General features: G+C 40.6%; 1 protein-coding gene across 3 annotated transcripts; it reads left to right on the top strand.

Annotated features, from left to right (window-relative positions):
- Positions 1–7621: 7621 nt before the first annotated feature.
- MOB3B (MOB kinase activator 3B) lies at positions 7622–109392 on the top strand. 3 transcript variants are annotated; one of them, XM_081941619.1, is made up of 4 exons: positions 7622–7793; positions 58148–58730; positions 93866–94068; positions 105420–109392. In XM_081941619.1, the coding sequence occupies exons 2-4, from the start codon at positions 58313–58315 to the stop codon at positions 105447–105449; spliced, it is 651 nt and encodes a 216-aa protein (XP_081797745.1). In that variant the 5' UTR covers positions 7622–7793; positions 58148–58312; the 3' UTR covers positions 105450–109392. The 3 variants fall into 3 exon arrangements, with proteins under 3 accessions (XP_081797745.1, XP_081797743.1, XP_081797744.1); XM_081941617.1 differs by lacking the exon at positions 7622–7793 and adding an exon at positions 8525–9152; XM_081941618.1 differs by lacking the exon at positions 7622–7793 and adding an exon at positions 55403–55477.
- Positions 109393–111688: the final 2296 nt, after the last annotated feature.

Genomic DNA, 111688 nt, shown 5'->3' with positions numbered 1-111688 from the left:
TGAATGGTCTCTGAAGAGTGATCGGTCAATGAGGACTATGTCAGGCCTGCAGCCATATTTTCTTTTGGGTCTTTGGCCTGCCACAATTTCTATTATTCTGCTATGCGTTTTCTATTGTGGGAAAATAGGAGGGGGGATTGTAAAGAGTCACATACTATGTAGCCGCAACAAAATTCTTTCAGAAAGCCAAGGTCATCCTTTGTCTCTGCATCTCTGCACCTTATCGGAATTGGATGGGTGGAACTGCCAGCATGGCAATAGGAGATTGGACCATATGATGGGCTTGTGGGTGTGGGGGAAAGATCTTGAACTTTCAACTAGGTGGGGAAAACCAGGAAGTTTTCAGATTAGGGTTTTCCCAGATGTGCCAACATGGCCCTTTATAAATTAGAACTTTGAGCAGTGCTTTGCGTTGGACTCTTGATTTACTTTTGGATGCTATTTGGAACCCTGACAGACTACCCGTATAGCAGTCATAAATGAAGAATTGTCCTACCTGGGTTCAGGATTTCATCTTGTCATTCTTGGTTCTGACCGGGGGGAAAGAGGCATGGATATCATGCCAACAATTCTCCAGTGAAGCATTCAAGTTTAAACAGTTTGGAAACCCAAACTACAGATTTTTCATGTGATTCACTGGAATTAACTTTTGCAAATGATTTTTTTCTGTATAGCTTAAACTCTTGTGTTCCCCCTTTTTCTTGTTCATGAGTAGTCTTGAATTACAAATGCTGCTGAAAAATAGGAGATTAAGCATAGTTAAGCAGGTATGTTTACAAAAAATAGAATGTAATACTGGTTACTTTTTGGTGGGCATTCATGGAATTTTTGCTGGACAAAGTATACTTTCATCTGATCTGGTTAAGCATTTTTCTTCTTAAATAAACATTATTCCTACTCCAGTTAGTCAGCAAGCTAAATTTCTCATACCAGTTAAGAAATCCTGAATTCACACTCTTGCTTTTTAATTTTAAGATGAGTTCAAGGGGATCCTACAATAAAAATGAAGAACAATGGAAAACTGAAATCTGAAAATTGATGAGAGATATCATATGGTAGATATCTCAAAAAGCAATTATTAGGTATGTAATTTATGATAATTCTGCCATTGGCTGGCTAATATAGGTATTTAATTTTTAAATTTTTTTTGCCTTTTGTTTCAAAACAATTCAACCAAATATGGAAATTTTGGGGGAGATATATCCTGCACAGAGAAAAATGTCTTAGGGCTACTTCCAGTTGATAACATTTTACAGTTTTTCAAACTTGTATTAAAAGAAAAATATTCCGGCTTTTGAATCTGAAAGATGAAGTTGAAGGTAATTTAATTGAATTCAAAACCGAGTGACTCCATTTCGATAATCCTGGCAGTGTTACAAAAATTTTTTGCCATTGTTTTCTTCCAGATGTTTTCAGCATGCTTTTTTCAACTTCACACTTTACAATAGTTGTTTATGTGTGTGTTTATTAATTTTTTATGCCACTCATAAAAATAGAGTTGCCTTATAGTTGCCTATAAGGCAACTCTACAATCCTGGAATTCTTGGGCAGTTCTTCTAATATTTACTCAAGCTACACTATATTGCCAAAAATATTCGCTCATTCATCCACATAATCAGATTCAATTGTGAGCGAATACTTTTGGCACTATAGTGTATATAGTAACTTGAATATTTTCTTTTGTCTAATATAACACGTTTGAAAAACTGTAAAATGACATCAACTAGAAGTAGCCCCAAGACATTTTGCTCTGTGCAGGACATACCATCTCTCCCAAAATTTCCATATTTGGTTAAATTGTTTTGAAATATGAGACAGAGAATTAACCCTGCTTAATATTTAAGATAAAGATTGTGAAGGTGCTGTTATACACTAATGTGTTCTAAGTCTATAGGATGGCTTACATAACTTTTATTCTGCTTTAAGTAAAGGTAAAGGTTCCCCTCGCACGTATGTGCTAGTTGTTCCTGACTCTAGGGGGAGGTGCTCATCTCCATTTCAAAGCCAAAGAGCCAGCCCTGTCCAAAGACGTCTCCGTGGTCATGTGGCTGGCATGACTAAATGCCGAAGGCGCACAGAATGCTGTTACCTTCCCACCAAAGGTGGTCCCTATTTTTCTATGTGCATTTTTATATGCTTTCAAACTGCTAGGTTGGCAGAAGCTGGGACAAGTAACGGGAACTCACTCTGTTACGCGGCGCTAGGGATTCAAACCGTCAAACTGCTGACCTTTCTGATCGACAAGCTCTGTCTTAGCCACTGAGCCACCTCGTCCCTTTATTCTGCTTTTACAACTCTTAAAAAGCTTTGTTCTGGCTACAATCCCCTTAGAACTACTCTAAAACTATACAACCACAACCTCAGCAATCTTCTTGATTAGTTTTAAAGGATTTCTTCATTAAGACTTTATTATGTAGTTTTCTTCTCTGCTTTATGGGAAGGATTCATTAGAAAAATATTGTAATTTAAAGTAAGACACTTGGCACTAATTTTGTAGGTATAAACTATTTCACATGCTTCAGAGTGCTCATAGGGAGAAAAATACACTGATTATTCCACACACTGTGAGTATGTACTGTAGTTGCTTTTAACTGTTGGGCCAGACTTCACCTAATTTGTTGAGGGTTTTTCACAGCGTGTATTCTTGCCAATTTTCCAGCTTCTGACAAAGGTTCACAATTAAGCTGTCTCTTTTTATTTCTCAGAAAAAAGCATTGGAGCCGTGGAGAATAGTTAAAAGGGAATTAAGAGCCAAGCAGGTTAACATCTCTCCAGAATAACTGGAGATTACTGAATCACAGAAGCATAGTTTTAACCCACCCACCCCCTACTCAGCACAAACATCCAAATTAATGAGCCACTGACAGATGGCTGCCTAGACTTTGCTTGAAGCCATTGACGTTGTTGTTTTCCATTAGGATGGAGCTCACTACTTCTCAGGATAATTGATTCCCTTCTCTTAATATTAGAAATCATTTTCTCATAGTGATTGAAAATCTATATTCCTACAACTTAAATCCATTTTTTTGTGCTCTGTGTTCTGGAACAGTGGATAACATCTTATTCTTTGACGAATTTAAAGAATGCTATCATATCCAAAAATCCTCCCTTCTCAAAGCTAAATATTCATAGTACCTTCAATTTCTCCTGATAGGACTTGATTTTTAGTTTTGTAATTGCCTCTGTTCCCTAGATCTATAATGGTTCTAAATTTTTCTGAATGCTGTTTAGTCCGAATAAAGAACAATTGTTTTCTGTGATTTAGAAATTATCTCTGTGTTGAAAGCCATAATAAAAACTATTAAAAGATTCCATTGTGGTTAATAAACTGTTTCAAGAACATTAAGACCATTCACAAAGCATGTGTTGATTTAGGCACTGTTTTTCAATCTCCTGTTCTTCAGATTTTTAATTCCCATAATTCCTTAAAACAGCATGGCCAATGATTGGAAGATTATAGCAGTTGAGCTTTGATACACTGGAACAGATTCCATCACAATTAGCATAGACTGAGATGGATTGAGTAGTTTATAATTCAATAGGATGTAGACAACTGAGCCATTGTCTTAAAAATGTTGTGTGAATGAGTCCATCATATTAAAGCATGTGGGGTATTTATTTCAGCATAGCATATTATTAGAATAAACCATGTTATACCTGACCATCAGGAAGGATGGGCTGGGAAAGCAACACAAACAATGAAAAAATCTTAGTCAAATATCTTAAATACAATAAAAAGAAACACCAAACAAAGAAATCACTCAAAATCGCCATAGTTATTTTTAAAATATCACCTTTTTAAAACATGGCCCGATGCTTGAGAGCTATCACATGATCAAAACAAGAAGAATAAATAAATTTTGAAAGCAGAATAATGAGAAAAGGTAAAGGCAAGAACATAGATCAATAAATTTCAATTTCCATAGATAACTATTTTTCTTTTACAAATAACTTTTAAAGATGCCAAATACAATTTTTCAGTTTAGTTCCCTTGCCTCTTGCTTGTATATTTGATAACTAAAATAAATGAAGCCATGTTAAGGCAGTACACCAGAAGCCATTTAAGGCAGTAGGATAGAAGCCTTTTTAAGGCATAACAGAACACACACCCCGAGGGGTGTTTGGGGTGTCTTACCTCCACAGTATTTGTTTCCAGAGTGTAAGTAATCTGTGTACCAAGTTTGGTTGAAATTGCTCAAGGCGTTCCAGAGTCATGCTGGAACATATACACATACACCACCATTTTTTAATATATAGCTAAGTCCCTTTATTCAGACATCTAACTTTGAAGTTTGCTTCAATACATTTTGGGCATAAATAATTTCAACCATCTTGAATCATATGGGCTGCATTTTAGGATAATCTGCATTTTAGGATAAGCTGTTAAAGTGTTTAAATTAGAGAAGAACAAATACAAACAACTAGGCAGGAATAAGTATCAGCTCAGAATATTAGACTTGTCCCCAAAGGCAGATTTTTCTACCTTTTTCCTTCCTTTAAAATGCTTCAAATGTCAAATTTATTCAGGATGGAAGATTTTTAACTCTGATTGATGATGGAGTCCATCTAACAACGCAAATTATTCTGGCAAAGAGACCCACAGGGATGTTTGCAGAAAGAGATCAAAAAAGCCAAGTTTATGGCTGTACTTAAAAAATGGGAAATTTTCAAATCACACAGACTGAGTCACTCACTTGAATGTTTGACATCTTCCCCCATAGATACCTCCAAGGGTACAGATAATGGAAGCCAAAATCCATCACAGGCACTTTGCCTTTATCCAGAAGCTAATCATGAGCAGGTACTTGAGATTTTTAAACTCAGTTATCTTGTTTATAGCCAATACTACTGTTCCTTTAATGGTACCCTGTTACCCATTTTGATCAGAACTACCCTGTTTCCCTGAAAATAAAACCTCCCTGGATAATAAGACCAATTGGGCTTTTGCGCTAAAATAAGCCCTCCCCCGAAAATAAGCCTTCCATGAAAATATTGCAACACAGCAGCAGCCATGAGGTGACCACGCTCGTTGTCTCAAAAATAATAAGAACTCCCCGAAAATAAGGCCAAGTGCTTATTTTGGGGGTTAAAAGAAAATAAGACCCTGTCTTATTTTGGGGAAACATGGTAGATATTTATAAACTTTTTAGTGAAAGTTTTTTTTATGGCATGGAAGCAAAACATGGAAATTTCTCTACTTATTTTACTTCCTTCTCTGTCTATTTGTTACAAGACATTAGAATCAAATTTTATAACTGGACCACGTGGAAGCTGAATTACATGACTCTCTACTTATTGGAGAATCGAGGAATATCATATATAGGGAGCCTTACAATCAACACAGACTTGAATCTATCTCTCTTGAATCCTGAATATTATACCACACTTTTTCATCCAGTCTCATAAGCAAAGGTGGTTCTAGGTCCATATTCGATTTGGGCCAATGCCCGTAAGATACAAGACTCCATAAATTTTGTGTGTTTTGCTTAGATGAATATGAACAACTTTAAAATAAAACATTTTACAATTTCACAACAGTTAACAAAAGGGACTGTCTGAGAATTGCTGAGAATATGAAAGATAATTTTATCTCATGCCTGAACAACTGCCTTTCCCTTTCCTGTACATCTCTAGAACAAGGGTGTATATCTAATGATACAGTGATGTAACTGTAGAATGTGACCTTAATAGTTTTGGTGGAGCCCCCTTACACAATCATATCTTTCCCTACACAGGGAGGAAAACATGTGGTGAAAGAAAATATCTTGCAAGTTCTCTTAACAAGACATTTCAGTATTTGCAGAAGAGCTTGTTCCAAACTAAGAATGTACAATGTTAAGAAATCTTAATCTTCTTACCAGTGAAAGGCTAAAGAAAAGTACTACACACACAAAGCCAAGAAATGTCCTCCAGTCCCTTATGGTTTACATCCATACTCCTCTTAAAGCAAAAAACAAAAGAGAAAGGAAGAAGGGTTTGTAGTCTTAATGTTGTCTGGATTCACACATAGGCCTTAGCTGTGGTTTGCTGAATAAGCCACAGCAGTTAAATTGACATATGTTAACTTCTATCCCAAAATCAAATTACTTTTTGGCTTATCATGATGCATGAATCCAGTCTTTCTTGTAATGACAAGAGTCTTGGGAAATATACACATTTGCTCTGAATTGCTTGAAGAAATGATGGAACAAAAAGCTAAAGAAGCCCTCCCTATAATGGGAATAAACTACTTTTTCCCACCCAATAATCAGCTGGCTTCCTTTCCTTTAAAAAAAATCCACATTATAAAGCATTTTACCCTTTGTCAACATTCTCTATTGCTAAATCTGTTTAATAGGATGTGAAACTTTAGATCCTCAGTAATAACAAATCTTTTAAGAATCATTTACTTCCTCTAGTTAAATGGTTAAGTGAAGGAATTTCCTTCCATTTGGTTACCAATTTGGCAGTTTTTAAAAGAAGTAAATTACAGATAGTTCTTGACCTTCAACCATTCATTTAGCAACAGCTTGAAATTACAATGGCACTGAAAAATGTAACTTACAACCTGTCCTCACACTTATGACCATCACAGCACCCCATGGCTACATGATCAAAATGTGGACATATGGCAAGTATTTACCAAGATGGTGGCAGAATTCATGTGATTTCAACATCTTTTCATGTTGTTATGTTTCCCCTGATATCCTTCACATATCAACTTCCAAGATCCACAAGCAGAGAGGACTTATCAGAATTGAAATCAAGGAGTTCACAATTGACTAAGAGCTAATTTGATGTGGTTAAAGCATCAGACTAGCAATCTGGAGACCTTGAGTTCTAATCTTGCCTTAAGCAAAGCCAGCTGGGTGACCTTGGTCTGGTTTTTATATTTTTTATTTTATTTGGTTTAATCAGGCATGTATGAGAAAACAAGTATAAGTATGAATATAACATATAAACATGTAAATATAAGCAAGTCTAAGTATTTACATAAGAAATGAGTACAAATAAATGGGAACAGTAGGACAGGGACAGTAGGCACGCTGGTGCACTTACGCACGCCCCCTTATAGACCTCTTAAGAATGGGATGAGGTCCATGTAGACAGTTTTAAGGTTAAAGTTTGGGGAGGTTGAGGATGTAACAACAGAGTCAGGTAGTGCATTCCAGGTATTGTATTTTCTGCAATCAAGTTTAGAGCTGTTTACTTTGAGTTTGTATCTATTGTTTGCCCATGTATTATTGCGGTTGAAGCTGAAGTAGTCATTGACAGGTAGGATGTTGTAGTAGACAATTTTGTGTACTAAGCTTAGGTCAGACCATAGGTGGCGTAGTTCTACCTTGTCCAGATCCAAAATTTCAAGCCTAGTGGCATAAGGTATTCTACTACGAGGAGTGGAGTATTCTTCTTCTGAAATACCTCTGGACTCGCTCAATTATATTAATGCCCATTATGCAGTGTGGATTCCAGGCTGATGAGCTGTATTCGAGAATTGGTCTGGCAAAGGTTTTGTATGCCCTGGTTTGCAGTACGTTACTGGAGAAGAAGCTTCGCAAAATTAGGCTAACAACTCTTAATGCCTTTTTGGCAATGCTGTTACAATGAGCTCTGAGGCTTAGATCTTTTAAAATGAGCACTCCTAAGTCACTCCTAGGTTATCCTCTCTCAACCCTAGGTGTAAAAAGCAAATAGCAAACCTGTTCCAAAATCTTGTCAAGAAAATTGTAGGAATTGATGCAAGCCAGCCGCCAAGAACCAACATGGACTTGAAAGCATAAAATAACATCGTCAACAACAAATATTTTAAGAAGGTACTTGGTTGATACCTAGAATGCTGGCACAACCCGTATCAACCAGTAGCACCAGTCAATGATATTTGTGATGCATTTTTGAATGTTCAGTTGACTGAGTTTCATGTTTAATGTGTTGGAAGAAATGTCCTTCTGGATTTGGCTCCAAATGGGGGAAAAAACACTGGAGACACGGAGGCTGCTTGGAAAGATGGTTTAATGGTGGACAGGACCACATGGCTTGAGTCCTGAAAAGAAAAGGTGATCACATGCTTCAATGTTGGTGGAGAAGAAGAGAAGGAAGGGAAAAAAGGGTGGAGATGCTGAAAGTCCCTTGTTTTATGCCCTCTGATCTTGAGCTTGTATTTTGATTGCTCGTCAGACTCCCACGGGGCCATGCAGGGGCAGCTTTCTAGGCTGTGTTTTGAATCCAGGTTTGGTTGAGTTCTCAGATGCCATGTGGTGAGTGAGTAAAGGCTAATCATGCCTTAATCCCATCACCTTGGAGCTGAAGGGGAGAACTCTTTATTATGTAAAGGGACTGGCTTGGGCATTTTAATGGCCTATTGACAAAGGGGGTGGGCAGGAAGCTGCAGGGAGCTACTCTGTCTTTAAAACATGTTTCTTCCTTTTTCACATCCAGGGAAATAGTCTGCCTTTTCAATATTTCCTAGGATATTTCATTTTTCTGGGAGAGGGCTGGGTGATAACTTCCTACAAATGAATAAAGTATCATCATCATCATCATCATAGATTACAAAAATACTCTTGTTCTTTCGAGCTTTCCTCTCACATTACTTCTGGGCCATTGCATAAAACTTCACCTTTTGCTTTTGCAAACATTTCCCGCCGTTCTCCACGGGTTCTGCTTCTTCTAACCAGTAATCTCTTTCCTTCGCTGAAATTGAAGAGAAAAACTTTAGCGACGCTCCCTTCGGTCGACTTGGCCCTTGCGAGGAGAGCGTGCAGTACTCAGCCGCGTCCGCCAGGGGAGACATCGTCAACTCCTTTCGGTATCGAACGGTGCTCAACCGCGCGAGTCCCGCCGGAGTGCAAGGGCGTTTGTTGATGTCGCGGCGGCATTTCGCTGCGGGAATCCCCGTCTCTTCCTTATTTTTTTGGTCGCTGTGAGGTGCATTGTGCGGCGCGGGTTAAGAGATCAACTTACCCATTGCAACAAACTCCCCAATTTTTTTTGTTCGACTGGAGTTTTGATTTGGCTGGGGTTTGGGGTACCCCCTCCCTTCTCTCCTTGGAATTCCCTCTTTGGAGTTGATTTACTTGTGGTTGCAAACTACCGTCCCGGATTCCGTCCAACATCCTTGCGCTGTGGAAGGAAGGACCAGAAAGAAGCCGCTTATCCTACCGAGTTGAACGAAGGTAAAATCCCAAGGAATGCCTTCTGCTCAGGCTGATTCTCCCTATTAGCAGTCCCTTCGGTCTGGGATCGCTTCAGGTTCCTCTCGGAAATGGACCGGGGGGGTGGGGGGAGAGGTGTGTGTTTTGTGTGCGTCTTTGCTTGCGTGTGTGATGATCTCGCCGAGGAAGCGGAGAAGGAGGGAAAAACTGCGCATCTTGAATTATGCAATATTGCGCCGTGAAAGTTTGGCTTCCCACCGCTTTTCCTCGTCCTTCGCAACCCTAATTTCAGGCGGCTTTTTGGAAGCTCGGCGGGACCGTCTTGCTCCTAAATTAGATTGAATTTGGATCGTCCCGGGCACATATTTTACTCGGAAGTCAGGCACCGGTTGCAATATAAATGACACTCCCACCCCCCACCCCGAAAGGGTTGAGAAAGGATCGTGCTGTGGCTGGTTCTTTTCATGGGAATACATTTAATCTTATTACAGATAGTCCTCGATTTACATCGGTTCATTTAATGACCGTTCAAAGTTACAGCGGCATGAAAAATGACTTATGACCCCTTTTCACACTTTCCAACATAGTGGCATCCCCATTGTCACATGATCAATCAAAATTCAGATACTTAGCAACAGAACCATATTTATGATGATGGTTGCAGTGTCCCAGGCTCATGGGATCCCCTTTTGCGACTTTTTGACAAGCATAGGTTTTTTTTATCAGGAAGCTGGATTTACTTAAGAACTGTGTTACTAACTTAACTGCAGTGATTCACTTAACGGTGGCAAGAAGAGTCATAAAATGGGGCAAAGCTCACTTCACTGTCTCACTTAGCAACACAAATTTTGGGCTCAAAATGCCTTCAGCAGTTGTGGGAGCTTCATCATTGGATGGGTTCAAGAAGAGATTGGACTGCCATTTGTTAGAAATGGTGTAGGGTCTCCTGCTTCTGTGTGTGTGTGTGTGTGTGTGTGTGTATGTTGGACTAGATGACTTACAAGGTTCCTTCCAACTCTGTTAATTTGTTGTTAAATTGTGGTCCTAAGTCTGTACCGGTTTTTCCCAGAGTCTTTTAGCAACTGGGGCTGTTGATCCCCTTCTTCCCTTTCTCCTTCCGTCTTTCCCCTTCTAATTCCTCCTCTTTCCAATGACTGTAAAGAGCCTTTTGAATTAAGTGGAGGGGGAAGAGATTGTTACTGGAGTCATGTGTTTAGCTCCTGCCTTGTTCAGTATAGGAGGCCTTTTATAAAGAACAAGATTAATTGACTGGGAGACAGAAATTGCAACAGATTCAACACTTTTTTGGAAGGGGGAGACATACACAGTAAAGGGATGTTGTAGCATTTGTGGGAGGATTAATGCTATGGAGATTCGTATTTCAATTCAGGGGAAGTTGAGTGTCCCAATTACATTCCACACATCCAAGTAACCATGCCATTCTGGGAAAAGCAGGCTTAAAATAAATCACAATAAAGCTTATAATAAATAAATCACAATAAAGCTTAACTAAAGTAGGTCCCAGGTAAATAGCCAGGACAGCAGCAGTGGCTTTCCAGTTTATTTATTTTTTAAAGTAGAAGTGGATTGAAATCATTTCTTCTGGATCTTCTGTCAAACATCTCAACACCTCCCTTTTTCTTCTGGATTTTGCTTTTTAAGCTTTTTTTCCCCTTCCATTGGGATAAACAGCTTTTTTTCAACCAACCACCTCACAAAAAAAATGGAAGTTTGTATTTATTTATTTATTTTGTGTAGCACAAGAGCAGCAAGTGGGCTATTGTTTAAAACCCACATAGCCAGAGTTGAAAAGGACAGAGTGGGAACAGTTCTGATCAAACTTTTGAGAATCCAGTTTGAAGAGAAGGACATTTGTTAAGGGAGAAGGCGTAGAAGGTAACAAAAGAAAAAAGAAAACCCTATTTAGAAATCCTAGGATTATCGCATTCTGCTACCAACGCTTTCTATTTTATACTATTATGTTCTGTAACTTGCCTCTGTATATTTGGTTCTGTTAAGGGAGCTTGATTTTACTGCCTTTAGGGAATCCCAGACTGGTTCTTCAGGATCTGCTGTTTTAAATGCCTTTGATTTGTATCTCTGAAAGGAGGTGAAACCCAAAATAAAAAATGTCAACAAGGCCTCCTTTTCTGAAAAGTATGTGGGTTGAGGGGGGGGGAGCTGGAGGATTACTGATTCAGGGCAAAATAATGATGATGAAACAGTGGCTGTCCTCAATATTATTTAGCAGCCTTTTCCTAATTCATCTCTCCTCTTCCTAGACAGAAGGTGGGAATTTCACAACAGAACCTCTTTCTTAGCTGTTGTAATTGTGCTACTGAGGGAAAAAAGAGGCCCACTGCCAAAGCTTTGGGATTGGTGACCTGTTTCTCACCTTTCAAACAATGGTTGTTAAAAATGGAAAGGATGTAGTAGGGCTATATAAATGGAAGCTAAAGACTGAATCAGTGAAAAGCCTGACCTCCTTCACGTCAGTAAATTTGGAGAAATGCAGCATTTGGAGAACTGTTGCCAACTTTGACTAAGGGAACCAATGCAAGGGACTGGAATCCTTATTGGGCCTACTTTATAAGCTACTTTGCAACAATCAGTTAAAATATTTAAATATGAAAATGTGGAATTCGGTAACAGGTCACAAGAACCTTGCTTATTAGTCTATGGTATAATTACGATTTTTCTGAGAAAATCTCAGATCGGATCAGTGGTGGGTTCCTACTGGTTCGGACTGGTTCGGGCGAACCGGTAGTGGTTTGGTGGCCTGGGTCGCTGGAACAGGCAGCGACCCAGGTCTGCCATGCCCACAAGCCATTTTTCCCGGCGGCGCCATAGGCAGCGCCATCTTGTTTTTTGCTTCTGCGCACGTGCAGAGCAATTTTTATTGTACTGAGCATGGGTGCACAGTGCACATCAAGCGCATGCGTGGGCAGCACAGCCATGAGCGAACTGGGTGTAGCGACTGCGGGAACCCACCCCTGGATTGGATGTTTGTAAGAAATTCTTATAAAATCTTTGAAAACAGTCCTTGCTGCTGGACTATGCTATTCCAAATACTCTCCCTCCTTTAGCTTTACATAAAATAAACTAGGATTAGTGTAAGATTTTTAAGACGGAAAAGTGAATCTTTATATACAATGGCAATTCAGACCAGTGTTTGGTTCAGGTGGTGTAATTTGACAATATTGCTCAAGTGATCAAGAACTAAATCTACCTGTGTTAAGTATATAATTTTCTCAATTAAGTGTTTAAAAACTGGGTTGGGTAGAGGAACCACACATACAGTGCCTAGTTGTTACTTGACAGAACTACTAGAAGTGAACAGGTAAACATTATCTTCCAGATGAGAAAATATGCTTGTTACACATTTTCTTTTAATAAGATCTCTCTTCATCCCTCTTATTAACCTCTTATTGTTTAGGTAAGATTATTAATATACTTTGATATAGTTTTCAAACAGCTGCTTGCAAAATTAGGTAAGTAAGATAATTATCTGAATAAAGAACATTTAATTTTAAAAGCCCTGATGCATGGAATGAAAAAAGAGGCTCATGGCCTTTTAACTCCTATTGTCAGAATTCCAGGTGGCTAATCATATTCAGCACCATTTGTTTCTCATTCAGTGCTCATTTTTAACTTCTGTTACTCACTTTCTAACATCTTGCTCACACCTTTTGCATTGAGGAAAGTCTAGGTACGCAGATGGAGCAGCTATGATTTGTAGGTTACTGGCACTTATGGCTGTAATAAGCTGATACTCTGCAAATTTTGGATTTTATTATATTGTAAATGTGTTTCTTTTTCATAGATGGACAATGTAAATAAATGCAGAGAATTTAGACCTGAACCTTAGTTCCAACTGGATTTGACTTTCACCAAACCCATAAAAATTTTAATCTATACCACTATAACCCAGCCCAGAACTAAATGCCCTGTGGTTGGTTTTGATCATCTTTTAACTATCCAACCTCATACCATTCAAGTAGGTAGCAAACCTAGCTTTGTTTAGCTGGCTTTATTACCAGGCATATTTGATGAACTGTGTTTGGCATAGTGGATCTTAAATTACTTACCGTATGTCTGCTGGTAATGGTTTGTGCATTTTTTGTCATTCTTCTTCCTCTGCCTGATGAAATGTGCTCAGAGGGTTTCAAACTCTTCAAGTAATTTTCAGAAACCAAAAAACTTTTTCTACCGATACTTAGTTGTTTTGTAAATGTATAGATATAAGTAGATTCAAACCTATATGTTTAATTCTTGAGATTTTTTTTAATTCTAAAAATAGCTGTGGTTTTTCTTTTTTGCTTTCTCTTTTTTATCACCTGGATATAGTTAATATTGCTCAGGTTTACCTTCTTGAATCATCTATGATTAATAACACGGTAAATCTGAGATAATAGTCACACTAGTAGAGCCTTTGTTGAGTTAGTCATTCTTTTTCTCCTTATCATACACTTTTATTCTAAAGATTTTGATTAAGAAATAATTATTCTGCCAACAAAGAATTAAAAGAAGCTACAAGGGTTCTTACCTTGGATTGACTAATTTGTTTTTAGCTCCAAAACAATTGGTATCAGCTTTACTGACAGTAATCAGATATGATATGGACAATCAGTAAATCTTCCTTTTCCATATCATGTGCTGTCAATAAATTCTGCACAGCTACTCCTTGCAAAACTGGGGATGCCTTTCTTTAAAATCCTCAAATGGGGATGATAGATAACTAATAATCTTGGGATGTTAGAGGGGAAAAAATACAATATAGTACAACTTTAATAAAATCTAATGTTTTCATACCCTGTAATGAAGTGTTTTTTTAAAAAAATAAAGAAACAATAACCAATACCAAATAAGCAGTAATATAGACATAATAGTACAGAATAATTTATTGAAAATTGTGAGTGCAAGGCTGGCTATGTCTATTTATAATAGAAGTTGTCTGAGCAAGAACAAGATTGCGCCATGCAGCTACTCTCTCTATCCTTTTGTGAAAATTATTATGCTAGTGCACATTACCTTCTAGATTCTTATTGACCTTTCAAATACTCAGATTTTGCAAGTTACACAAGGCAAATCAATATAAGGAAATATCCAGCAGATACTCAAATTTGCTTATGGTAAATTAGCCAATGGGGAGGGTTTATTTTACTTTTCTGTAATTTGGCATCAAGGCAATAAACTTTCCTTAGTGTACATAATGACATGTATTCTTTGTTTAGAATACACAAGGATAGATTTGCTAGCTGGAGTTAAACTAGGGATCTGTGTAAAAACCATTCTGTTTGGGGCAAGCATGCATCAGGTGTGTTTTGGATGTTTTGATCTAGGCATACAGACCAAAATGCGGCTCTTCCAGCTAGCATTGCTGTCAGGTTTTGTTTTTTTTAGGTGCTGTGATGGGGTTTTGAATCAAAGCTGAAGGCATTTAAGGAGCACATGGAATAATGTCACTGATGTTGGAATAGTAAATAATGAGCTACAGAAGAAAGAAATTGGTGCAAAATGCTCATTCCTGGACATTTTAAGCAATAAATTGTAGGGAATACATGGTTTTTGTTTTTATTTAATGTTTTAATGTTTTATTAATGTTTTAGATTGATTACTCAGGTAACAACTTATTAACATAATAATACAGGAATGAATGTTATATACTGTGATTTATTCTGCTAGTTGTTAGTATATTATTGTAGGTTCCTGGGGTCATGTGACTTCCTTTTACAACCTTCTGACAAGCAAAGTCAATGGGGAAACCAGATTCACTTAACAACCATGTTACTAATTTAACAACTGCAAATGATTCACTTAACAAATGTGGCAAGAGAAGTCGTAAAATGGAGCAAAACCCAACACATTTATCACTTAGCAACATAAAGTTTGGACTCCGTTATGGTCGTACGTTCAGGACTATGTGTATGTGATTGCTCCTATGGCCTAGATCTCCCCAGGATCTACTGCACACTGTTTCACTTCAGGCAGTGTTTTCTTTCTGTTGACAGCCCTGTGGCCTACCTGAGGCTGCTCTGGGTAGCACGAGGCCTTCATTCTTGAAGCAGCATCAAAGTATGCTCTTCAATAGTCTCTGCACCCTCCAAAAACTACTCAAAAGGACATTCCATTCTTGTTTGATTTGTGGAGGCTCCAGAGACAGCCCAAGAGCATGGTCGTCTTGTGCAAATTCCACACACCGCGCAAGAGAGGGTCCAGAGGTATTTTACAAGAAGAGTACTCAACTCCTCTGCTCGTAATAAAATTCCTTGTACCACCAGGCTTGAAATTTTAGGCCTGGATAACTTTGAACTAGGCTGTCTATATTCCGACCTGAGCTTAGTGCACAAGATAATCTGCCGTAACGTCCTACCTGTTTATGACTAATTTTACTTTAACTGCAATAACACAAGGGCTATTAATAGACACAAACTAAATGAGAAGAGAGCTGATGTCGCAACGGCACGACGTGCGATCTTGGTGCTCCGAGATCGCAGTTGAATTTCTGTCGCTGGACGGTCCATTTGGTCCTAAACCCTCCCGCAGAGACGATGATTGAGAAGGGCACCTCCTGCTGATCTCAGGGACACCGCAAAGTCCCTGAAAGATCCAGGAATAGCCTTTTTTTTCTGGTTACAGAAACACAGCTAATGAAGCTGCTGAAGTTGGGACAGCTCCGGAACGGGAAGAAAGCAGAAAGAGAAAGTGTGTCGAATTGGTGAGGAAATTTTATTAGAGGAAGAGACTACCCAAGAAAAAAAAATTAAGTTAAATTAAGATTGAAAAGACTGTAGTCAGCGAGATAGATCTGCATTGAACTTAGTGTGTTATCCAGTTTCTAATTTCTTTTTTTCTTTTTCTTTTTTTTTGTGGATGGAACTTTTGCAGGGGCTCCCTATTTTTTAAACTGAATGGATTACTTTCTTCTTTTTTCTCTTTGCTTATACCAATGGATTAAAATTCTTTTTTTATAATGCTTGATTTGATTGGATTGTTTTTGATCTCCATTTAAGGTTTTTTCTTTCTTTCTTAAGCTTGGAATATAAAGAAGAAAATAAGAAGGATTATAAAGATTGTAACAACAGGAGGAAAAGCAGTTACACTGCCACTTAGAGGCTGGAGGCTAGATACATTGTTTTTTCTTCTTTCTCTTTGATCACTTGAGATTCAAGGTTCTTTCAGCTTGTTTACTGACAGTGATAGTAGGAGGAGCACAAGTTATTTATACAGGTGCCTTTTGGAAGTTCTATCACTAGTTATTGGAGGAAAGACAACATTTTGACTTGAAAGATAATAAATGAGCCTGTTTGAAGTTTATTAAAATAGCCTTGAACCCTATAGTGGCAGAATTTGCAAAATTGAAAGAATGGCCCAGCAGGAAAAAGAAACTCTAACATTGCAAATGATCACGTTTGAAATTCAAAATCTAAGTTGTGACAGAGAATTGAAAATCTGATGGAGAAACTGAGGATGTTTACCAAATGAAGAAAGTGGAGGACAGAGTTCAAGAGATGGAAGAAAAAAATGAGCAAAGAGAGAAGAAAACTGTGGATACTGACAACAAAGTGAGCGTGGTTGGTAATGGCAAGAGTGGAATATGGAAAGGGGAGATGGATGGATTGTAACTCTACCCCAGACTTCAAAGCACAGAAGAAGAAAAGTGGGAAAAATTGACGGAGATAAGGAGAGAAATCTTGATAGAAGCACTAGCGATAACCAAAGATAAGCTGCTGGAAAGAACAGATGTGGGTTTCAAGCATTTGTGAGATACGAAAGGAACAGCATGTTGCCAAGGGAGGTTTATACAAGATTTATTAAGAAAGTAATTAGAACATTAATGCTACAAATGGCAAGAGATATAAGACCGTACTATTGCTGGAGGGATACAGATTGATGCAATGAAAATGTATAATAAAAATTAAGCTAAATTTAGTTTACTACTAGTATGTATAAAATGAAGCGACAATAGCCATAGTTAAATAATGATTAATAATGATAACAATACATATAGATATATTAGTTTGATAATATGAAATTTTATATAAACAATATATGGAGATTATGAGAGGAGGTTTAAAAGCTTTATCTAGAATATATTATAAAGATGTATTGTGATTGGATAATTTTAGGATGATTTAATGGAATGTTCTCATATAATCTTATTCTAGATTTTGAATATTATATATAAAAGGATGTAAAACAATTATAGTCAAACTAAGGTTGAGATATAATAATTGTGATATACATGAATATAGGTGAATTTAAAATAAGCGATTTGATATGAAAAGCAGGTGGTGACTATGGAAGAGATGCATGGAAATACTGTAACCAACTGACACACTTTCTACAATTTGTAATGGAAGATGGTTTTTTTTATTTTTTATGTTTGTTTGTCCTTGTTCAAAAACAAATAAAAATTGTTTAAAAAAATAGATGCAAACTAAATATAATCCGTTCTCATCTTGATTGCAGGAAAAACGATTTCCATTCACTCGACCAAATGGAGCTAGCTAATTATCGTCCAGTCTCCAACCTCCCTTTTTTGGCGAAGGTTGTTGAGAATGTGGTGGCACAGCAGTTTCCGCGTCACCTCGATGAATCCGATTATCTAGACCCACGCCAGTCCGGCTTCCGACCCGGGCACAGCACTGAGACAGCCTTGGTCGCGTTGGTTGATGATCTCTGGAGGGCCAGAGATAGAGGTTGTTCCTCTATCCTGGTCCTATTAGATCTCTCAGCGGCTTTTGATACCATCGACCATGGTATCCTTCTGCGCCGGCTGGAGGGGATGGGAGTCGGAAGCACCGTGTTACGGTGGTTCGACTCTTACCTCTCCGGCTGGATGCAATATGTGTTGACAGGGGGGCAGAGATCGACCCCGAGGCCACTCTCTTGTGGGGTGCCGCAGGGGTCGGTTCTCTCGCCCCTTCTGTTCAATGCATACGTGAAGCCGCTGGGCGAGATCATCCGTGGTTTTGGGGTTGAATACCATCTGTATGCTGATGATACGCAGCTGTACATTTCAACCCCAAACCACCCCAACGAGGCTGTCGCAGTGATGTCCCGGTGTCTGGAAGCCGTCGGGGTCTGGATGGGGGACAACAGACTCAAACTCAACCCCTCCAAGACTGAGTGGCTGTGGCTTCCGGCACCTCGGTTCAGCCAGCTGACTCCATCGCTGGCCATAGGGGACGAGCTACTGCCCCCTGTGGAACGGGCGCGCAATTTGGGCGTCCTCCTAGATGCCCGGCTGTCAATGGATGACCATGTAGCAGCCGTGGCAAGGGGGGCGTTCCACCAGGTTCGCCTGGTGCGCCAATTGCGCCCCCTACTGGACCGGGATGCCCTACGCACAGTCACTCATGCGCTGGTGACGTCTCGTCTAGATTACTGTAATGCTCTCTACATGGGGCTTCCCTTGGGATGCGCCAGGAGACTGCAGCTAGTCCAGAACGCGCCCGCGTGGGTTATCATGGGGAGGTCTAGATACTCCCACGTAACACCGCTCCTGCGCGAGCTGCACTGGCTACCTGTGGTTTTTCGGGTGCGTTTCAAGGTCCTGATTACTATCTTTAAAGCGCTCCATGGCTCAGGACCTAGTTACTTGCGGGATCGCATCCTCCCACATACATCCCTGCGGCCAATCCGCTCTCACAGGGAGGGCCTTCTCCAAGTGCCGTCCACTAGGCAATGCCAGTGGGCGGCGCCGAGGAGTAGAGCCTTCTCTGTGATGGGCCCAACCCTCTGGAATGACCTCCCCCCCGGCATTAGAACCACCTCGGACTTCTGCTCCTTCCGTCAAAAATTGAAGACTCACCTGTTCCGACTAGCTGGCCTGGCATGATTATAAATGTTACATCTATGAACTCCTGGTAGTATATTCTCATCTGGTTATTTTAAGGGTAATGTTTTAGTTTTAATTGTTTTTAGGGCTTTTAGCCTCATATTTATTCTTTTGTACAGGACTCTTAATTTTAACCTCCTCCACATAATACATATATTTATAGCTCTATTTATATTTGTATTTTATCTGTGATTTATTGTGGACTGTACACCGCCCCGAGTCCCTTTTTGGGAGAGGGGGCGGTTTAGAAATGTGAATAAATAATAATAATAATAAATGTGTGGAACACTCTACTTGATCCTGTTGTTAGTTCCTCTAACCCCCATACCTTTTACCTTAAGTTGTCTACCGTAGACCTTATGCATTTCTTAAGAGGTTCCTAAGGAGGCGTGCATAAGCGCACCAGCTACTGTCCCTGTCCTACTGTCCCATTTATATGTACTATTTTTATGTATTCATGGCTATGTTTTGCTTATTTATATCCATTTTTGTGCCATTTTTTCATATGTTTTTAAACTTGTTTCCTTGTACTTGTTGACAAATAAATAAATACAATAAATGAAGAGCACACCATGCAAGAATCTTGCATAGCTTCTGAATTCCCCCGCCCAAATCATGCAAGAATGGGGTGTGATTTTGAAAATAGTATCTCAATTTTTTTTACATTGGGGATGCTTAAGTTCCCATTTAGTCATTACCCATTTATACTACCCAACTATGGCAGCACCTTGTTACTAGTGTCAAAGATCCAGTTTTCTAGAACAACAAGATTCGTCCAAAGAGGTTGAAGCATCACTGTTGGTATGGTGGCCCAAAGGAATTAGACACGATGCATGCAACACCAGACATCAGAATAGTAGATTCTGATCCAATTCCATCTGTTTAATCGTGAATAATCAGATCTGATACATCATCTTCAGAAGGTGTTGGTCCCCTTCCTGTATCACCAATGCAAGGAGAAAATAACAAGACATCCCCCTCAAATGTTTCATTCAATCAAGGTTTTTTAAAATTACTTTAATACAAGTAGTCTTTGACTTTATAACAGTTTATCTAATGATGTTCGAAGTCACAACAGCACTGAAAAAAATGACTTATGACTGTTTTTCACACAACCATTTTAGCATCTCCATGGTCACATGATCAAAATTTAGATGCTTGGCAAATGACTCATATTTATGATGGTTCCAGTATCCCAGGGTTAGGTAATCACCTTTTGTGATCTAAGAAGCAAAACCAATGGGGAAGCCAGATTCACTTAACAATTACTAATTTAACAACTGCAATGATTCATTGAACAACTGTGGAAAGAAAGGTCGTAAATGAGGCAAAACTCACTTAACTGTCTTGCTTAGGCACAGAAATTTTGGGCTCAATTGTAGTTGTAAATTGATGGCTACCTGTACAATTATGTCTGTAATAATTATGGCTGTGTCTAAACGTAGGTTTTTAAAGAATGAATGAAACCGTGATCACACAGAAGTCCCATTGTTCAGTCTTTCCTTTTTGTTGCTAAAGAACCAATTTAAAGGCTGAGAGTGGACACATTTTATCCATCCAGTGTTTGGAATATGTATACACATTATACATGAATTTCCAGAAATATGCAATAATTCTTTTAGCAGCAATCCATGCATAGGAATGCCAAAATTCTTCATAAATTCTATTTTTAGTATATATTTTTAAAATACAGTAACATCTTTAAATCATAACTTCTTTCCAAGTGCCTCATTCATATACTGAGAATAAGCAATATTACAAATTCAACCAAAAACAATGATGATGATGCATTCAAATTCATTACAACTAAAATATAAGATAACTAACACTATTTAAAACTCATTTTTTGATCAATCTCACTTTAAGAATAACAAATATTTAACATTTTTTTACAACATAAGCCCATTGATTTTGGAAAATATGAAACTTCTAATTTTAAGAAAGTTTATAAATTGTCAGGAAAAATAAATTGCTAGCTTAGCTGCTTGATTTTTTTTTCCCTTGCACAAAGAAAATTTTAGGGGTTTCTGAAGTAGCCATCAGGTCCAAGCACCGAACATAGTAAATGTTTTACCAGAATACATTGCCTTTTTTTTACAAGTCAAATTTCTTTCTACAACTTTTCAAGAGTTTTACAAATATTAACAATTACTTTATCAAAGGTAACACTCCTATTCAGGGGTGGGCTGCTGGGGGTTCACAGGGGTTCGGGAGAACCTCTAGCTAACATTCTGTGCTGTTCAGGGAACCCCCAAATCAGGAGTAGGTTCCAGCTTCTTCTACTGTTGATTCTCTCAGGGACGCCGCTTCGTGTGCGTGTGCATGCGCAGTAGGTTAAAAAATGCTTCTGCGCATGCACAGAAGCAAAAATCAAGATGGCGGTGCCTATTGCGCCGCTGATAGAACCGGTTTGGGGGCGTGGCCAGCCGAGTTACTACCTACTCAGCCGAACCGGTCCAAACCGGTAGGAACCCACCTCTGCCCCAAATCCCACTACTGGCTGGCCCTGCCCACCCTGCCCCTCCCCTCCCAGGTGTCCCCACTCAGCCCATTTTGGATGTAGGTAAGTGCAGGGCATGCACGGAGGCTCGAAGAGGGCAAAAAATGGGCCGACCAGAAATTTGGGAAGGCCGCAAACGGGCCCATATCCAGCCTCCAGAACGTGGGGAGGCCATTTTCAATACCCCCGGAGGCTCAAAGAAAGCCTCTGGAGCCCAGGGAGGGCAAAAAGCCCCCCCCCTTGCCATGGTGCAGGAGGCCAACTAGGCCACACCCACCATGACCACGTCCACCCAGCAACTGGGCAGAGAACACCTTCCTATTTGCAGTTATAACAGTGGTAAAAAAATAACTTTATGATTAATTTCTACATTTATGACCTTTGCAGGTCTATAAAGCAAGAAAGCTGAAGTAAGGTTGTAAGCACAGTTGCTGTTTAACTTAGCTACTGTCCTTAACAATTGAGTTGTTGGTTCCAGTTATGATTGCTATTGTAAATATATTGCACAAATGTGTTTGAATGGTTTCAAAGCTGCAAATATAGTAGAATTTTTATTACATTTACAACCAAGATTTACCAAGAGTTTTGAACTGCCAAATGATTCAAACTCTAACCTTTAATTAAAATTCTGAGCCATTACCACATGGTCCACTTATAAACTAAAAATATTTTAAACAGTTATGATATGTAAATTGTATGTTTTATATATGGTTGCTTTAAATAAAGAAATCAGATCCACTTATTATCAAAAATTGCATTTATTCTTTTTCATTATTTCTTTTCCACAACACCTCACCCCATTGTTACTGCAACATTTACAGTATGTATTCCTGATTAAATATTCCTGATTTAGGGAGGATTCCTATAAGTATAAATTGGCCTAGTTAGCACTAAACCATAATATGCTTTATTGGTTTTGGCTTAATGTACTCTGTGAATCTGATCATTGTGATTTGTAAATACTAACTAATGCCCTAATGTGTCAACCTGACTATTGTGAATAAACAAACAAACCATGATTTAAATAAATAGCAGTTTATCACAACTTGTAAACACAATTTTATTAAGTTTAAATTACAAATTTAGTAGGAGACAGCAAACACTGTATGAAACAAGCATACCTATAACCCAAGGTCAAATCACATTTCTGTTAATTATATGTTGATTATCTCACAAAATAAATTGACAGTATTTAAGACAATGAGAACATTTAAGACAATGAGAAACATGTTTATTCAAGTACATCTAATTAATACAAAGCTAAGAGCTTGTCTGTCAGAGGGCTTTATTTGCCTTTGTCATGGAAAAAATAGAAATGAATAGTCCTCGTTTACCAATCACTTTTTCACTGGTCATTCAAAGTTACAGTGTTATATTTATATAACACTTTTATGTAAGACCATTATAAAAGGACACTTGCCACTGGTCCTCAAATTTACAGCCGTAATGTCATGTAATTCAGATTTGGCTGCTTGCAACTGACACACATTGACGATAGTCACAGCATCCTGGGATCATGTGATTGTTTATGAGTTTCACAACCTGGTTCCAACAAGCAAAGTCAATGAGAAAACTGGCAGGAGGTTGCAAGTTGACGTTGTGTGATGTCATGCTAAACGGCTGGCGGTGATTTGCTTAGCAACCGCAGACAGAACAGAGAAATGTAAGTCAGGCATGGCATTGTGATTTTTTTTCACATTACAACTGGATCATTTAGCAATGGAGTTGCTGGTCCCAATTTCAGTTGGTAAGCGAGGACTACTGTTCTAGCAAAAGTCTACAATTTCTTTTTAAATTGCTTTTATGTGTGAGTTGTTCACCTTGGTTGTTTCCCCAAAACTTTCAAGACTATATACTGGTTTTCAGTCAACTCCTGTCTATACATGCAGCTATAAAACTTGTACTTGTTGCAGAAATGTCAGATATTAAATTAAATAAATATCTTGGTCATGTTCAGCTCTGCAGGCACTGCTGGGTCACAAAAACCTTAATCTTCATAACAAAAGTTGAATGTCGTTAAAAAAAAAAAACATTCTCTCAGAAATGAAATGATTTTTGTTTTTAATGTGTTCATGGCAACACTCACCACCTATCATGATTTTGTATCCCCAGGCACGTTCAACTGGTGTGCTCAGTTCCTTTCAAACTCAGTACACTGTTTTACAAACATTAATTCCAGGGGAACTTTTCACAAATCACACATCGGTACAAAGTGTTTTTTAGCAAGGCATATTTGCGAAAATGGATATTGTGATTTGTAAACCAAGTTTTATAGCATGTTTTTAAGTGCTGATATCCTCAGGATGGTATATCAACAAGCTACTCTTAAATCTCAGAGTAGCTTAGGAATCCTGTGTGACCAAGCATTTTCACAATTCCCTGGATAAACACCTTCAAATCTATGACAGTTGTGCAAAAAGGAGAAAGTGCAGTTCCAGTGTATATTTGTTTTATGGTTAAATTCATTAAGGACTCTTAAAAGCTCTTTCGATGTAAAAGTTCAGCACATGTCTTTAAGGATAAAATGGAATTAGTAATAAATTACACTGGCTTTTCGATAGACCAACTCATAATTGTTCTTCCTTCATAAATATGAAGTTGGCAAACATACAGTAGCTGCAGCAAAATGCATGGCTAATTGAAAGTGCTACTGTTCTGAATGGTGTAAATCAGTTCCAACATTGGTGCTTGTTACGTCCATTGATATCCTGAGCGAAGGGATAGAAAATATTGCCTGTTGGAAAATAGGTGAAGAGTTAGTGCCATTATTGCAGTTGGTTGAGAAAACTGCAGAAAAGTGTTGTACAGGTAGAGCTTGACTTACTACCTCATGTGGGACTGGAATTTCCATTACTAAGTGAGGCCGTTGTTAAGTGAGACATCCAATTTTATGACCTTTTTTTTTGCCATGGTGGTTATGTCAATAATGCTAATTCATTATGTGAATCACATGTTTGTTATGTGAATCCAGTTTGTCCAATGGGCTTTGTTGGAAGCCAGCTGGGAAGGTCGCAAATGGGGATCATGTGATCCTGGAGGATGCTGCAAATTTGTGCTGGTTGCCAAGTGCCTGAATTTTGATCGTATGATTGTTGGGATGCTGCAGTTGTTGTAAGTGTGAGAAGCAGTCGCAAGTCCCTTTTTTCATTGCTGTCACAACTTTGAACAGTTGCTAAATGAACAGTTGTGAATCGAGGAATATTTGTAGCATATTAATCAGCTGTTTTGTTTCTAACAGTGGCCAGCTTGGCCAGCTTTTAAGATTTCTATACAGGTAGTCCTCGACTACCGTTGAGGAAATGACTGACAGTTCATTTAGTGTCCATTCCATTCAAAGTTACAACAGCACTGAAAAATGTTACTTATGACCATTTTTCACAGTTATGACCTTTCCAGCCTCCCCATGATCGTGTGATCCAAATTCAGGTGCTTGGCAATTGTTCATTCTTACGACCATTGCTGTGTCCCAAGGTCATGTGGTCACGTTTTGTGACCTTCTGGGAAGCGAAGTCAATGGGGAAAGCCAGATTCACTTCATCAGGTTACTGACTTAACAACTGCTGTCATTCACTTAACAATTGTAGCAAGAAAGGCCGTAAAATGGGGCAAAACTCACTTAACAAATGTCTCAGCAACAGAAATTTTGGATTCAATTGTGGTTGTAAGTTGAGGATTATCTGTACTTAAACAGGATATGAAAGCAGATGCTTTGCCTTTTTGCATACCCTTCTTCCTTTTATATTTCAATATATTGCCAACTATTTTATTTAAATTTAATAATTATGTTAATTAGGTAGAGTATATAATTAGATTGACTTGTTCACGAATCAGATGCCCTCTATATCTCTTAGAACAATAAACATAGGTAGTTATTATTTTGGACTGAGGAAGAAGGATGTTACAGATCAGTTCCCACATCTGGAGGATATCACATTGAGAAAGATTATAGTGTTAAATCTCTTTGGGGTTTAGGGTACTACTTTTCTCACTCCCTGAATAATATTGTTACTGAATGTACCTATTAAAAAGGACTCCACTGGAGGTTCTCTGTGATAATTGCTGGACATATTAAAAGAATTAACATGAATTTCAATAAAATAGGAGAAGAATAGAGGGTAGGATGTATTTCTGCATTAGAGCAGAATTTTGTGAAAGGATATTTTCACTATCTGATTAATGAGAGGAGCGTTCAGATGATTGACAAAGGGATATTAGTAGCTGAATGAATTCAGTTGTCTTCCAATAAGCTTCCAATATGCTCAAAATACAGTGTGACAACTAAATCTAGAATCTGATGGAATGATTTTGCAGCCATAATTCTCCTGTCCTTTGACAAATCTTTGGATGACTGGATTCATTTATGAGCAGAAAAATGAGTGATATGGTGGTTTCTATTGCTATGCTCCTGTATTTTATCTGAGGCAAAGGAAATGTCCAAGGTTAGTAAAGTTAGGATGCTGTAGATATGCGTTTTGTTCCTTCCATTACAACTGGTACAGTGTGCTAGGTAGCAATATCAATTAGGTAGTTCTTTTTCAAACTTTTTGTTAACCATGAAAAGCACCAATAATTGTGGCAGTTCTTAAGCAGTAAAAAGGTAAAGGTTCCCCTTGCACATATGTGCTGGTCATTCCTGACGCTAGCGGGCGATGCTCATTTCTGTTTCAAAGTCAAAGAGCCAGTGCTGCCTGAAGACATCTCAGTAGTCATGTGGCCGGCATGACTAAACACCGAAGGCGCATGGAACGCTGTTACCTTCCCACCGAAGGTGGTCCCTACTTTTCTACCTGCATTTTTACATGCTTTCGAACAGTTAGGTTGGCAGAAGCTGGGACAAGTTAACGGAAATTCACTCCGTTATGTGGCACTATGGATTCGATCCGTCGAACTGCCATCCTTTCTGATCGACAAGCTCGTTATTTTTTCTTTATGTACATTGAGAGCATATGCACCAAAGGCCGATTCCTTGTGTGTCCAATCACACTTGGCCAATAAAGAATTCTGTACTATTCTAAATGGAGTTTGAAAGTAATGATTCAGTCTATTTGTGCTAAATTCTGGTTTTAAAGAAAGCAATGTTTCTGTAATAGAGCTATTTATTTTTTTAGATAATATTTTTAAAGCATGATTTCAAGAATTATTTCTAAAATAAAATTGCAATCAGTGGTCCCTTCCCCCAACATAAGCAGGTATTATTTACATTAAGTTATACAATGAAAATAAGATAAAGAGGAAATCATTCTGTAACTTAGTTACTATCTAAACCTTAACTTACTACCTAAATTAAAATGCCAAATAACATCATGACTATTAAAAGGATAACTTTTATTGCTATCCTACAACAGTTACGCATGGTATGCAAATTTTAAAGTACACTCTATTCATAATCCTCATTGCTATAAAAATTACTTTTTTAACTTCTGGCCCCTATGAACATTACAAAGGTCTCCGAAGTATATGCTATTTGTACCCACTGTTTCCATTCACCAACATTTAAGTAAAAAATTACAGTTTGAAAAAAAAACATTGTGTACGAGCAACATATTTGCACATATAGTTTGATTGTATTTGCTTCACACCATTGGATAAATTTAATAAAGAGGTATATCTGATAGTTTAAACCCATGGTCATATTTAAATCTGAAAAAGCACAAACTTTTCAGCAAATACAATTTTAAACTGATGATATTAGCTAATTTGAGTACCCCATAATTTGAATTCATATATTCAGACATAATTTTTTCATAAATACCTACCGGTTTAAGAGATGGAAGAGTTTATTCTACCACACTGCCTGTCCACATACTAGTATTTTATTTTATTTTAAACTGGTATAATCTATTAATGTCTCAATTATTTTCTTGGCCAAGTTGTATTTAATTTGGTTTATAGATGAAGAATTTCTGAATGTCGTATCGTCTATAAATCTACAAGATAACTTATGAAAATACAGAATAACCTTAATATTAATTTAATAATAATATTCATAGCATATTAATTTTATAACAACATTTATAAAATATTAACTTAATTATAACATATTAATTTAATATTGATGTTTATAACATATTAAATTAATATTGATTTTATAAATATTGTCTAATATTAATATTTATTAAATATAATTTAATTAATATTTACTCCCTTCTCAGATATTTTATATATATAAAGCACACTTAAAAGTTACCTTAGAGCTTTTTAAGAAGATGGGTTATGAACAGCATGCATCCTTTAATTTCTGAATGGATTATTTCCCAGGAACAACTACAGTATTGCTTCACAATTAGGAAATTGTTCATTCTTTGAAAATATCTCTTCACTTTTAGAGTTAGCAAATAAGATGTCACGTTGTGACAATTTCTTGGTCCCTTGTGCACCTCAGTTGCATTCAAGCACGCTTCTAGGTTCTTCATTTGCTCGTAAAGGACATTCTTTAGGTTTTCGAAACATGTTGAGTTCCAGGCATGGTCGGAAGGGGCATTTGAAAGAAGGCAAGAAATCTGTTGGAGGAGCTCATAGATTATAACTGCATTGTCTCTATTACTGACTTCAAGAACTTCCAGAGGAAATCTGAAGTCTGTCAGTTCATATATGCATTGCAGTGGCATTTCTTCAGTTGTTCTGCAGAGATGAGGTAGGTTATTCTTGATCAGTTGCATCCACTGAGCATGAAAGATAGAGCATCTGAAGACCGAGAATTGACCTGGTTTTGCAAAGAGAACTAGCACAAGGCACACTTTTAAGATATAGTTATGAGTGAAGGTGATCATGATGATAATGGAGACTTGTGTTTCCTGAAGTCTCTTTAAATACATTTTGGAGTCGTATATTATCTGTCTTCCTCGTTAATTTATTAATCATAATATAGGTTTTTTCCGGGTTCGAAATGCCTTTAGGGCATATTACTTTGTGTTCCTCTTACTGAGGACTAGCTGAGATTTGGAATGGTTCTCTCTCTACCCTGCCAGTCTTCTACATTCTTAAACAAATTTGGGTCACAATATTTACCATGGAAAATTCATTGGGACACTACTTCCCAAATCTGGGTAAATTATTTCAAATTGGGCAAAAGTGTTTTTTTGGGGGGGGGGGTAACAGCACATGCTCCATTACTCGTCACAAGAGGGACATTTAGACTAACTTCAAGAATGCCGTGAGTACTAAACTCCATTAAAAATATCCCAACATATTCTTATTAAGTTGAAAATTGATGAAATTTATCAATGATCATTTGTTGAAATGAAATAAATATCATTCAATTATATCATTTTGATCATACAGGTGACCCTCAAATTATGACCATTCAAAATTACAGTGGTGCTGAAGGAAAGGACTTACTACTACCTACATCAAAGTTTAATAAGACACTTCAATAAGCATCTTTGCGAATGAAGGGAGAAGATTGGGAAGCACTGCATTAGGAGAATCAAGGACTTGGGGAAAGCATTAGGTCCTGTATGGGAATGATCTGGGGATAATAGAAACAGAGATAATAGGTATGTCAGGCCTGGAAGCCATCTTTTGCACTGGGCGTTCAGACCTGCCGCATTTACCACTGGGGGAAATTGGGAGGGGGGAATATATGAAGTGGGATAGATATAGACAAAATAACATTCCTTTCTCAGAGAGTCATGGACGTCTTACCCTGCACCTGGATTGGTGTGACTGGGAGGCATCTCCAGTTGGGATGGTGCCTGATTGGATCATGTGATGGACATGTGGGTACTGGGGCAGGGACTTTTTGTGTGGGAAAAACCTGGAAATTTTCAGATTTGGGTTTTCCCAGATGTGCCAATATGACATCTCTAATAAAATGGAACTTTGAGGAACCTCAAGCTTTGGAGTCTTCTTTCGTTGGGGGTATTAGTTGGATCCCTGACAAAGTATATTTAAGGCCAAAACTATGGAGATCAATGGAATGGGGGTGGGAGGAAGGGGAAAAAGAATTGACATATTTATGTTAAATATGTCCATATGAATGTTTATAAGAATGTGTTTAGAGAGTAACAGCCAGTGGTGGTGCAATGATTAGAATGCAGCATTGCAGGCTAACTCTGCCGACTGCTAGCAGTTCGATCCTGACCGGCTCAAGGTTGATTCAGTCTTCCATCCTTCCAGGGTCAGTAAAATGGAAGACCCAGATTGTTGGAGACGACATGCTGACTCTGTAAACCACTTAGAATTCGGAACAGATAAATGGTGGGTGGAGGAATAATAATTATTGAAGGAATTGATCTATGAGTAATCTTCCTCTTAATTTTGTAGATTAAATTCCTTTTAAATCCATTTAATTAAAGATCTTTTGCTGAATTAAGTTCCGCCACCAATCTTTTTTTTTGTATTTTATAGATTACAAAAAAGAGTGCAGAACTACAAAAGATAAATAATAAAACAGTCAAGCTAATTGAGAAACAAAAAAAGAAAGAAAAAAAAACATTTGAAAAAAGAGCAAAAAAAAAAAGAGTCAAATATTAAGGCTGATTGATTATTTGCCATCAAGTCATTTTTGATTCCTAACAACCACATAGATTTTTTGTCCATGATGATCTATTCCTCAGCTGTTCTTTCAAGTCTTCCAACAGCATACACCTTGCCACAGTAACAAGCATCTACCTTGCTGTTGGACATCCTCTTTTTCTCTTTCCTTCCCCCTTTCCTAGCATAAGAGCTTTTTCGAGAGAGCTGAATCTTCACAGAACGTGCCTGAATAGGATAATTTGAGCCTGGAGTGAGAACTTTCGAAATTATTTTTTTGATGGTTCATTGATTTTTTTTCTTGCTGACCATGGTATTTGCAGGAGTCTTCTCCAACACCAAGTACTCAATTTATATACATATAGTACATATACATACATATACATACATGCAATCGTAAAATGCAAAATCATTTGACACCACCAACTTACAATGGCAGTTTGCTGTGGTCATTAAGTGAACCATAGTCATTAAATTCAATGTCGTGTGTTCACGATTTGCAAAATCCTGCCATTTCTCCATTGACTTTGCTTGTCGGAAGCCAGTTGTGAAGGTCACAAATGGTGATCATGTGACCATGGGATGTGGCCAACATTGTAAATGTGCACTGGTTGCCAAGGTGCCAAATTGTGATCACATGCCTCGGGATACTGCAACTCTGAGGACCAGTCGTTAAGTCTCAATATTTAACACTGTTGAATGAATGCTTGGTAAGCCAGGACCATCTGTATAGCAGTTGGCACCAGGATTGCTGTTGCAAAGTGACCTCAGGTTTTAGTACTTGGGGAAAGAGAAAATAGCAATTGCACCTTATACACAGCTCCATGGTGCTTTACAGCACTCTAAGCCGTTTGCAGTGTCAGCAACTTACCATACATGTACATCCTTTGGAGGTTAGCCTCGAGTGAGATCATGCATTTTATATAAATCATTTTATATAACTGAATGAGCCAGATGATTAATAGCCCCATAAAAATTATTAGATAGTGAAGACAGAGAATAGAGATAAGAATCAGACAATGTTTTCCAAACTAAGGTATTTATTTTTGTTTACTATGGAGTGTGGTGAAATCCAGGGTACAACTAAGGAGACCACGGCATTACTCATAACAGGCTGGTTTTGAATTGTTTTGCGAAGGGAGGGAACAAGAAAGCAGAGATCTATTAGCATGTTACAATAAATGGTCTCTTCTGATGTCATATATGTGTCCAGATTTTCAGGTAGTGTAGGAAGTTATCACCCAGCCCTCTCCCAGAAAAATGAAATATCCTAGGAAATATTGATAAGGCAGAATATTATATTTTCCTGAATATGAAAAAGGGAGAAACACATTTTACACAAAGTAAATTCCTACAGCTTCCAGCCCATCCCCACTTTATCAATGGGCCATTAAGAAGGCCAAGCTAGTCCACTTTACATAATAAAGAGTTCAGCTCCAGGGGGATGGGTGTAGAGTTCTGGCAGTGACAATGAAGGCATGATAATATAAGCCTTTACTCAACTGACCACATGGCATCTAAACTCAATCAAACCTGGATTCAAACTCAGCTAGAGGGTTGCCCCTGCATGGGCCCATGTGAGTCTGGCAACCAATCAGAATACATTTCTTACACAGGAACAGGAAACAGAGAGGTGGGGCAGAACAGATTATAAAAATCCCTGCAAGCCCTTCTTCAGCCCTTCTTCTTGCCTTCTCTTCCCTTCTCTTCTCTTCTCCACCAACATTGAAGCATGTGATCACCTTTGCTGTTCAGGGCTCAGGCCATGTGGTCCTGTCCACCATTAAAACCATCTTTCCAAGCAGCTTCCATGTCTCCAGTGTCTTTTTCCCCACTTGGAGCCGAACCCAGAAGGACATTTCTTCCAACAATTGGCACACCACAGATGGGACTCCAAGCTAGCCTAACAAATGGATATGGCCCAGGTAAGCCTCCCATGCCGGCACAGACCCCATTGAGTCTGTGGGTGGACTTTATCTTGGCCTTAGCCATTTGGATCTAGGCTTTAAAGGGGTTTTGAGTTTGAGCTCAAAGGCTGCCTGGAAAGAAGGTGAGTACCTCTAAATTTTAATTCTCTAAAATTTAATTTTAAAGCATGGGAAATGTGTGTATGCCTGCCTGTGTGTGACTAGTGTGTGTGAAAATGGATGGAAAAGTGAATGGATTTTTTATTTTTTGTTGTTGCTGCTGTTTTTGTCCTGTGAGAGAAAAAAGCTAAAGCCCATAAGAAAGTTAGTGAGAAAAAGGGAGGTACGCATACCCGCTCCGACAGCACCCCTCCTGGGTCACTGTGCGGCTGGTCCTCCGGGTCTCTTTCCCCAAGACTTGAAACTGTAAGAAAAGTCCCTGCGTGAAAGGGCGCGAATCGAAAGTCCCTGCGTGAAAGGGCGCGAATCGAGAGAAGGTTCCCGCGGTGAGGAACGCGATAAAAGTCCCTCCGAAGGGCACCCCCAGAAAAGTCCCTCCGAAGGGCACCAATAAGACCCTCCGAAGGGCAAACAGAGAAAGTCCCTTCAAAAGGGCGCGAAAGGTCCTCTAAGGACGCGAAAGTAAAGTGGGGAAATACGAAGTGGCAAACCCGGCTAGGACGAAGTGAACCCACATCTAAACGGGATCATGGGAAGCGGTAGCTCGAGGGTAGCCATGGAAACCCCCCTAGGGGAGTTGTTGGGGGCCTGGGACGAAAAGCAAATGCCCGTCCTGGCCGGAATGAAGAAAAAAAAAGAGCAGATTGTAGAAAATGGGCTTTGCTGAAAGATGATACAGGAAAAACTAATTTGGCTGAAAAGGTACTTAAAAGGAAATGGTGGGATTTCTTTTTTTTTTTCCTCTTGTCTGTCTCTTTCTCTGTCTTCTATGTAACCACGTGGTTTTTGTTTCTTAAGATTTGTGCCTTCCCCAATTTAACTGAAATTCATGGTGGGAATGATTTTGTTTTCCCCTCTTTGTCTGTCTGTGTGTATGTCTAAGTCTTTGTGCACCCTCAAGGTAATTGTAACTAAGATGTCTCCAATCCAAAAGACAAGAATTTTAAAGTGTTCAAAGAAAGAAAGGAGTAAACTGGCAGAAATTGCCTTCGCTCAGTTTGTTGGGCCCACAAAAACTGAGTGAAGGTGGAGGGAATCTTTGCTTTGCATGTGTTTTGGCCAGCAGAGACAGAGTAAAGATACTTTTTTCTTCCTTCCTTCCTTCCTTGCCTATACCTTAAAGTAACAACCCAGGAAATGTTTGCAAGAAAAGTTTCATCCTTGCATTTATTGTGTGTCTAAATGATTTTACCTGTCCATTTCTTTCCTGGAGCATGTGAATCCAGACCCCATTTCTCATCTGTGATATCCCCATAATGTTTATCTGTTTATCTGCTTAGTAACTAATGGTTTTATTTTTTTCAAACTCTGCCTGCAAGCTATCTACCCCCCCCCCACGCCCCTCCCTTACCTCTAATCCTCCAACAATGCCTTTTCTGTGGGGGAGGGAACCTTGTTCTCATGTCTTTCAGCCCTAGAAGATTGTACTCTTCAGGTGAGTATAGATTTTTTTTTCCCTTTGGGGGGGAGGAGGAGAGTGTTGCCTTGTGTGTGCATGTATGAAATGAAGGAAATTCCTACTAAAGGTTTGCCTTCAACCTGAGTAAAAAACCCTCTGCACATTTTTCTGACCAACCTACTCTTATTAGTCCTAAAGTAAAAACCTGGCCTCCAGAAGGCAGTTTTGATTTAGATTTTGTCAACAAATTTGCTGATTTTCTGGCCACCATCAGATGAATCAAGGGCCCCACCCAGATGCAAATGATGTGTTAATGAAAGTCTCCATACATCTTGATATTTAAAAATGCCAGCGCGTGCTGGGATATCAAGATAGAATTTGGATCTTTAAAAATTAGCCAGCATCCGCTGGCAGGTCCAAATTAGAAACGAACACCCCAGGGCAGAGACAGGTATTAACAATCTAGTGCTTAAGGAAATAGGACAACGGGGTCACTTCAAGCAAAAGTAAGAAATTTAGCAGGTAACAAAAAGGTAAAGCCTGTCTGAATGGAAGACCTAGGTAATTGGACTTGATTAATTTGATGTAATGTCTGTTAAGAAATTCTGTGTGTGTGCGCGTGATCATTTCCAGACCTGGAGGGAAGTTGAGATCCTTTAATAATAGAAAATGGAGCTCATTGGCTTATGTACAGCTCCCTGAAGTAATTGTAATAACTGCCTTGCATGAAGAACGAATGAAATGGGATTTTTGTATGTGAAATTAATGATTGCAGTGCAAATGTGAGTATGTTGATGGTAAAGTTGGTATGAATGTAGTTTGATTCCCTTTCATATAAAGAAGCAGTCAGTTACAAGGTTGTTTAATGGTATGTGTGTGTATGCATGTGTGTTATCATTTCCAAACCTGAAGGGAGGGTGAGATCCTCTAATAAAAGAAAATGAAGCTTGGTGGCTTGTGAAAAAAAAAAAAGCTTCCTGAAATACCTATGATTGTTTGGCATGAGCAAGCACGAAGGTCTGATTGCAATATGAATGTGAGTATGTGTCCCTCATGCCCCAGGGAGTGATAAGTGAATGGATGCAGAGATCCACGTGATTGCCTGTGTGAATCCCCCCCCCCCTCTTCCTTCTGGGTCATTCTTTGGAGGGAAGTAGGAAAAGCGGGGAGAATGAATGTCTGCTCATTTTACCATGAGTGTGTGTATGAAATGCCCCAGTGATACCTGTGAATGCCTCTGGGCATCCCCCCCCCTCCTTCTTTCCCTCCTTCCTTTTGGGTCATTAAAGGCTGAAATTTTTTCTCCTCACTTTAACCACTTTTCCCCCCCCTCTCTTCTGAGAAATTTGGAGTAAATGGGTGATCTGCTCCGCTTACCTTTCACTATTGTGATCTTTTATCTGCATATAAAATTATGCAGTTACATTTCTTTGCTCTGAATACAATTTTGATTTTTTTTTCTCGAAATTTTTGAGGTTTAAAATGCTTAATTAAACCTATAAAAAGGAATGATTTTGAGATGTTTTGCTTACATTTGTAAATGTTTTAACATACTTAATGAGAATTTGCTTCCATCTGAATGGAATTTGATATTTTGGAGTGTTGACTCAAAGTACCTTTTTTTTTTAAATTGCATTTTTTTTTAAAAAAGCTGTTCTTCTTACCTCCCTCTTTTACACCTGAGTGCATTTTTAAACGCTTATGAGTCAAGGTGCTCTACCCTATGAGATTTTGTTTGTTTGTTTGTTTGCAACACAAGTTGTTGTCCGTCTTGGAAATTTACTCATCTTACTGCAAAAGTGTTTCAATCATACAGGCAGTGGGAATGTCATGTTCCATGAAATTTACATCGTCTACCTCCTGAAATAATGTTTGGATTTCCACACTTGGACAGAATGGGTGATATTCCACAACATGAGACTAAAGATATGTCTGTAAAGAACTGTATTCTTGGCCTCTCCTTTTTTTTTTAACCTCAGAAACACAGGACTGCTAGCTCAAACCATAACTCTCCAATTTGCTGCTGGTGATTGCCTCCTGATAAAACCTGACATGAGGAGAAAAAAAAAAAAAAAAAAACTTAGCCAAGCCTGGGACAGACTACCAAGACTGACTGACCACTCTTACCAGCCTTACCACCAAACCAAGCATGCCACCCTAGCAGACATGAAAGAACCCTGAAGGAGATGAAGAAGTAAAGACCAAAAGACTCTCTTCTATCCCCAGAAGACAGCTGTAAAGACTATGGGGGAGGGTGGAAACTGATTGTAAAGTTTTGTTTCTTTGCCTCCTTCACAGAAATTGTAATTGTAATTCTTCTTTCCTGTCTCATTTATATTGTAATCAGTTTAATGTATTCATGTAAGAATTGTATTTGAGAATGGCTAGCACAGCAAGTTCTGAACACCTTAGATTTCTGGCTGGTGGGAGGGAAATTTTGTCCAAAATGTCTGTATTTTCTGTATTGTAGAAGCAGCTACACACACACACACACACACACACAAAGAGAGAGGGAGAGAGAGAGGCTCCATTCAGAACTAGATTGAAACTATCTCCTTGACTTAACTCCACAAAGCTTTTCCTAGGTTGATTTTGCCCTTGCACAAAAGCAGATATCTCCCTTTTAATCCCATGGGGGAGGGTCAGTTCCCCTCAGGCAATTCCCCCACTTGAAGAGTAGCAGAAAGGATCTTCAAAACTCAAACCCTGTGACTCAATTAAAAAAAAAATGCTGCTGCCCAGTTGCCCAGTAAAGCAGGACATGTTGCACTGGTGGTCTCTGATAGGAGTCCCTGGGCTCATTGTGTGTAACTTTAAAAAAAAATACTAAATAGCTTGTATTGCACACTAGCTAAACTCAATTTGGCCTCACTAAAATAGGAGCCAGGGCAAGTTAAAGAAATCCCTTGGAAATGGGCAGCCTGTACTTCTTTAAAAGGAAGAATCCTTCAATGGCTGTGAAGTTTTTTTGGGACTTCTGCTTGCTTGTAGTCTGGAAGCTCACAGAAAGTGATATCAACCACCTGAAAATAATTGGCATGGTAAATTGGATATTGTAAATTTCTTTCCAGAAATTGTGCCCTGGTTGCTAAGACCTTCATGGTTGAAAGCTCTCTGGGAGCCACTGAAGGGATCCTTCTGCTGTCTCTTTCAATCCTTTTCCATCAGAAAAATTAAGTTTCCCTGATCTGACCAATTTTATCTTTTGTCAAAAACATGTGCGTTCCACTCACATTTTTTTGAAAAAAAAAAAGGAGGGATTGTAGGAAGTTATCACCCAGCCCTCTCCCAGAAAAATGAAATATCCTAGGAAATATTGATAAGGCAGAATATTATATTTTCCTGAATATGAAAAAGGGAGAAACACATTTTACACAAAGTAAATTCCTACAGCTTCCAGCCCATCCCCACTTTATCAATGGGCCATTAAGAAGGCCAAGCTAGTCCACTTTACATAATAAAGAGTTCAGCTCCAGGGGGATGGGTGTAGAGTTCTGGCAGTGACAATGAAGGCATGATAATATAAGCCTTTACTCAACTGACCACATGGCATCTAAACTCAATCAAACCTGGATTCAAACTCAGCTAGAGGGTTGCCCCTGCATGGGCCCATGTGAGTCTGGCAACCAATCAGAATACATTTCTTACACAGGAACAGGAAACAGAGAGGTGGGGCAGAACAGATTATAAAAATCCCTGCAAGCCCTTCTTCAGCCCTTCTTCTTGCCTTCTCTTCCCTTCTCTTCTCTTCTCCACCAACATTGAAGCATGTGATCACCTTTGCTGTTCAGGGCTCAGGCCATGTGGTCCTGTCCACCATTAAAACCATCTTTCCAAGCAGCTTCCATGTCTCCAGTGTCTTTTTCCCCACTTGGAGCCGAACCCAGAAGGACATTTCTTCCAACAGTAGTATGTAACAATACTTGCTCAGTTTTTTCTATATGAGTATTGGTAGCAGATTTCCTTATAGCGCTGTGCTAATCCTTTGGAAGAGCGGCTTGGTAACAGTGAGCTGCTAGGAAAACACTGAAGTAAAAGTGCCTGTGTATATCCCTTTAAAAAGATGTGCAAACTCTTTCTAAGGGCCGAAGGGTGGCCTGAAGACACAGATAGACAGACAGACAAGAAAGAAAGAAAGAACCAATGGAGGCATAATGGTTAGAATGCAGCATTGCAGGCTAATTCTGCTGACTGCTAGGAGTTCAATCCTAACCAGCTCAAGGTTGACTTAGCATTCCATCCTTCCAAGGTCAGTAAAATGAGGATCCAGATTGTTGGGGGCAATGTGCTGATTCTGTAAAACTGCTTAGAGAGGGCTGTAAAGCACTGTGAAGTGGTATGTAAGTTTAAGTGCTATTGCTGTTGCTAAACTGCAATTTGCTAATCAGGCTTTACAAACTACTAGCCTCCAAACATTTTCACTTATATGCATATCAATTTTTTTTTTGATAGTGCCCTTGTATAAAGCATTTGTATCCCCATAGAGAAAAAGAAACACATTTTCACAATGGTTAAATTCAAAATAACAATTACATTTAGCTATCACTGTTTAGAAGACTGACAGATCGGTCATTAAGTAAAGCAGTTGCTAAGTGATACTTTAGCTGTGCCTACAGTTGTGCTTCAGCTTTCATTTACTGACCTGCAAAGATCATAAATGCAAAGATTTGGTCCCAAAGTTACTTTCTCATTAGTGTCATAAATATGGTCAGTTGCTAAGTAAGGATTCATTGTAGATCTGAAAGCATTATTTGCAACTGCTCTGCTAGTCAACAGTGAATTGCTGTTATGCCTTATATGTTTATTGTTCTTTTTTTCTGTTAGAATTCTTTCAATGCATGAAAGTGATTCTGCCAAAATTTGTGATAGTAAAAAAGGGAAAGCTTATTTTCTGCAGCACAGATATTAAAAGACTGACTAGCATGCACAGTCCTGTTTGTCCAATGATTTGTTGGAAATTGTTCATCTCATTTTGTTGATATAACAAGAAAGCTGACAAGCTGTCAATTAGACAACACAGGTTCTGTGCTTGTGGTGAAAAAAATATGCTTAATTAATACAAAAGAGATAGTAGGCACACATTCTTCATTACACTGAGAGGAAGGATGCTATACAAATATAACAACAACTACAAAAACAATATAACATGTCCATTGTTTTGAGTAGGAGACATCTGCAGTCTGTTGTAGTCTTTGCCCTTGTTTTTCATGTTATTCCTCATTGAATAATTTTTAGGGTATTCTCTAATGCTCAGTTCTATACAATGCAGAATATAATGAAATACAATCTTTATCTTTACAGTTTTAGCATTTTGAATCAGTGCCCCTTGATTATTCTTTAAATCTTCCTGGCTCTCCACTGAAGTTGGACTCATAAAGTAATGTGCTCAGGTTTTACTCCAAAGTATATTTCCTGTACTCTAAGATATAGTATCAATTGGTGGGTGTAATAATTTTAAACTAGAGTAATTGGAAATGAAAAGTCATCCTTAGGGAATTTGCTGTGCATAAGACCAGTTGTCAAAAGTATTCTCAGAGTCTGTGTTAATTTTTGATGCCAGATGTTTGGAAAAATAATGAAGATAGTTTTAAATAGGGGGTGTGATTATTTTTGTTACTCTGAGCAGCATGCTGGGAGTTGAACTCAGAAAGTAGTAACGGGAAGAATTGGGGAAGGCTTAGACAAAGAATAAGCTAAAACGTAATTAAAATGAAATGAATTAAATAAAGCTATTTTATTTATCCCCCATGTATTTAATAATTAAATATGACTATTGATCCATGAATGCTTAGGAAATTAAAACAGACTGTGCATCAAGCATTATTAAAGTTCATTTAATTTATATATCTCAATAAAAGTAATTGATCAAATAGATTTGTTATGGTTTTAATTCTCACAGTGGATTTCCCCTTCCCTTCTTTTTATAAAATAATTTGTTCTGTGGCAGTATAGTGACTTTCATCTTGGTTTTGGAATATTGCGTAGGAGGACATTTTGCTGATAGAATTGTTTAGATTTTCCTGAGACCTGACTTGGCATGGATAAGTTCTGAAGTGATAATTGAGGCATTCCTCTGTAGTAATCTGGGAGTCATTTCATCCTGTAGACCATGATAGAGTGCTGTTTAGAATGAGTTGTCAGTTACTCATTGCCCTTCTAACTCATTCATGCAATGATGAGGTGTCTGAGTAGCAGGATCATTGGAGTAGTTAATGGCTCATTGGGAGAAGGAATTGTGCTAGATGCCTCAAAGGAGGTAGTGATGTAGTCATTTCTCAAGAGACGGTAATGTTATATAACTCTTTTTCTGTGTCTACCCCTTGTTGAAACGGTGTCTGTTTCCAGTTACAAGATGCTACATAGGAGGGGGATTCTCATGCTTCCATCAAGGTTCACAGCTGGGTACTGGTTGAATAAGCTACAGAAATAACCTTGAGCAGCAGGCAGAAGAGCTGCAGCCAGGACAGCAATGAGATAAAAGAAAATTGGGTCAGAGGCAGAAATGTAATTTGAGAAAGCGTCCCAGGCTTGACCCTCCCTGGTTCTCTTGAAGATAAAGGGAGAAGTGCATTCAACCTTGCAAGATTCTGTTATTGTAACTGTACAGTTCTACAGATGAATAATTGAGTTTGTCATTTGTATTTCTGTCACTCCCTAGTTTGGGACAGAACGGGCACAGACTTCAACAAACAGTTAGGACTGTAGAAAAAAAAATAGCAAGCAGCCTGCCTTCCATTGAGAACCTGTATACTGCACAGGTCAGAAAGAGGGCTGAGAAAATAGCTAGAGACCCCTCACATCCTGGACATCAACTGTTTCAACTGCTCCCCTCAGGCTCCCTAAAGGGCACTGCATGCCAAAACATCTAGACACAGGGACAGTTTTTTCCCCTCGTGCCATTACTCTGCTGAACATCTAATTACCACAGTACTTATATCTAAAGATATTTATCCGCATAGTATAGCTGTATGATTATTGTTCTTCTCATCTTTTCTACTATTTTCTCCTATTACTGTGTTATGATCAAATTACTTTGTTGTTTATAGATACAGTGAGAGGTTCTGCACTGGAGACAAATGCAGAACCTTGGGTGCAGAGGTGGTATTCACGTACCTTCCCTACCGGTTCGCAAATGTGAGCGCGCGCATGCGCGCACTCACTTCACTTTCACCTGCCACATCTGCACCTGCACTCAGGCTTTGGCTAACAAAAGTGCCTAAGTGGGATGCCATAGAGCAGCGATGCCGAACCTTTTTTGGCTCGCGTGCCACAAGTGGGGGGAGCTCAGGGGGGTCGTGTGCGAGCATGCCGCCCCCATAATGCAACGCGCGACCCCCCCAGTGCGAATGCACGCAAAACACACGACCCCCCCCCCCATTTATACATGCTTTTTTCGCCCTCCCCAGGCTCCAGAGGCTTTATTGGAGCCTGGGGAGGGCAAAAAGAGCCTCCCCCGCCCCCCCCCCCGGAGGCCCTTCAGAACGCTTAAAACGACCCTCTGAGCAACCCGGAAGTTCCGGTTTGCTCAGAGGGTCGTTTTAAGCATTCCGAAGGCTTCAGGGAAGCCTCCGGACGGTCCCTGAAGCCTCTGTGGGGGCGGGGAGGCTCTTTTCGCCCTCCCCAGGCTCCTATAAAGCCTCTGGAGCCTGGGGAAGGCGGAAAATAGCTTTTAAAAAGGTGAACTCAGCTGGCCAGCACGCGCATGCGCACTGGCCAGCTGACAGGGCAGCGCCTCGCATGCCCTGACAAATGGCTCCACGTGCCATCACTGCCATAGAGCCTGGGCGGGTGGGCGGGGCCACCTGCAATTTCCGCTACCGGTTCGGGCGAACTGATGCTGATTACCACCTCTGCTTGGGTGTCCAATCACTCTTGGCCAATAAAGTATTCTATTCCATTCCACTCTGTATTATTACCACTCATGACTTTGGTTTCCTAGTCTGGTCTACCTTGAAGGGCTTATAGCATCCTTCATCAGGACCTGGATAGGATGAATTTTCTGAGTTACTTGAGAAGACTGGGAATAAGAGAGACTGTTTTGCAGTCTTAAATGTTGAAGTTGGTGGGGGATGAAAGGACCCGTTCTTGGGTCGTTTCTTGTGCAGTGCTGGATGGTTTAGCATTCTTTCTCTTACCATTTAGCATCTGCTTGAAACCACTGTCCAAACTCATCCATGGGCTCAAAGTAAAACATCATCAATATGTTGATGATACCCAGTAGAATATTTCAGTTCTTCCTTCTGCCAGGCAGAATTGGGATGTTTTGGAAATCTTGATCCAGTATGGAGGCTGTTTGGGCCCGGATAGGATGTAAGAGAGTGAGATTGTACCCTAACAAGACAGAGTTGCTGATTATCTAGAAACAATTTCATTTTAAATTCTGGACTTTATTTCTACTAAAAAGGTAGGTCCATAATTTGGGAATTATTTATTCACTGTTACTGTTGGATGCCTGGGGGGGGGGGGAATCCTTGGGTGATATACAACTTCTATCTGGAGTGGGATCCCTTGCCAATAATGATTAACACCATTTTCACCACTCAGATGATGAAAACACAGTTTACATTAGAAAGTACTTGGAGTAATTTGGGGCAGAATGCAGAAGCCCAAAAGCTGGCATATGAGAGCTACTATATCTCCATCACACTGGCATTGCATTGCAGCATTGGATTCCTATAAGCTTCTGAGCACAATTCAAAATGCTGGTTTTAACTTTTGAAACCCTATCTCTGTGATCATTAAGTCCAGCTAGAATTGACCCATCTGGCATGGTCATTTGAAGCTTAGGGTGTCCTATATTTTTGAGATTAAGGGAACAGAGATTTGAAGGGGGTGTTTTTCTGTGGTGGCCCCCGGTGTTTCATGTTGCATCTATCTTGGTATCTTTCAGCAAGGTGTTAAAGATGAAATTAGAAGTATGATGCAACCATAGTTTTATAATTTTAGAGAATGCTGAAGTAGTTTTATTGTATCAATTTTATTTACTGTATTGTAAATTGCTGGGAGTTGATTACAGCCCAGAGTTACTTACTTAATAAGATTTCTATGCCATTCAGTTGCAAAAGCCTTAGCAGCTTACATCTGGCAACAAAAAGCATTAAAATGTAATCTTAGTAATTAACATCACCATCTGTTGGAGATAGGTCAATCCTCATTGTCCCTATGTATTTTCCTGAAGAGCCATGGATTTAAGGCTCTTTTGAATTGCAACAAGGTAGGGTTGGTCCAGACTCCAAATGCTAAAGAACAATCTGTTCTACAGAAAGGTCCATCAGTGACAAAATGCATCTATGTGATTCCTTAGATCAGGAGTCCCCAAACTTGGCAACTTTAAGATCTGTGGACTTCAACTCACGGAGAATTCTGGGAGTTGAAGACCACACGTCTTAAAGTTGCCATGTTTGAAGACCTCTGCTTTAGATGGTGTATTCTTAATGATGGGAGCCTTAACGAATCTTGTATCCAACCATAGGAGATGATCTTGAAAATATCCAGACACTGAAGTATTTGGAACTTGAAAAAGTCAACTAGTACCTTGCCCTGAACCCAAAAGCAGATTAGCAGCCAATGCAGGTTCCATAGCACTGGTATCCTATGGGCGAATCAAGATACACCCATAACTACCTGGACTGCTTGATGCTTCCCCAACTGAAGTTTTCAGATGATCTTTAAAGAGAGCCCCAGGAAGATCAAACAACAGTAGTCTAGCTGTAAAGTGCAAGGAGTGGAATGGAGGTTAAATCTGAGTAAAATTCAAGACAATGTGAAGACCAAAATATCATAAAAGTAGAAGTGGTTTTCAGTGAAAACCAGCACAGATTTAGTTAAGTGATTCACCGATACAATAACTGATATTTACATTTTCTAACTCAACATGGGCCCATAATACTGTAGGTAGCCATATTCAGACTGTTGCATCTACTGGTATAGCCTGTTAAAGACTCCTGTTCTTCTATTCATAACCATCTCTTTGTTATTTGGTGTTCATCGCTTGAGATGGAGTGACGATAAATATGGAGGAATATCTTCTTTGCTAGCTTTATCATTATGTTCATTTTCAGTTTGAAGGCTATTGATGTAGGATCCCTTGATCATAAAATTTCTTTTACAGAGATGTAACATTTGAATCAAATGAGAGAAATGCAGTGGTTGTGTTGAGGCAGGTATAAGGTGACTTCAGCTTCTGGAATAAAAAAAAAGTTTTCATTATTTTTCCATGAATACTACAAAATCCTCTAGTCCAGGGGTGTCCAAACTTGGCAATTTTAAGACTTGTGGACTTCAACTCCCAGAATTCCCCATATTGAAGTCCACAAGTCTTAAAGTTGCCAAGTTTGGACACCCCAGCTCTAGTCAGTAGGTTTGGCCCGCTGTTTTCTTGACAAAATATTTCTTTTGCATTACTTTGTACATGTTTTGTTTCAATTCAGCTTTGAATTATTCTGTCAAATCTTTCAGTTCTGTGGTTTAAAACCAAGTGCCCTTGGCCACCTGAATATGCTTCACTTATCCTGAAGTAAATAGGTTATTTCAAATAACTAACATGTTGCTACAAGGTGTGTTCTCTTCCATTTGCGTGCATTACTGAATCACAGAAAGACAATGCATATAGTGTATGACACATTCTTCAGCTGTTTTGCAAACACTGATTCATAAATGTACTATCCAAAAGATCAGTGCGTCATGCTTACTCAGTCCCTTTAGTTTTATCCCGTCATGGTCCTTGGCTGTGGAAGTGGACTGCCATTCCTTTGTTGTCTCATCTTTTTTCAACTTTTTAGTCTAGACAACTAGAAATTACTTGCACCTGCAGTCTAGTATCTAAGCAAGATTTTTCTTTTGCTGAGTTAAAGTACAACAAATTAAGAATCTGGATCCAGCTGGAGAAGGTTGATTATTTTCCTTAGTATTAAAAGATAATTAATGAATAAAGGTGATGGCTATTCATACACTGTCAGCAAAGAAAAAGATTCCTCCAAATAGATTAACATTTTAAGGTTTTTCCTGACCATCTTATCATTTAAATTTGATCTCAGTTTCTGGTTACTGGGAAATTATCAATTATAAGCATGTTCTTACATATTTAGATTATGTTCCATGGAATAATTGTAAAATAAACATAGATAGAATGTGACCTGATCTTTAGTCAGGAATATTTAACATGGAAATCTAAGAAGAGCAGTACTGAACCATTGCAAGGGATTGTAAAGCCCAGTATTCTATTCCTAAGGATTAATTAATTCTTAATTTAATTTAATTTAATTAGCACTTCTAGACCGCCCCCTCTCCCAAAAGGGACTCGGGGCGGTATACAGTCCATATCAAAAACACCATACATAAAAACAATTAAAATTATTAGATGGATAAATACATAAATAAGAGGAGGATAAAATAGACAGAACTGTAATTGCTAAATAAATAATTTAAGATATACAAAATTTAAAACCCCAGTGTCCTATAAAATTAAGTCCCCTAAAAAACCAGTAGGAAATATATATGCCAGGAGGTGACGTTAAGAATTATGCCAGGCCAGCCAATCGGAACAGGTGTGTCTTCAGTTTCTGCCGGAAGGAGCGGAAGTCAGTGGTGGTTCTAATGTCGGGGGGGAGGTCATTCCAGAGGGTTGGGCCCATCACAGAGAAGGCCCTACTCCTTGGTGTCGCCCGTTGGCATTGCCTAGTGGACGGCACCAGGAGAAGCCCCTCCCTGTGAGAGCGAATTGGCCGCAGGGATGTGTGTGGGAGGATGCGATCCCGCAGGTAACTAGGCCCTATGCCATGGAGCGCTTTAAAGATGGTGGTCAAAACCTTGAAACGCACCCGAAAGACCACAGGTAGCCAGTGCAGCTCGCGCAGGAGCGGTGTTACGTGGGAGTACCTAGTACTCCCCATGATTGCCCGCGCGGCTGCGTTCTGGACTAGCTGCAGTCTTCGTGCGCGTCCCAAGGGAAGCCCCATGGTACTATAAGAAGACCGCAAGCTTCTATTTACACTCCCTAGTTTGTTGGCTCTGATCCTGGAAGTAACATATAGCTTTTGTGGTTAATACCTTTTGAAAGCTTATTGTTTGTTTCAATCCATTTTTAAAAAGTGAGTAGCCCAGCTACAATTATTAGGGTTTCATATGCATGCATCCATCACAGTTATTTAGCTGATGCTAGCTATTGTTATTTTTTAAAGTGTAATATAAAGCATAATTGTCCAATCTTTACAACTTTAAGGCATGACTGGCCAGAGAATTCTGGGAGTTTTAAGTTCATAAGTCTTAAAGTTGCCAAAGTTGGATACACCTAATATAAAACTTTGAAATCATGGTTAGAGAAATAGGATTTAATTTGTGACTACTAACTAGCTTGTTTTAATTATAATGCTGATCTTATCTAGTACTAAAAATAAAATGAAATACCGTATGGAGTTTTAGAGGGAGAGCTGTGGATTGCAGTATGGATTAAAAAAAATTCCCCCAAGTAGGTTATTACTAAAATTGTACCACTTAGTATTTAATTTAGATGATATAATTTCTTGGTGTATCAAAGAACATTTCTTAGTCATACAATGAATGTGTTCTGGGAAAAGGCATAGAGAGAGGAGCTTCATAATCGATCAAAACTTCAAGAAAAACATAGATGCATGTTTTGTTGCAAATCCAATTGTTAATTCATACATATGTAGAATCTATACTGTGCATTAAGATTTTATATATATAAAATTATATATATTTATATATACACACTCATGCATACATACATACACACACACACACACACACATACAATCTGTGCATATCTTCATGCATAACATTGCCTGAATTTCTTTACACTTTCATATTTAGTCATATTCTTTTCTGTAAATAAATGAGTTAGACATATGACATTTAAGGAGAAAATAATTGTGTCTGAGTGATTAAAAGGAACTTTGAAACTTTTCTCATCCTTAAATGTCTTGTCCTTTGTGTTTTTTTTCTATTTCTTTGTATTCTTTATCACTATGGGGAAAAAGGTCAAATTTAATGTCAAAGGTTAGGAAGAACTCCAAAATGTTTCTAGTTCTTCTTGAAGGCCAGGAAGATTCATGAAGCAGCAGACAATCGCTGAACAAGCACCCATCATGGAAACTCTGCCCCTGGATCATATGAGTGTTGTGATATGACAGCTTTCTGGAAACCAAGCCCAGAAGATATGAGCATTATTTTATCCACCCCTTACTTAAATAACAAATGTGAAGAAACTGGTGTTATGTTCTGACAGAGGGAAAATCCGACAAGGGAATCTTTGTGATCAACCTCATGTTTAAATAATCTTTTTCTTTTCCTGTGACTGTGACCAAGTCAGATGATATCTTATATAGAGTACATATATAGAGCAACAAAGATGATTAGGGATTGGAGACTAAAATTTATGAAGAACGGTTGCAGAAATTGAGTATGTCTAGATGAAATGAAATAAATGAAAAGAAGGACTAGGGGGTGACATAATAGCTGTGTTCCAATATTTAAGGGGCTGCCACAAAGAAAAAGGGGTCAACTCCCGTATTTTTCGCAGTATGAGACCCACCGGAGTATAAGACGCACCAAGATTTTGAGGAGGCAATTTTTTTAAAAAGTAGGTAGTTAGATACAGGGATAGAGAGGGAGAGAAAGAAAGAGAAATACAGTAGGTAGGTAGGTAGGTAGGTAGGTAGGTAGGTAGGTAGGTAGAGAGAGAGAGAAAAAGAGTAGTTAGTTAATTAGGTAGGTAGGTAGGTAGATAGGTAGGTAGGTAGGTAGGTAGGTAGGTAGGTAGATAAAGGGATAGAGAGAAATAGAGAGAGAGAGAAATACAGTAGGTAGGTAGGGAGAGAGTGTAGGTAGGTAGGTAGAGGGAAAAGAGAGAGAAAGAGAGAGAAATACAGTAGAGAGGTAGGGAGAGAGAGTAGGTAGGTAGGTAGAGGGATAGAGAGAGAGAGAAATACAGTAGTTAGGTAGGGAGAGAGTGTGTGGGTAGGTAGGTAGGGGGAGGGATAGAGAGAGAGAAATACAGTAGATGGGTAGAGAGAGAGTAGGTAGGTAGGTAGGTAGAGGGATAGAGAGAGAAATAGAAAGAAAGAAATACAGTAGATAGGTAGGGAGAGAGTAGGTAGGTAGGTAGAGGGATAGAGAGAGAGAAAGAGAGAAATACAGTAGATAGGTAGAGAGAGAGTAGGTAGGAAGGTAGAGGGATAGAGGGAGAGAAATAGAAAGAGAAATACAGTAGATAGGTAGGGGGAGAGAGAGAGAGTAGGTAGGTAGGTAGGTAGGTAGATAAAGGGATAGAAATGGAGAGAGAGAAATACAGTAGGTAGGTAGGGAGAGAGAGAGTGTAGGTAGGTAGGTAGGTAGAGGGAAGAGAGAGAAAGAGAGAAATACAGTAGATAGGTAGGGGGAGAGAGAGAGTAGGTAGGTAGGTAGGTAGGTAGGTAGGTAGGTAGAGGGGAAAGAGAGAGAGAAATACAGTAGATAGGTAGGGAGAGAGTAGGTAGGTAGGTAGGTAGATAAAAGGATAGAGAGAAATAGAGAGAAAAATACAGTAGGTAGATAGGGAGAGTGAGAGAGTAGGTAGGTAGGTAGATGTTTCCAGGTGTATTTATCCATGTGCTGGAGAAGGAAATCGCTGACAAACCTTAAGACGGCTTCTGCTGGCACAGCACTTGATCAATGTAATTCTCATTAGTTAAAGAGCTTTCCAAAAGGGGGGGGGGGAGTTTTTGCACTCTGCAAACCTCCGAAAAACGGCCCGTTTTTCACAAAAATTGCCCCATTTTTTTCAAATAAAAGGCATGAATAGCCTTGGGGGGCGGCTTGCAGAGTGCTCCTGCAAGTCCCCCCAAGAAATAGATGGAAACTAATCAAGGAGAGAACCAACCTAGAATTAAGGAGACATTTCCTGACAGAACAATTGATCAGTGGAATGACTTGCCTCCAGAAGTTGTGGGTGCTCCAACATTGGAGGTTTTTAAGAAGAGATTGGACAACCATCTGTCTGAAATGGAATAGAATTTCCTACATGAGCAGGGTGTTGGACTAGAACAGGGGTTGCCTCAGCTGACTGGGGAATTCTGGGAGTTGAAGTCCACCAAGCTTAAAGTTTCCAAGGTTGGAGACCCCTGTTCTAGAAGACCTCCAAGGTTCCTTCCAACTCTGTTATTCTTCTGTTATAGAGCATCCTAGAGAGTGGATATTCTCTCCATATCACACAGGTAAAATACAAGGCAAACCCTGTGATAATTGCTTCTTAACCAGTCTTTGAAAGTGTTGGCTACGTCTTAAAGTGTTACAAAATAGAAGTGTTGTGAAATTCCTTGCTCTGTAAGGAATTTATAGTCAAAAGGTAGAACTCATAAGTAGGACTATTCTACAAGCATTGGCAACGGTGATATCAGTTACTGTTGTTGTGATGACAACTTTATTCCTGCAAAAATGGGAACCCTGAGTTCTTTCATAAAGAAACTGTGACTGTGCTGCTTCGCTTTAATATGACAAAAATGGATGGTTCTTAGAAACACTAAAATAAACTACCAGATTCTAACTGACTGATTTATAGGGTTGACTCTGGTTCTAAATGGACAATAAGAAGAAATTACTCATCTGCCCCCAGAGTTTAAAGAAGAAACCTTATTTCTCCCTTTCCCCTTTAATCACCTCTTTATTTTATTGGTTTACCCTTAGAGAGACCACCTGCTCTTTATTTAAACATATGTCTAATTAAAATGGTTAATGGCTGGAAAGTAGTAGCTCTTCCAAGGTTATGTCTAAACTACTGCTATAGAAAGAGAAGCAGCAAAACCTAATTTAAGAATTACTGGCTGCTTGCAGGCAGCAGTATATTTATGGTCCAAGAGCTGAGAATATCATCTGTAACATAACAGTTCCTCAGTTTGAACTCCATGAATTGGTTGGGTGCATTTAGGTCTGCTATCATTAACTCAATGGTAGCCTGTTAATTACAGTATTTAATAGACTCATAGGATTCTTTTATAGCAGCCTTCTCCACAGTGGTGGGTTCCGGATCCCGGTGCAACCGGTACGCTGCAACGGGGCTGGGCGCCCACCACATGAATGTGTGCAGCGTACACATGCACAGCCCACGGATGCATACTTACCGCCCATGATGCTCCGTGATGCCTCCATGACACTCCAGCTGCTCGGCGGAGCATTGCACAGGTGCCGTACGTTGCATGCGCGGAAGCCCCGAAAACTTCAAATACCAGTAAGGAGCGTGGGCGGGTGGGTGGGCCCTCCAGAGCACCGTACTGGAACGGTACCTGGTGCTCCCAGCAGGCACCGGTACGCCGTCGTAACCCACCATTGCTTTTCCAGGTCTAGTCTCTACAGACTGCTTTAGCTATTAATTCCATTAATCCTAGCCACTATGGACTGCTAACATAGAAATGGTAGTCCAAGGCACCAGGAATAACAGGTGGGAAAGGTTCACAGTACCCGTACAATACATCAGAGTATTTTCAGATACGCTGTATAATTATGAATACAGGTAGTCATCAACTTATGACCACAATTGAGCTCAAAATTTCTGTTGCTAAGCGAGACAATTGTTAAATGAATTTTGCCCCATTTTACAACATTTCTTTCTTCATCGTTAAGTGAATCACTGCAGTTAAGTTAGTAACACAGTTGTTAAGTGAATCTGCTGCCCCACTGATTTTGCTTGTCAGAAGGTCACAAAAGGTGACCACACGATCCCGGGACTTTGCAACCATCATAAATATGAATCAGTTGCCAAGTATTTGAATTTTGATCACATGAGCAGGAGGATGCCGCAACGGTGGCAAGTGTTAAAATTGGTCATAAGTCACTTTTTTCAGTGCCGTTGCAACTTTGAACAGTCACTAAATGAATTGTTGTAAGTTGTGGACTACCTGTACTGTTTCTTATATTATTTGGAATAGGGAACATTTTGGCAGAGTTCATGAAAACATTAAACATTTGCTTCTCAGCTATATAAGAGCCATGGTGGTGCAGTGGTTAGAATGCAATGTCGTAGCCTAATTCTACTGACTACCAGCAGTTCAATTCTCACCAGCTCAAGGTTGACTCAGCCTTCCATCCTTCCGGGCAGGTAAAATGAGGACCCAAATTGTTGGGGGCAATATGCTGATTCTGTAAACCATTAAGAGGGGGCTGTAAAGCACCGTGAAGCAGTATATGTGTAAGGGCTTTTGCTATAATACTCAAACATTACAATACATATATCTGGGGACAAACTGTTTCAGAAGGGATGCTTATTCTCTATTTTTTTTTCTTGGGCTGCAGGGTTCAAAGCATTTTAATGTCACACTACCTAATATAAATTGCTCTTTACTTAGAAGCAGAAATTGTCAGAATTTTGACATAGATTTGCATATAATACTGGGTTTGTAGAATATCGGATGCTGCAAGAAACTATATAAAAAGTGCAGTTTGAAGGCAGGTTAGTGGCAGCCAAATCTGATGCTGTCTCTTAAATCTTTGTTGTGGGAAGTGGATATATTTAGATTATTCTCTCTTTCTAATACTAGGTTACTTCAACAAAATGACAAGTCTTTACACCATTCAATTGTAGGGTAGGAAACAGAAGTGGTATTTGGAGAATTTCATTGAGGAAGGAATGTTAAGTGAACTGTAATGGAACTCAAATTCTAACATGAATTTATTTTTACATGTTATCTTATATTTTTGTCCTTCGTGACAATTTTCTTTGTAAGTTACAGGTTATGGAATCCGTCAAGAGTCAAGACCATTTGAAAAAGATGTTCTGACTTTAAAATATTGTGATGCAGCAAAGTTAACCTTTGTTAGCACAAAAGGTTAACCAACAATGACAATTCTGACACCCCTAGTCTCTCAAAATAACCAAATCAAGCCGGCAATAAATATATTTTAAGATATCCTTCAGAGGAGTCAGCATGTTAGTCTAAAATTTAGTTTTGTTGCTTCCAGCTCCTTCTCTCCTTTCCATTGCAGCGGGTCTATGACTACTCACCATGGCCAAGTCGCTGTGGGACAACTCGCTACAGGAAAAAAGTTACATTAACATTAAAAAAAAATAGTGGAATAGAATCATTAAATAAAACATGCCAAAAGGAGGGACAAAATGAAATGTGAATGACAAAAATTAAAATATTTTTAAAATTATTTTAAATAATTGAATTGAATTGAATTGTCCTGTAGTGAGTTGGCTGCGGTGAGTTGACCGCGGCAAGTTGGCTGCGGCAAGTTGTCCCATTCCACATTGCAGCTATTCTACATGTCTCAGTGCTCCAGAGCCTTGTTGGCTTCATCTTGCACTTAGTGCTCTCTCTCCCCCTCCCTCTACATCAGTGGTGGAAAGAGGGAAGTTGTTAGGAGAAAAAAGGAAGGTAGCAGGTAAGTTGAGAAGTTTGTTTCACTTGCAGACAGCATTTATGTTGCCCATTGGTACTCTAGGTCTGCTCTGTCAGTGGCAAGCTGACAGTCCCTGGCTTAAGGTAGTAGACTACAAGGTCAACTTCATAGGTGTCCTACTTGGTCATGGTGCTGCATTTTCTTCTTAATCCAAGAGAGGATCTATAGCAGGGGTGTCAAACTGGCTGTCTTCGGGCCAGATGCATCATGTGCAGGCCACGCCCACCCTAGCTCCACGAAGGGGAAAAAATGTCGCAAAACATCACATGACAGCAACGTGACATGGTGTGTTTGACACCCTGATCTATAGCATCTGACAGAACAGGATGATGCCTTACATCCAGCTATCACTATCCAGTGTGTGCCAGGGAAACTTGGGTCGTACAAAATAACCAGGAGAATTTCATCCAACTGATTGTCCTCAAGTTGGACAGTCATGCTCTACAGTTCTTGGACTTAAAAATAGAAGTCATACATAACAAATTTCAGTTTGGCTAACTAAGCCAAAGTTAGTTTTTCCTGCCAGATTGTAACAACAGCTCTGTGTAATGAGGTGACAATAGTATCTCTAGCACTAAATCCCATCCAACTGGATTTACTAATTGGCTGGACAAACAGCCCAGTAGGATGGTGATTTTGGGTGGCTTCCTATGAAGAACCTCTAGGAATTAGACTCAAGGCCCGTGAATAGAACATCTAACTTATTTGTATCTTGAAACAGACTGAAATTAGATTGCTGTGAAGCAGAAGGGAAAAAAGCAAACAGTGGTCTTGAAAAAAAAAATAGTGAAGCTTTTCATAGTATAATGATTGTCTTCTGCTAACTCTGTGTTTGTCAAGCTCCTATTAAAAGTTCCAAAATAATGGCCCATAAAAGTTGGTGAGCATTGTTCCTCATGTCCATTTAAAACATCAGAGCAAATATTTATAGCATCTTCAGATATGTTTAGAGGTTGTTGGTGATGAGATTAAGAGATTCAAACACCCAAAAGTAGAATAAAAAATTATATTTCTTGACAAGAACACATGGGTGAATAATTCTGAATCTCTGATTTCAGATATCAATGCTGTTTACTTTCCTTGATCTACAGAAGTGCTGTCTAAAGCAAGTGGGTTTAAATTAAGATTTCTAATGTTTTATATGGCACTTTTATTGAAGGATTGTAATCCATTTATAAGTCATCTTTGGAAGATGAACGGCATATAAGTTTAATAAATAAATAAAGTCTTCGTGGTAGGCTTAATTTTGAGACAATTAGCTCCAATGTTAGTAAAAGGACCCAAAAATGAGTTTGTTGGTTTAGCTGTGACTGGAATTCAAATGTGTGGGATGAATATATATTTTTGACGCACTTTATTTGCTTATCATAATTCTGCAGCTCTCAACTCTGTCACAATATTAAAAAAAGAAAAACATGTAACTATAGAAACAATAAATTGAAAGCAAACACATATATTTTAAAAGAATAAATGAAAACTGCTTCCTTATAATAAAAATACCTAAGCATTAAGATAAACAATTTATAATTACAGGGAAGCTGGACAGGGAAGCTGATATATACACAATTACACATCCGCTGAAATTCCTGCAGAATGACCTTTTTGGATTAATTCCAGATATTACAGGTATATGATAAAGCTCACCCTAATGGTATGTTTTATCAGACATTCTGGTCAAAACATTTTAGGTACTGTGTTTAATGACGTTGATTTGAAAAATCATTTTAAAAAATTCTTCGTGTTTTCTTCTCTCTGCAGCAGCTGCTTTCTATTTGGAAAGTGTAGATAAAGGGCTCCATATGTGAGATGCCCGAATTTGCCTGTTCACATTTCTATCAGAAATTATCCAGTTGTTCATCACAATCAATGATTAATTGGAGCATATTACAACATGTGAAAACAGATACACAGGAAATCATTATATTTACTCCAGCTTCTCATATTTCACTTTAATTTTATTGAGCATGGACTACACGTTTTAGAAAGCAGGAAACTACTTTTTAATGAATCCCATTCTTTTTCTTGAACTTGAATTTAAAACGGATTGCCAATCAGTTGTTGAATTTCTCCTTTGTTAATCCCTTTTTAGGAATTAAGACAAGTATTGACAATGAAAAAAATTATAGGTGTGGTCAGTATTTGCTAGGAGTGAGCATGCTTATATTGGATTATTTTTCCCTTGGAACTCAAGTCTTCTTTTTCCTAAACTTTACATTATTATGAGTATTTATATTACATTTAATATATTCTGAGCACCTGTCTTCCTATTTATTTTATTTATTTAGAGTATGTCATATCATATATGGACTTGCAATATATATTACCATTTCACCTAGATTGGCATATACAGTTCCACAAACAACATGTGTTGTCAAAATAGTTTTTTTCTTGTTGGTGGAAGGCAGTGCCAGCTTGTACAAGCACTTTTTGAAATAATGACACAGATTGTTTCACAGTTCCCACAGCTTCGTGTAACTGTGACACTTGTGACCTTAGACTATTCAATCCAGACACAAGGGAGGTTGTCTAATTGTTAATAAGCATGAAAGAAAGGTCAAGTGCTAATATAGCAGTGTCTGTAGAACTCTAAATAATTGTAACAGTCAGAAGTGCACAATGGGTAAGCTTTTCCCCCTTTTTTGGGAGGATGAGATAATGTTAGTGTCTTTTCCTTCCCTAGCAGATGTTTTTATTTGGTTAATGTTCATATGATTGCATGAAAAATATGTAAAAAGCGGTGCATACAGTGTCATAATAAAAGCCACATGATTTCATATTTTTTTGGTACACATACGATATTACCAGAGTTTCTAGCTACATTATATTTATCTTTGAAAATCCATAGGTAAAATAAAAAGGGAAGAAAGAGTAGTGAAAGTATTTGGCTTCATCCATTGTCCCATTCCTTCATTTTGTAGCCTATTTATCATTTTGTAGCCTATTTATTCACTTCATTAGATTTTTATTCCATCTTTATTACTTGATAAGTAACTCAAGACAGCAAGCATACCTAATACTCCTTTCTCCTCACAACAATCCCGTGAAGTATATTGGGCTGAAAGAGAGTGAAAGTACTAGCTTAAAGCCATTTCATCATAGGCAATTTTGGTGTTATTACTCTGCTTTGGGATTGCAGCATCTGTCTAAAGCGGGGGAGGGGGGAGGAGAAACAATGGCCCTTTTATGACTTTGGGACTTCAATTACAAGAATTTTCTGGGAATTGAAGTCCACAATTCATAAAGGGGATCATTGTTCCCCACCTCTGGTCTAAAGCAACATCAAAGAATCTTTGTGTCAGAACTCTAGTTGATCAACATTTGAAGGCCAGTATTCTAACACTGGTAGAAAACAGATCTACATACATCCTCTCTCAACTGAATTTTTTTTACATCTCTTTTTACATGTTGAACATTCTATTAGGTATCTAATGATCAATTTTGCATTCAAGTCCTTTTAGTCTCCATAAGACTAAACATTCCAGTGAGCTTCAATTGCATTGGACTTTTGAACTAATAAGTAACTCATTTTCCTGAACTTAAGACAGATTCTCAAATTTTGCTACGATGTGTTGTTGGCATTTTGCTGCTCTCTTCCTTAATAGTGATATTATGATTAATTGGAGGTGAGAAACATGACAACATCTTGAGGTGAGAATCAAAATCAATAAAATGTATTACTTAATTGCTGGTATAACTGCTTGACCACCAGGTATATGCATTTTCTGTTTAGCTGTGTTAACACATACTATATCTTTTCTAATGCTAAATATATATAAGGCACTTTGTGTACTAATACAGCCGCAGAGGAAGTCTGTATACGTGAGCTAAAGTGTATAGATCAAGTTGATTGTAGAACATCTAGAATTGGGGTTGCAGTAGCATCAATTTCTTATTAAATACTATAAATTATAAAGGGAAAATGTATAGAAAATGGCAGGATCTCAGTTTATGCAGAGAAAAGAGGAAGAAAAAATAGTGATATTTACAAAACAGAATTGTCTCTTTAAAAAAAATAACACTATCATATTAGAAAGACGCTTGGAATGATCTCGGAATCCTATGAAAGTCGCATGATTTGTGTATGTGTGAGTGTGTGCATAATTTTCATTCAGTTTCCTTAAATGGAAAGGGAGTGGAAAAACATACTGTTTCTCATTTACTAATTATCATCTGCTATTTTCACAGCTCTGGCTTCAATTATATTCTTTGTGGTTGGTGAACTGTAAATTTTGATGAGTTGGATTATTTATATATCCTAAGAGAGAGCCAAAACGAAAGAAGAATGTCTCCAGAATTATGCATTAAAATGTAGTTGCTGTTACTGTTAAACTGTCCTGTTTCCGACTGTCCTTCTCTTTCCAAGAGAATACAATAAGGAATGCCATGCAAAGTAAACAACCAATTGATTAAAACCACAATTAACATAATATTTCAATAAAGCAAATATAAGTTATACATAATGACAATATAAAACAATAGCTACACACACAATTATCTTGGTGTCCTTTCTAAAACCAAACCACAGATCAAGCATAATTTGATAAATAATAATTAAGTGCCACAAATGAAATTACTAAGCCATAAACTACCAAGAATGTGATGATGTCAAAGTATTTTCTTGCATTACCACTTGTTTCTCAGTCTTCATATAGAAGTGTTTCCATGCTACAGTTCAAAGGTTGCTGGGTATTTTATCCCCCCCCCCCCTTACACTGTTCTCCAGCAGGAGAATACCCAAAGTTTCAAAACATGATTGGAAACTATTGAAGTGAAAAACTGTTCTTCCTCCCTTTAAGGACCTTTCTTCCTCCCTTTAAAAAAATGTTTCAATAAAGCATATGTCAACGTTCCGAGTAACGCATCCGCTAAAAGCAGAACTCGGAGGCAGTTAGATTCCTTAAAGAACATGTTTTTGGATACATCATATTGGCACAGCTAGTGAAAACCAGCTCTTTTAGTCTCCTGTGGTTTTCCCCTAATTATAAGAGCAAGATATTTCCCTCTCCAGATGGTCACCAATCACACTGTCCAATGAAAGTAGCTGGGAGGCTGCTTGGTCATTCTTCTCCTCCTTCACTTCTGTTGGGATGACCTTGTTTCCCACAAGAAAACTTTTTGTTTTGACTGGTAGCCAGTCTACCCCCTCCATTCCCCCTTCCAAAGTTTGTGGCAACTTTGAGGCCGGACAAGATGGCTTCAGCCAGGCTCACTTCAGTTGATTTGGATGAATCTCTTATTAAAGTTTTAGGCTATCCAATTCCAAAATGAATTGAGGAAGTTTAAACCAACAAAAAATAATGCAGGTATTACTTGGCTTACAACCACAATTGTGCCCAAAATTTCTGTTGCGATTAACAGTTGTTAAGTGAGTGTTGCCCAATTTTACAGCCTTTTTTGTCGCACTTAAGCAAATCACTGCATTTCTTAAATGAATCATGCAGTCATTGAATGAATCTGACTTACTTTATTAATTTTGCTTGTCCAATGCCGGCTGGGAAGGTTACAAATGGTGATCACATGACCCTGGGACAGTGCAACTGTCACAAATACATGCAAGTTGCCAAGCACCTGAATTTTGATCATGTGGCCATGGGGATACTTCAATGGCTGAAAGTTTGAAAATTGGTCCTAAGTCACTTTTTTCAGGGCCCATGTAACTTCGAACGAATGTTCATAAGTCAAGGACTACCTGTAACCATAGACAGAACCGTCGAAGAGAACAGCAAAGAGTTTGTCACCTTTCAAGAACTATTGGAGGAGCAGATGGGGCTGAAATAGATAAAGCTGCCTCTTCTTTTTTCTTTCTTTTCATGCTTCAGTGTGTGAAACCACTGAGGATAGGAGTCTGTTTCTTCAGGCATTTTGCCATGTTCCTTTTTAAACTCTCCAACTTTCTCTTTCAAAAATTAAGATTAGTAGTAACTGGATGTTGAATGTTTTAACTACTCTACTAACTGAAGTTGGAATGAATTAAAAATGGGTCTCTTGCAAAATTTTCAAAGTGCCTATATTTGCATCAGTGTGAGTGTGTTTCTAATGGGGAAAATTAAACATAGGAGCCATTTTCTTACCAACTTAGCAATAAATGGTGTTATTGCTTAACAATATAAATTCAATATAAAATGGTATATTTTGACACATGCAAAGCAACTCTATTCATAAATAAAATTGTGACTTGTTTAGAACTTTACAATCATGAGTTAAGTAATAGCACTTTAACTACTTTGGCCTTCAAATAAAACAAATTCTAATGAATTGTAAGGAGTCATTTTTAGCACTGACCTGTTGTTGTTGTTTTTTTTCTCTTTGAATTTTTAGGAATATGACATTATCTAAGAAAACGTCAAGCCAGGACACCTAGTGGACTAAGGATTTCTGTTGGAGAAATCTTTTTTTTTCCTTTGAAAAAATATATATATTTATATATACATATATAAGAATACCATTATTCTAGTGCCTCGCTGTTGTTGGCAGTTGGAAGAAATGTCCATTGCACTCAAGCAAGTTTTTAATAAGGACAAGACGTTCCGTCCTAAACGAAAATTTGAACCTGGGACCCAGAGGTTTGAGCTTCACAAACGAGCACAAGCCTCGCTCAATTCTGGAGTGGACCTGAAGGCAGCTGTGCAGCTGCCCACCGGAGAAGATCTGAATGATTGGGTTGCCGTACACGTAGTTGACTTTTTCAATAGGATCAATCTGATTTATGGAACTATCTGTGAGTTCTGCACAGAGAGAACCTGCCCTATGATGTCAGGTGGGCCTAAGTATGAATACCGGTGGCAGGATGATCTAAAGTACAAGAAACCTACAGCATTGCCAGCACCCCAGTATATGAATCTTTTGATGGACTGGATTGAGGTGCAGATCAACAATGAGGACATATTTCCAACTAGTGTAGGTAAGTTTATCCATGTCTACGAACTGTACCCTTTGAATGGTTTTCTCCTAGAATCTGTTGATGGTATTTTAAAAATGGAAACATTAACAATAGAAATTTCAGTACTTTTCATTAAATATTTGATTTTTGTCCGTTGTATAGCGTATATGAACAAATGAATTGCAAAGAGACATTGGTTTGTCTTTGTTGCAGAGGAAAAGTTCCAGAGTAGCAAAAAAAAGGGAAGTAATCAAGTCACCAGTTCTGTCATCAGGACTTGGCCCTTACATTTTGTCATGTAAAATGGATATTGAATGTATATAGTTGAATTTCAGCTTATTTCTGTTACATATACGTCTTTATTTCTTCAATTCAGTGACAGAGCAACTGTGAGCAGCTCAAATATAAAAACAGAATACAAATACAATAATGTAAATAAAGTATACGATAATAAAAATAACAAATCAGCAATCCAGAGCACATCACTCATATAGAACATATACTGTATACATATGTATCAGACACCTCTAAAATCTACCCTATACATCAAGTTGGGAGGGGCTGTGCAAATTTTGCATGAAACTCATTCCAGAAGGCAGACACTGCGACAGAAACATATTGCTGATTTAACATACGTTGTTTTATCATGAGACCTAAGAACAATATGGTTTTTTTACATTCTGCTATTTTATTTAGGACCAAGTCCAATGGCAGCACAGCTGCCATTTTAAAAATATCCAGATGGTAGGATTGTACATTTTCCTGCAGATTGGTGGGAGGGGCTACAGCTGGGTTTAGTCACAGCCTGATTGGTCCAGAGACTGAAGGAATTTTCTTAAAGACACCATCCTTCCCTATTGGCTCCCAGTTTCCTCTCAGTCTCTGGTCCAAGCACTAGTTTTGGCTCCTTGAAGTACTGATAGTTATTATATTTAATTTGGTTAATTGTGTATTCTAATATTCTTAAATTCTCGGACTGTCGGCCATCGAGTCTGCTAGTCAGTCTGATAAGGAGGCAGGGCTGCCTGGTCCTTGCCTCTGGGCCTGAGGAGGCTTTGCCCAACTCCTGGGTGTGCAGGGGTGACGGGCTTCCATTGCAGCCGATATGTCAAGAGGCTTCAGGGCAAGTTATTTGGCAGCAGCTCTTCAGGTACAGTTGCAGAGGCTACAAACTGTAGTTGTGAACCGCGCTGCTGCTGAGATAGCCTCGCCGCGACTTTAAAGCCTTGCCGCGGCTTTTTAATAGCCTTGCCGTGGCTGAGAGAAGTTCGTCACACCGCCCTAGCCTTGCCGCAGTTTTAAAGCAACCGTGGCCTCAAAGACTTGCCAGTGTCCCCTGAGGCTTGGAAGCATTCGCAGCAGTTTAAAAAGGGCAAGCAACAAAGGCAGCAGAGTGAATAGCCCTGGCTCGCCGAGAGGCCATTGCCTCAGAGCCGTTTCACCAGGCAGCCTCCCTCCACTATTCACCACAAGGTGCGGTGGCCATTTTGGAGCGACCTCGTGGTGGTGGCAAATATCTACAGCTGAAGCCTGCATCGCGGCCACAAATTGAGGCAACAGGACGCTATACAGCCCGCATCGCGGCCAGATATCGAGGCCGGGAGGCTCTGGTTTGATTCCCCACGAGGATACTGGCACATGAGTGAGGCATGGCCTCCATAAGTACCAGGTCAGCGCAGGCCCCTGAAGGGGGCATTGGTGATGGGAGAGAGGAAGGCCAGGGTAGGCTGCGAACTAGGGCAGTGGCTTCTAGGCCGTCTGTGGATCAGCACCCTTCTAGAGCTACAGTGAGGGATGAACTTCGAAGACAAAAGGCCTTGGAGAAGCGAGTGGCTAGAGCTGAGAAACAATCTCAGCCTGTTAGGCCCGCATCTCCAGACAGATCCAGGTCTCCTGTGAAGCCCATCCTTCCGCCCTCCCTCTCCCCACCTAGGGGCTTCAGTCCTTCCTCTCCCTCCGTTTCCCCGGCTAGACATTGCAGGCAGGTGACCTCACCTTCCTCCCCCCCATCTCCCCTAGATCATATAGGGATGGGGGTGGCGAACCTTCGGAAACGGGATCGGGGGATTATTTACCCTCCTCTCACCTAGCTCCCCAGGGCCCGGCTCTCATGTGGCCCTCAGAGGATGACCTGGAGGATTTGGACTTCCTGCCTGAGACCATCAAGAGGCTCATCTCCTCTGCAATCTCTAGAGGCATTGCCTCAGGATTAGTTCAAAGGGACCGTTCCTCTCAGGGCATCTAGATCTCATTCTGACAATAGACATCACAGATCTCCATCTTCTTCCCGGGGCCAGGGTCAGCCTAGGGCTCCTTCTCCATCGGTGGTCAGTGAGGCCTCAGCACTAGGGGAAGGTACTCATCCAGAATTAGGTTTCTCAGACAACGAGGATTCCTCCAGACTCCCCTGCCTTTCCAGGCCTCTTTACCCCACTGGCCTTCAAGCCCCTCCTACATAAGGCCTAGAAGACTACTCAGATTCGCACTGGGGCTCCGCCAGTGTCTCAACACAGGGACCTCAATCTAGCTATGTTTATCAATCCCAATACAGATAAGGAGGAGGTCCCAGCCCCACCTCTTTTCTTGGAAGTGGTTCAGAACCAGTGGGCCCAACTGTCCTCCTTGCCCAACCCTGGGAGTAATGACCGCCGCTTCTACACTATGGAGCAGGCCTTTTCCAAGGTCCTTCAATTGCCAACGGTAGATCTCCCCCATTGCACTCCTGGCCAATGCCTCCACCATAGTTTCCGGTGATGTGGCGGATAAATTGAAGCCCAAAGATAAACGAACGGAGCTCACTTTACGCAAAAATTTCATGCTTCCACTTGGGCGATCAAATCAGCTGCCGCAGCTTCCTATTTTAACTGAACAACCGTCATGTGGCTTTGCCAATTACAAGATCGCATTCCGATCCAGGATGAACGTGTTCATCAAGACCTCGCTAAAATTATCGCTGCCACACAATTTTCTGCAGATGCTACTCTAGATCCCATCAAGTTTGCATCCAGGACGCTGTCCACTCAGTCACGTCTAGACTTCTCTTGTGGCTTCGCAATTGGCAAATGGACAACAAATCCAAATGGGGTTTGGCTGCAGCTCCTTTCACCGCCCCCAAACTTTTCGGGGGATCTCTTGACCCGATCCTCATGGAGAACAAGGATAAAAAAAAGGTTCTCCCTTCTAATTCCAAGAAGCCGGACTCTCGTCCCTCTTCTTACAAGAGACCTTCTTCGTACCGGCCTTCTGACCCTGACTTTCATCAGCAGCGGTACACCCCCTATAGATATGACAGGAGAGTCACCGATCTTTCTACCAGGATAAGAGTAGGTTTCAGGGACAGTCCAAGCATCCCTTTCGAGGGTGGGGGGGGACTACCGTCCTTTCCGCAGAGGGAAATGCCTCCAACCCGAGTCAACCCATAGGCAGCCGTCTGGCATCCTTCACAGATCAGTGGGATCAGATAACATCAGACGCTTGGGTCAGGTCCACAATCAGGTACGGCGTCTGGTTGGAATTCCTCTCCCTTCCCCCGACGCTCTTCAGGATCTTCTCTCCATCTCGGGATCTGGAACGCCGCCGTCTCATGAGCCTAGCTATCCAACACATGGTGGATATTCGGGTGGTGGAACCGGTTCCAAAGGAAGAGAGCGGGTTGGGTCTGTACTCCAACCTATTTGTGATCCTGAAGACCTCAGGGGGATGGAGGACAATACTGGATCTGAAGTGCCTGAACTCCTACCTGGTCTACAGGCGATTTAAGATGGCCTCCCTCAGGTCTATCCTCCTGGGGATTCGGCGGGGCAACTTTATGGCCTCAATAGATTTAACGGAAGCATTCTGCACATCCCAATACTGTCAGCTGATCACAGGTTCCTCCGCTTCTCCCACAAGGGATGTCACTTCCAATACAGGGCGCTCCCATTCAGTCTAGCCTCTGCCCCACGCACGTTCACAAAGGTCCTAACAGCTCTGGCGGCTCACCTGCGGTCCCATCCATTGAGACTCCATTGTTATCTGGACAACATGCTCCTCCTGGCCCAATTCCGCACGCAGGCTGTCCACGACCTGAACCTGACCATTCAGATGCAACAATCCCTTGGGTTTTCCAACAACTTCCCCAAAAGTCATCTCTCTCCCCAGATCGTCTCAAAAGTCTTCAATCCTTGGCACATCATGTCCGTACAAGTCAGTCAGTTTTCATCCTGACCTTCGCCCGTCTCCTGGGCAAGATGGTGTCGCGCATAGTTCCCTGGGTGTGTCTCCACTTTCAAATGCTCCAATGGATGCTCATTCCTTACCAACGTCATTGCATGAGCAATTCCCTGCGTCCAGACAGCCTGCCTCCAGATCTCCCCTGTTCTCTGAGGTGGTGGATATATCTGGCCCTACTTCACGGTTCCAACATTTGGGAACCGGATCACATTACTATCACCTTTGATGCAAAGCAGACTGGAGCAGCGTCGTTGGACGAAATAAGACCTTCGCCACAATATAAATTGGCTGGAGCTGAAGGCAGCTCACCTTGCACTCTTGCAATTTCGAGATTCGATTGCCAACCAATATGTGCTCGTCTTGACAGACAATGTCGCCACAAAGGCACACATAAACCGCCAAGGGGAGACTCATTCCAAATGTCTCTGGCTGGAAGCTCAGAAGCTTGGGCTCTGGACATTTAAGAACCTGGCCTCGATAACATCAGAGCTACATCTCGGGCATTGCCAATCATCAGGCTGACTGGCTGAGTCAGGCGACAGGCGATCACGGTGAGTGGCAGCTGCTGCCAGAGCTCTTCTGCAAGATTTGTTGCTGCTTCGGCAACCCGTTGGTGGACTTGTTCGCGAGCCCGTCCAATGCTCAACTGCCTTGGTTCTTCTCCCGCTTCCCAGCACGCAATGCAAAAGGGTCAGACGCGCTCAAAAGTCCATGGCCTCCTGGCCTCCTTTATGCTTTCCCCCCTCTCCCTCTGATCCAGGGGACCCTGAGGAAGATAATGATAGAGAGGGCACACATCATCCTAGTAGCTGAGATGGCCTTGGTTTGCAGACCTCCTTCAACTGTCCATTTCTCCCCTGTGGAGGATTCTTCAGGAGGATATTGCCCTGTGCCAGGGGGTCTTCTTCCATCCGGAGCCCCAGTGGCTCCAACTGACCGCCTGGCACTTGAGTGGCATCTCCTGAGGGAGGCATCTGTGTCGGCCAAGGTCATTTCCACCATCGAAGCGGCCAGGCGATCGTCAACCACATGGATATATAATTCTACGTGGTCTGCATTCACCTCCTGGTGCGAGAGATTCAATCTATCTCCGGCTAATGCTTCAGTGGCCCAAGTCCTTGAGTTCCTATAACATGGGCTAGACCACGGCCTTTCCCATAACACCCTATGTAGGCAAGTGGCTGCCCTCTCCTCTGTTCTGGCAGGAGATGGTTGTTTTTCCTTGTCCCAGGTTCCTTTAGTAAAACGGTTCCTCAGAGGGGCGGCAAACTTGTGCCCCCCCCCCTGTCCATCGTTTTCCGACATGGGATCTCTCTGTTGTGCTTAGGGCCCTTACTGGTGCCCCCTTTGAACCGTTGAGGACAGTTCACCTCAGATTCCTCACTTTGAAGGTAGCCTTTCTCGTCGCCGTTACCTCAGCTCGATGTATATCAGAGTTTGGAACATTGTTGTCAAAGGACGACCTTTGCCACTTCCACCAAGACAGGGCCATCCTTAGATTAGATCCAACCTTCATCCCGAAGGTCAACTCCCTCTTTCATAGGTCGCCAGAAATCATACTCCCTAACTTCTGCCCCTCTCCTTCACACAAGAGGGAACACCTTTGGCACCGGCTGGATGTAAGTCGCACTTTGCGCATCTGCCTTAGACACACATCCTCCTTCCGCTGGTCAGAGGCACTCTTTCTATCCTTTCAGCCCAGCACATTGGGTGCTAGAGTTTCTTCTACAACCATTGGTAGATGGTTGAGGCAAGTCATCAGTGAGGCGTATTTAGCCTCAGGGAAGACTCCTCCCCAGGGGATCACGGCCCTTTCCACCCGAAGTGCCGCTACCATGGCCTCGTGGGCCACTAGGGTTCCCCTGGAGGATATTTGTAGGGTGGCCACCTGGGCCTCCCCAACACCCTTTATCCAACACTATCATTTGGACCGTTTCGCCTCGGCGGGCAGGTCTTTCGGGCAACGAGTTCTACAATAGGTGGTGACCTCCCCTCCCCCAGGGTCTTCATCCAATCCTGGGACTTAGTTTGGGTATGTCCCAGCTGTAGCCCCTCCCGCCGATCAGCAGGAAAAAAAACGTTGGTCCTTACCTGAACATTTCTTTTCTGCAGAGAAGGTGGAAGGGGCTACATCCCACCCTAGTAAGTTCAGTTAGGTCTGTCGAGGGGCGGTTGTGGTGTATATATGTGTCTCTGGTTGTTTTGCCTTACGTAAGATTTACAGCTTCTCCATTCGACCTCGAGGAAACTGGAAGCCAGTAGAGAAGGATGGTGTCTTTAAGAGAATTCCCTCATTCTCTGGACCAATCCGGCTGTGACTAAACCCAGCTGTAGCCCCTCCCGCCTTCTCTGCAGAAAAGAAACGTTCATGTAAGGATCAACAGTCTTTTTAGAACGTTATTTATAGTATTATCTGCGGTGCCAGTAATTTTGATATTATATTCTGGCAGTATTTTTGTGGTAGTTGGTTTGCCAGCTTCCTCTTCCAGCAATGCAAGTAGTCCTCAACTTAAAACAGTTCATTTAGTGACCATTGAAAGTTACAGCCTTTGCAGCATCCTCATGATCATGTGATCAAAATTGAGATGCTTGGAGAATGGCTCACATTTATAACTATTGCTGTGTCACAAAGTCATGTGATCCCCTTTTGCGACCTTCTGACAAGCAAAGTCAACCGGGTTACTAACTTAACAACTGCAATGTTTCACTTAACAACCGTAGCAAGAAAGGTTGCAAAATGGGGCAAAATTCACTTAACAAATGTCTCACTTAGCAGCGGAAATTTTGGGTTCAATTGTAGGCATAAGTCGAGGACTACCTGTAGTTTTATAGCAGGCATCTCCTCTTGCTCTCTGTTGAAAAATAGAAATTAAGCAAAGAAAAACAAATCAATACACGTATCTTCGCCGGTTACTCCTTTGTGGAATTTGTACTTTTTATCTGAGTATTTGTTACAGTTGTGGAGGGACTTCCTTATTCCTGTGTTGATCCAGTCAGAAACATGAAATATGAATGGAAGAATGGATGGATATAGCCCAAGTTTATTTTATACAGCTCAAAGTTTTTTGTTTTTTTTAAATCAGGGAAACCTGGTCTACCCAAATATGGGATGAAGCATACTGCTTCCGCTTTTGCCCTTCAGCCCCAATCCAGGAGCCTTATAAAAAAATAAAAATAAATTTAATACAGTTCAAATCAACACATCTAATGCGCATGCCTCCTTTTTTCCTCATGGTAACTATCCTGTGTGGTAGGTTGGACTCAGTGGTGGGTTCCGGATCCCGTTGCAACCGGTATGCTGCAATGGGGCCGGGTGTGCACCATGTGCACACAGGTGCAGCAAGCGCGCAGGGTGTGCATGCATACTTATTGCCCGTGACGCTCCAGCTGCTCGGCAAAGCGTCGCGCAGGCGCCATATGCTCCATGCGTAAAAGCCCCAATCGACTCAAATACAGGTAAAGAGGGTGGGTGGGCCCTGGTGGGCCCTCCAGAGCACCGTACCAGAACGGTACCTGGTGCTCCCAGCAGGCACTGGTAGGCCCGTACCAGGGCGTACCAATCGTATCCCCCCATTGGTTGAACTGCAAAAGAGTGACTGTCCCAAAGTCCCTCAACTATGTTCTGGGGCTCAAGGGATAGTGCTTTCCACTATACCAAACATCCCCTAAATTTTTTGCTTATTGTAATTTTTTATTATATACATTGCAAAAGGATCATAGTGAAGAAGCATCCTATATTTTTAAAGAGTTCTCCAATTATTAGCAGTAGGATGTCTCGTACGAAGTCACGCATAGCCTACAGCCATATCAAAACCTTTCATTGCTGATATTCTTCCTGTTATTAGTTGGAATTCAATGATGTCTCATTCTTAATAATGTCCTACTTGTGTTGGATTGGGGGAAATATCCCCAACCACTCAGAATACTCAAAAAGAGCTCCTCCAAAGATCTGTCCAAAAGTATATAAGCTTTAGAGAAAGAGGAGAGATATGGACAACACTTCTCGCTGCTCCCTGAATTTGATTATTTTAGACATTTCATTACCTAAACGAAATAACATCATCAGTGCTACAGTATTATTGAGTAGGGTTTGCTCTCATTTTGCTCCCTACCAGCACTGATGATTATCTAGTTTGGGTAACGAAACATCTACAAGAAAACAACCAAGTTCAGAGAGCACCAAGAACCCCCTCATTTCAATCAGAATAAAACTCTGATTAGATTAAGCCAGGGGTGTCCAAACTTGGGAACTTTAAGACTTGTGGACTTCAACTCCCAGAATTCCCCAGCCAGCCATGCTGGTTGGGGAATTCTGGGAGTTGAAGTCCACAAGTCTTAAAGTTCTCAAGTTTGGGCACCCCTGGATTAAGCCTAGCTCATGGCATGTGGCAAAAAAGAATGGTGGCAACGTCAGTTATTTTTTTCTGTTTTTGTGGTGATGGCAGTGATGGCTTTAGGAAAACACATTTGCTTCTGTGAAGACAAAGAGCAGTTCCTTGGGAAGCTCACGCTTTATCCATCAGATTGTACCTCACAGATGGTTTGTATTGCTAGATTTAGGCCTCTTTAGGCCTTATTAGAAGTGAGTTTACACTGCTGCATAAACTACTTTATACTGCTTAAAAGGCATTTCTAATGGCTATTTGCAGAATGTGTATGTTTTCTGGGTTAATCCTTGTAAATCGTCCTTTAATTTTATATGCATCCATATAGAGTATTTAAAGAAGGATTTCAAGAAATGCAATTAAATAGGGAGTTTGTTTAAGAGCTAGTTCTTAAAGAGCAAGCAAATAATTTCTGGAAGAACATGAATGCTTTGAGATAAGCAATTTCCCTTTCAGATTTCCTCCTGTTTTCCCCTCTCAAGCAATACTGAAATTGATTATAATACATTACTAGTAGGAACAAGAGGAATGAATGTTGTATTGGTAATTTATACTAAAACCACATTTTGTGGAAGTTATTTTTCCAAAAGAAAACTCAAAACTTTGTGTGCTAGGTTAGAAGATTTCTGTTTTGAATTCTTTGAATTCAAAGATTTGAATTTTGAGTTCTTTGGATTATACTGGAAATATTTGTGACAATATGTGTGATAATCAGTAGCTGAATTGCAGGCACAGATGTTAAATCCTCATCCCACTTCTTGATATTTGGAGATAGTTTTTAAATGTCACTATTTAGTCCAAACATTTTCAGAATTCAAATTTGCTATAGAATTGTTTTCCAACATAGACAAGTTTGGCAGTTTCAAAGTTGTAGGATGGTTGCAGGGAATTCATGCTCTTCTTTCCTACTCTAAATCAGTACCTAAAGGAATGGAGGAAAAAAATGTAGACAGAGAAGTTGCAGACAGATGAGAATGACAAGGGTCTCTTATTTCTTGTACACCCATGAATGATGATGCTACGTGTCAAACGTGATTTCATTGAGGGCCACATCAGGGTTGTGTTTGACCTCAGGGGGGCTGTGGGGGGGTTGCCCTCTGGCTTCAACTTATTGGCCACATCCCGATACCACTGTGGAGGAGTTGGCTAGGGCAGCTACTGGGGTGTCAACTGTGGGCACCTGTAATGCCTGGGAGAAAGCCTGTTCCATGTTGTAGAATTGGTGGTCCCCAGGAATAGCCCCCCCCTCAATTCTACTGGAAAAAGAATGTTGGTCTTTACCTGAACGTTGCTTTTCAGTAGAATAGAGGGAGGGGCTACATCCCTCCCCAGTTTAATTGTTAATGTAGGTAGTCAGGAAGGGTGACGGGAAGTCAGGTGGTCTCTCTTGTTTGTTTGTTTTTCAGCGTGTGTGTTGTCATACGACCTCGAGGAAACAGAGAGCCAACAGGGAAAGGAGAATATTAAATGAAATTTCCCTCAGTCTTTGGACCAATCAGGCTTTGAGAATATCCAGGCTACGGTGTGTGGCCAGGGTGGGCACAACCAGCTCGACGTCCGTTTTTAGTCTGACGGCCTCCTGCCACATGTGCCCCCCCCCAACTCCCTTTTTTCTGTCAGAGGCACCATGGGCTGGTTCTTCACTGTTGCCAGGGCGGCCTCACAGATCAGATCTAAGCACCCTGTGGGCCTTGAGTTTGACACCCCTAGTGTAGAGTAAACTGCAATCAAATCATCCCATTGGTCATCTCTGTTGGCCTGCTAGACCCTTCTCATGCGAGTCCCAATATTTAATCTAAGCAAAAACTAGTTAACACAATAATGTATCTTTACAGTATATCAGATTATGTATATTAGATTTGAAAATAATGTGAATATAATATAATATAATAATGAAAAAGTCACTGAAGCCAAGAAGAAAATTGCCCAAAGGAGTATTGTAGGCAGGAGTATGCCAACAATATTAGAAACATGAAGACTCATTTAATGTAGTGGAAAAAATATATCCAGAAAGAATATAAATGTTTTACAGAATGCTAATAGGAGACCATGGTGATGAAGCTATCATCTGAGAGAAGCCTATTCAGGAATCGCCTTGTTTTTGAGCTTCCAACAAAATATTTTATCTGCCTAGCAAAGCATCTACTTTCTTTAAATGTCTTGTTCATGCATCATTAATTGTGTACATCATTTTAAGCAGCCTCTTGTTTTGGTTAGAGATGTTTAAGTTCATCTCAAGCCTTTCAGAGTGGGCCAAGATAAAGAAAGCTAGAATTATACAGAGGAAAGTATGTTAATACAAGGATTAGAACTAAAGTATAACATTAGAAATCCTAGTTCTGATTTGTTGGTAAATTCATTAAGGCAGAGTCTCTGAATACGGTGAATACTCTGAATACATGTTTTCTGCAGTTTGGATCCAGTTGCCATTTATGAAATAAGCAACTATTATTTATATCGCTTTATATACAGTTCAAGACCAAGGCAGCTGTTTATCTCTAACAGCTTAGATTTGGAGGGTGTTTTTCTTTCATTTAAGTTTTGCCCCTTTGGGTCCTGCATCAAAGAATCTCACTTACAGATGTGTGTCTCTTCAATTTGTATTAGTTTAATTTGCTTTACACTCTTTTTTCGTTTACTTATTGAGGTAAACAAAATTTTGAAAAAAGTGTCCGTACAAATATTAAAATGATAAAATAATAAAACCGTACTGAGAAATAAAGAGAAATACAGGTAGTCCTCAAAATACTGTATATCTATAGTTGAGCCCAAAATTGCTAAATGAGAGAGTTGTTAACTGAGTTTTGCCTTTTTATGACCTCTTTGCCACAGTTGTTAAGTTCAGTTGTTAAGTTAATAATATGGTTGTAAATGAATCTGGCTTCCCCATTGACTTTTATCTGTCAGAAGATCACAAAAGGTGATCATATGACCCTGGAAAGGGCAAAAGTCATAAATATGAGCCAGTTGCCAAGCGTCTGAATTTTGATCATGTGACCATGGGGTTGCTGCAATGCTCTTAAGTGTCAAAAATTTAGTAACTTGGTCATAAGTCGCTATTTGCAATGTTGTTGCAACTTTGAATGGTCATTAAATAAATGGTTGTAAGTTGAGGACTACTATAACTGAGTTTGGAAATAACCATTTTAATACCCTAAACAGCAGCCAGGCAATTCAGGCTGTGATCGTTTTTTAACCCATTCAAACGGAGCAGAACCTATCTACTTTAATAGACATTTTTACAGAAATATCCACTAGTGAAAACTGTATAATCTTGAACAGAACTACTTTAAATTACACAAGAGTTTAAAATAGTGTGTGTGGTGGTGGGGATCCTCAATCTAGTAAACGGAACGGCCCGACTAAATTCATTATTGGATTGCGTTGCAGTTTTGTGTTTTACTAAACCTTTTCAACTTGAATTCATGCATGTAATTGAAAAACTAAATGAATATATACAGTCTCCAGATGATAAAAATATATGATCTGATTCCTTATGTTCTGAATTTTAAAATGTTCTACAATCTCAGCCAGAAAGTTTAAATTTCTAAAAAAGTTGGGTCCCAAGAGCTAGTCTGCAAATCCTTTCAGAATTAGTGCTATAGGAAGGATTATTGCCACTGCCAGTGCATTAATATGTATGCATTTTTTCTTTATGTTAGAGAAGTGCGTGACATTTTACAGATGGAAACAGTAAATCTGATCCATGCTGGGAAGAAGAAAATACAAAGCTGGATTCATATGTACAGATGGGATTATAAGAAGGAGAGCTAGTTGGGGCTCCCTTCCATTGACATCAGTCAAAACACCCATTTTGTACAAAGTTTATGATAAGGGTTAATCTCAAGACATCAGAATAAATACTTAGTGGGAGGGGAAGAGAATGAACGAATCATACATTATATACTCAAGTGAACATATTTGAGATATTTTTAAGAGATGCAGTCACTGCTCTTATTCAACAGTTAGAGAAAGCACTGATATATTTTTCTGTCTTACAACTTAATTCGAGTTAAATAGAGTCACATATCAATAAAGGAGAATATTTGTAATTCAGGGATGAAATGAGATAACCTTTATTGTCACTATTTTCTGTGGACTCACTGGCACATATTAAAAAATAGAATTGTGATGGCTGCTCTCAAAAGAAAAATAAATATATAGCCAAACACATATTTGCATGTACATATGCATATACTATATATCAGGGGTGTGAAACTCGGTTTCATTGAGGGCCGGATAAGGGTTGTGTCTGACCTCAGAGGTCCAGGATGGGTGTGGCCAGCTCAACATAACTCGTGTTAGCGCCAGTGGTGGCCTGAGCACTTTGCCAGTGAAAACGAGCTTCCGAGCTCCGTTTTTGACTGTGATGGCCTCCTGCAGCCCTCTGTTAGCAAAAACGGAGCTCAGGGAATCGCATGCAGCCCTCCCGAGCTCCGTTTTTGCTGGCAGAAGTACCAAGGGCCAACCCACTGTTTCCAGGGTGGCCCCGCAGACCAGATCTAAGCACCCCGTGGGCCGCATCTGGTCCCCGGCCTTGAGTTTGACGCCCCTGTTGTATATATGAACGCACACACACATGCACACACACATGCTCATTGCAAAGTAGTCTCAGTGTTATCACCAGCCATCTGATCATGATCAAAGGCAGATAGGAACCAGATGACTGATTTCTCACTGCCAGAAGTGAGGAGGAAAAACACTGATGGTGCCTAAAGATCAGCTGGCTTGTGGAAACTGGATGATGATTTCCAGTTGCCAAAGAAATGCTGTAAATCGAAGGAAGGAAGGAAAGCCTGAATAAAGATGTTCATAAATGTCTGCATACATACTACTCTAGTGTATGACTACTGATACCCAAACTGCCAACTGTATGGCTCTTCTGTCAAAAAGATTGTCCGTTGGTATTTTTAAAAATCCACTATTCATTGTTGCTCATACTTGTCTGAAAACCAGTTAACTTAAGTAATAAGAACATAAGCAATAAGTTAACTTATTCTTTCTGAAGTCAGGATGATATATATCCATTAGTCCCGAAGATGTGAATAAATTTTAAGAGGACACTACATCTCTTGACAGCAAGAAGAAAGCAAAAGTGAATTAAAAAAACAATCCACAGTAATCAACTCTATCTTTCAGTTGGTTGAGTTCAGTTGTTTTTCTTCTATACTCCTTACCACGGTTTGACTGTTCTTTCTTTCATCCAGGATGACCTTCATCATATTGAATTTCTTCCTGTGTGTCATTTTTAGGTCACTTGTCAGCACTGTTTCCCTTGTATAGTTTGAGGTTTTGGCAGCACTAGGTTGCAATATTCTCATGTCCCTGTTATTTCTGTGAATACTTTACGTCCACGAGAGAGGCCTATTTCCAAGAATCTCAGAACATCTTGTTTCGCACTCTGACTGGTACCCAGGTTCTGTATTTCCAAGCAATCTACCTTGGAGCAGGAAATTAATTTCTTTTGGCTTGTACTGTATATCGGCTTTTCCCACTGGCACCTGCCCATGGCATAAACATGATCCCACCCTGAAGGAGTTAATGTAGCAATTGCATTGGACTCCTGAAGGCCACTCAAAGGCTTGCTACTTGCTGTAAGGGAAAACATAGTTTTAACCCTGGAACAAGAAGGGTAATTTTTGAGCTGCATGGGGTGAGATTTTACTCACAGAAAAACAGCTGCAGCACATGCAAGCATATGTGGCTTTCTCCAGCTCAGTCTTCTATAGCAGCCTCTTGGGGAGGGGAGAGGAGGAGAGGAGTGCATCTTCATGAGGTTGTTTTTATCTTATCTTTATCTTATAAAGATGCCTCATGAAGATTCGCTCCTCTCCTCCCCCCACAAAGAAGTTACCAGGAGACGTTCATATTGTAGTGGGAACAAATGGGGAAGCCCCATATGCTTGCATGTTCTGCAGCTGCTTTTCTGTGGATAAAATCTAATGTGCTTCAACAACCATTGTGTTTCTAGTAATGTCAGCTGGCCTTAATTGGCCTGAATAGCCCAACATTTACCGGTTATTGGAAGCTGCTGCAGGTATATCGCTCTCACTTGTATTCCTCTCTGGTGCGTTCTTGTTTATTTCTTCAAATGGGAGAGCTGAGCTTGTCCCCCACCCCCACAACTGTCCCATCCCTGCTTTTTAGCCGCTTAAATCTCTGTGTACATGTACAGTACATGCATCACTGAGTCAAAATATGATTTTCATTTATTTATTATTAAATACATTTATGTGGCTGTCCAAATCACAGGTGACTCCAGATGGCATACAACTTAAAAACCATACAACTCCCCTTTTCTTATGACAGCAGCAAAGCAATCACACCAACCACTTAATTGGCTCCCGCTATTTGGGGTCCCCAGGCCCACTGATGAATCACATCTTCAGGGCTTTTTGGAAAAGCAACAAGGTAGGGACCAAGTTGTACTTCTGGGGGAATGATTTTCCATGGGGAAGAGGCCACTCCTGAAAAGGCCCATTTTCATAGTCCCACCAAATATACATTCCTAACAAATGGGACCTGCAGCATACCCCGCCGTCCCAACCTGGTGAGCCAGGTAGATATAATGGAGAAGAGGCAGTCTTTCAAATAGATTCATAGAAAGCAACAAGTTATTAGACGATTCTAGAAAATATTTTTCTTTTTTCTGCCAGTTCTGGCCAACAGGAACACCACTTACTTTCTGCAAATTTCCTGTTCAGATATATTCAGAGAGTAGCTTCATCTTTCCTTTTGGGCAGAGTATGGGTGAAATTCAGCCAGTTCTGACAGGTTCTGGAGAACCAGTAGCGGAAATTTTGAGTAGTTTGGAGAACCGGCAAATACCACCTCTGGCTGGCCCCAGAAAGGGGTGGGAATGGAGATTTTATCAGTATCCTTCCTCCAGGAGTGGGGAGGGAATGGAGCCCACAGAACCGGTAGTAAAAAAAAATTGAATTTCACCACTGGGTCAAAGGCTTCTGGTACATGTACGAAGAGGCAAAGCAAGAGTTGCTTTCTGTTACCTATACATTTTTATGTCAGCAGATTCCTGTTAATGGTTTCTCTGTTCTTGCATTTCTGACTATCATTGGCTCATTAATAGTTTGCTGTCTATTGTGCCTCTAGATCAGAACTATGTAAAATAAATAAAAGTGCAGACCTAATTTAAAAGTTAGAAATTCTCTTTCCCTCTTCCCCACTTTCAGGCATAAGACTGCCTAAATAAGTTTGCTGTGGTTGAAGGAATGTTTTTTAGACTAGAGCCAAGATGGCAAACCTATGGCATGCACGCGCTGGCCAGCTGACTTCGCCTTCTTTTGAGGCCATTTTTTGCCCTCGGGAGGCTTCCTTGAAGCCTCCGGAGTGCAAAAAACTGGCCCTACAGGCAAACCGGAAGTTCACGAACATATTTCCGGTTTGCTCATAAGATCGTTTTTGCCCTCCGGAGCCTTCAGGGAAGTTTCCTGAAGGCTTTGGAGGGCTAAAACCAACCCTATGAGCAAACCGGAAGTCCGTTCCCGAACTTCCGGTTTGCTCATAGGGCCAATTTTATCCACCTATGGATAAGCCAACGTTCAAAATGTTCATATAATTTTTACAGTTGCCTTAAATATGAGTGATCCACGCATTATTCTTTTTTCATGGTGTTTGCAAAAGGTACAGCTATTTTAGTGATTCAGAGAGAGGTGCTTCATTCATACTGATTTGTTGCTTTGCATAGCCCTGGGGATATTGGACATTAGTGAGTTTAAATTTTAGGTAACTTGGCATGTTAAGGCGTGCCAAAAACTTTGAACAGATTTTTTTAGATATAAAATACATTAGCTCTTTCTCCAAAGAGTTACCAGTGGTTTATTTATTATTTCAAAGCTGTTCCTCCATCCATCTACCATGCACAGTCAGATCTGCTTATGTGAACGTCACCTGTGTAAGTTTCTTATACAAATTTCCCTTCAGATTTTGCAAATGTTTTGTTCAGCTTCAGAACAGATTACACACGTAGTGCTTGTCCCTGTTATAGAAAATGATTTTCAAATTATGCCATTAGTAGCTACTAAAACCATTCAATAACATTAGAGTTTCTACTGTTCTTTGTAAATGTCACCATAATGATATTATGAGAAGACCAGACCGGAATGGATAGAAATATTTGATGCGGAAATTAAATACATGATTAATACGAAGGCCAACCTCCCCCCCCCCCCCGATTTTTAAAAAATCTGCTGAACTATGGAACCAAAATTTAATTTATTTGGAATAAAAAAGAAGACATTTGTGAGAAGTAATAACATCAGGAGGGAGGCAAATTACTTGTTTGTTATCTCCAAACCAGCTTGTGTGCTGTTGTTTTCTGTCTTAGCATAACTTATACTTGGACCTATGTAAATTTAATGGGCACTTGTCTCAGCTGACAATTGACTGCTTGCTAGAAGAAGAAACAAGATATTGCAGCTTGGCAGTTGCCCGAGGTTAAAAATGCATGCAGTGGAAGTGCAGCAGAAACAGTTAATTTCAATAGAGTTTTTAACCTTTGTTGCATTGTTTTGATCCACCTGCCATTATATGACAAATGCCAGAATTAAATATGAAATGCCTCTTTGTGCCTCCTCTGCATTCACATGTATTCTAGATTTATGTGCAGAATAGATAAATACGATGGGGAAAGAGGGACATGTTTGGGTTGGGAACGGAGACTTATATTCTGACAAGAGTCCTAGTCTAAGGTAAGGTGGATATATGAAGAAGGTCAAAGTCTGATATTCATTGCTTGCTCATAAAGTCCCAATAAAAAAGCAGTTTTTATTCATCTCTCCTCTGTCAAACAAAGGGTAGGACAGAAAGTTCTCCAGACGCTGGTAATATACACTTCAGTATTTATAGCATTTCGTGCAGATGCAATCTTCCCTGGGACTGACAAAAGATAGCTTTCAAAGGGGAAATGGCTAACATTAGTAATTCTTGAATGGTTGCATTGCTTTTACAATGACATCCCAAACCTGGAAAGTAATTATTTCTTCATCAAACTCCACCAGTGAAGCAGCATTCATACTTAATGCTTTGTAACGTTTCCTACCTCTATGACAGGATGGGTAACCTTTTTCCCATCGCGTGCCAAAAGCGGGGGGAGTGCAGGTGGGTCGTGCGTGGGCATCCCCACACCCATAATGCTGTGTGTGTGATCCCCCTGCGCGCATGTGTGCGTGACCCCTTGCCCTTCTCTTTTTGGCGGCTTTCTAGGAGCCTGGGAAGGGCAAATATAGCCTCCCCCTCCCTCCCCAGAGGCCCTCCAGAGGCTTCCCTGTAACCTGCATGAAAAACGGCCCTACAGGCAAACCGAAAGTTCGGGAATGGACTTCCGCTTTGGCCGAAGAGCCGTTTTTCGCACTCTGAGGGCAAAAAACGGCCTTAAAAGAAGGCCGAAGTCAGCTGGCTGGCACACGTATATACGGTGGAGCTGAGAGTGCAACGCTTTGCGTGCCCTAACAAATGGCTCCGCGTGCCATTTGGTTCGCCATCACAGGTCTATGACCATGCTTTTTGTGGAGCATGGATATTGTATCTCACATAAAACCATAAAACCGACTTAAAACCATTAATTTAGTGACCATTCAAAGTTACAATAGCATTGAACAAAAGTGACTTATGACAGATTTTCACACTTCTGACCATTGCAACATACCCATGTTTGGCGATTAGCATGTATTTATGACAGTTACAATGTTCCAGGATCATGTGACCATTTTTTGCGACCTTTTGACAAGCAAAGTCAATAGAGAAGCCAGATTCCAAGGTCATAAAATGAGGAAAAATTCATTTATTAGCTGTCTTGCTTACCAACATAAAGTTTGGGCTCAATTGTGGTAAGCTGAGAACTAACTCTACTTTATAGGAACCAATTTGGGGAAGTCTATTGTGTCTCATTGCTGTGCAGAATCAGGCAGCTAAAAATTCATAAATATGTGTGTTGGAACATAAAAACAGTAGATGACAAAATGTATGTTTCAGCGTCTGTGACTGAATTCCTTTACATATGTTTTTGGGTGCCAATTGAAAACTTAATTTTTACTGTAGATCACTATTCAGTGTCACATATTTTAAAAAGGGAGACAGAGAAGGAAAGGGGTTTCATTTGTTAATTTCTTTTGCCCAAATTTTCAATATTTTTTGTTGTTGTTTTTTGTCGATCAAGATCCATCAATGAAAACAATTCCTAACTAGATTGCAGAAGGATCAGTTAGTGTTTTTATAGAGCTTTCATGCTTGACTTCCATTTAAAAACAAACATTTGCAGTTATTGAATATATTAGAGAAAACAGGCAATATTTTGCCCAGCTACTCCATAAAAGATAGTATTCTGCTGCCTTCTAGTGCTTTAGCCAGCAAGAGACAGTCATTGCAAATATTGTGTAAATTGATCTGCCAAGAAACTGAGATACAATTCATTTTAATTATCTAGAATAATAGAGGGGAAATTTATAGCAAGGGGATATAATCCACTCAATTGGCAAGAACTTCTCATACGCTCATTTTCTGAAGTAGTTGGCATTCTTTTCTCTGCAAGCATTTTATTAGATTGTGTGACTTTCTGTGATGTGAGTGAGGGTGAGCTGCTTGACTGACAATTTATTATGCTGCAGGGAGAGGAATTGGATGTGTTACCATTTCCTTTTCTTATGAATATCATTTTTAGTATAAAAGACTGGTCTCTACTTGCATTTCAAACATGTTGGATATGTCTTTGTGTTGAACAGCTGTAGGGCAGATCATCACTGCTTTTCTGCCTAGTGCCAAACTGGACAGAAAAATCTAGGTTTTTAGTGATGGCCTGCCAAAATTATCAGATCATTTTGGCAAAACAACGGCAAAAGAAGTCCAGGGTGGAACAGGATTGTGGCCATACAGTTGTGGCACCAATCCTCCACATGTAAAGAATTGTTGGAACTATTTTTGTCCTTTTCTCCACCTCTAATTATCCTGGGTCTAGTGTGGAGTTTGAGATCCACCCTAAGTATATGCACTCTAGACTTTGATATGCTAATATTCCGCAGTAAGAAAAGGATGAACTGGATGCAAAAATCCTGTACCTTGTTGCTGAGTGCCTCTGAGTGTGAGAACCTTTCATTATGATAAGTGTCACTTGCTGTCTCAACTATGAAGTATACCATGCTTCAGTCAACAGGCTTCCTCCAGGGATGTCTCACATCTAAAAGGTTGCATTGTTGTTTAATGACACAGAATTGCATGGCTGGACAGGAGAAGCTTTGCATTTGTTCGGAGCTAACTACCGTAATTTGCTCATGCAACAATTAAAAACTAAACCAGCAGAAGAAGATACTTCCATGTTTGCCATCTTGAGCAAGCAAGCAAGATAAATAAATAGGTGTGCTTCTAATGTTGGTTTGATGTTGGCAAGCCAAAGGCTGTGTTTGATATGCATAATTTGCAAGTGGTTTGCATAACATGCAGCTTAGCCAGTCTGTTGCAAATGAACCTAATGCATATGGGCCAGCATTAACCATAAAAGTTAGAAACCCACAAAGAATGTTTACAGACTTGCTTGCTGATACATATCTGTTAGTCATGTGTGCCAAATCTGCTGCTTGAAAAGAAATTACCGTGTGTTATTCTTTTGTAGGACATAAAAAATGCTAACTGCAAAATTCTCAATGTTACATATTTACCAGTTTCATCTGTGCACTAGAAAAGCACAGTTTTGGTTTTGTTTTCCTGTAAATTACATCTCTGTTTATAAAGACCAGCTGCAGTAAGAGAGTATCCAGATCAATAATATGGCAATGGAAGAATAAATGTTTTCCCCCCACAAAAAAACTTTTTAACCTTCAAAATCTATTTGTGTGCGTAAACCTTTGATCCTGGGTTGAGGTAGAAACTGGTTGTGAATCACTAAAGTGATAGTTAACATTGATGCTAAGGAGTTCGCTTTCACAGTTATTTACAGTGTGGTTTGCTTATTTTTGTTGTTGCATAATGTGTAAATCAAGCCTTGTTAAACAAACCATTCTTAAAATGAGCAACAGTTGAGCAGGATGTGTGAAGAGAGCAATATTTAATTGTGCTTAGGAAAAAGAATTCAGAATACTGGCATAAGAAGCTATGAGAAGCAGGGGTATCAAACTTGCATCGTCATGGTGGCGACACGTGTCGTATAGGGACTTTCCCCCCCTTCCCTAAACAATGCAGGGGCAGCATGTAACGCATTCGGCCCATGGGCCATGAGGTTGACACCCCTGGGTTAAGGATTAAGTGAAGATTTCTTCAAACTGCTCATGCACAAATCGTGTGATCACCAAACCAGTTGTTAAACCGGGAGGATCCCACCACTGGATATGCTAGAGCTTTTAATATTGTGTGCTCTTTGGCAGTGTTTTCAAAGTGAATGATGATTCTTGAAAATACTCTTTGTCTGTAAAGTTTAGTTTTCCTAAGAAATTATTGGATAATCAAATGAATGGAAGAAAATCCATGGAAACACCTGCCAGATTATTTAAAAAGGGCAAATTATAGATTTTAATTATTATTTTTGAACTTTGTTTATAATCTGTGCATTGTTCTTATATATTATTATATATAATTATATATTATATGGGAAGATGGGTTAATTTTCATTTCTTACTGTGAGCATATTCTTGTTTTCTATGTCAGCATAAGCTATTACGATTCTGAAACTATTCAGAAACATGTAAATTATATATTCAGGGTGTACCAACCACAATATCTTATATATTTATTCATTTATTTACTGCAGAAAAAACCTTATTGCCCTTAGGAATGTTCAAAGATTATCATCAAATAAGTAAGGAAGTGTTTGGAAGAAAATGGCAACCAATCTGAACATTTAATGTACCGTAATTTAAATTGTATGTGGGACTTGACTTTTGGTACACTCTGTGTACATATGTACATACGTACGTACACACACACACCTGTAGTGTGGAGAGGGACAATTCTGAATTCCAATATCCACCCAGAATTCATTCCAAACTCTTCATTTTCATCTGCCCAGTCTGATCAATATTACTATGGCTTTTAGTATTGTCCTAGCATCTATGAATATCTGTAACTAGATGAAAAATAAATGTGAGCAGAACTGTTTTACATCTCAGTGAGTGGTTGGGTACAAAGATGGAATGTGCACATTAGGAATGTAATACTAAACCTATTTTATAGTAATTGAACAATGGAAACTTTATAAGAGTACCCATTCATGTTTGTTTGATCTGACATTTCTTGGCAAGCTGTGCTATACAAGAATGTTGTACCTTTTGTGTTAAACAAAGCAACTGGTTACAAAATTATTTGCAACAACAGTCTATATTGTTCATGGAGAATGTATCATGTACTGAGAACCCATTATGCCTCCACAGGTAATTGTGTTATTGTAATACACTGGTATTGTGGGAGAATAATTGAACAAAAATTTGGACATACTGCATTATTCCAAGTGCCTGCAAAATGTTATATTTAGCTATGTGTAGATGATTTTGAATACTACCTTATGGAACATTTGCTTACAGATGTAAAATCCAAGGGATCAGCATCTTACAAGTACCGTAAGTGTATTTTGCCTGTCAGTTTTGAAATCTGATTCGCTAGGCCGCACAAATCTCACTTAAGGAGATCCTTAAGTAAGCCACTGAGGAACATATTCTCTCTGGAATGCCTGCTAACAGAATGAGCCGCTTGTTTTGGCTAATAGTTTATAAATATATACTAAATCAGTCTGTGCAATGCTTCAGATTAAATTCCAAAAAGATGGTTCAGAGTGGCAACTTGTTACTTGTTCCCAGGTACTCTGAAGTACCTTTTTTTTAAATCTAAAAAGGCATTGCACAGTCATGCATTTTTTCGGCTATGCTGGGCGTCTGATTTCTTTATGTAAAATTTGAGAGGTTTTGTTCATGATTGCCTGCTTATTAGTTTGCTTTATTACATGTAGCCTTCTAGATATGACTTATTCTATTCTGCCTTCTTTTAACAACACAACTGCCAAAAAATTAAACAAGCCACTTGCCCTGTAGTGCTGTAACTCCATTCCAGGTGTCAAAACCTGACATGCAACTGGCTTAATATAGGCCATAACCAAAATGCCCCCTGAAAAACTGATTTAAAGCAATAAACATATATAAGTTTAATGAAAGATTTTGCTGCCTTGCTTCAAAGTTGTGTTCTAATGTTGTTTCCTATTCTGTCCTTTGCAACAGTGGTATGTATTACAACTGACTGTATAACATTTGCCCACAAAAGGCAATTACATGTTTTAGTTAACAGGTAATGAAAGCGCACAACAAATAAGGCATTTTTAAGAAAAATGTGCAACGTTCTTTGCTAGGAAATTAGAAGACCATAGTATCCCTTCAGAAGTAAGCTTTCATTTATACCACCTTAATACCCTTGATTTCTCATGTTGTCAGGGCTTAGCATTTTAAGGTGATGTGATTATTAAAACCTAAAATGGTAGGATCAAGTTATATAATGGGCAAGGTAACTACATCACATAATGTAATAGGCAAAAGTGAAATTATGGGTTCCTGTGAGGGAAACTACAGCTATTCATGCATATCAGGGACACGAAGCTTGCATTTTGTGAAGGTATAATAGTCCCAGGAGCATTTTTCAGAGGTTAATTGGTAATAGAGGAAGTGTTGTAACTACAGTTAAGCAGCATTTTTAGGAAGGTTAGATCATTTTTGATTGACACGTTTTTCTCAGCATTTGATCTTTTGGAAATGGGCAATTATAGACAGATCTTTAACCTCCCATGTTTAGATAAGATATCAAGAGAGTGGTGGCTACTTGGTTTCAAGTAAGCAGCTTGAAGAAAAGAAGGAAATATATTGACTTCCAGTTGACCTTAGAGAAAATGATATACTGAGATTACCCTGGTAATTCTGATGGATGATCTTTCAGAATTATCTGGATTATGTTGGGTCCTACTGACTGTTCGGTGGTGAATGATAGATACTATGGCCGTGATGGCGAACCTATGGCACGCGTGCCACAAGTGGCACGTGGAGCCATTTGTCAGGGCACGCGAGGCGCTGCCCTGTCAGCTGGCCAGCACGCATGCGCCCGCTGGCCAGCTGAGTTCACCTTTTTAAAAGCTATTTTTCGCCTTCCCCAGGCTCCAGAGGCTTTATAGGAGCCTGGGGAAGGCGAAAAGAGCCCCCCCCCCCGCAGGCTTCAGGGACCGTCCCTGAAGCCTTCGGAACGCTTAAAACGACCCTCCGAGCAACCCAGGAGTCACTTCCGGTTTGCTCGGAGGGTGGTTTTAAGTGTTCCGAAGGCTTCAGGGACCGTCCGAGGCTTCCCTGATGCCTTCGGAGCGCTTAAAACGACCCTCCGAGCAACCCGGAAGTCACTTCCGGTTTGCTCGGAGGGTGGTTTTAAGCGCTCCGAAGGCTTCAAGGAAGCCTCCAGATAGTCCCTGAAGCCTCCGGAGGGCCTCCGGGGGGTCGGGGGAGGCTCTTTTCACCCTTCCCAGGCTCCTATAAAGCCCCTGGAGCCTGGGGAGGGCAAAAAAACATGTAAAAATGTGGGGGGGTCACGCGTTGTGTGCACATGCGCACTGGGGGGGTCGCGCATTGCATTATGGGCGCGGCATGCCCGCACTCGACCCCCCTGCGATCCCCCCACTTGTGGCACGTGAGCCAAAAAAGGTTCGCCATCACTGTACTATGGTATCAAACATGGTGTTCTTCTACATTGTTTGGGAACTTTGGGAAGAGAGGACATTGCTTTGCAATGCTTCTGTTCTTGTTACCTAAATACATTTCAGAGGAAGTTTTCAGTATCTGCATGAATCTTCTAAGAGATCTACATCTGCAGCTAATAATATGCCTCCTCTAATATGTAATTGAAGGGCTAGATGAGAATAATAAATGGAAGCAAAAGATGGGAGTTGTTCATTATATGGGAGGAGGCACAATTACAGAGAGAAAATTGATTAGCTTCTCTGAATGGATTATAGAACAAACATTTATTATTTGAGCAATGCTTCTTATATCTGTATTTTTCTCTGCTTTCCTAGGTAAGATAATGGCTAAATATCCCTTTTATCAATATTAACCAATAAGACCAGTTACTTCCTTTCTTAAGACACAATACATAAGTTAATAACCTTTAAGTTTGATTATGTAGTCAACAAATCCTTTTGGTCCAGAAACATCAATTACAGAATCAGAATAGCCAGACCAATCTCTTGAAAGACACATAGGGCGTTGAACTGAACTGAAGTCACTATAGTGGTTGCCAATGCATTTTTGACAATATAAAATATGTGCTTATCTTTAATACTTTATAAGTGTGTGGTCCAAGATATCTTCTTTATTAGTAATATCTATCCCATACACTCTAGGATCAATGAGACGTTTACTTATAACCCAATATGTTCTCTGACACCTCAGGATTGAACTTGATATCTCTGGAATTCATTATCTTCGAGGTTTAGAGCACATCTTTCTGAGCTAATGTTTAATGACTAAAAATGTAATTTGTTGTACATTTTTAAGTTTAACTTTTACATTTTGATAATAAAACATTAATAGACTTCAAGGTGTACCGTTAAAAAACTGAATATTTTTATTGTATTACTAATTATTGATATTCATAAAATAAACAAAAACAGAGAAAGTTCTCAGTTTCACCTTCCAGAGGTATTTTTTTATATAAAGAACCAAGGAAGTGCGTCAATTAAATAGCATCAATTGTTAAAAGGCCGCCATCTTCTTTATCTTCACCAGCTCATAGTGATATTGTCCTGTTTCATATTCTTTGAAAAGATCTTTAACAACTATTGGTTAGTAAGATCACCAAAAAAATTAGAGGAAATTACTTCCAGCTCATTGCTGGAATGATCTTTCTTTGGTTTTTATAATACAAATTCTTTCATTCAGATGGTGTGATTCAGATTATGTTATTAGCTTTTTATATCAGTGTCCAACAAAGGCCTGGAATATTCACTTTTTCCTTTCTGAAAATGTATTTAATTATTTGTATCTTTTGTTATTTTATAAGTAATTCAAGGTGATAAACATACTTCATGCTCCTTCTTCCCCCTATTTTATTTTAGTTTATTTTTTCGATTTCCTTAGCTACCCGTCTCAATAGATTACTCAGAGCAGCTTTCAATCCAGAACATCTACAATGATTATTTTTTTAAATAAAAAATAAATAAAAATAGTAGGAAACATTAAAAACTATAGAAAACATTAAAAGTACTCACAAGAGCAAGATGTTTGGTTCTCAAGATATTTTATCCATAATAGCAACCCTGTCTGATGAATTGGGCCGAGAGACAGTGACTGACCCAAAGTCACCCAGGTGGTTTTCATGCCTAAAATGGGACTAGAACTCACAGTCTCTTGGTTTCTAGCCTGATACTTTATCTACTAGATTAAACTGGCTCTCAGAACAGTTTCTGAGTCTAACAATCTATTGTTCCCTGAATGCAACTTAACAAATATGTTTTTGGCAGCAATGTCTGTACAACCTTAATATGTTCCTATGATTATGAAATAAAACATTCATTTTGTTATATTTTATATAGCATTTCTTTCTGCTTAGATAATGGTAAAGGAAATCTGAATATAGTTCCCTTCAGATATTCTGAAATTTGGTAAAATAGCCTTTTTCAACTTGCTATCTTCCAGAGATGTTAGTCCACAATTCTATTTGAGTATATCGCATTCTGTGCACCTCTGCATATAATTGTGCTGGCCACAAAAATGTCTTTGGATAATCTGGCTTCAGCAGCTAAGAAACAGACATCAGCACTGCCCCCTAGAGTCAGACACGATTGGATAGGGGAACCCTTTTCCTTTAGAGTGCAGTACTGCAGGCTACTTCTGCTGACTGCCGGTTGCCTGCAATTTGGCAGTTCAAATCTCACCAGGCTCAAGGTTGACTCAGCCTTCTATCCTTCCGAGGTGGGTAAAATGAGGACCCAAATTGTTGGGATAAGATGCTAACACTATAAAATGCTTAGAGAGGGCTGTAAAACAGTATATAAGTCTAAGTACTATTGCTATATGCATTATGAAGCAAACATGGTCTAGTATCATGATGGCGAACCTATGGCACGCCTGCCACAGGTGGCACACGGAGCCATTTGTCAGGGCACGCAAGGCGTTGCTCTGTCAGCTGGCCAGTGCACATGCACGCACTGGCCAGCTGACTTTGGCCGTCTTTTGAGGCCGTTTTTCGCCGTCCGGAGGCTTCTCTGAAGCCTCCAAAGCACCAAAAAAAACGGCCCTATGGGCAAACCAAAAGTTCAGGAACAGACTTCCGGTTTGTTCGTAGGATCGTTTTTCGCCCCCCCCCCTGAGACTTCAGGGAAGCCTCCTGAAGGCTCCAGAGGTCGAAAATTGGCCCTACAGATGTAGTGCCTCTCTTTGCTCTCCAGAGCCTTCAGGGAAGCCTCCTGAAGGCTTCGGAGGCCGATAATTGGCCCTATGGGGAACCCGGAAGTCACTTCCAGTTTGCTCGTAGGTCTGTTTTTTGCCCTCCAGAGCCTTTAGGGAAGCCGCCTGAAGGCTCTGGAGGTCGAAAATCACCTACAGGGAACACGGAAATTCGGGAATGGTGACTTCCGGTTTGTCTGTAGGGCTATTTTTTGTCCTCTGGAGCCTTCAGAGAAGCCTCATGAAGGCTCCGGAGGTCGAAAATAGGCCCTACAGACAAACTGGAAGTCATCATTCCTGAACTTCCCGATTCCCTGTAGGTCCGTTTTTTGCCCTCCGGAGGCTTCAGGGAAGCTCCTGGGGCCTCTTGGGGGGGGGAGACTGTTTTCGCCCTCCCCAGGCTACTAGAAAACCTCTGGAGCCTGGGGAAGGCGAAAAAACTGCGGCAAAAGCAAGGGGGGTCGCTGATCGCACATGTGTGCGTGCTCGGGTGCACTTGCATAGCATTATGAGTGTGGCATGCTGGCACACGAACCCCCTCTGCTCCCCCTGCTTTTGGCACGGCAGCCAAAAAACGTTTGCCATCACTGGTCTAGTAGCTAGATTAATTTGAACAGTATTGAGGAGGCAGGATTCTGCTAGTCACAATAATGTTCATATAAAGCAGATTGGTGTGTGAACACAGATTATATTACAACAGCAGCCTGTTTTCCTTCCCCCCCCCCAATTGAACCATTGCAGATGTTTCAACATCTGGAAAGTTGCAGATAATTAATAGGTAGTCCACTTTACCTAACCATTTGTAGCTGTTGCGTTATTTTAGGAGAAACTGAGTCCTGCATCACTGGAGTTGTTTGTTTTGGCATTCAGGACAGATACTTCCTTTATTAACATGCTGAGATAAATCGAAACATCTGGTTTGGAAGCTTGCTGTTTTTCGGGGCAGAAAGTTCCCAAGGGGCAGCTATAAGGAGTTCTTTTCAAACTGTGGCTTATGAAGAAGGGAAGAGAATGTGTTAGCTGCCATTCTTGAAAGTCACCAATTGTGTTTGGGTTTTCTTCAAGCACATTCAACATTGCAATGTAAGCTTAAATTTGTTTCTAAACTAATTCTGCAATGTTATATAATCTCTCATCAGGGGAGTCTGTTTTCCTTTTTCTTCTCTACTTTTCTCCTTTGACTTGGTTTTGAAGATAAAAAAAGGAGAAATGTTATCTCCTGTGTTGATTATTGAATGGCGCGCTAAGCACAGAGATTTATGTCTCTGGGTGTAAAACTAATGTATAAAACAGTTTTCCCCAACCTGATTGCTTCTTGCGGTGTGTTTTCTCAAGCTTTTCCAATTGTGGACCACTAAATAAACATTCCTAAAATTCAGGGTCCACTGGTGAATTACAGGTACCATAGTTAGTGTTCTCTACTGGACAAATTTGGGAAGGCTGTGTGACAAGATTATCTATTGGAGTTCCACAGAGCCCAATTTGAAAATCACTGAATGAAAAATGCAACGCATCAGACTTTTTTGTGAACCTCCCTAAGAGCCAATCATTTTGGCCGATTGGTAGATTTATAGTGCTTAGAGGTTTTAAGAAGCCAAATGGATGACTAAAGCCTTGCAAATCCTTAAGGCACAGATTTTTCTCTTTAAAATGTGCCATAAGCCTTAAAAATTCCAGCAGCCTTCAATATATAACTCAAAACTTGATGAGATCCAAGTCAACTGCAGTTGTAAATCTCTGCTATATTACAACCATGTCTCACAATATGCCCTGCAAACAAGCCTATCAGGGTGTGTGAAGTGCTTCCCACGATAGATGCTTTTACACGGATCCTGAGGTACCTCAGTATTTCCTTGATGGAAATGATTAATTCCGCTTCCATAGTGTATATCATCTCTCAAACTTTAGACCCTTGTGAAAGACTTCAACTTGCTTTCTGCTTACTTTCTGGATTGTTCAGCACTGCATATGATAACTGAAATTAAGTGGTCATACAGCTTAGTTCAATCTTCCTTCATGGAAAGAAGTCATTTGTGCCCATGATTTCCAGAAGCTGCAGTAATGAGTAGAATAGCGGGAATTACAGCCCAGTCCCGCACAACAGAAAGCTGTTTATGGAACAAGCTGCCTTAGTCATACAAATGTTTTATTGGGATTATTATGTTCTTCAGATGAAGATGACCTTCAGGATCCTTCCAGGCCCCCCCATTATTTTTGCAAAGCTAGAGTTGTAACACTCTGAAATGCACAGATGGACTGCTTGTAAATGCAATGGTGAGCTACTTGTAAATATAAATGGCAATTTAAAAGATCCCAACCTAGAGCCTCAGACTGTCAACTCCAGTTTACAGAGTTTGTTCTATTATACCCCTTTATTCAGGGGATGAATCGGTAACACTGCTTGAACCAGAGCCAAACCATTCATCCAGTAATACATTCCTTTGCTCTATTTAAGCAAGTAGCTACTAGCACAGTTTTCCCCCCAAAAAAATCCCCCTTTTATTTCTTCTTTAATAATTACTGCTTTGTGAGCTGATTTAATGCTTTAATCGCCTACTCTCCAGTGCCTGCCTGTAAAATTATTTCTTCTTTTACAATATGTTAGGTGTTTCTGTCTTTATAAATCAAATCAATTTAAATATCATTTCCCCCTTGTAAAACATTGGGAAAGCAGAATGTAAGGCATGTGTGTAGGCTGGGGACCAGCGTGGATTTTTATACAGAAAAAGAAGGGCCGTAACATGAAATACTTTAAAAAGGTAATTTTATTCCAAATGTAGACAGAGCAGAGGTGGTATTCAGCAGGTTCTGACCAGTTCTGGAGAACCGATAGCGGAAATTTTGAGTAGTTCGGAGAACTGATAAATACCACCTCTGACTGGCCCCGCCCCCATCTATTCTCTGCCTCCCAAGTCCCAGCTGATTGGGAGGGAATGGAGATTTTACGGTATCCTTCCCCTGCCAGACCCATCAAGCCACACCCATCAACATTTATGTTGCCAAGTGAAACATTTGTTAAGTGTGTTTGCCCCATTTTATGATTTTTCTTGCCACAGTTGTTAAGTGAATCATTGCATTTTTAAATTAGTAACATGGTTGTTAAAGTGAATCCAGTTTTCCCATTGACTGCTGCTTGTCAGAAGGTTGCAAAAGATGATCACATGACTCTTGGACACTTCAACCATCATAAATATGAGTCAGTTGCGAAGCGTCTGAATTCTGATCACGTGACTGAGGGGATACTACAATGGTTGTAAGTGAGGAAAATGGTCATAAGTCACATTTTTCAGTATCATCGTAACTTTGAACAGTTGCTAAATGGACTGTTGTAAGTTGAGCACCAGCTGTATATAAATTCTCATTGGATAACCCTTTTCTATATTGCTGATTTTTGAAAGATATGAAAGAAATATCTTAAAGTGAAATCAATGGTCCCTGAGCAGAGTCCATTGTCTCACGTTCTTGCTCATCTTTCTATTGTTACAACTTCTCATCATTGTGATATAAGAGGCAAAAGGCAATTACAGTGTTTCCCTGAAAATAACCCCTAGCTTGATTTTTTCAGGATGCTCATAATATAAGCCCTACCCTCAAAATCAAACCCCGTTAACCCAAACCAAGAAAGACCAGGAGGCGACTGGTCTTTCTTGTTTTTTCTTTGAAGACGTTTCGCTTCTCATCCAAGAAGCTTTTTCAGCTCTGACAGGATAGTGGGGAATGGAAGGTTCTCCATAGGGGGAAGGGAAGAGGATCCAGGAATGGGTGTTGCTTTGCTCTTCTGTCTGGAGACTGAGCCTGTCATCTTTTTGGCAATGCCTTCTTAGCGGGAACTTTATCCAGTTTCAGCTCAGTCTTTGCCAGTCAAGACGCAGATTTTTTTGCTCCGTTAATAGTCATTTCTGGACTCTCTTCTTTGAATTGGATAGAAATTGGACACGCATTCACACAGTGGGAGAGGTGTGGTGTTTAAAGATTGCTTTCTAAATGTATTGATTACAACTCCAATACACAATTCTGCACATGAACTCTTGCATGGTCAACCTAACCTCTTCTTGCCGCTTTCCTATTTTCCCCAAGGAACTCACATGCTGACTCTTTGACCCATGCTGCAAAGTACCGATAATGAGCTTGTTGCTGGCCCCTTTTAGCCTTTCCACTCACTAACTAGATTGCTTCTCTCCTTCTAACAACTTAATTGACCTCTTCCTATGCCTAGTTATGTAACCATCTTCCTGTCCCCCCTATCAATTTCCTTCACTCAACATAGGGAGCAAGTATTATTTCCTCATGCCCACATGCTGATATAAAAAGTCAAATGTCAGCATTGTGATCGACAACCCTGAGGTTGGTTCTCTGTGCCAGATGGGAGGGGGATCCCCAGAGCTATTAATGCATATAGCAGTGAAGTGAACCTATGGCACGCGTGCCACAGGTGGCACGCGGAGCCATTTGTCAGGGCACGCGAGACGCTGCCCTGTCAGGTGGCCAGCACGCATGCGCCCGCTGGCCAGCTGAGTTCACCTTTTTAAAAGCCATTTTTTGCCCTCCCCAGGCTCCAGAGGCTTTATAGGAGCCTGGGGAGGGCGAAAAGAGCCTTCCCCCCCCCCGGAGGCCCGTGACTTCCGGTTTGCTCGGAGGGTTGTTTTAAGCATTCTGAAGGCTTCAGGGACCGTCCGGAGGCTTCCCTGACGCCTTCGGAGCGCTTAAAACAACCCTCCGAAGTCACTTCCGGTTTGCTCGGAGGGTCGTTTTAAGCGTTCCAAAGGCTTCAGGGAAACCCCCGGACGGTCCCTGAAGCCTCTGGAGGGCCTCCGGGGGGTGGGGGAGACTCTTTTTGCCCTCCCCAGGCTCCTATAAAGCCTCTGGAGCCTGGGGAGGGCGAAAAAAGCATCTAAAAATGGGGGGTGTCGCGCGTTGTGCACACATGCGCACTGGGGGGGTTGCGCGTTGCATTATGGGTGTGGCACACCCACACACGACCCTCCTGCGCTACCCCCTGTGGCATGCGAGCCAAAAAAGGTTCGCCGTCACTGGCATATACTAAGACCCCTAAACATGAATATAAGTCAGACCACAGCTCCCCCCGTCTGAATATACAGGTAATCCTCAACTTACAATAGTTCATTTAGTGACTGTTTAAAGTTACAATAACACTGAAAAATGTGACTTATGACCCTTTTTCACACCTACGACCATTGCAGCATCCCCTTGGACACTTGATCAAAATTCAGATGCTTGGCAACTGACTCATATTTATGATGGCTTATATTATGAGCATCCTGAAAAATCAAACAGGTCTATTATCGGGGAAACACTGTAATTGCCTTCTGCCTCTTATATCACAATCATGAGAAGTTGTAACAATAGAAAGATGAGCAAGAACACTCTCTGCCTAAGACTCTGCTTAGGGACCATTAATTTCATTTTAAGATATTTCTTTCATATCTTTCAAAAATCTAATATAGAAAAGCGTTATTCAATGAGGATTTATATACAGGTAGTGCTCAACTTATAACAGTTTATTTAGTGATGGTTCAAAGTTACAACGATACTGAAAAATGTGACTTATGACCCTTTTCCACACTTACAACCTTTGCAACATCCCCTCAGTCACGTGATCAAAATTCAGATGCTTGGCAACTAACTCATACCGTGTTTCCCCGAAAATACGACCTGTCCCGAAACTAACGCCTTGCCACATTTTTCGTGTGGGCAAAAATATAAGCCCACCCCCGAAAATAAACCCCTGGACAACCCCCCTCTAGCCAGGCAGAGCACCGCTCACTGACATAGCGGTATCCCAAAGCCGCCAAGCTGTGAAAGCCGGGAGGGGGGGAAAGGTGCTCATGTTGCTTGCTGCCTTCGGGATACTGCTAGGTTGGGGAGTGGCATTTTGCCTGGCCGGAGGGGGAGTTGCCGGGCAGCTATTCCCTTGCAAGTGGGCTCCCAAAGAGCTGGTCACAGCCTCAGGGGCGAAGCAGCCATGAGATGACCACACTCACGAGCAGCCACCCCAGCAAATCCCCTCTCCAGCCGGGCAGAGCATCATTCACTGACCTAGGGGGTATCACTAAGGCGCCAAGCCACGTAGCGCTCTGCCTGCCCCCCAGCTCCCGTGGCTTGGCACATTTGGGATACCCCCTAGGTCAGTGCATGGAGCACTGCCTGGCTGAAGAGGGGGGTTGCGTGAGCGCCTGTTCCGCCCCCAGCTTCACCAAGCCCTTGCGCAGCTCTCCCAGGGCACCGCCGCCACGCTCCAAGCATAACTTCCAAACTCCAAAACTCGGCTGCCAAGTCTTCCACCATCGGCCTCTCTAGGAGTGCTCTCTATGGTGGGCCAGCTGCTGGAAGACTCTCTGTCCAGAAGATAAAAATCAAGGGCCATGTAATTTCCTCCTATCTCCATATAGACGTTTCTGTACACAGGGAAAGTGAAGAGATTAGCACTGCAGAAGCAATGTGATTTAGGTAGCAGAAAGAAAGCACTTACTCATTTTACCTCAGTTAATCAGTTTTGGCAGTTCTGAACCACTTCTATCCAGTGCTGCAGCATATGAGATCCAGTTTAATGATTAGGCTAGAAAGCCTGAAACAATGAGTTCAAGTCCCACCTTAGCCATGAAAGCCAGCTGGATGACTTTGGGCCAGTCATTCTCTTTCAGCTCAACCCACCTCACAGGGTTGTTGTGTTGGGTAAAATAGGAAGAGCGTGTGTTGAATATGTTCACCACCTTGAGTTATTTGTATAACTAATAAAACGGCAGGATAAAAAAATACAAATAAAATAAAATATTTGCTGAAAAAGGAAGTAAGGGACATCTCATCTGCAGTGTTTACCAAGCAATATGATGGAAAATATGATGATAAATTTAATTATAGAAATGTTGATTTGCTCATGTTACTAGCCAGAATTAGTCAAATTGGGGTGGTCTATAAACATTGTCAGATAAATGTGGTTTTCAAAATCTCTGTTTTAGGCTTACAGTATGATGTTGTGGTAATCTCTTTTGGATTGTTGCAGATTTTAGGAACAAAGTTGTGTTTGTTAGTGGTAAATGTTGTTACTATCATGACATTAAAATCACAGAGAGAAATAATCAATATCCAGAAAGCCAACAGAAAAGCTACCATTCTGAAGACTGATTTAAAACAACAACCACCAGCAAAAACTATTATTATGCATTAAAAGGTATACAATATTATATGAGATGGGTGGCCATATGAGAGAGAGGGTGTGTCAGGGCAGCCTCCATCAGTAACCAAGAAAGAAACCACTCAACTCCATTTTTCGGAATTAAGAGTACTTTTACTGGTTATGAGTAGATGGCAGCTAGGCAAAGCAAGATCTGAGGCAAAAGCCCGTGTAATCATAGATATCAATATGTGACCCAACTGCTTCCCCCTGGTAACCCCACCCCACAGTCCAATCCGCACACCCCGCCAGTGTCATGTGGGTTGCATCTTCAAAAGACATCATCAGGTTGGTATGCCGGACAGTTGGCCTTGGCGGCAAATCCACTATCTGCCACATGCGCAGTAGATGGTGAGAAAAACACTCCCTTCTTCATTCATTCCTGCACTGAAAACTTCCCCTCCCAAATACCATATCACCCCCCCTCCCCGTTTCAATGGTAGCCGAAGCAAGCAACAAAGCAGAGGCTGACAGGGTGGGAGGGAAGGAAGAAGAGAGGAAATTGACAATAGCATTAGCACTTAGATTTATATACCACTTCATAGTGCTTTTACAGCCCTCTCAAAGCGGTTTATAGAGTCAGCATATTGCCCCCAATAATCTAGGTCCTCATTTTACCCACCTCGGAAGAATGGAAGGCTGAGTAAATCTTAAGGCTGGTGGGATTTGAACTGCTGAATTGCAGCTAGCAATCAGCTGAAGTAGCCTGCAGTACTGCAGCCTAACTTACTGTGTTACCTCTGCTCTTAATTAATTGATTCCCGTGAGAATAAATCAATATTCCCCTAGCACTGAAAATATCACGATGTAGATATTTTTCAGCTTTCGTGTGGAAACAATGAAGAGCCAGTGTATATTCTTGGAAAAAAACTGGATCCATACAGGCTCAACTTCATGTAGTAGAAACATCCTGAAAAACGTTATACTTTCAGCTAACAAAATGTCAATCATCTCTATTCACAGGTGTACCATTCCCCAAAAACTTCCTCCAGATCTGCAAAAAGATCCTGTGCAGGCTATTTCGAGTGTTTGTACATGTTTACATTCATCACTTTGACCGCATCATAATCATGGGGGCTGAGGCCCACGTCAACACCTGTTACAAGCACTTTTATTATTTTGTCACAGAGCTCAACCTCATAGACCGTAAGGAACTAGAACCTTTGGTGAGTATTTTATCTCTGCCCAGGCATTATTTTTAATTTAAAAAAACCTCAGATTTTTGTATTTTTTCCTTATATTTACCTGAGTCTTCTGCTAAAATTGTGTCTCTACGTGTTCGTGCACTCTCTAATAAGAAAAAAAAAATCACACTTTTTAGAAAGATTTTAAAACTGTCTTGTAAGTTTTCATAATATGAAGAATATCAAATTAATTACTGGCTGCCTTTTTAAAAAAAAACTCTGTGGGTGTGTGAGTAATTTTTGCAATATTTATTGATATTTTTTTGTTTTGGTTTTGCCAAACTCATCCTGGCCTCTGGACAATACGTTGTGATATAATTCTTTACAGCTAAGGATAGTCTGATGCTACGAATTCACAAGACAATTATCTAGAATACAGCAAATTATCATCCTTAAAGGATCCTGGATAGCAAAACTGATAGGATTTCCAGCTGGTAGAAAGCTTTGTAGAACAAGATCCTGGACTAGACAGATCAATTGTCTTTCACTGTGTAAAGTAACTTTCTGGAGCTTATACAAATCTATTATCTTGACTAATATAATATGCTAAAGTATTTTAAGTTTCTGTAATTATATTTGCTTGGCTGTTGTGTTCTGTTGCCTCATTTCTGTTCAGCAGAATGCAAAGATAGTCCTTGACTTATGGCCACAATTGAGCCCAAATTTCTGCTAAGTGAGACATTTGTTAAGTGACTTTTGCCCCATTTTATGACCTTTCTTGCCACAATTGTTAAATTAATTACTGCAGATGTTTTAAGTTAGTAACACAGTTGTTAAATAAATCTGGTGTCTCCATTGATTTTGCTTGTCAGAAGATCGCAAGAGGTGATCACATGACCCTGGAGCAACCGTCATAAATATGGGTCAATTGCCAAGCAGCTGAATTTTGACCTTGTGACCACGGGGATGCTGCAACAGTTATAAATATGAAAAATAGTCATGTCACTTTTTTCAGTGCCATTGTAACTTTGAATGGTCACTAAATGAACTGTTGTAAATTAAGGACTACCTGTACTGTGCCTGTACAGGTATTTTGCATTAAGTGATAAAATTAATGTGATCTCATCACTTCCCCTTATTAACTTTGGATACTTAGTTAATATTCTTAGGATCCTTTTTACCTCTCTGACTAAATTTAATTAGCCATGGAATAGGTAGTCATTCCAGAATTGAACTGATTGTATTAAAGTCATACTATATTTTATTTTCAAACTCAAGAAGAATCAGTATTTCTTATATATCAGTGTAAAAAAAATTATGCATATCATCTTAACTGAAATATGGAGGAAACAGAAGACATTCCCCTCGTGTGAGTATTTTAGCTTTCAACTCAATCAGCTTTAAATTGCATGTTGCATTCTGTAGATTGTAATAGATTGAAGGTTGCTTGCTTATCTTTAATTACAGTAATTTAAGTCATATTTGCAGAACAGTTGTGAAACAAGGAGTAATTGGAAAGCAGACTCTTACTTTGTTGCCAAACTATTTGAGCAGTTAACTTCATATGTTTGATGAAAGAAAAACTTTAAACGCTATCCCCTTGTTTGTGAACATTTTATCATTCCAGAGAGCCTGAGAATGTAAACTGAATGTGTATACTCAGTCTGTACTTTGAAGCTTTTCAATTGAATCTGAAAGTTCAGGCAACCTGAACAAATCTGTTAAATTCTCAGGCCCAGGCAAACATTTGGGCCTGAGAATTTCAGGGTTTATTTTCTTCATAGCCTACTTTTGTTGTCTGGCAAGTAATTAATGATAGAACTGCCATTTTAGTAATACGTTGGACACTCCATCTGGACTTGAGATTTGATCTAATATTACCATGTTTCCCTGAAAATAAGACAGGGTCTTATTTTCTTTTGATCCCCCAAATGTTGCTTGGGCCTTATTATCGGAGGGGGGGGGCATATTGGTTTGGGTTGCCGGGTGGCTGCTCTCTTGTGAGCGGGCGCCCGAAGAGCCGGGCACAGCCTCAGGGGCAAACGGCTGTGTTGTGCTGTTGCAGCAGCACAACATAGCAGCCATGAGGTGACCACGCTCATGAGCAGCTGCCCAACAACCCCACTTTCCAGCCGGACAGAGCACCACTCACCGACCCAGTAATATCCCAAAGGCGCTAAGCCACATGGTGCTCTGCCTGACTGGAAAGGGAGGTTGTCCAAGCGCCTTTTCCGCCCCAGCTCACATGCCTCCCAGCTTCACCATGCCCTGGGCCAGCTCTCCCTGCAGGGCCAGGACTCCGGCGCTGTGGCGCTTCGAGCATAACCGGCTTCCAAACTCCGGAGATCCGCTGCCGAGTCAAACCCCCCTTTCCAGCCGGGCACAACACCACTCACCAACCTTGCAGTATCCCGAAGGCAGCAAGCAACGTGAGCGCCTTTGCCCCCCTCCCCCCGCCTCCTGTGGCTTGGCGCCTTCGGGATATTGCTAGGTTGGTGAGTGGCGCTCTGCCTGGCTGGAACGGGGGTTGTCTAGGGGGCTTATTATCAGGGGAGGGTGTATATTTTTGCCCACCTGAAAAATATGGTATGGCCTTATTATCAGGACATGTCGTAATTTCGGGGAAACACGGTATTTCCTACTCACTGCTGAGCTGTAGCCTACTATTATTAGTGTCTCTTTGTAGTTCTTTCAAGAAAATGAATCTTATGAGAGCCTGCTATTCACTTATAGAGATGGTTTAAGAATTATACCCCACACTTCTGATCATGTTTAGAGTGTGCACATATAGGTAGTCCTTGACTTTACAACCATTTGTTTAATGACCGAAGTTACAATGGCCTTGAAAAAAGTGATTTATGATCATTTTTTATGTTTATGACTGTTGCAGCCTCCCCATGGTCATGTGATCAAAATTTGGCCGCTTGGCATATATTTATGACAGCTGCATGTTCTGGAGTTTTGTGACCACGGTTTGCAACCTGACAAGCAAAGTCAATGGGGAAACCAGATTCATTTAACAACCGTGTTGCTGCAGTGATCCGCCAGCGGCCAGTAGAGCTGGCAGCAGATTCAGACAGTGAGGAGGTTGGGGAGGAACATGGGCCAGTCCTGGAGTCTGGGGAAAGCTCTGATGAGGGCTCTGTGTCGGAGGCAGAGAGGGGGCCAGAGCCGTATGCCAGTTATCAACTGCCTTCAGAGTCAGACATTAGTGAGGCAGATTGTTCCAGTCTGGTGGAACCCGGGTGACAGAGAGAGGCGAGCCAGGCTTCAAAGCAGCTAACAGCTTTATTGATAACAATGGTTGCCAGCGTGGCTTGTCATAGCGCGCGCGTAGCTAACAGGCAACAGCTGTGCCCTGCTCTGACAGCCTTTATATATCCCGGGCTGTCAGAGTGGGAGCCAATCAGCTTCGAGCACAGCACCCTCTGGTGGAACGGACCAGAGGGAAAACTATAATACACAACACTCCTTCACACTTAGAACGCGCATGCGTAGTCGCGTAAATACCTCGGGCGGTGTCTAATACGCCCGGACCTTCTGGGGGGAACTTCTGCCCCAGTTTCTGGACTTACTGACCTTCTGGACCCAGACCTTTCCTCCTCCCTCCTTGACAACGCTGGAGACACTTGGGAAAGAACAGGTAAGGCCCTTTGGTTAGAGTTATTACTATTCGTGGATTGAGCCGGGGAGACAGACCGAGGCCTAGGCTCGTCGTTGTTTGACGTTTGCAGGAGTAAGCCCTGCCTATTTGTTTTCGTTGCTGCTCCCTGCCGGCTTCTTAGCTGGTTCAGATGCCGTTTCCACACTCGGCCATCCTCCAGCTCTATTGTATAAGAACAGGGGCCCGTGACTTGTTTGATTACCCCTGGAACCCAAAGGGGGTGGCCTGTGTAATTCCTTGCATATATGGGAGCGCCGATGTCGAAACCCTTTATTGTGCTGTGGGAGTCTAGGGGACGCTCAGGGGCATAGTCAGGGTGCAGCCGGTCTAGGGTGGTCCTGATGTGCCGACCCATTAATAGCTCTGCCGGGCTTTTATTGGTAGTGGAGCAAGGAGTAGCGTGTTGCCATAGGAGGAACTTGTCAATGTCCTCCTGCCAGTTCTGGGGGCCAAACCTGGCTAACGCTTCCTTAGCTGTTCGTACCGCGCGTTCTGCCATACCATTGGCCGTGGGATTGAAGGGGGCTACAAATGCATGCCGGACCCCTAGCTGAGTGAGAAACAAGCTCAGGAAGGCTGACGTAAATTGGGGCCCATTGTCAGAGATGACAAGATCAGGTATCCCATGGGTAGCAAATAGCCCTCTCAATACCTTTACAATAGCATTAGCAGTTGTAGAAGACAATAATGCAACATCAATCCATTTTGAATATGCATCTACAATTAGAAGAAACATTTGACCCTTAACTGGGCCAGCCAAGTCCATATGCACACATGACCATGGAGCCTTTGGTTGCTCCCAGTTCTGGATGGGCGCTCTGGGCCCTGCTGGACGGGACTCCTGGCATCGTGAGCAGCCAGAGACCCACCGCACAAAGTCCTGGTCCATTCCCGGCCACCAAGCATAGCTCCGGCCCAGCGACTTCATTCGAACTATGCCTGGGTGGCCGTCGTGGAGGGTGGTGAGCACCGCTTCTCTTAAGGATGCAGGGATGACGACTCGGCTGCTCCACAGTAGGCAGCCTTGAAGTGCAGAGAGTTTGTATTGACGCGTTGAGAAAGGTTGCCACTCAGTGCCCACTGGCTTAGGTGGCCATCCCCGCAAGGTCCAGTAAAGCACCGTGGAGAGAAGCTTGTCCCGACGCGTGTGAGCGGCCACATCAGCTGCTGTTATCGGCAGGTTCATCTCGTCGATGAGCAGGACCTCGGCAGCAGGAGCAGGGTTGGCCAGCGTGATGGGCAGGGGACATCGGCTTAAGGCGTCGGCATGGCAGATGTGCTTTCCTGGCTGGTGGAGCAAAGTGTAGTTGTACGCCGCCAGGAACACCGTCCATCTCGTGAACCTTGGGGAAAGAATCTGGGGAGTCTGCTTATCCCCGGCGATGATTCCCAGCAGGGGCTTGTGGTCAGTCACTATGTGAAAGTGGTGGCCATAAAAATAGGCGTGAAAACGCTTCACCCCTGCAACTATAGCCAACGCTTCCCGATCAAGCTGGCTATAGTTCCTCTCGGGAGAAGACAGCGTGCGGGAAAAGAAAGCAACTGGGGCCTCCCTACCAGAGGGCAGTCGGTGGCTCAACACAGCCCCGACTCCATAGGGAGAGGCGTCGCAAGTTAAGATTACAGGAAGCGCCTCGTTGAATTGGTGGAGGACTCTGTCAGAGGTTAGCAATTTCTTAACAGTCTCAAAAGCAGAGGCTTCCCTTTTACCCCAGATCCATTTGGCTGAGCGGTCAAGTAATCTGTGGAGAGGCTCCACAACGGATGCCTTGTGTGGCAGAAAAATGTTATAAAAATTTAAAAGTCCAAGAAAAGCTTGTAATTCGGCTTTTGAGGTAGGCGTTGGAGCCTGTTTAATGGCCATCACTTTTTCTGGGGCCGGATGAATTCCTTTGCCATCAATTAGGAAACCCAGAAATTCTACTTGGGGCACCGCAATTTTGCATTTTGTGGTTTTTAGTTTTAATCCTACGCTTCGGAAACGACGAAGCACGGAGCGTAAACGGGCCAAGAGGTTTGTCAGGGAACGGGCAGAGACCAGGACGTCGTCAAAGTATGGCACGATGCCAGGTATGCCCTGTAATAGCCTTTCCATTAAATTTTGGAATAGCCCCGGTGCCACACTGACTCCAAATTGGAGTCGGTTGCACTTAAATGCCCCTCTATGCGTGACAATTGTTTGGGCTTCAGCAGTTGCCTCATCCACAGGCAACTGCTGATAAGCTTGAGCAAGGTCCAATTTTGCAAAGATGGTGCCCTGACCTAAAGAATGCAGTAAGTGCTAGACCACGGGCACAGGGTATGTGCTCTGTTGTAGGGCGCGATTGAGAGTGCACTTAAAGTCCCCACAGATCCTCACAGATCCGTCCCCCTTAACTGGAATGACTATTGGGGTCTCCCACTTAGCATGGTCTATGGGCTCTAATACCCCTTGGGCCAGCAACTTATCTATCTCCGCATCTACCTTCGGTTTTAGTGCAAAAGGCACTCTACGCGGCTTCAGCCGACGTGGGGGAACCTGGGGGTCTAAATTAAATGAAATGGGGGTACCGGTGTACTTCCCCAGACCCTCACCAAATACATCAGGAAATTCTTTGATCAGCATATCCAGATGAGGATTGCTTTGGATCTGATTTATGCCAGTAATGGCTAATCCCAGGGCCTCAAACCATTGCAACCCTAGTAAGCTTGGCCGTGGTCCATTGACCACTATGAGAGGCAGCTGCTTATGGTACTGTTTAAAGGAGACCTGACAATTGAATTTTCCCAGGACTGGGATGGATTTCCCTTGGAAATCCCTTAATCTCAGCTGACAGGGCTTGAGGCTGGCTTTGGAAATATAGGGCACCAGTCGTTTGATGGTGGCCCAAGACACAATGGAGACGGCTGACTCCGTGTCAATCTCCATTTTGCAGGGGCTGCCCTCCAGTCTTACTGTCAGGAAAATCTTACCCCGTGGGCTATGGACAATCATGTCCACTTCAGCTTCTTCCCTGTCATCCTGCACTGAGAAACAGGAGTCCTTTTTCCTGTAACTCTGAGGCTTTCCTGATCTGAAAAGTTTTTTAACACTTTGGCTACTATTTTGTGAGCTGCCTTCAAGAGCGCTTGCGCAAGGCGCCGCAGCCCTGCAGACCCTAGCCAAATGACCTCTCTTCCCACAGCGGAGGCAGGTAGCATTTTTAAAACGGCACTCCATTCTATCATGCCTCCCTGCACACCCGGGGCAGTTAATTTGGGGGTTGCTCTTACCCTGCCGACCTCTGGCTTGCTCCGTTCTCAAACGATGGATGTCATCGTTGCCATCTGCCCCGTCGTTGTCGAGAACGTCTTCGTGATGGACCTCTGCGTGTTTATCGGCCGTAGGAAGCTTAGAGAGACCCTGAAGCTCGTCACTGGATGCGAAGGTCTCCTAGGCGACACCTAGGAGTAGATCCTTCTCTGTGATGGGCCCAACCCTCTGGAATGACCTCCCCCCTGACATTCGAACTACCACCGACCTCCGTTCCTTCCGGCAAAAGTTAAAGACTCACCTATTTCAATCAGCTGGCCTGGCACTTTCTTAGTTCTACCTCCCGGGGATTTATTCATTTTAATTGGGTTTGGGGTTTTAAAAAGTTTTTAATACACTATATACTATATTTAATATTTATTATTCTATGTACAGTCTTGCAACCTCCTCCACCTACGTATTTAATTATTTAACTGTTTTGTATGTATTTTATAACGTATTTTAGTGACTGTACACCGCCCCGAGTCCCTTTCGGGAGAGGGGGCGGTCTATAAATATGAATAATAAATAAATAAATAAATAACCCCCCCCCACACACAATTTGGTCTGTCAAAACCTCATCCAAATCTTTAAATTTACAGTGGAGAGCAGCGGCCCTCAACGCAGCCATGTAATCATTTATAGACTCTCCCTCACGTTGAAAACGCCTGTAGAAGGCAAACCTCCTCGTTGTGCGAGATGGAGTGGGGGAGTAATGGCCTTTCAATTTCTCCATTAGCCCATCCCAGGACACTGTTTGGAGCATATGAGGGGCGACTAAATTCCCTGCCAAATTGAACATTTCAGTTCCGCATAAATTTAGGAAGCACGACTTTTTCCTCTGTTCAGTTAAATTGGTATAGTCGTTGGCTTCTAAAAAACATTCGAATCGGGAGATGAAAGAATCCCAAGTCTCTGTGGCCCCATTAAACACAGCCAGAGTGTTCATCGATGCCATTCTGAGGAAAAGTCTTCTTCCTGTGGGGCTAATCTGCGGCCCGCTTCAATCAGTGACTCACTCAACCTCTCGTCGAGTGTTTCCCCTGAGGGAAAAATTCAGCTCTTTGACTCAGCTCAGCGCAGTGAATTCAACAGCTCTGCCTGGCTCCTCTTCTGTGCATCCCACCTTCGTCGCCAATGTTCCAGTCTGGTGGAACCCGGGTGACAGAGAGAGGCGAGCCAGGGCTTCAAAGCAGCTAACAGCTTTATTGATAACAATGGTTGCCAGCGTGGCTTGTCATAGCGCGCGCGTAGCTAACAGGCAACAGCTGTGCCTGCTCTGACAGCCTTTATATATCCCGGGCTGTCAGAGCGGGAGCCAATCAGCTTCGAGCACAGCACCCTCTGGTGGAACGGACCAGAGGGAAAACTATAATACACAACACAGATGAACAGCTGGAGAGTATTCCCAGTGTACGCATGCGCAGAGTTGCCAGACAAAGGGAACAGCTAAAGAACGGGTCGACGGGAGTAAGGCACAGAGGAGCGAATGCGGAGTGGAGTTTGCAGGAGACAATTAGTTTGCTTAATTGGTTCATGACTCGGCAAGACTCCTTGCCAAGTTTTGCAGATATTGACCTGTCAGCTCTCCAAGCCAGATAAGGTCTGTGACTGTAAATCCTCCCTTGAAAGACTTTGCTGGATGTGAATGAGCAGAATTCACAGTAAATTAATAAAAGGGTTTTTTGTTGGGACAAGGAGTTTGCTTCATGCTCTTGGGAAGCCTAGGTCAGAACAGTTATTAACTTAATAATGCAATGATTCACTTAACAACTGAGGGAAGGACGATTGTAAAACGGGGCAAAATTCACTTAAGAAATGTCTTAAGAAATGTTGGGCTAAGCTGTGGTTGTAAGTCAAGGACTACCTGTATACCAGTTTAGTAGCATCAGGTATTTAGGATCCATAGGCACATGTTCCTCTTCTCTCCGTAACTGTTGTGTAAGGAATGCATTGGCTTTGAAACTATGGGCAGGCATATTCTCTAGCATTTCAGGGGACGATTTTCTATGAAGAAAAACAAAAGGAAGAAAAATCTTCCACGGGTATTGAATTAAGATGTTGAAGATCAGATGTATGTTTCTTTCTTTGTACTTTTTATGCTAAATTACCATATTTCAAAATGTATTGTAGATATGTGACATTTGATTGGCTTAGATTGCCATTACATAATTGCATTAAAATATTTCGTATCATGTATTGCTAGAATGAAAATTCTAACAACAAAGGATATGAAATATTTTGCGATTACAGGGAAAACCAAGGCACAGGGAAGGCTTTCCATGACATGGTATATGGCAGCGATGGCGAACCTTTTTTGGCTGACGTGCCATAAGTGGGGGGAGCGCAGGGGGGGTAGTGTGCAGGCGTGCTGCACCCATAATGCAATGTGCGACACACACCCCCAGTGCGCATGCGCGCCCTACAGGCGCGACCCCCCATTGTTCCATGCTTTTTTTGCCCCCCCCCCCAAGCTCCAGAGGCTTTATAGAAGCCTGGGGAGGGCAAAAACAGCCTCCCCCGCCCCGAAAGCCCTCCAGAGGCTTGAGGGACCTTCAGGATGCTTCCCTGAAGCCTCCGTAGCAATCAAAACAACCCTCCGAGCAAACTGGAAGTGACTTCTGGTTTGCTCGGAGGGTCATTTTGAGCGCTCCGAAGGCTTGAGGGACCTTCAGGACGCTTCCCTGAAGCCTCTGTAGCAGTCAAAACGACTCTCCAGGCAAACTGGAAGTGACTTCCGGTTTGCTCGGAGGGTTTTTTGAGCGCTCCGAGGCTTGAGGGACCTTCAGGATGCTTCCCTGAAGCCTCTGTAGCAGTCAAAACGACCCTCCAAGCAAACTGGAAGTGACTTCCGGTTTGCTCGGAGGGTTTTTTGAGCGCTCCGAGGCTTGAGGGACCTTCAGGATGCTTCCCTGAAGCCTCCATAGCAGTCAAAACGACCCTCCGAGCAAACCGGAAGTCCGTTCCTGAACTTCCGGTTTGCCCGTAGGGCCGGTTTTTTGCGCTCAGGAGGCTTCAGGGAAGCTCATGAAGCCTCCGGAGGGCCTTCGGGGGGGTGGGGAAGGCTCTTTTCACCCTCCCCAGGCTCCTATAAAGGCTCTGGAGCCTGGGGAGGGCGAAAAATGGCTTTAAAAAAGGGTTAACTCAGCTGGCCAGCGAGCGCATGCACCCTAGCCGGCTGACAGGGCAGCATCTCGCGTGCCCTGACAAATGATTTTGCGTGCCACCTGTGGCACGTGTGCCATAGGTTCGCCATCACTGGTATATGGTATATACATCTTAGCTGCACCCAATGGAACGCGAAATGCCCAGTTAAGAATTGAGACAGGCATGCCTCAAATTCAGGTAAGAGCCTGGAAGATAGTGATCATTCATTGGCTTAAAATGCATTTCTTTCCAGAGGGACTGTCCCCACTAGTATTGACTGACAATTTCCCCTCCCCCTGGAAACAGGCAATTGATCATAAACTGGGGTCTTATTGTGCTTGTGGAGAATTTTGCTGATTTTATCCGTGGTGCCTTTGATGTAAGGGAGGAGGGCGATGCTGTTGTCCTGTTCTGTGTCTCAGTTCTTGGGGGTGTCTCCTTTTGGATTAGGTTGTTAGTTGTTTTTCTTTGGAATCTGTTGGAGATTAATACATTTGTGAGAGTGTGAATTCAGTTTTCAGGTGGTCTTTGTCGGCTAGGCATTTGGTTCTGGAGATGAGCATCTTGACTACAGAGTTGATCTGTGCAGGGTAGTGATGGGATTGTGCGTTTAAGTAGCAGTTGTTGCGTGTTTTTTTCCGGTAGATGGTGTGTCCTAGGGAGCCATTGGGTTTTTTGTAGATTAGGATGTCCAGAAAGGGAAGTTGGTTGTTTGCTTCTATTTCCATAATGAATTGTATTTTGGGGTGTAGGCTGTTGAGACATGTGAGGAAGTTTTCCAGTTTTTCTTTCCCGTGTGGCCAGATTACGAAAGTGTCATCTACATATCTAAACCAGAGTTTGGGTTTGTGTACACACCTATTCCAGTGTCCACTTCTCTTTCTTTTGATGGAACATATCACTTAACTACTTAGCAGGAAGACAAACAAAATCCAGAAATTCCTGTTCTGTCTGCAATTCCCTCTGATTTACACCTTCCAGAAATTCCGATTGGCTTCTAATAAGAAAACGAACAAGTGGGGGGTAGGGGGATTTTCTCGTTCCAAAGTGTTTATATGTTCTTCTAGACAAAATGGAAGGAGGACCTTGCATTTTCCAGAGCTTCTTTGGCAAGGTGTCTTCCAGAATAAACGATTGCCATCCATGCATATTGGTCTTGAACATTAGAGAGAATAAACAGGAGTGAAAATTTTGGAAATTTACACAAACAAGCCTACTGTGGAATTTGAAGAGAAAAGTAGAAGAGTGTATGGATTTATAGCTTATTACAATGGTGGTTAATGATCTTTCATACCTTCCTTTATTTTCCAGAAAGAGATGACAACCCGGATGTGTCACTGAAGAATAGTAGCTGTATGGAGGAGAGAAAAAGAAAAGAGGAAGCAATTTCCTGCTAACTGAAGAAAAGCTAGAAGATATATCAGTCCTGTGTAGGCCAGGGCTTGCCTTCTTATTCTTAAACAGCAGGAAAGTTAGAAACAGAAGATTATTGCTTTCACACACACTTGGCACCAATAAGTACATTAACCATGCTGCTAAGTACTCCCTTGGAACATTGTGGATAACCTGTAAAGGAAAAAAGAAAAAAAAAAGCTTTTGGTTTGTTTTGCATAGACCCTAAGTGATTGAGAAGGAGTTCCAAATCAATTCCAGCTTTCTGTTCTTACAACTTTACTATAGATGTGCTTTCTAACCTTCATTTTGATAGAGACCTTAAGTCACTAAACTGTGATGATATTATTGCACAGGCAGCCTCTATGAAAATCCTTAGCAATAGCATGTTCCTTTTCATTTCTTCAAATAGAGATAGGAAATAAGTCACTTGGCACTTAAAATTGTTGAATGTGCATTTGACCAAGGCCCGAAACATCTATTTTAGAATATAGGCATGGAAGAAGTTAATGATCCAGTTGAAGGGACAAAATGTTTTTTTCATTTATAACTGGCATGGTTGCTTATCCAGATAGTGGCTTTTGAAACACTTCCAACTGTCCATATGCATCTCATTGGTTTTCTTTATAGCTGTGTACATGGACTGCCATATGAGGTTATCAGTTTGCATCTTAGCAGCAAGAACCACAATGCCCAAATCCTTGGGATCACTAATAAAAACAGTCCCTTTGACAGTGAGTTCTATCATAACTGGCTGCTCATGCAAAGGATACATCTGTTTTTCAGGCATGCGCAATATAAAAATGTTCCATCTTTGCATTTGCATGAATGATGACCGAGACAAAAATCCATTGATGTGCAGGGCAAACAGTTTGCATCCTTATTTGGAAAAAGAAGTGATTTGCATCTCTGCCCAAATATATTTGTGTGCACAAAAAGAAGGGGAAGACTGCTCAGGGAAAATCCGGAAGAGAAAAACCTCCATGGAAAAAGGCCAGGTAGTACAGAAAATGAAAACCCCATGTATTGATTCCAAAAGCATCTACTTAGATCCATTTCCTAGTCTTCTTGAAACTAGAGTGACTGCGGGGCTCTTCAGAGTGCTAAGTTCAACGTGCAAATACACAGAGCAAGTATAGTAAAACCACTAGACTTTGCTGATATTGTATTTCATATTGTGATTATATCTATGCAACTTTCTAGACTGTCTTTTTGTTTTTCCACATTTCCAGGTAAATACACTGAACTACCACTGTGCCTCAATTAATATGTCTTTTACTCAATTGCTTTTCTTTTTGACAATTATTGTACCTATCCAGAAATTGATGAACTTGTGTGATTATAGAGGTGTAAATCCAGAACTGGTATGAAGAACATGTCCAATTAAGGTGGTTTTTAAAACATTGGAACTGCAGAACACTTTCTTGGAGATTATTTATAATTAATGCACTTGTTAAGCAAAAATGATTATTAGGATGAAGATGGAATTAGAAATTCTAGTTTTATTTCTTTCAATATGTGATAAAAATTCTTTCACAACTTAATAAATAGCAAATTGTCCAATGGGATATTCCAAAATTAATATTGGTGATTTCAATGAACTGCGGAAGAGTATCCATAACTAAATAATTAATGAGCTTTTACTGATGGAGTTTTATCTTCTTTAATTAAGAAGATAAAGAATACAAGGGGAACAATAATGTATTTGTGTGGTACATTTCTTTAAATTTAATGATATAATTTTAGAATTGGTTCTAGAATTTAGAGTATTTGATACGTATTCTTTCAGGCCTCAAATTTTTTGTTGACCCTATATAATTTGTTCTTCCTGAGCTGTTTCAAAATCAATATTAGAACATAATACAAATAAGATTTATAAATGTAGATACATTATTTGAGTGTATTAGCCACAAATAATAATATAACTAAATGATGCTGGTGATTGATTTGTAAGGATTTGTAAGAATTTATTTTTTTATATTGATAGGTTCTTACAAGAATTTAATACCAACTTTAACATGACTTCAAGATAATTTATATCAAATTACAAATTCTAGCATCCAGGACTGGTTTGTTTTAGTGATGCGTCCTAAATTAAGATACAAAATAAGCTACCTAAAAGTCAGTGAATTTTTTTCTTGAGTGCCACACATATGCTCAGCAGCAAAGAATAAAATGAACTTCCTTCTGAAATAGATGCTAGTCTAAATTGGTTCTTTTTTGCTTATTTGTTATGTTTTTATGTCTATCCAGTTTTGGTTTCAAATTCTGAAGTTACAGGATCCTTTGTCTCTTTGCTGTAATATCACAGAATGAGTTTCCCTGGGATGAGTCCGGAAGAGAAATTTATAGCAAGGGTACTTCCACTATTATTCTATATGTAGTTTTTATGAAACATGGAGACCAATATATCCAGTCTTTCTAATACTTGGTTTTGTTTTGTTTGGTTTTTTTGCTATATAAAGAACTTTTAAGTTGGGGATTGCTTCTCGTCTGGGACTTAACAGTAACTTAATAATAGATTATTTTGAAGAAATTAAACAAGAGGAGCTAATATATAGATCAGAACCACATTCTGTTTGATGGAGGAATAGGGCAATTAGAGTTAAATGAAGCAATAACCAGCAGACTGTGTTAATCTATATTGCACGCAGTGACCAAACTCTAAATCCTTACTTGGAAAAAGCAAAGAACACAGTTTGACTTTTGTAATTTGAAGAGACAGAGAATACGTATGTTTGAAACTGGAAATTTTCAAATAAAACAAAAAACAGGGTTCAAGCCACTCACTCCAATAGTTCAGAACTTTGCCTATCTTGCACAGAATGAGATCAAACTGATGAGTCTCATCTGAGAGCTCTAAACTAAGCTAAATTTAAGGTCTGTCATCCTGAGGTATCCCTCAGACAATGTTGCATTACAGTTGTCAAAAGAACCATCCTTTCGGGAGTTGTAATCCAAACACTTGAGAGTACCAGATATGGGCACAGCTAGTATGGAAGAAAACAATCCAGCTGATGTCATAATTAAATGAAAACTAGTTAACAGCTAACAGCCATAGTCAGGGAAAGGTGCAAACATGGGCAACGGGCTGGATTTATTATTTATATAGTAATCTGTAGTGAACCACACACATGGTATTTGGGAACAGCCTAACATTGACTGTGCACATTTCCAGCAAAAGTTGTATTTTCCACATATAGTATTAAAGAGGAAAGTTTTTCATCAAAAGTAGCTGATGAAAAGTAAACCATGAAGCTATTTTGAAATATTAAACACAGACAAAAATGTAGTATGTGTAGGCTTAACTACCTTTGACGTCTAGCTCAACAAAACCAAAAATACAGTTTTTTCTGCGGTTCAAATATTTCTATTTTGAAAGAAACTCAATTTTATATTCCAAGAGGTTTTTTAAAATGCAGTTATGCTTTTTGTCTGATCCGGGATGGTATGGGAGAGATTTCCCAACTAGTTTGGAGAGAACCTGTGAATTTATTTCCAAGTGTTTAATGTAAAGTTTTGTTTTCAGTATTGCATAATTAAACTTTTTACTTTGGCCACATACATTGAATTCAAAAATACAACCCTTAGAAATGTCAAAGCCAGTACATTTATAGAACAAGTTATATGTATGTGATTTAAATTTAAAAGTCAACTGTTTGATGAGATTTGTGGTGTCAGTGAAGTAAAATGAGTTTTCAAATGGGTTAATAACATTGTTTGTAATATTGTGTTGATCCTGATTCATGATTTTAATCTACGCAACAAATAAAGGGGGGGGGGATAGGCCCTGTAAGTGGTTTTTTAAAAATCCCATAAACAAATCAAATGTGATTACAACAGTTTGCTTTCTATATATGACAACCTTTATAGTTTATAGCAATATATGGTTCTCATAAACTCTAGCTAAATCATACCAGCTTTGTTTTCTTTAATAAAAATATATGCATTTGGTTCTATCTCAACTGGGCAAAGTAACTAGCCTTGTTTGCTTCAAGAGTACTTTGGGGGGAAAAATCTGGAATTGTCAAAAAGATAGGAGAGACGTACACATATCTATAAACAGCTCATTCACCTTGATGAATTTGTTTCTGGAAATCCTGTAAAGTAGAGAAAAATGTTCAAAATACTCCAGGAAGTCCTCATATAGAAGAGGAAAAGTAGCTTAAATCTTACAAGTGTACCTTCTGGAGATTTTACTCAAGAGAGTGACCAGAACTCTGTATTTGCATATTAGGTTTCAAAAAATCAAAAGCTGGCGAAGCCCACGCATCCAGCACTACTATTATTTGCAGATACCTCCATTAAGTCAATGAGTATCTCCAAAGATGTGCTTCCTTCCATTTGCATAGGGGGGGAAAACACCCAGGTAGTGTAGGAGATAATGAAGAGGGTAATAAATGAGTGATGCACAATAAATTATAACTCTGGTAATATGGTCTATGAATGGACAAGGGCCCCCTGGGCTTTTAAAATGGTGCCATCAACTTTAAATGTTGAGGGAAGCCCTCAAGATGTTTCTCCAGCTGGATTAGCTAAATTCCCCTGGAAACATGCTCACCAAATAATTTCCATTAAATTATGGCCCATTTAAGCACTGCTTTTTATCTTTTACTTTTCTCTCCTCTATTTCTATTTTCATTTTACTGTTTGCTTACCTCATATTTGCTTTTTTCCTTACTTTCAGTTCAATTGTATTTCATTACTATTCCTTTCTGATCTTGCCATGTTTGCTAGATTTTTAGTCTTTTTTTAAACAATTCAAATCATGCTTTGATAGTTCACCAGTGGTGGAATTCAAATTTTTTACTACCGGTTCTGTGGGCATGGCTTAGTGGACGTGGCTTGGTGGCAGGGGAAGGATACTACAAAATCTCCATTCCTACCCTACTCCCAGAGAAGGTTACTGCAAAATCTCCATTCCCACCCCCACTCTGGAACCAGCCAGAGGTGGTATTTGCTAGTTCTCCGAACTACTCAAAATTTCCACTACTGATTCTCCAGAACTTGCTGAATACCACCTCTGTTTCAAACTGCCTAAGAACTTATGACCTACTGCAGGTTTTGAGGCACTCTCACTTGAGGCTTATAGATCACACCTCTTAGAGCTGATCTACTGTACAGGCCAAAAGGTCCACTGGAAACCAGTTATCAAATGGTGTGTGGGTGTGTCCCTTGTCTACCTTAATTAGTCTGCATGTGTTTTAAGTCAATATTGTAACATTTTATTAAACTGACACCTTTAATGTGATTTATGTTTTGTGAGTGGTAGCAAGGAATCCAATGTACTTTCTCTTGTAGCAAGGAACAAGAATACGTGCTACACTATGAAATAGCCCTGTTACCCATCATTTATAATGACCAGGCAGTTCTTTCGTTAACTGCTTCACCATTTAACTGTACTATGGTTAATCAGTTTTCTAGGAACTACTGTGTTTCCCCAAAATAAGGCACTTGGCCTTATTTTCGGGGAGGATTTATTATTTTTGCGGTGTAGGAGGTGGCGAGTGTGGTCACCTCATGGCTGCTGCTGTGTCGCAATATTTTTGGAGAGGGCTTATTTTAGCGCATGCTCTCAAAAGTGCGATTGGGCTGATTATCCAGGGAGGTCTTATTTTTGGGAAAACAGGGTAAGCTAACATTTTACAATGGAAAGGTTAGTGTTCCACTTAAAAAGAAGCAGTGGTTAGTTTAGAGTAGCTGATTAAAACTGGATAAATGGACTGTTTACATTGTAAAAATTCTAACAAGTCTTCTGGGCTGTAAATTTTAGACTTAGTTTCTTAAATCCCGACAGTCCTACTCATTGAGAAAAAAAAGAATGATAATCATAATCATCTGATTATTTGAGAATGCAGATACCTGGATCTTATGACAGCAAGAAAGTTGCCCTACTATACCTTTTATAATACTTGCAATAATAGATAATAATGGACATCTTTTCATCATTAATACCAGTAATGGACACTGGTTCATACATTTATTACCAAAAGTTACCGCTGCAGTTATATATGCTTTATTAAATACATGCATTATCTATTAGTATCATTGTAAAAACATCATTTAACACCTGTGGGAGAAGGTTGTCCACTACAAGACTTTTTCACATCATGATGTGCATAAAAACCTCAGGAAAGACCAACTTCTGCAGAACAAGTCTGCTTTGTATTAAATAGCTTGGATTCTGA

This window comes from Natrix helvetica (genome assembly GCF_964273705.1).
Source record: "Natrix helvetica genome assembly, chromosome: 2".
Lineage (NCBI taxonomy): Eukaryota > Metazoa > Chordata > Lepidosauria > Squamata > Natricidae > Natrix > Natrix helvetica.
Note: the sequence above shows the minus strand (reverse complement) of the source record. Positions and strands in the feature narration are given on the sequence as shown.

Coding starts and splice junctions, on each gene's coding strand:
- MOB3B (XM_081941619.1), top strand. CDS start 58,313: ATGTCCATTGCACTCAAGCAAGTTTTTAATAAGGACAAGACGTTCCGT. Junction 58,731..93,865: donor CATATTTCCAACTAGTGTAG/GTAAGTTTATCC, acceptor CTCTATTCACAG/GTGTACCATTCCCCAAAAAC. Junction 94,069..105,419: donor GTAAGGAACTAGAACCTTTG/GTGAGTATTTTA, acceptor TTTATTTTCCAG/AAAGAGATGACAACCCGGAT.